The 144,179-nt window shown below is 38.4% G+C and overlaps 1 protein-coding gene across 2 annotated transcripts; it reads right to left on the minus strand.

The window, feature by feature from the left end:
- Window positions 1-9,864: 9,864 nt before the first annotated feature.
- Window positions 9,865-87,565, minus strand: lingo1a (leucine rich repeat and Ig domain containing 1a). 2 transcript variants are annotated; one of them, XM_042496240.1, is made up of 2 exons: window positions 87,534-87,565; window positions 9,865-13,671 (listed from the first exon to the last, which is right to left on the minus strand). In XM_042496240.1, the coding sequence occupies exon 2, from the start codon at window positions 13,657-13,659 to the stop codon at window positions 11,812-11,814; it is 1,848 nt and encodes a 615-aa protein (XP_042352174.1). In that variant the 5' UTR covers window positions 13,660-13,671; window positions 87,534-87,565; the 3' UTR covers window positions 9,865-11,811. The 2 variants fall into 2 exon arrangements, with proteins under 2 accessions (XP_042352174.1, XP_042352173.1); XM_042496239.1 differs by lacking the exon at window positions 87,534-87,565 and adding an exon at window positions 38,937-39,417.
- Window positions 87,566-144,179: the final 56,614 nt, after the last annotated feature.

The following is a 144,179-nucleotide window of genomic DNA, read 5'->3' on the forward strand; positions in this document are numbered from 1 at the left end:
TTCAGCAGTCATTTAGACCTGTGGGTAAAATATGGATTTGCTCGCTGCATGCTGACCATCTCATAATAATGACTACATGATAGTAATTCTTTCCTTTAAAGCTCACGCTGAAGTAATAACTGAAAATAATCTGATGTCCTTTGGTTCATTTGTAAAATACTAACGCTCAGCAGACGGTCTGGCTTTTGATAACGGATGCACCTTGAGCAAGATTCATGTGCGGTGGTATTGATGTGGTTTAGATACAGTAACAAAGTAATTCTGCAGTCACGCAATTATTGAAAGTCAGGCGGAAAAAAGGACAATAAAAGTATTTCTGAGCACTCTATTATTTTAAAAGACAACTGATCTCAAGGGCTCTCCCTTTGCGGTGTAATTTGAAAGAAACAGGATTTTCTCACCCTCATCTTTCTCCTTGTGACTCCTTTTAAATAATTGAAAGCTGAGCAAAGCCGGGCAATTCTGTCCCACTGAACAAGAGAAAATTCTTCTGTGGGCTCCAGCAGTGAGACTGTTGAAAAAGCCAAAACAGCTTAGATTTGAAATATCTCTGTCGTGTGGTCTCTTGCCATTGTTGTGCTGCACATCTCTGCAAAGAGAGAGTCATTGCTGAGGCATTCGACTGGTTTCTGACATCTGCACTTTTTTCACTCCAAAGGATTCGGGTGTCAGAGAACAGCTGGGCTGATAACAGTCCCTTTCCTGCCTCCATTGGAAGTTTAGGATATCAGTTGATCTGCTGAAGTTGTCATGCAGTTATTACCTCTGTGGAAAATTAGTAACTGCCTCATGAAATTGCTCCATGAAAATCAATGAAAAGCTTACCCATACAATAATTATGGCGCTGTCAAATGTAAGTGATTTTAAACGCGTCTGTACTTGATAATAACAGCCTGTTATTAACATCAGTCAGTACAGAGTACTTTCACTTCAATGTGAATAACAGTTGTATGCACATTTGATATAGGGAGCACAGTTCACCATAATGATGGCAGAATTTTCGATGAATGAATGTGAATAAGCTCAATTTGGAAAACACCCCTTTGATTAGGCACAGCTGTGTTTTGGGAAGTTATGTGTTTCTGGAATATAAGTCCTCTGAGATTCAAGCGCTCCCATTAGAGGTTGATTAAGCTACCATACCAATGTTTATACATATAGTTGTTCTAATTATGTTGTTTGGTGCTTTTTTCATGAAAACTTGTATATGTTGACAGTTACAATTAAAAAAAGAGGGAATTTGAAATGCATTGTTCTCATATCCTCTGCTGTAACATTTACTTAATCACAAGTTTTCTTTTGTGCAATGGAACAGGAAGCATTGTTTCAGCAGTCTGGTCACAAGTTTCCCAAAACCACAAATATGTTACATTTATAAATTTGGTACATATCATTTCAGTGTTTCTAAACTTACATTGTATATGAGCTGATTTTGGAGGAAGAGGTAAATGGCATGGCAAGACCCCCAGACCACTGCAGACTACTTGTCCAGACCAACAAACAACAAAACCTGTTGTTTTGAGCACAGATGCATTTTGCAAAGTTGCATTTTGAGCAGGTTTTCAGCAGCTTTACAGGTTTTTTTTTTTTGTTTGTTTTGTTTTTGTTGTGGCCCTTTGCTCTGTTTCAACCTGGCATCACACCATAAAAAGCCATTGCATTTTATAAAGCCACTGCTGCATTTCCAGCCAGAATGGTGCCAAAAAGTTGTTGTTTTTTACCTGGCCATTGCTGCATCTCTAGCTGGGATAGTGCCAAAAGAAGTGTTTTATACATTGTTGTTATTCTAGCTGGGATAATGCCACTAAAAGCAGTTGTTTTTTACAGAGACATTGCTGCACCACCAGCCAGGATTGTGCTACAAAAAGCAGATGTCTATCACAGAAACATTGCTGCGTTTTCTTTCTGAAAGGAAAAGCAGTTGTTTTTTACTGAGACATTGCTGTTTTTTTGGCTAGGATAGCGCCATGAAAAGTGATTGTTTTTTTATCAAGACTGTGCTGCTTTTCTGGGATTGTGCCAGCAAAACTGGCTACTTCAGACTAAACATGATCCTCTTCTTCTCATAACCAAATGGTTTTTGGCCCTAAACCTAAGCACACGTTAACTATACAATCAGGTTGGAGGAAAACACTTAAGTGAGAGCTCTGTGCCAGGGTTTTCACCATATTCCTCCCAGGACCAAGAGATCTTCATTTAGCAATGAGCAGAGACTGAGATACTCCAACATCACCTGAACAGCTTTGATTTGTATTGTTTTTTTCTGCCCACTCTGGGACTGTTACACACCTGGGACTGTCAGTTACAGCACATCCAAGTCAGTCAATAACTTCAGTTGATCAATTAGCTGCTAAAGAGACTAAACTATTATCCTTGTGGCCTGGGAATTAAATTGCTTTTCGGTATTGCATTCAGATGAGAATGCTAGGTAAGCAATCTGGTGCACATTTCCATGATGACAAGACAATTTTATTTGCATAGCCCAATATCACAAGTGTAACATTTGCCTTAAGGGCTTTAGAGTCTGAAAACCATATGTCACCCTCGATGCTTAGATCCTGCAGTGTTTGCTTGTCTTACCTTTAAAACAGACAGTGAGCCTCATGCAGCAACTTTCTCTTATTTTTTTTAATCCTTCCTCTTAATTTTCTGGTAAGAGAAAATAAAAGAGAAGTCATCTCCAGATGCACTAAACACAATTTGAGTAAAAGCATCACACATTCATTTTACATGAGTCAATAATCTGAAACTAAACTTTATCTTTGTTTTTGTTATTGAACATAAATCACATTAACACAAATTAATTGAATCAAATTATCATATTTGTTAGAATGTAATTTATAGCAAAACTATGATAAATAACACCAGATGTCTTTTTGATTTTGCTTCTACCAGTCCTATCTTTTTGTGCTATTCTCACACAATAAAATGACACTTTAACATCAGTGAGATAACATGATGGTTCCCCCTCTGGAAAACTACCCAGACAGACAAAACACAATATCAGGAGGAAGATGGAGAAAATAATGAAAAAGGAAACCCATACTCACCTGCAGATATCTCGGAACAATGCTGACAAATGGGAGCAGCGGCCCGGCCGTGCTGTTTTCATCAGATCACGTCATCTATCTCACAATGGCACCTGCCTCAGCTGCCCCATCAAATTTAAGCAGCCCCCCTGTCCTTGAGGCAAGTAGGCAGAAGCCAAATTATTTGCACACTGGTTAGCAACTTCAAGGTGAAACAGCAACTGAGCTCTCAATTATTTCTCAGTGGCATATTCAGGCCTTACTCAGGGGAATTGGAAGTAGAACAGATTTACAGGACGGATTGGCCCCTTACCTGCTCACCTATTTACCTTGATAATTATTGCCCAGATCACCTTGGTAATACATTTGCCTGCAAACACTCTGCCGTCCCCTAAAGTGAGCACAAATGATAGGTTCAGTATTGACAGTCGCCAGCAGTGGGTCCGTTTTAGCAGGCTGCCAAAAAGATGGTTTTAATGGCAGACAGATGCAGTCTTTTGGCTGTCACATTTTTCGAATGGGGAACTCATGACTCTTTCATGGGGTTGTTAAATAAATAAGGAGGGTAGATAGAGTTGCCTAAAGAGACGTGGGCTGTGGCATATGGCCCAGGCAAAAAATGGGCCTCAACAGATCGCCTTTTTGGATGCCATCCTGGTGCATGCTCGATAGCCACGAGCCGGCCAAGACCGTAAAACAATAGCAAAGCAGTCAAAAGCAAGTAACAGAGGGGTGTCAGGTGGCTTTTTCTTTTTGTAGCAGCGGGGCTCGGGGAAGTGTTTATTGACTATGCAGAACTGTCTGCTCAACATCAAAGCAACCGCTAAGTCCCCTCATGGGAACCACGCCAGACATAAACCCCTGAACCCAGAAGGATCAAAGTCTCACCCACTATTCAACTTAAAGCACATTAAATAAATATGAATATTCTGAATATTATGTCACAAATATAAATAGACAACCCCACCATCAGGAAAGCATCTTTTGCGCACATGAGATGGTAATTACTATGGATATTTTGAGAAAATGTATTGGGAGTTGAAAAGACTTTCTTTTTTTTTCCTGGGTAGTGAAATTATGCATATTTACTGATCCACTACAGTAGTTTGCATTCATATATTTGCATGTGTTTTAAAAACATAACATGCTACAGTATAGTTGGCGCATTCTATGGTTAATTATCCAGAAAAATGTGCCTCAAAAATAAACTTGAGATCAAACTTTTTGCACTTAATTAAGGTCATGTTTACGTCTATTTCCATCTTTACTGTAGTATCATAGTATCTGCTGTGTTAGTGAGGGCCCCGTAGTAAACAGAAGGTCAATTTCACCTCAGAACTATCCAATAAATGTATTTGAGGACATTCAGGACAAGTTAATATAGGATTTTGGCCTTTATTGGTCAAGCAGTGCTCCAGTTAACAACAATATAAAGCAGGCTTGCTGCTGTCTGGCTGGTTTGGTAGCCTTTAAAACTTTATTATTCAGTCAGTGGAAGCTGGTAACAAAATAAACTGTCATGTCCAGTTTCCCAACAATCCTGAAGAGAGAAGTTCAGTCAACAGCCTCCAGAAACAGACACATTGCTACTCACTCCTGAACAAAGGATGCTGCTGCTTTGATTTGGACTTTCACTGAAACAAGACGAGACACTCTTACTTTGTTTTGTGTGTCCAGTCTCCTTAGCAGAGCTGCAAACTGCTCAGCCTCAGGGATTTGTCAAAAGTAGGAAGTAGTCATGGTCTGTTTGTGTTAAAGTTGAAATGTGATATTTGTTTTTGATCCATACCCTTATGTATGGGTGATTATTGGAAACACTGACAACTATTCCTTGCTGTGGTTTGGAGACACTCCACAACAAATACAGAGCATAACTGTACTGTTGAAGTTTAGCTTTACTATCCATCAGGTGACTCATTAAAGGGATAATGTGCAGATTTTCAAAAGCTTTGTGAAAATAGTAATACAGATATGCATAACTGGACTGTAGTAAACTTCCCTCCATCTTGCCATCACCCAGACCTCACTGGCTCAAGGGCTGTTGCTTGAACTACAGATTGCACCTCTGTTTTGTCACTGATTTGCTCATTGCTTGCCTAAAATGCCATCAGAAACATATTTTAGTGCACTGTTTGGCTGTAGTATGATAATTTATGATAACTTATTTTTACATCACAGGAAACAGTGGGCTCCATGCTGTTTCCTGTGATGTAAAAATAGAGGTTGATAGTACTGACATGAAATGGTAAAACCTAAGAAGTGCTGATCAAATATGAACCAAAAGTCTGTTACTATGATGCCTGTTTCTCACCAAAAATTCTTTCAGAAACATATTTTGGTGTACTGTTTGTCTGCTATTTTAGATTATTTGTTACTGGCCAACCACCACATTGTGTCCCCAAGCTGGCATTATGTCAGGGAGCATTTATTAGTCCAGGAGTGGGGTGCATTCTGGTAGTTGTAGGTTTTCTACCTCCTGAACAAAAGACAATGCCACAGCCCCTTTTCTTTGTTATCTATTTTAATTTATATGACTAACTCCATCACAGTTTCATTACATCATCACTGTTTCTTAGAAGTATTTTTCTGTGGTAAAGATATAGCTCATTTATATCCATAAGCCTGTCTACCCTGTGTATTCGGTAATTACAGCCCCTTGACAGTCTGAGATCATCTGGTGTTTTTAAATCTATTTACTTAATCCTCTCATTAGGCTTTTTTCACCATGTATAGAGCATGATGTATTTTACTTGAGGTGACTGAAGAAGCACATGATGTTCAAGTAAATTGCTCCTTGCAATAAAAGGATCATTATCTTTAAATGATAAAACCAGAATTCAAACAGGATCATATATTTACTTTGCTACAGTCTGGTGCGACAACCTGTGCCACTAGGGAAGTTATAATATAGTCCATCCATGTAGAAAAATACAATAAGACATTTAAAAGTGACTTTCTGGAAAAAAATGCTACTTCCAGGCAATGTCAGACTCAATGTCTTGGGCTTTATGAGAATTGTTATTTGCTGTTATTTTCAATTTTTTTCTTAATAATGTGTAAAAATGACTATTTGGAGCAGATGAAGTTTTACAACAGTTGAGTAATAAACTCCAAAATACCACACTATTCTGTCCCTCCAAGCTTAGCTCATCCCATCATTATACTGTTTTTGATGTTAACATAACAAGCATTTCAATACTTATTATAAGACATTAAAGCTGGGACATTGTATTTCACCTTTCACACTGTAAATTGTGTGTAGGTGTGTTTAATTGGAAATGGCAGGATCCTCATCACTCTCCTGAAATATCTGTGGAAAACAAATTACAGAGCATTTGTCCTATAATTAATGCTAGTTCATCATGTTTACATGTTAAGGTGCTGGTTGTTCTTTCCAGTGCATCTAGCATGAAAGAAAAGAGAAAAAAGCACCAGACACTGACACAAAGAGGCCCCTTTTGTGGGGCTATGATATGCGCCAGGTGAATCAGTTTTAGAGGCAGCTGGCTACAACTCAGCTTGTCAAATATTGCAGCTTTATTGGTGGATGATGGTGTTAGACACGAACACACCGTGGTGCCCTTTTGCAATGGTTTGATATGCACCAGGTGCCTACTGGAAACTACAGCAATTTAAAAGTGAGAAAGTTGGTACAGGGTGGCTGGAAGGGGTGGTGGATGGGTCAAACAAATCCCGGACTGTCACCCAGGAGCCTGCTGTTGGCTTCTCTTATGAATTATTATATGGGCCAAAAGTATTTAAACGCAGCAAGACTTGTCTAAGTAGGCTAATTGCAATATTAGCAATACAGCACTGTAGGCTAGACATCATTCATGCTACATGGTTTTTATTACCAGTAGTTTGGCTTTAACTGTTGTTTCTTAACAAAAATACCAATATATACTGTATACCTTGTTGAAATATCAGGGAGGTATGAATGTGTAAAAAGCAGATTGTAGTAATAATTGTAGTTGCCTAATTAAAGTGATGAAGATGTAAGCACTTTCAATTAGATGTGTGGCATTTCAAGTAAAATTAAGTTCTCTTGAATTTCAGTCCACTTATTTCAATTCCAGTATTATGCTATTGGGATTAGCTTGTAATCTAACGGTTTAATTCATTTTAATATATGTAAAGTTTGACAGACATTGACTGAAATAGCTAGGTAAATTAGGATCCAGGAAGCCTAGTATGGAAATGTTGATGTAAACAGGAGCTTAAATTGAACCCTTTGATATGGATATACTGTAATATAGACAAGAGAAACATCCTCCCTGCCATGGTTTAATATTTCACATCCAAGCATAAATCTCAAATGACTTGCTTTTTATTTTAGGCATCTGATGCTTCTATTGTGTGACAGAGGCGCAAGCAACAGCAAATTCACACTTTTGTTTGCCTACGTGCCGTGTTTCCCAGATGTCATTAAGCACATGGATTTGGATGAGTGCAAGGAACACCCAGAGGTGTGTCTGTATTTTCATGCTCAGTTGAGGAGAGGTGACTTGTCGCACGGTGTCAGAATCCATCAGCCTGTTCCTGACCTAGAAATTTAAGCACAGATCTAATATCTGAGGAATGAAAACAATAGATGTCTCCATTACTCCCCAGGGCTCAAAGGCCTCAAGAATAGCTTCTCTCCTCCTCTATTCTGCCTGTCTGTTTTCAAGTCAGAAGATAAATGAGCATGCTATGATACAGCTTGAGGAAAAAAAGAACGTCAAAAGTCCCCATGGAGCCCTAAGCAAGGAAGCAAGGATGTGGAATAAAAAGGAATGGAACAGAGATCCAAACTTAATGCAAAGCAGCACTGTGTTTTATGAAACTAGGCTGTCCTCGGCGTATCCCTGGTCATTTCCCATAACCTTCAAAGGGTAACCTAATTTGCATGTTTCGCTAAGAGACACCCCAAAATGAAACTTTTATTCAATGATAAAAAGCTATTATTTTTGTTTCATTTTGAAGTTCACTCACTAATTACTTTACCATTATCATCTCTTTTAAGATTACAAATGTGCAGCACAAATGAATAATATTCCCAATGCATATCTTAATGTTTGTGATCCTTCACTAATGGTGGTTAATTAATGTTTGGAGGCCAGGAAAGTAAAGAAATGAACTACCAATGCCCCCGTAAACAAGTAATTAGCGCTGAAACATATGATGTTAAATTACCTTGCGGTCTGCATCATCATTTAATGAGGTATTCAATCAAAGAAATCAAACATTAAATTGCGTATTTGGTCACTGATAGACAAAAATACACTCAAATGCTCAGTTAGACTTAAAGGAATACTTCATCCACAAAATAACTATTTGTATATCAGTAAGTCATGCTACATTACCTTAAATTTGTGAAGAAAACTGTTTTTCTCACATGCCTCCATGGAAAATGGCAATGATACTGATTCATAGATTGATTGAGGTCCAGGTTTAACAACAGCAAAATTATACTAAAACATCCATTAACAAACTCTGACCAAACTTGTGTACCATAATGCTGTTACTGTATGCTCAGTACTTCCCAAACACATGCATTATCTCTAAAACCTTATTATGTAAAACTGAGTGGAAAGTAAAGCTAATCTATGCTCCTTTATGTGCCAGACTCCAATGCTGAGGTTTTTTTTAAAATTCACGAAACTTGAATCATATATGGGTTGCTTGAGTTTGTAAATATACATTTTAATATAGTTCATGATGTCTAGAGGTATCACATACTTAAATTTAATTGTTTTTTAGAGCTTTACAACACTTTTTTTAAAAAAACAAATTTAGGACTTATTTTTGAACAAATTATCCTTTTCTTATGCAAGCATTGCAGGTAGCATGCAGGCAAGTCTATGCATGCTACCATGCAGAGGTAGGATTTATGTCAGGCTATGGTAGTTAAAGAGAGTTTGTTTAATTCACATTTTGTCAGCATTTAAGAACAAACAAGACAGTTTTAAAATTTGTATCATTTAGAAAATTTGTAACATTAAAAAAACGTGGACTCCTACAATGACAGTCTGCCTCATTTTCACAGAGAAATTTAAAAGATGAATAAATCAAATGAGAGAAAATGTTTGGACTTTGCTTTTTCAGAATTATTACAATATAAAGACTTTTAGGGCCTAAAATTCATACATTTGAATTTAAGACATTTTAAGGCTTTTAAAGGACTTGCATACACCTTAATTTTGCTCTTGTTATACAGGTTTCCTCAATAAAATCAATACACTGGCCATTTCCCTTGCAGACATGAGAAAAACAAAGTTTTCCTCATAAATTCAAGGTAACATGTCATGACTAATTAATATACAAATGATCATTTTGTCAGTGAAGTATTCCTTTGAGCTTGTGCTTGGGTGGCTAGGCATTAAAGGGTAATTACACTATAATTGTCTTTCATAAACTCTGCCTTCTTACTGTGGCCTGTTACTGAAAAAAAAAGACTGATTTCATAATTTTTCATGTTCAGAAATATTTGCAGCTAGGAAAATAATTGTTGTCAGTGGTACAAACCAACATTATCCACACCCCAAACATACTCAGCTGTCATTTCTGGTTATAAGCCAGTGGATTCCTTACTAAAGACATGTTTAAAATCAAGATAGGACCAGCATGTGTTTAAAAAAGTCCATAGATTGTTTAATACAACATACCATATTCTCAACAATTCAACATCAACGGAATTTTGTTAATTAAAAAAAAGAAAATCTGCATATTACCTTTATTGCACAGAACAATTTGAATGTATTTTCCATAGATTTCTTTTTTCTTATCTTTTTTTTTTCTTTTTTTGTAAAAAGTTGGCTTGGACTACATGGTCAATATAGTCCAGGGTCAAAATAAAAAAATAAGGAGTAACAGAAACAGAAATAACAGGATCCCGGGATCACTCGGGACCAAAAAAAGGCTAGGTACAGTAGCCACACTTTGAACTAAGAGAGCATTCATAATCAGCAAGAGGGAGAACCACGAGCCATATCCAGTGATTTTTTTTTTCCTTTATGCAAAACGGATTACACCAAAGCTGCTTCAGATTGCTCCATGGGTGAAACCATCTGTGTCACTCGAGCCATCTGCATATTCTGTCCATACTTCCAGCCCATTACTGTGTCGTTGTCTGTAATGTCATCCATCATAAATAACTTGGCCTTTATCCTCACACACGTTTGCAAAGCCCAGCTGTCCACAGTGTGTACTTGAAAAGGAAAGGCTGTAAACTCACATTTTATATGCAGGGCCAACTGGGAGCATAATATGCGCAGTTCTTATTCCCCTGACAAACTTTGCACATTTCTGGGGAATAGCAAACTTGTTAACGATCCTGGAAGGTAATATTTCCATGGCTTTGATGAGAGGGGAGCATCGGCATAAATAAATCATTGATTCATAAAACAAACAAGAAAAACAATGAAAGAAATATTCTACAGCTTGAGGAGCACATTGTATCCAAAAAACGTGAGCACCACTACTTGTATTCCTGCACAATCATGTTGAGCACAAAGTAATACCGTTACGTAACAGTTTTTGAAATCCAATTTAAAAAGTCAGGGATAAGGGCTTCTAGTATCAAGGTACCAACCTTTTTATTTGATGGCAAAACTGTAACTAGATGCTGCATCTATTGTTGGCACAGAGCTGCATCGCATCAGCAACATCACACATTTTTTTTTATCATGCCCTCAATCCATGTGTGTGCACAGTTAGGTTACATCTGAACATTAGGGAAGTGGGATACTGATATCAGATACTGGGCTCAAAGGGCTTTGTAAGAGCATTTCCTCAATGCTAAAATCCAATAAAGAGCCTCATGTAAGAGCAGAATTTGCTGCTGTCTTTCAATGCTAAATATCAGTATTTGTATTTCTAAAAGTGCAATTATTCTTACAAACCTCACTACCATTTTTACAGTGTTGTACTGAGAATTGGTATGAATAGTAAAACTTGCATGATGCATCCCTTACACTGAGACAGTATTTTTCAGAGCTTTTTTTTGTGTATCATTCTGTTTTTTAAGTCACATGACAATCAGTGTAAACTTTTTTTTCCCTTTATTAGGCCTGTACTTTGTTGGTCAAGAGGGTCGCTACCAATTAGCCACTAAGGCATCAAATTTAAGTTTATATGGTAAATCACCAATAGTTTTATGATATATTTGTGTCAAACAATGTTATGTATTTCTGCTAATTGCTGGGGCTTTTTTTTTTTCTTTCCCATCATGTATTGTGACACAGATACACATTTAATGTATTACAGAACAATCATCACTGCAGAAAAGAAAAAGACCATACTGAATGTAGCACACAGTATAATGATGATGTACATGAAATGCATCAATGTTGTATAAATGTGCTCATCAACCCATACAAATCTCATTCATAACTTGACATCTAACCTTGGAAATAAAAATAAAAATACAGACAAGAAACAGCAATGGCCAAAATCTGATCTGCCCCTCGCCTTCTGGCTGTTTGAAGTGTTTTTCTTTTCTGACATTATTCCCAGTATAAATCCACAGGAATATGAACTTCTTATGACAAATCTGACTCTTAATTAATGCCCCCGCAGGCCTCGTAGAAACCACCGATGCCCCGTAGCACTGCATGTGCTTCCATTCCCTCTCACTTGTGAAAGTCAGGAACTGCCCTCCTCTCTAGTGCTTCAGTCAGGAAAAAACAATACTCTATGTTAACAGACCAGGATCCACAGGTTTGTGCGGGAGGAAAGAAAATGTCTTCTTTTCCTTTTGTCTTATTTTTCAAGTTCAAAATGAATAAATCCCACAGGTCCATTAAATCATTTTCATGTTAAACTTGCGAGGAGCATCCACTGTGCTGCTGCTCATGCCAGCGTCCGATTTCCGTGGCACGTACTCGATCTCGATGTTGTGCTTAGTGTTGCCTTTACCTCTGCTCCAAAGGAAGAGCAGTACCAAGCAAAACAAGACGACACCGAGAAAAGAAATAAAGCCCATTGTGGTCGCAATGATCAACGTCTTTATATCAAAGGGGAAAGGGGCATTGGCTCTTGTACCGTTAGCACCAGTTTCTGTGGGCTGGTTGGAGATGAAGGCAAACGTCTTGTTGGGTTGGTGGGGCCAGTCAGGCGAGTAGCTGTGAATGTGCAGGTGAGCAAGAGAGGTGTCATTTCCGCCTGCATTGCTTGCTATACACACGTATGTGCCATTGTCTTGAATCTGGGCATAGCGAACCTCGAGGGTACCGTCTGGCAACACGGAGAGCCTTCCAATTGTTTTGGTGGTGATAAACTTTTTCTGCGGGGATAGCCACATAATCACTGGAGCAGGATCTCCATCTGCTTGGCAAGCAAAATGAACAATGGCTCCCTCATCAACAAATTTCTGCTGGGGCTTGCGATCCCTAATCCTCGACTTGCGGCACGTGAAGTAGTTGGGCTGCAGAACATCCGGGAAGTCTTTGAATTCTTTGCCTTGGACAAACTCAGGGGAGGCACAGGTAGGCTGTTGCCTGTTGAAGTTCAGTCTCCAGCGTCGTCGGAAAACCCATAACAGTCGGCAGTCGCAGGCCAGGGGATTATCATACAGGGCAAGGGTTTCCAGGTTGCCAACTGAATGGAAAGCCGACTCCTCTAAAGTACTAAGAGAGTTTCCAGACACGTTTAGAATCTTCAGGTAGTTTAGACCGCGGAAAGAGTAGGGCTCAATCATTGCCAGTCTACCTCCTACCAAGTGAAATTCCTGTAGACGCAGAAGATCATGGAGCTTATTCCCCTCAATGGTATGGATAGGATTGTATGAAAGATTAAGAAAGCGCAAGTAAACCAAGTGCCGCAGGGCTACATAGGGAATCGTGGTTAGGTTGGCATTTGCAATGGTCAGGGAGGTGAGATTTAATCCATACAAGCAATTTGGGGTCATCGTATCCAGATATGGCCAGTTGGCTATTTCCAACACTTTGAGGCGATAGAGCCGTTTAAAGGAGTAATCCCGTATGACATTGATATTAAGGTGGCGCAGCCTGAGAGTGATCAAACTGTGAAGGTGGGTAAAAGCCTCTGTTGGCACAGAGGACAAGTTGCACTTCTCAAGACTCAGGTGCTCAAGGCTACTTAGGCCATGAAAAGCCCGGTGGGAGATGAAAACCAGGTCGTTGTCACCCACCTCTAAAGACCGAAGGTTGTACAAATCCTGGAACATGTAGTCCAACAGGATGACAATCTTGTTCTCACTTATGTCCAGCTGCGTGAGATTGCTCAGGCCTGTGAAGACACCGAGCTGGATCAGCTTAAGCTTGTTGCTACGCAGCCCCAATGTCCGCAAGCCGTAAAGGTTGTTGAATGCTCCGGGTTCAATAGTAGAGATCGTGTTTTCACTGAGCTCCAGGTGTTCAAGGTTGGCAAAGGTGGCAAACTCGTCTGGGTTGATGGTTCTGATGCGGTTCTTGCTGAGGTCCAGCAGTTTCGTTTCTGCAGGAATGCCCTCGGGAACTGTCATGAGCTTCTTGCGGTGGCACATCACAGAGCGCTCTTGAACATTGCACTCACAGCGGGATGGACAGCCTGTAGTGGAGCCAGACAGCACGGTGCCCAGCATCAAGATCAGAATGGGCTGCCAGCAAGCCACCAGGTAGCTGTGCCCAGTCGCTTCCCCGGCCGCCATCTTATCGGTTACCTGGGGAGACACAGAGAAGAGGGAAAACATTTAGCCTGGAAATGGGATTTAAACAACTGATGATTTTGACCACCTAACATTTTGCAAAATCCTGAAGCAAGGACAAAAAGAGAGCATTCAAAGAAGGTTGTTTGGCATGGTTTAATATAACTGAGCTATATTCAGATAGTTCAGTTGTTTCACATCATATGTGGTGGTAGCTGAGTTGTTGAATGTGAACGGACAGCAGTTTGAATTTGTATTAAAACACTTTCCTTTGACCACTGCGTCTATTTTCTGCCCGATGGTTAAAGGACGCCACTCTCGTGCGACACAATTCCCAACAGAGCAGAGTATGAATCCAGCTGCAATATTAATGCCACAGACTCAAGATGAATAGAGGTGGGCGGTTACGAGGAATAAGGTATGTGCTTGCATAATTGAGAGCGCTGACAGTTTTGAATTCTGCATCGTTCACTTTCTCTACACAGAGCTTCAAAAACATGTTAGCTGCTGTGAATGCACAGAATTCTATCAGACCTATTTGCTGTATAGGAGACAAAGCACTGATCCTAGCAAAAAAAAATCATAAAAGACCAAATAATTCAAGTAATCTACATACATCTTGCACTGCACACTCTTTGTGACTGCTATATGCTGCACACCATTTTCCTTGCAAACCTTGATGATCAATCAGTCAATGCTGTCAGCCTGATATGAAGGGAAGGGGTGCAGCTTCACGTGGAATTAACAGCATTTTTCAGACGGTAATCCAATTTATGCTTTGTCACAGACACATATGCTGAGCACATCTGTGGGTTGTTCTGGTACCATAAACTGTTTTTATCCTACTTCTAGCCTGGATCTGCTGTGTGAGTTGAAAAAAAAAACAGCAGGGGGTTGGGGGGCCCAGTAACAGGAGGATGCAGTCAAAGATGGATGGTGGCAAGTGTGATGTATGTGCTGTGGCTGACACCCGGCTTGCGCAATCCTTTACAATAAAATATAGAGCATGCACCACCAGGGAATTGGATACAAAGAGATAAATACTGGGTTTAAGAGCAAAAAACCAAACAAACAAACAAACCGTATTTAATATCAATGCCATCTGTCTGCATGCCTCTACCCTTTCACGAACAATGCAATTAATAATTTATTTCAGCATGCTTGAGAACGCAAAAACAAACAAACATACAAAAAACCCACAATGACATTATTTTCATCATAGAGCAAAGTGGGAGCATCACTTCTCCATACTATGATTTACAGACGATTCTGAAATATTAGTTGTATGAGTGGTTCGGTAGTAAAAGGCAGATGGTCTTACTAATGATTAAGAATTTTGATCAATAATTTCATCAGCACTTAAATTGCTATTTCCAACATTAAAGCACATGTAGTTGGATTGTTATTCAGTGACATGATGAAATGTGCAAGGAAAAACACCCCACAGAACCAAAATCCTTCACATCTCGTTCACACTCATCAAGACATGTCTCTGGGCGACTCCTGTCTATGTGTGACGGCTGTTGTCACAATACGTACATTTTTGCCAGTGGTATGCAGTTTTATCTCCTGCTCTAAATTTGCTTTTAAAGTCGATTGCTAGCTGGTCACATGGTGCTTTTTTTTCTTTTTCAAACAATGTTTGTGAAGAAGGATTGTGCACACGTTTGTGCTTCAGCAGATTTCACGGCCATATTACATGTGACAGATTGAGACTGTAGAGTAACGGGTAGGAGAAAATCTGTTATATTATGGTTGACAGTTAATTATGGGGTGACATGTTACTACCATTGTGGTCACCACTAATAACGTTTTTTCCACTAAACCGACGGACGACTGGACATCAGACTCATCAAAAAAGGGGGGTTTATGGGTTAGATTTACTTGACTCAATTTCATTTTATTCCCTCTGAGGTCACAGTTCAAATTGGGGATTTGATGATACCATCTGTAATCAAGTGAAACCGAGAGATTTCAAAACAGACAGAGATGATGGTGCACACAAGACCAGAGACCTGCACCAAAGCATGCTGTGCTCCTTTCTGCCTCCAGCCATCCTCAATCATTCTTATTCCTTAACCCACATTGATCATGTCAGTGCTGAGCGCTGTGAGATGGAGTGGTGTGGGGCTTTGTATGGCATGCTAAGACACCTTGGAAGAAGGAGTGGCCTTATCGTAGGCTCAATTCCATCTGTCACCCTCTATCATGTGGCTATCGCATATTGGATATCAGTCAATGAGATGCTATTATGTCCAACTCTATTACCACTGACACTGAAACCCAATCAAGAAAATGATCAAATCATAATCCCTCGTCTGTAAATCTCCATGTCTGCAACTTCAGCAGGTTATAGACCCCAGTCAGGCTTTTTAATGAGTCCTGGCACTCTGCTACACAGGGTCAAAATCTCCACAAAATAACACTGCACTTGATTACTTAATCATAATTCATGACTCGATTACAAGATCCACTACAAGGAGATGTTACTGAAGCTTTTACAGTCAATCCTTCCAAAATGGAGAAAAAAAACCCCACAGCTCACCCAGTATACAAACCTAGCTGAGATGCTGGAGCTGTGGAGCATAAAATTTAAGTAATTTCTTCAAAATGTGGTCCCCTGTGTTATTCTTATTCTTAATTTATTTATTTATTTAAAGACAGAGCAACTTCATAGCCCAAGGCTTCAGCAGCAAATGCGCAGAAAAACAGGTAAAGACAGTAATATATTAAGATAAGGAAATTCCATTTACGGGTTAACATTTGCTGCTCTGTTTTGTTAATGATCTAGTGTTATCATTCTGTCGCAGGCATATTGTCTGAATGCAGTTCTTCATTCCTATCAGCAGTCAATTGAGCTCCCAGAGAATTACATCAATTGAGGTGAAGTAAGAGGGGCGTGCTTTTTAAAGAAAAGAATGTGGTTGAGGGTAAGTGAGACAGCGGTGCTGAATAAATGTTGGCCCACCAGTCCAAGACCAGTGATAACTAGATCAATGAATAGTGAGATTAATGCCTTTATGACAGAATCCACTGGGATCGTGAAGACGTTTCCTCATATCAGAAGGTGGATGGTGCTCCCACAGTACGCGGCTGTTATACCAGAGTAGCTATCAGTGGATGAACAATCATAGTTAACTATGTATTTACCATTGTCTTTTCCAAGCTGCTGTTATTAAAGGGTCATTTTGTTATTTTTCAACCTGGAATCCTATTTTCCCATGTTTTTGTGTCTACTTGATTCATGAAAATAACATAATTCACTTCAGTAATGAGTGAAAGCTCTGCAGCTGGCAGCAGATTACAGGCTGCAATCTAACATTAGAGGGAAACTGTGCACTGTCAATTTACATCCACTGAAAGTGCTTGCTTTAGCCATTGACAGAATCAGATTATTATATGACAGTCTGACTACATTATGTAGGTCTAAATATAGAGATAGACCTTTTTGCTTGTTTTTGTTCAAGCAGAAACAGCTCCAAAATTGCTATCCCCAAACCCACCAGACTTCATTTAAATAAACAGTAGATTTAACAGCATAAAACACGCCTCGTTCAAAGCCAACAGAAACAAAATAGAACCCACAAAACCTAGTTTGTCTTTCACTGTTTCAATTATCACCAACTCTGGTTTGGTTGTAATAAACCCCAAATTCATCCACCTAAATGTAAAAACATGCTTGCTTTATTACATACTCAAATTACCATGTATTTAAATGGAGTCTGGTAGGTTAGGTGGTGGTGATTTTGGGGCTGTTTCTATGTGTAAACAAAAAGGATCCTACTCTTTAATAAAGGGTCTATCTCTGTAGAGATGTCTTCCATAATGTCTTCTGTCAGTGGCTAAAACAGGCACTTTGGCGGACATGCATTGACAGTGCACAAATGCCCCAATTGGTTGCATCACACCCTGTTTTGCCACTGAAAGCTGTGCCAATAAAGCTCAATTTTGGTCCATTTTCAAAACCTGCTTCCTAAATTACTCACTTAGACACAAAAACATGGGAAAAAAGGCTCCAAGATGAAAAATAATGAAATTACCCTTTAAGTCAAGTTTATTAAAAGTTTAATTAAGTGTTGAGCTGTCATGTCAAGAAGCATTGGCCACATGAGGATTTCATTCAACCTTATTTTACTTTGATTTTTCTCCACATATTTTTCTGTTTCAAATGAAAATCTAATTTCAATCCTCTCTTGTGATGAAATAGTTCTTTATGAGGAAAGAGCCTTTATTTTCTGCACTTTATTTAAGGTGCTGAAAATATCCTTGCTTCTTTGAATATACAGGCAACCATGCTACAATAAGCACAAACTGAATCAAAAGATCAAGCAACTATTTCCATATAATTGTGAGTCTTGGGTCATTTTTCTTTCAGAGGGATGAAGCTCTTTTCAGCTCGCTGTATTTAAAGTTTGCAGCTCCACAGTCAACAGGTTTTAAGCACCCGTTTGTAGTAAGCTGTTTTAATTGCTCCCTGTCCTCACGTAGCTTTAACACACAACGCGCTATCACGCCACTAAATCTCGCTCCACGCGTCTCAATGAGGCTGTCTGTCATCATTAAGTTCTCCACAATAAGCACAATCAAACATAAGTGGGGAGGGGTATTGTTACGATTTAAGCATCGCCCAAAGCTTTAGTTTACCTGTCACAAGACATCACTCCTGAGCTTTGTTAATACCACTGTTAAATACCTGTAAGCTTCTGGGAAATCCCTGAGATGATGCTGACGTTATCTGGAGCACAAAGTGTTAAAAGCCTTTAAAGCCCATTCTCCTGCAAACTGCTTAGTCAGCTGGCAGGCTAATCCTGAATGGACTAACCCAGCTGTGGAATTTTATTTACTGTTAATATTTGCATGACTTTGGTAGTTTATCTGAGGTTAACAATTTGCAGCAAGCAGATGCCATTATTTTAAATCTCCTCCTTAAACAGATGTACCTAAATCATATGGGGCAGTATACCTGTTTTAGTATACCATTACTATGATTTTTGTATGTATGTATGCTGGGAAAAAAAAACAGCTGCCAAGATTATAAATTAAACTGATTAGCAAGATTCTTATTGGTTCAATTCTTTGCAGTAAGTAGCAGATATTATAACACAGTGAATGCATATTGACAGCCACACTTTGGCTAAATCCATCTTAACCAGGAGCGTCTGACCTTTAGCTCCACAAGTAAGATCACTTTCACACTGATATAATGTCGCCGAGCTGAATTTCGAGAGAAAGGTTACCCTTGTGTCATTGAGAAGCTAAGCTGCCTGGTGGGATTGCTGGCTGGAGCCGGGCCTGTGAAATGGCAGGGCTTAAATGTAAGCCGACGCCCGACAGATGGACAGCAAAGCCCTAATCCAGGCGAAGAAGCTGGTTGGTGCAACAAGGTGCAGAATTCCAACGGTGGCCAGCTGTTGTCCTGATGAAACTCTGCTATGAAACCTGTCGACATGTCTCTCCTGAACTTCACCCCAGAAAAGGGTCGTATACTATTCCTCTGCAGGTGCACTGCTTACTGATGTCGAATAACATCATTCGGCTACGAATACATTTTATAAGAGAAGATTATATTTGAAGTAACTAGGAAAGTATCAACAGTAGGGATTGGCTGGTGCATTATATATGAATTTTCATTATCAGATTATCATTAATAATTAGACCGCTGGGCAATCAGCAATAAAAGACACTCCACAAAACAGGCAACACTATCTCTAAATATGCAAGACATATCAATCAATTTTTGGGATGTCTTATGTCATTCTGGCTTCTTAAGACATTTTTTTCACTAAGAATTATGTAAACTATAAAGTATGAAAACTTAAAAAAAAAAAAGATGATTATCAATTGCAGTTTACACGGACAGAGTGATAGACGCCTCTTGTCATTTTGCTATCCTTTTGGATATAAAAGGAGTGACCAAAATATTGACAAACTTCTCCTTTACTATATCTCTGCAATACTCAGCTCTCTTTTACAAAAGAGATGTAAGTGAAGGTTAGAATAAGGTGATGATGACAATACAATACAGTTCAACAGCACCACAAAGCCTGGTCTTGAAAAAGACCAGATCGGACTAATTGAGGCAGCTGTGACGGCCTCTTCTGAGAGATGACTGAGGACAGCGAAAGTTGAAAAATTAAAAACAGGCAATTCATTTAATATATATGCAGATAAGTATTGTTGTTTGTTTATTAAATGGCCCTTGGCCTACTGTTATTTTGCAATAGTGTCCACCAAGCAAAACAAATTGATCCTTGCTCTGGAATATTAATCAAATTTCCATCTAACTAAGAATTTTAAGTCAAAATTGGTTAAAAGTGATAGAACTCTGCTCTTGATTTTTCCCCAAAGAAAATGCTGTTATCCATCAATTTTTGTAAGGATCCTTCAGGCTTTGGACATTAAATCCCTAAAGCCATACAGGTCGTTGACCCTGTGCTCTGACCTTATTGAGTGGTCTGTGTGGGAGGAGAAGTGGTCAATTAAATGTGTTATTCTTCTTATGATCACAGCTCACTTGGTATTTTTTTTATTGTAAACACATGCACTGAAATTCTAAATGAAGTGGGATTTCCCCGCACGAGGATATGTTTACTCACTGGTTTATTTTTTATTTTTTAATAAAACAAACAAACAAATTACTGATGGTAAAGGCAAAACTCCATAATTTCCAAACGGGTGATACTGTGTGCAGAGATCAGTAGTCTAATGATTACGGCTGTTAAAACTCTGAAAGTCATGTTTCATTGCACCCAAGATCACCCAGGCTCCTAATTTGGGCAAGCTTTTTACAGATGTGGTTGGCTGTTATGTGTGAGAGGGGGAGTGTGTGTCCTTATGTGGTGTTCCATCATTATTAAGCTCATTAGCCTCGTCTCCCCAGCTCTGTTCGGAAAATCATCATTAATTTTTGGTTCTTAAGGAGATGTGTTTTCAAAGAGGAACAGCCTCCAGAATGTCAGACTCATAAAACGTAGATGAAGGATTTTGGAAGAACTCAGATCAGCACTCACTAATGAGGACCCACAGTCCTTTCGCAACATCCAAAAAAGTAAGAAAAAAAAAAAAGAAGAAGCCGCCTGCCAATAGTTGTGTTTGGAGATATACAAAATCCAATAGTTTCCTGATCAAAGCCACATTAGACTGACATTTAAGTTCATATAAGGTTAATGATGCGTGTGATTTAACAAATTTTTACTAACAGTAACATATTGTACACCATCTGACTGTTACCTTTAAAAAAAAAAAGTAGTATTATGTCTGTTATCAAATAGCTATCTTGAACCATCACAGTTTTTCACCTCAACTAAGCATTGGCAATATGTTCTCTAAGAAAAATGTGTTTGGATATGACACAAGTACACTTTCACTGTTCATTTCATTTAGATACCACAGCAAAATGATTCAATGAAAGGGCTGGGTGATTGTAAGTAAATCTAATATTACTTAGATAATAGAAAAGCTTTAACAGTCCAATAGGTTCAGAAAATTACATAATTTTATTGTAATTTAGCTTTTAAAGCATAGAAAAGGCAACACTTATGATATTAAGCTATCCAAAATCTAGTGTCTCACATTATTATATTGATATAATATTCATTTATTGCCCAGTCTCATCTCAAAATAATATCACTTAAATCATGTAACTTTAATACATGCTGAATGACAAGGGAAACATGTAAGTTGTGTCAAGCTTTTATTAACTAATATCACAATATCAGTTCCCATAGCTCTAAAAGCAGCCAATTCAATCTCTATAAATATAAGCTTAATCACATTCTTTCAAAGTGCCTCTAAAGTGCAACAATATTTGATTTGGTTCATGCTAAGCTGTGATTTTGCTGTGCAAGTTTCTTTGAAGCCTGACTGCACTTTAGCATTGAAAGTGAACTTGTAGTTCATTGAAGTATTCATTTAATACCAATGTTTTATCCATTAAGAATATGATCAAATTGAACATCATTATGTTGAACAAAGTTGCTAAATCCAAAAATGTACGTCTGTTTTTTTTCTCGCTTTATCTCTACCATACATCTCTTCTATGTGCTGCTGAAGGTTTTGTTGGTTTGAATTAGCAAAACTGAGAATCTGACAGCTAGCAGTTTTGCATAACGGGGCTTTAAGCTGAATGCTAACATCACAATGCTAACATGTTCACAACAGCAATGCTAAATGTTGATGTTAAGCAGGTATAATGTGTACCCAAGTGGCAACCTCCTGCATAAAAAAGCTAACGTGGAGGTGCAAAAAGCTGCAGGTTCTTGAATGGCCACTTGAGACTGGCTCCAAGAGTGAGTCACTCTCATAGACTGCCATGTTAAAATGCCAAACCTAACAGCAGAATAAACATGTGTACAACCTGGTACAGAAAACGGTTTTGGTCTTTATAGCTAATTTTAACTGTGCTGAGTATGAACTTTTACATAACTCACCCATTTAAATATTAAGGCTTAACAGGCTGATTGCTAGGTGTTACCACAGCTAATTAAAGTCAGTCAACCACCCTTGCTTCTCCCCAGCTCCACCCTCACACCCAAACCTGGCCACTTCTGGCTCCAAAAAGCCAAGATAGCCATGGCAAAGATAGTAAAACTTCAAAATGGGAGTTCATAATCCAGTGGGTGGCTAAGTCCATACTTTTAAACAGTCTGAGTGTGTATCGTGTTCACCTTGTTAGTTCATCATGCCAAAACTGAGTTTCACTGAACACAATCAAGGTTGATGGGAATGTCGTTTGGTCAAAAATCAAAATACTGGACAAATTGAAATGTGTTACCAAATGATGGCACTTGATAAAAAGTATGATATCAACAAAGTTATTAAAATGCATGCTGTGGGGAATAAGGATGTCTGCACCAAATAAAAAGAAACCATACTGCATTGGTGACTTTAATATGCACTATAGTCTAATGGCACGCCTGACTTCAGGTGGCCCCTTAGAACCAATTAGTTCAAACATACTGCAACCATACACCTTATGAGTGAGAAGGAATCTAACATATTTATTACAGCAGCTTCAGTAGCCCTACATTTCGGGTGTTTGAGAGCAGAAAGTAACTAAGCAGAACAGCAAGATTGTGAACAATTGAGCTCCCCTAGAGAGAGCTGCTGGAATGGCCGTTCCCTTTTTTCTCCCTCAGGCTGAGAGGAAATGCTTCACAGGCAGGAGGGCTGCTTCACAAACACACACAAACACATACACATACACACACAGAGAGAGATGCTGTTACAAAATTTCTTTTCGTCTGTGTATTGCTTTGTCCCATAATGCTTTGCCCCCCCACTCCGAGGCCTGATCTTTTGGGTTTGGGACAACTTGCTGACAGAGCCTTCAAGGCTTGAGGCGATTATGTCACGGGGGCACACGGTTACACATGGACTGTTCTCCAAACACGGCAGGAGATGCCAGCCTTCAGTGCTCCGGAGCACCGCTTGCTGCTACATTGGCAAAACTGAAAACACTGCAGCATGCTTCATGGCAATAGATGTAGGGGAGACAATAACCGATGAAGGTCACAGGGCTCTATGTTTCATACTGGATGCAGATCTTGGATGAGTGTTTTCGTGTGTGGGCTGAACCTGGCTTGTAGTTTGTTTAGTTTGAAAGATTTTCTAACGAGGCCCCATGAGTGGTTTAAGAACATCTGTTTCAAGCAATGGACCAGAGACAAAACGTTTCTTTTTCTTAGTTCTGGTCATACTTTCAGATCACAATCTTACTTTCACTGACTGATATAAAAATGGACACGTAAGGGTAAAAGGCCAACACAGAGGTGGCTGAACCGATGGCTAGCAGTTAGTATTGCTAGTGGTGCTAGCAGGTAGTGGTGCTAACACTGTAAACAGCGCTAACTGTAGGGACAGAGCTAACAGTAATAACTGGGGAGAACCAGAGGGTGAGTGCAACATTGCCTTGATGATTCCGTCCTGATATCAACCCTAACTGCCATATGAGCACAGTGCAGAGTGAAGGCCATTAGCTAGCCACTGGGATAAACACACCGGACTTACATACACATGCTGCCGGACCGTCTACCACAACAGGAAAAATGCAAGAGAGGCTTGGACTACAACATTCAGAGAGATAGCTTGACATCATTCTCTGATCAGGACGCCATTACTCCACTCTATCTATCCATAGCAAATAGTTGATGCTATGTTAACATGCTAAATATCATATTTAAAGAGAATATCTACTGCTGCAGTTTCTATTTGATTAGTTAATCCACAGAGGATGTAATTTATGTGCAACTATGCAGCCATGACAATATTAGACAGACAAATATTAGCTTGTATTTGAATCTTAAATGGGAAGATTTTCTGCTTTTCTATCATTAAAAATAAATATATTTTAGTTTTAGACTATTAGTTAAATAAAGACATTACCTGTTTCACTATTTTGTGATAAATAATGGACTAAAAATAATTATCAGTAAATTAAAAATAAAAAAAACTCAACTGTGCTTAACTATGTGTCTGTGCCAAAATATGCAGATGTTTATTCTGAATTAACTTATTAATTCAAACAACATTCAGATCCTTTCATCAACTTTGTTTGAGACATGAGCTCATAAAAGGTTATTTTAAAATTAATTGTTCACGGTACGTGAGTTAGCTGTAGATCATCTGTACATAAAATCAACCCTAAGGCAGTATTAAAACTTCAATTAAAATAGCCCCAAATACCTCCTACTCATGCTAATAAATAAATAAATAAAGACCGACTGCACTATACGGTATAAAGAGCCCACATAGAAATTAAAATGACTTGTAGTTACGATGCACACTTGTCTTTTGTGAACCAAAGTAGTGTTATATTCAGTACCTTTGGATCCAAAATTAAGAACCCTTTTCCTTCTCTTGCATAATGTACCCACAAGCTTCTGATTAGGAAGAAACACTGACGTCTCACCATTATTGTAATGAATTCATAGGCTATTGTGCAAAAAGCAAAGGAGCTTAGGCAAATAAACAGGTTCCTCCATCACTGCTTTGTTGAGCAGCCACAGAAACATTTACTTATGTAATCATCCATCTTTTCTTCACCTACATGAGACCCAATTTTGAATCCAAATTTCACCCAAGGGCAACTGCAAGAGGTTTTTTTTTTTTATTATATAATTCTCACTCTAAAACTTTTGTTTGATTATGATCACCTTCTATATGTTTTTCATGTATGGTATTCAGCGAGTGAAGTTCACAGCCCCATGCTGAGGGACATATAAAATTCAGGGAAAAAAGTCCTTGTCACTTACATATCCTGCCAGAGCATCCAAACTTATTTAAATAATCCACATTTTTGCTCAGAATTAATCATTCATGAGTGATGAGTTAATATTATGCAGCCAAATCAAGCCCTCACCTCTTCTATTGCGCAAAAGCATTTGCTGAGACATTGTGTCAGATTTAATTTAAGAATGACAGTACTTATGGAAATCAAAGCAGTCCTCAAGTAGTGCTTTTGGGGAAGGATTGATTTTGAAAGGTGAAGATGTTAAAATTGTGAAATTCTACATAAGAACCCTACTAAAGATCTCCCAAAAATTAATTCAAGGGTGGAGGGAGGATATGAATGAACATTTTGCGAGCGGGTTACTGAGCATTTTGCACTTCTCACTCAATTTGTGAGTGAATAAATTTTTCCCTTTGATGAAGTGAGTGGAAATGACAGTTTCCTTTGAGAGAGTGTAGAACATGCATTGTATCAGTTCCATATACATTTATTTGTATACATGTATATGTATGTATGTAGCTCTAATAGCTGTGTCTTCACCGCAAGCAACACTGGTTCCTCAATTATGGGTCAACATAGAAACATGCCTTCATTTTTATAATAAATAATTTAAGCTCTATCTTATCGGCTACTGGGAAGTGTGATGGGCACAGTGTGGAGCGGCTTAGGGCCATATTGACTTTAATTGTGACTGGCATCTAAGGGCTTTCCTCCCAGTGTGGTGAAGAAAATGTCCCTTTTGCTTAGCTGGCCCTGCAGCTCACAGTGAGGCCTTTAAAGGGAAATTAGCTGTAATTAGTTGATAGAGAGGTGACCCCAATGCAGAAAATGCCACATTAATGCACTGGGAGCAGACACTGGAGGACACTGCTGTGCTTATTGTCACAGAGAACAGCGTAGATTGTGGGGAAAAAACACTGGCAAAAGGGAGCTCTAACAATGCAGGGACTTTTTTCAACATTCATTATTCTATGTGAGTTTCTATATTCTGGAAGAATTACCAAGAAATGCTTGTCAGGCTAAAAAGGTTTGAATTGTTAGAGGGGAAAAAGATAAATCTCTCGCCACGTGACATACAGCACATTGAACCTCACTGTACAGGTAGAGAACAGGAAATGTACAGTTTCTGACTGTTAAATGAATACAGTCTTTTTTCAAAATAATCTTAGACCATAGGTAAAAAATTAAAAAAAAAATTTAAGGTTTTTAGGTTTACTTCCACAGGTGTAGGCAACAAAAGAACATGTATGGGTTTCAAAAATAAGAATCATGGTTTGGCTTTAAATACGTATGCTTGAGAGTGGTGAGATGTGAAATAGTACATAGGAAAATACATGTATATATATATATATATATACATATATATATATATATATAAGTGAGTAGGTGTCCAATGTCACTTGCAAGGACATCTAATAATGCAGTCCTGAACTGCAACAGCCATTCAGATTCGAGCAAGCCTTCAGTGGCATTGAACAGATTAAAGCAACAATCATGTCATGCATCTCCCAAGGCCTTCCCTCAAGCACTCTATGTACCATTTCACATCTCACCACTGTCACGTTTTCACCATGATCCAAAGGGAAGGGGGGAAGCAAAACAACAACTCCCTTGCCTCAACCTTGGGTCATTTTTCTCATTTTTTGAAATGGCATAGTTCTTTCAAATAGTTGTTTTTGTAGGACACCCATGAAGGTGAACCTAATTCAGAGACAGAGAGGAGTGTATTTCATGGATTTAAAATGGATGCCAGTGTTACGATACCTTCAGCGAGGTGACAGCACAAGATTCAAGACACAATTTAATTCTGAAACAATATCTTAAAACACGTAAATTAAAGTTGTTTCTCCTGCATAGTTGTCCATTTACAGCTCTCAAATGTACAGACTCTTGTGTTTAACTGACTGAGTAAAGCCACTTCAGCTTACTCATTTAGGATTCATCTACTTCAATGGTTTGGGCTCAGACAAAAACACTGTCTCATAAGTGCTTTATCAAAAATCAGGGGAGCATTATAAGAACTGCTTGAGAGCCAGCCAAAGCTCCGAGGCAGATTGTTTCTGCAGCACAACAAATGTTTATTTTTATTTTTTTCTGCTCCTCTACTGCAGTATGAGAAAAGTCAAAAGGTAGATTTAACCTCCCAAACAATTAGTGACAGGTCTGCAGTGTATCACTGAGGTGTTCCCGGTCACCCTACATTTAAATAGCTCCGGCACACTGGCTGTTATTTTAATGTGTTGACCCAGACTTTCATCTGTTGACTTTCAAAGTTAAATATAATGAGAGTGGACCCAGAACAACAAGGCATTTGAAATTCATACAGTGCTGTTCTTGCGCTGCCAAACAGTGACTCAGGATCCCTACTTCAACCGAAATGAATCACCTGATTGTATATGCAAACGAAATAGCGCCTGTTGAGGCATGCAAACTGATTGGAAATGAATTGTCCCAAGGTTTGCTCTGCTAGGTTATCGATTTAAATGGCTTTCTGCTGATAAAATAGGCTGGACAATTGACACAGACCGGCAGTAAGAATAATTTACAGTATTTAGGTTATAGTGGGATTTGTTACAACTGATATATACGCTTTTGCTGGGCTTGTGGAGACAGCCTGAATCAATCATAAATAAAAAACAATCCTGGGCACTTTGAGACTGCAGGACCGAGATGTTTGCCCAATCTGTGCTATCGATTTTTCCCAAACCTATACCACAGCTCATCAATAAATCCTTTGATTCCCACGTTTAGCATCCAATATTTATATATATTTTTTCGACTTTCCTGAGTATCATTTCGCTATAACAACCTCATGTCGATGCTTTTTTTCCCCCCCTTCGCAATCTGCAGAGAGCGGAGCAGCCCTAGCCGACCCCACCATGGCTCCAGTGCAGAGATAGGGGAGCTTAATCCATGTCCTCTGAGAGATTGCCCAGAAAGATGAAGCCTTAATTAGCCAGATAAAACCCCACATAATGGCGCTATTGATATAGACTGGGAAATGAGGACTATGCAGAACAAAAAACACACAAAGAATACTGTATATAAGATGGCCGAGATGGGCTTGGGAGACAGTTACAAAGTTACTGCAGTGGATGGAAAAAAAGGGGGCAGTTCACTCTCACTCTCAACTCCAGCAAGGGAGCATTGTCTCATCTCTCTGAGCAATCCACCTGCTCCAAATTCTCTCATAAGAAGCTTAGAGAAAAATGCTGACCTTCATATAATCAAAGATTATGTGGGGGAAAACAACAACAGTTTTTCGGAGTACTTAAGCAATAGCACTCATGGGAGGTTCGAGCAATTAAAGGCAAAATTACTTGTCTAAGCTGTCCTTGTATCCTCCCGTTCCCTATCTGTGGTTCCCTGTAGTATGAGAGGAGGTCATAAAGATAGTGAAAAGAAGAGACTCGCATCTCGCTAGCTCCGCTAATCCTTGGGGTACTAGAGGGAGCGGAATTTCACTTTTAGAAAGACAATCTAGGTATTTCACATGCTCCACATGGATCAATGACAAGGTGACCCTGTATAGTAATAGCAGATGGCTTTAGGGTTGGCAAAGACACTGCAAATCCCCTGTCAACACTTGTGCACCCCTTAGAAGAAGTTGCAGGAAAATGCGTTAGAGCTGTATTTCCTTTCAGTGTTAGATCCTTGAAGTAATTCCACTAACAGATTAAAAATGGTACATTTTGGGAAGTTTATATGTGTGTATTATCTCTGAGAAAAACCTCATTAGATTGTGATTGCAACTCAGATCAAAGCCCATCCAGCCTCAATCTGCAGAGCTCGGAAGTGCGATCTGTTCTGCCACTCATGCCTTAATTAATGAAAATGACTGTTTTTTTTTTCCTTTGTGTACCCGCAAAGAGCAGTGCCTTTGTTGAAGCATGCTGACAAGCGCATGATATGCTTGTGGACACACATTTTAGAATCTCATCTTTGTAGTCTTGTCATGTTAGCCTTGTTGTGATGTAACTTGTGTGACATTTACAGACGAGACAACAGCGCTGAAACACCGCTAACTGTACAGAAAACAATCTTTGCAGATTTAATTAGTTTTTAAAAAAGAAAACGTTTTGTGCAGTCTGGATAATCAAACACATTCTTATTTATAGAGATGGCATGGAAATAAAATAACAGAAATCATATTGAGAGCTAAAGCATGAAATAAAACAAAAGATTTGTAATTCAGGGCAAAAAAGACTGTTTTACTGCAGACATTGACATTTGAAATGACTTTTAAATGTTTCCTTTAGAATTTAAACAATTAAAGGCATACCATGCAGGATTTTCCTAAAAAAAATAAAACAAGTAAAGGCTCATACAGAAGTAATTCCTCACAAATGACCCCCCTCTCAGTGTGTGGCGGTGTATTTTTCTGCCCTCTGCCTTTATTTTTCTCTTCTTTTCTTTATTTGGGATGTTTATGGGTGTGTAGCCTAACAGCACTCAGGTGAGTTTGGGGCTTTGTAAAAAGGTAGTGACGAGCTTCAGACCATTAGCAGCAAGCATCCAAGAGACACAGCACAGAAAAAGGGCTAATGGAAAAACGCCAAACGAGAGCGAATCTGGCGTTGGCTTTTACTATGACTTTTGCTGGCGATTGTGTTTACAAACATTAACCTATCTACCTTTAATCAATTCGTCGAACAAATTAAAAAAAGCAACAAAAAAACAAATATTTTTTCACTTTTGCTTATTTGCGCAGTCAGGGCTCAATAGTAATGGCTGTCAGATTATCATAGGCAGTTATTCTGAGAAAATGGCAAATAATACTGGCCTTGGGTTGATTCAAATAGGGACGGTAAACAACAAAATGTATGCCCCAAAATAAATTCATATTTATATAATTTGTTGCAGTAGTGATATTTATATATTACTTTTACTGGCAGAACCAAGTAAAGCTGCATGTGAGAATGCTGGACGGGGTTGGTGCCTTTTCTGCGCGCACACAGTCATGTCTGTCATAGACACAACGGTGACGCAAATTAACTTTTTTAACTGCAGAGGGAAAAGTTTGACTAACCCGTCAATATCACAAATGAATTACCAAATCTGATTCAACTGACAAAAAATAAACCTGAACAAACAGATAACATCAGATAAATGTTATCGGCAGATAAAACACAAGCGACAAAGAATTTTGATCGATTACGGTAATAAAGCTTTTTAAAATAAAATGCTATTTATGACATTCTTTAGTGATGGCACAATTTATGTGGTGGCTGTCATCTGTCCTAAAGCCTGGTATCATTTTTTTTTTTTACTAGTTAGAGCACACAGAATTAGACATTTGGTTCAGGATCAGGGTGAGAGTAAAATTTATTCCTGAGGGTTTTTAATAACAATTTAGAGAGCCCATCACTTTTTATCATAAGCAAAATTTAAATTCCTGGTGAGAGTTGTACCACAGTTCACTACAAAGCATGCAATTTTTTCTTGTACCTTCATTTGACTCATTCTGTCACCTACACGTTCACCTGCCTTTACACCTCTGAACAGAGTCCCTCACTTCACCAAGTATGACCTGAAAGGGTTAAATTGCCTGGACCATCCTCTCGCCCCGAATCAGCAGACCTGATCTCTCTCACCTCCTATTTCCCACAGGTTCCCAAACTACTTTGCACTTCTGTGGCAGCACGTCACTCGCTAGCGTCCAACAAGGTCAAACGCCATTTCATTTTCTCGCCTTTGATCGCTGCCTGGCTCTTTCATCAGTCTCACCCTCCCCGTCCGCCCACACGCCACCACCGCTACCATTTCACTGCTTAAACTGCACCCACTCATCCTACCCACATTTAGAGAATGTGACTGGCAGGAGCTGACGTTAGAATCTGTCTGTCCAGAGGTAATAAATAAGCAATCAATCAACTTAAACTCGTCAAACTCGTAAAGCCACAGCTATGCTTTGCTCTTTGAGGGGATAAAAAAAATAATCCAAGTAGACCCCAACGTGCATTTAGGTGTGGCACACATAAATCTCAAAGCCTTCTGGCAGTAATTCTGCTTCTCTTGTCCTTGAATGAAGCTCCCCTGCGTTCTCATTTCTTGAATGAAAGCTTAAACACATTGACTGAATGAGAATATCCATCTCACTTCTCTTTTCAACCAACCCCAGCCATACTGTGCAGCTCAGCTGGGAGACGCTGTGCTTTACTGTATGCTGTCCTGCAAAGTTACAAATCAAATCTACAATGTCATAACTACAAGACTCAAGTATGCTATAATAAGCTGTAGAATAGACAATATTTGGCTATCCTAGTGGTTCTCAAAGAGGCGGTCCTTGAGAGGGTTCCCAGGGGGACCCCAGAAAATGAGGAATATTTATTTTCACTGTTTAATCCACTATAGAAGTGAGCCAAATGTAAATGAGTCACAAGTGATAATATGTAAAATTTAGAATCTTTTCAGATGGAAGTCCCTTAAGCAAAATCTTATCAAACTGGGGTTTGTCACCTTATGTGTATAAATTTAGGGGTCTGTAGACCAAAAAAGATTGAGAACCACTGTCCTAGTAGCGTAGGGGTTTAAGTTGTCAGCCATGTAATCTTCACATCGCTGGTTGAAGTATCCTTAGTTACAGATCACCCCTCCTCTCTCCCCAATTATCCTGCCTCCTCTCTGTTTACTGTTTAATAAACACAAAAATGCCTCCAAATTGATGTTGCCCTCACCAAATCATCATTGTGCATCTGTTAAATCCAGTACATTAAGCCTCCCAGCTTACTGAGGATGATAAAGGGTGATGAAATAAAATAAGTACAAGTTGCTATATTGGTGAATTTTTAGTTGAAAATTGTGTATCTTTTTGACATTTATTGGTTTAAAAGCATATATTTTATGGATATGGAGTCTGAAGAGTTGCTTGCTTTTCTTACGTGTTATTATAAACACTTTGGGTTTTTGGCTGCTGGTCAGACTAAATAAGCAATTTTAACACATTAGTTTGTCTGTGGGAAGATTTGTCATTATTTTTGAAAATGCTGTAGAGCAAATGAGGATGTTTTGAAAAAAAGAATAATTAAAATAATTAGATTCATTCTGGATTTCTCAATGTTTGCAGCGTTTATACATTGTAAACGTCTTTTGGACTAAACAGCAATGCAGGTGGCCAAATGGCAAGAGCTTCTGATTTGTTTGTCAGATTCAGAAATAGACAGGGTATGTTGTTTACATGTGAAAATATACAGGACAATAGGCATGCCCCCGCTGACATAATCAGGTGTTTATGTATCAAGATATACATTTATCTCAGAACATAAACAGCATATATGGCGCAATAATTCAAAAGTAGATCATCCTGATAATTAAAGCAAGCATTAAGTGACACTGCTTAAGTTCCTGTTAAGTCTACAACTGAAATAGCTCCTTTTCACATCTGTCTGCAGGTGAGATTATAGCTGCTTCTTCGTGTCGTGCAAACTAACATCTCCTGTGCCACCCAGTGTGGTCGATAACCTGAAATCCGACCCCTTGTTTCCTCCCTGCACTTTCACTCTCCTCCATCGACAGTATTAGCAGTTCTTTGTTACAATGTTCCGTCGTTGCTTTCTCCCTCTGCGTTGACAGCGAGTGGGTGAAAGAAAGCCAGTGAGGGAGGGTGAAAGAGAGACAGACAGGAAGAGCTTTTAGGAAAGTTAAACAGAAAAACGGAGATCGAGGGAGAGCACCAAAGAGACAGAGAAAGTGAGCTTTTAGGGAACTAAAAGCCTCTGCCCCTTTTATACCTCTAAGCAAGGCCCCTGTTGTCTTGAATCACATGATGAGTGGGAGCAGACTGTCAATGGATAAAAAGCAACCACACTTATCTGACGCAAGGAGAGTATAATGGGCCTGAAGCACATTAAAATATATGAATGATCAGAGAACCCTTTAATCAGTGTATCACAGAGGATGGCCTTTCCATACCGTGGCAGCATTTGAACAGAGGTGTCTATTTCTTGAATGAATTTTAATTAGATTAGTGGCTGTTAATGGCACTTGTTGAGAGCCATGAAATAGCAAAAGAACCAAAACAAGTTCTGAGACATGATCAGACCGTATTCAGTATGAATTAACTCAGTGGCAAGGAACTGACATGCATTTTGGTTAGCTAAACCCTGAGCCGATCTGTTTTGGAAATACTTCCTGCAAGAAAACACTGAGTGTATGTTTTCAGTTATTAGTCTTTATAGGGCTGCAAATTATGATAATTTTTTTTGTCGATTAATTTGTTGATTATTTTCTTGGTGAACTGATGAGTTGTTTGGTCTGTAAAATGTCAGAAAATGGTGAAAATGTTGATAGCCTGAGTTAATGTTCACAAATGTCTTGTTTTGTTCATAACCCAAAGTTATCCAGTTTACTGCCACAGAAGAGTAAAGAAACTGTGAAATATACACATTTAAGAAGCTGGATTCAGAGAATATTGACTTTTTTTCTTAAAAAAATAAAAACAAAATTACTCAAACCGATTAATAGATTATCAAATTAGTTGCATTTGAACAGTGGTGTCCAACAGTGTTTGTTGGACATGTTCAGACCTATATCGAGAATATTAACTCAATGGCAATGGGCAGGCCCATCTCAGACGTACTACCTACAAAATAACAAATTGATCTCAGACTAATTAATCTTTCATCCTTATGATCATTTCACTGTGTAATAATCTGTTGATTGTTTTCTTGATAATCGATTAGTTGTTTGGTCTATAAAATGTCTGAAGCTCAAGGTTGTGTTGTCAATTGTCTTTCTTTGTCAGATTTTCAGTTTTGTCAGGTTTACTTTCATAGAGAAGTTAAACAACAAATATTCAGAGATAATTTTGACTATTTTTTTTAAATACTAGTTGGCAATTAATTGACAACTAATTGATTAATTGTAGCAGCTGTATCCACCTTTCTCTTTCTCTGTAGCACATCTGGTGTAAATGACAACTTCATTTCTAAGTAGATCCTCGGTCAGCCTACTAGACACAGGAATTGAGAGTCGAGAGTGCTAGTACAGTACCTAAACACCGAACTCAGTGAACTCTGGATCTCAACAGGGTATTCTAACAGCTATTACAACAGCGAGGTGGGGCAGAAACGCAAATCTTGTCCCCACTTACGGAAAATAACATACGCTCCATTCAAGTGTGATTGCATAAGTGGAGCTACCGTTGTCCCATCGTTGGGTATCTCATTGCCTCAGTTTGAATAGATGCTTTCAGTAGAACAGATGCAACGTAATTGTAATTTTACTGCACAATACCAATAATTGTGACTGCAAAGCCATTTATTCAGACACTTGTTATGAATGTGTGTTCGAGTATCAAATGCAACAGTAATATTCATTGTCTACACATGGAAAAAGGAAAGAATTGCAAAAAACAGTGGATATGGAATTCACACCAGAAAAACATATTTAGTGCTTCACTTTTTATGAAACAAGTGACATTAGAGAGCACCTTTTGCCCTTTACTTCGGCTGCTTCATTTATTCAGGTGTTTTAGCTCAAGCTTCCTATCCCAAGCTGTCAGTTTGAGGCCATTGACTGCCTCCGCCAAAGTAATTTACAGCCCACTAGCAGCTTACCAGAGTGACATACGTGCTATTCACACAATGATCTAAAAGATGGGTGTCTAAGTTGTAGTCTGCATAGCAACAGGGGTGCCAGTATAGTACTGATTAGTCTCTATGCAGTGAATACAAATGTCCTCTCCAGAGGGTTGCTGAGGAGCTTCAGTAAGCACAATAACACCTCCTCAACCCTTGACCCAAACCTCGTCCACCATCGATGCCTATTTTTTTAATAATGAATCCTCCGAGGGATTCTGGGTGGTTTATGGCAGGATATTATTCCAGTAATGTTATTCCTGGCAATGATTAGGAGTTTGCATCTATTTAATGTACACCATTTAGAATATCATTTTATTGAAAGCTTGAAGTAGGCAAATTCAAGGGATCATTAAAATGCTGGCAGTGGTCAAGCATTATTAGAATAAAATCTATATGGATGCTGTATTTACATGTCGACTCAATAGGGTCAAGACTTGTGGAGGTACAGTTCTCTGAGCATGCTGTGGCCGAAAATCCATTTCTGCAAGCTGTTGCCATTCGAAAACATGTGGTAATCCAGCTTTTCTTTGTGGACACCTCCTTGATTTTTCACACAGGCATAAAAGGTGAAATCGCTCTCTCAAGGAGGCTTTGCAGAAACTCTCTAAGGACATTTTTCATGACACTGTGAGTCAGATCTGAGTTAGGTGCATTTCTACAAGCTTTTCTTATATGAAACCTTTAAAGGTGAACGGACCTTATAATTTAATGGGAATACCATTTCATTCAGTCATGCCTCTGACATGCATTAAAAAAAAAAACAAACAAACAAAACAAAAACTTTCCTATATTCATAACTGATCATCATTTCTGATATTTTTTTCTTTGCATTGCTGCATTAGAATTACCTCTGAAGCATTCATCAACCAGCCACTTAACATGACAAGTCACAGTAAATTGTGGCCATTCTCTGTGGCAGTTCATCCAGAGGGGCCTGGTAGAATTGCTGCTCCAACTGCTGAATCAACATGTAGCCATACTGATGAATATCTATGCACATGAAATAATCATCAACATTAACTGTTAAATAAGAGATCAAAATATATAACTATCCAATTCCTTAACTCTCCATATAGACATAGTTTTCAGCTCACCAGTATAGACTAAGAAAACAGCATAATCAAATTCCTGAAATTCTGTCATGGCGTTTGGCTTTTGTTTTTGGTGTGCCACCCAAAAATGTTAGTGGACCCATCTGGCCACTTCTATGAAGAATTTGTAGGGGCTCCACTGACTCTGTTATATTGTGTGAACTGGAATCATCCAGTTTCCTTGTGGTATTTGCAGCTTTGTAGCTAGTATCATCACTGTGATAAATACAAGGTTACAAATTTTGTGTAAATTCTGCATTAGGATATACAATAATAATGTGAATGCCTCCAGTAATGCAAGATTAAGGGCAATGCAATCACAGTTGGACAAATTTGATTCCAGGAATGACACAGTGAAAGCCACCATCACTCTGATGAAGGTAAAATGGAGGGCAAAGCATTGGTTGCATGCCCAAATGTGTGTTTATCCAGTGCAGTATTTACTGTAGAAACCAGGGATAAATGAGAAGATACTCAACAGAGCTTGGTTAAAGCAGCATGATTTGTTTGGAGATGAGGTCATGAGCTTGTTTGATTTTTGCTCACCCAGAGGCCTGAGCACCATTAAAACTATGTGAGAAAAGAAAAGGAGTACACTTAGACACTGTTGCAGAGCACAGAACCACATTTTGGACATAGTGTGCAGAGACATTTCCTGTGCATGACAACCAGCTGTTACAATCCAAGAAACAATCATGTGTTGTTCCACACAGTTTGGGGGAACAAGTGAGATTGTTGAAGTTACAGAGCTGCATTATGTGCACACTGTTTGTGACACTTCCACAATAGGTGAAAAATCTTCCGCTCAAACGGATTGCACTGCTGAACCTTTGAAAGAAAACCCAAAACAATACCGATGATTTTTAGACAGCACTTGCAGCTGCTCTTCCTGCTTATCGAGTTCAAATGACATCCGCCAAGGACAACAGAGACTTGTGAACAACAAGCTCCCTCCCCCCCTCCCATCAAACAGCTACTATGATCCCACCGCAAGCCTTTTATGAACATGCCATCCAGCCCGGGGCATCGATGTATCAAGGCAGTGGCATCAAGTGGAGTGGCAGCCAGAGTCTTATGAAAACAACATAATTGCCATCGCAGGTGAAAAACTCCCAGCACTGTGTCACTGTGGAATTATGTAGGCATCATGACCTCACAACTGGGAGCTAATAAACACCTTGTCGATGCAGTAGGTGTCAGCTTTACACCCAGGATGAGTGTTTCCAAGAGCTATGATAACACGTCATAAGCCTGCATTAGCTTGTCGCTAACACCACTGGTCATTTAGCATGTTGTGAGAAGGCAGGCCTGTGATCAGTCGCTATGCACTAACATCATGGTCCACAGCATTACCACCCACTCCGACTGCTCCTCTGCCCCGGTCTGCTGACAAATGTGAAGCTGATCTCTCGCGAGTTATTGAAATGCTGCACACGTTCTTCTTATTCTCTCTCATTGGCTTGATAATCCATTCTTTCTGCATGGGATCAAATTACAAACAAGATGTAACCATACTTCATAAAAATATAATGCTGTTATGGTGGTGCATGATTTCCCTGTGACATCTGATACTCTGTATTATATCGGCCACTATGTAGAGGTTGAGCTTATTGCAAACATTGATCAACGTGTTGTAATCCAATATAGTATGTCAACAGCAGCATAATGTATAAGAGAAGGGTGGGAGGGGTGGTGGTGGGTGGTCTCTGTTACTGTGTTGTATATCCTATCGCGGGGCAGGGAGGTGAATCCTATTGACAAGTTGTAGATAGCCAAGGTCAGCGGCCGCACATTTATTTAATGAAGGCGGCCAGGGCGTCTGGACAAAGCGGATCACACACCTCAGTGGCAGCCTCTTTCTGGCTGTTGCAAGGCAGCACCCCAATCATCTAATAGATCTAAACCTGACAGAAATAGGATTTTAAGCCTGTAAGTGAAGTTCAGAGAAAATTCAATAGGAATGCGCTGTTAGGGGTTAAAGAAAAAGGTGTGATAAGGTCACTCTGAAGTCCATATTGAGTTCCACAAAGATACAGAGGGACAAAAAAAAGGTGGTTTGAATAAGGAGAGCAAATTACACTCTGCTTGAAAACAAAGAAAGCAGGATAATGCACCTATATGAGCCCCCCCTGTGCCACACCCTTGCCCGTGCATCTGTGTGATATCTCAGAGTGTATCAGTTATCTATCATCTTGGATTGTGAGCCCAGATAAAGCCGGGAGAGGCTGCTGCTGCTCGAGCTACGGGAGGCTGCTCCTGTTCTATCTGGCTGTCCGCTCCCTCCGGCTATTTATAACCAATAGAGCTACAGCACTTTATGAATGTCCGCAGGCACAGCATCACACAGTCTTCTGATACTGTGCCGCAACTGTTTTTGGTGTGTCATTATAAGAGGCAGGGCTGGACAATAAAGGATGGGGGGTTGCATATTGTGTGTGTGTGTGTGTGGGGGGGTACTGTCATATTATTCTCTGCAAATGCTGCCTTGAATAACAAACAACAGAGGCACCACAGACACACAAGTTTTCACCCTGTGTCCTGCATGTCTAGCTGCAGTGTAAGCTATATATAGATCCCCATCACTGTTAGATTTAAAATCCAAAGTCGTTGCTGAGGATCAATAAAATTGCACGACTCAGTTGCAGCATTTCTTTTATACGCTGCCCATTTGAGCAGATAGCCATCTTTGCAGATGACTAAAATGGCATATGGGGAGGATCACGACTGCTTCACACTTCCACACAATGACAAATGTTATCTCAGCACAGCCCCAGCCAAATAAAGGCTAGATTAAGATAACATTTTTGCAATACCCCCCCCTCCCTCCCTCTCCCTTGCACACACACACACACACAAAAACACACACTCCCTATCCTCTCACACACACATACATACACTCACATTCACGGGACAATTACATTTGATTAATGGTTTAAGCCTCCCAGACAAAAGCACATACAGTGAAATGACCAGAAAAGGAGATTACACAATCAAAATGTGCGCGACTATCATATCTGTAAATTAATTTCGGAATCTAGGATGTGTTTTTACCTGCAGAGGACGCGCCTAACCACACTCAAGTCCCCGTTTCTGTCCTGTCAACCCATTCTGCCCCTAATCATCGCGGACTTGCAGGGAGATTTTTAGCCGATCCGAGATCAGGATGGGAGTTTTCGGAAAGCCTTTGCTGCGAACTGATGCGGCACAGTAGAATTCACATTTGAAGGGTGTTTTCTTTAAAAAATAATATAGCCCAGGGAGACCCGCCGCATCCTGGATACCTGCCTCTCCAAAAATCCTGGCCGCAGTCCCACATTATTAAACTGCAACGACATAAGATTGAAGCACAGTAATCTGCTTTCTTAATCGGATACTCACCTGCTGTAGCCTTCACTGCTTCCAAGCATCCTCTCGCATTTCTCCCCGACGGCAACTCCCAGCCACCAACACTCAAATTGAGACGCACTATCTCAAGTCCATCGCCCTCAAAGACAGCTTTCCAAAAAAAAAAAAAGAAAAAAAGATGGGAGGCTAGGAGGAGAAAACACAACAGCCAGCCGTTTTCTTGCAAATTTCCAATCTCCACAACGGCACTGTCGCGGCTCTAAAGATGACAGCTGTAGTTAAAACAGGCAAACCCCTCCACATACACACACACACACTGCGCGATCATCCCTCGGTCATAATTGGACTCCCTGTGCGCCCGAGCTCGTCCTGAGGATGAGTGTTAGAGAATAAAGAAGGAATGCAAATGGCAGGTAGAGAGAGAACAACTCCCACGCACAACGTTCCCGATGCAAGCGCACAGTTCCCGCTCCTTGATGCAGTCTCTCCCCACAGCCTCACACTCACAACACTGTGTGACTGGCTGTCGTCAGCGGCACAGGCAATCTGCTTGCTGAGGGGAGGGACGGAGATGATCGGCGAAACGCACTCTGCCTGGTGTCCTGCTCAAGTGTGTGTGGATGTGTGTGTGTGTGTGTGTGTGGTGGAACTATGTGTGGGTGTGTGTGCTGCCTATTTGTGTTTTCACGCAGACTATTCATTTACTGGTTTATTTATTTGGACTTTTTCTAACCAGCTTTATCTGACCAGATTTGTCTGTTCAGACCCCCCCACCCCTCCGTTAGCGCGCGCAAACGTTCACGCGCACGCAGGCGCACGGACGCACGCGCGTAGGACACATTTCAAAACAGACAATGTCTTTTCTTGAGACGAAATGGCTCACATTACCCCTTGAAACATGCATATGTTTTCAGCGACAAGCTGCTGGCAAATAAAGAAATAAAATCAGATTTAAGTCTCTGAGAGCAGAGTGGAGACATGATGAGGGAGGGAGGGGGAAAGGAGCAGTTCCTTTTTTGAGAGCCTGGTGGCACTGTGGACTTCAGATACAAACACACACAGTCATAACACACAGCCTTTTGCAGGAGGCAGGCCCTGCATGTTGTCTAATACATATCTCATCCTTTGTCTCTCCCTGTGATTATAAAGGGGGTTTCAGGCACCATCAGTCAGAGGCTGCAGGGGGCTTTAAAAGCAGGAAGAGTAAATATTTCATAGGAGCAAACTTCCATCTTCTATCTCTGATCCAACATTATTATTTCCCTGTCTTTAATGTGATTCTGTGACAAATTCATGACCAATTAGGTCAGTTAAAAAGCATTTAAGTCCATTTTAATGACTGAGCTGTAGGACTCATTTGTAATCACTGCCCACTGTGAACATTGATTAGCTAAGGTTTGTGGGAGGACAGCAAATCGGATGAATCCCTCAACACTAGCCTCAGCTCACCCATGAGAGGCCTCGGTTAGTCATTAGTCTGCTGCACATTTGGGGTTGAGGGGTTTCTCATCCGCAGAACGAGACTTCACTCATGTCTTGTTACTGTTTAAAGTGTTTGGTCTTGTTTACATATTATTCATTCATTTAGGCATTCGGGGAGATGAGAGAGAGACAGCAAGAGAAAGCTCTAAGCTGAATCCAGATGTAGATCTAATGCCAGTGACAGCACGTCTTACAAATACAACCATTTAAACCCCAGGAAGCCAATTCCAAACAGTAGAAGAACAATGGTGCATGGTGAGCTCAACTTAACTGGTTGGATAAATACAAGCATTGAATGTTTCTGGGATCCATGGATATGTTGCATTTGTATATTTCCTATGTTGCAGATATCTTGGGGCGATACGTTTTTTTACTTTTCAGTTTTTATTATGTTGTGACAACGCAGTGGTTAAGATGTGGTTTGATTTAGACACAAAATCACTTGCTCATGGCTAGGAAAATCACATTTTGGCTGAATATACCTGGTTTTGTCATCACAACCACAGCTGGAAATGTGCCAACCTTGCCTTAAAAAACACCTGGTTGTTATAGCAGCAACCACCACTGGAAAAATGCCAGCCTAACCTTGAAAAAATATACAGTATTGTCGCTACACCACAGCTGGAAATGGGCCGACCTGTTCTTAAAAAATACCCAGTTGCTGCTGCAACACTCATCACTGAAAATCTGCCAACGTTAAAAAATATCCAGAATTTTCACCCCCCACCGCTGGAAATGTGCTAACATCACCCTAAAAAATACCTTGTTGTTACCACAACAAACATCACTGAAAATCAGACAACATTGGCTTAAAAAATATACAGTATTGTTGCTACACCACAGCTGGAATTGTGCTGACCTCACCTTCAAAAAGTAACTGGTTGTCGCCAAAAAAAGCCACTAAAAATGTCACAGAGTGTCACTGAAAACACAGCTGGTCTTGAACTCTGGTTTGGTAGCTGTGTCACCTAAGTCTCACGCCATCCACCATCGCCTTCTCCTCCTAATGACAAACTCAGCTCATAAACATGTAATCTGAACTACGACACTCCAGAAATGTTGATATGATGTGCATTAAATGTACAAATTTAATACATCCCGTTTTTTCATAAACGTACAATGCCATCATTTTGTTTTGGTGACCGGGCTAGTGAGCAACAGCTGCACAGACAACTGACCTTAATGAGATAGTGCTGTATCAACAGGGGCATTTGGCTGTTGAAACTTTCCTCTCATTCACTTGCTGTTGTCTAGATAATAAACAAGACATGCAGTTGGCTTAATAGTGAGCAGTAAATCGAGATGTCTGACCATTACTAATCATCATCATCATCATTTTCCTGTCATCACCGAAGGGTGTATTTAACCATTATCATTACATTATATAATATCCATTGCATAGCATTGTGTGGAGGCACAACTGTGACGGCCCTGGGGCCTCTGCCAGGGCTTGTGGCTGTTGTCCTGCTGTGTCTTGTGTTTGCAGTGTTCCTGGTCCCTGGCTGATTGGAGCTGCAGGTTAATCAGGGAATTGGAGGCAGCTGGGCAGATGGGTAGTGATGTCAGTTCTTGGGTTCCCCTTTTCTTGTGTTTGGATGTCAGAGTTTAATTGTGTTTCGGGGCTTTTTCGGTGTGTTTTGGTGATGTGAAGCGATGGAGTCATTTCTGTGCATAGTTACTCTTATCTGCAAAGAAGTCATGGGACAAGAGAAGGTAAGTTTTGACCTCTTTGCAACAAATGCGTGTGTTGAGTTAATTCCCCTGTAGGAATAGCGTGTTTCCCCTTTGGGACTCATGGGCTAGTAAATATAGAGTGGGGTGAAAGTGGTTAGAGCTGTATGCTTGGGATCACGTCTGTGGCTTTCTTGGGGTAACTGCATAGCAGGGACTTTCTGGACACACTGGTTTTAAGTGAGTAAGTACCTGCCATCAGGAGACTCTGAAGACTAGGCTTTGAGATAGGTAGATCTGGTCAGGCAGTTAGAGGAGACGCTCAACTTACGAGGTTGATCTCAGCCCCCTTTGCACACTAACAGGTCACTGCTTTATATTCTGGTGATTGCCGGGGACTTGTTGGTGTTGCATTGCTCAGCTGTTGTTAATCATGGCAGGAGGAGATGATTTCATTGAGTCTTGGTCAGAGGCTAGATCAATGCACTAGGGATCAGCTAATTAAAAATCCTGGATCATTATAAAATATGTGTCGGTGATACAAGACGGAAAGAAAATGTTGAGGCTATTGTTAAAGCAAATTTGTATAAGATGAAAATTGTGATACCAAAAATGTCACCTATTTATAGTCTAGATGGCACTGTGTCTTCCCAGGATTCCCTCCCTGAGCTGACCGTAAAGTTTGAGCAGCAGAAAGAAATGTTGAGACTGCTGATGTAGTTAGAGATGGAAAAGGAGTTGCAGTTGGATAAGCTGCAACAACAAGCTGAATTTGATAAAGTATTGGCACTTAAAACATGAGACATCAAACAGAGATGGTTAATTAGACTTAGAGAGTGAAAAACTAAGTTTAATCAAAGACGGTAAATTAAGAAACCTGCAGGGAACGAAGAGCGGGCTTGTGGCACTAATAACTTGCATTACATTTAAAACAGTTTGCACTTGGTCCCCAAATTTAATGAGAAACACACTGACACCTTTTTCACTTTGAGTGCATTGCAGATGAAAGGGGCTGGGTTGATTCTGACCTCACAGTTTCGTTGCAGTAGTGGGACGCACGCAGGAGGCTCTCTCCTTGCTGACTGCAGCTGACAGTATGGACTATGCTGAGGTTAAAGCTACTGTTCTGAAGGCGTATGCATTAGTCCCTGAAGCTTTCCACCAGCAGTTCAGACATTGGAAAAAGTGTGAGAAGCCATACCCTGAGTCTGCACATGATTTGGCTACTCACTTTAGTTGTTGGTGTTTTGCCACAGATGTGGAAGATTTTGATGATCTGTGTAACTTGCTGGTGCTTGAATGATTGAAAAATTTAGTTTCTGAGAAAATTGGTATGTATGTAAGTGAGCAGAGAGTGAAGACTGTTGCTGTGGTCGCTGCCTTGGCAGATGATTATGTTCTAACTCATAAAAGTGGTGGTGGAGATTTCCGATCTAATGGTTCTGCAGGTATTAGAGATAAAGGTTCCAAATACGTGTAAGCATTTTTCTGGACATCCTGGCTGAAGTTTTCTTAAAGAGCAAAGGGCTAATTCTGGTGTCCATGAAACAACAGCTGTCATCTGGTTGACAGCGATAGGAAGGTGCCGGTGACCTTATTGCGTGATTCAGAAACCATTTCTGGAATTGTGCAGATGTCGCTTTTAAAATACCCGATTGTTGCTGCAGCACCGCCCTGGAAATATGCCAACTTTGCCTGAAAAAAAATCTGTTATTATTGGCACACTAGAAATGTGCTGACGTCACCTTAAAAAATACCTGGTTGTTACATCAACCACAGCAGGAAATGTGTTGATGTCACACGCTGTCTCACACCATCCCCCATTACCTTCTCCTCCTGCTGAGAAACTCAGCTCATAAACATGTAATCTGAATTACCACACATAAAAAAATATGATATGATACATACAAAACACACAAATGTGGTGTATGCCTAATTTTCAGAAACATATGCCATCATTTTGTTTTGGTGACCGGGCTGGTGAGCAACAGCTGCAGAGACAACTGACCTTAAAGAGCTAGTGCTGTATCAACAGGGGCATTTGGCTGTTGAAACTTTTCTCTCATTCACTCACTGGTGTCTAGATAATAAAAAAAGATATGCAGTTGACTAAATAGTGAGCAGTAAATCGAGATATCTGACCCTTACTAATCATCATCATCATCATTTTCCTGTCATCACTGAAGGGTGAATTTTGCATAGCCGTTGTCATTACATCTACGACATCCATTACATGGCACTGTTAGCGTAACTAGTGTGGAAGGACTACTTCCCTAATTCTGTAATGAATATTGTGAGACAGTGAACCACACAATCACACATAACACAACTTAGGTTTTAAAACCCAAATTACATTTTATGTGGGTAACCTCCCCACACCATCTAACACACTCGTTATGTGTATATTGCAGTCAAGTTTTTACGCATAGCCCACAAGAGAGAGAAAGTATTTGTCTGGTTAAAAATGTGCCTGTCCTTCTTGCATCCTCAAGCTTCTCTGCACAGACCCTCAGAGCAACTTAAGCCACTCAGGCATCACAGCTACATGTGAATGTCATCAGCATCAGTTCACGCATGGCCAAGGCACCCTTGCTATAAATACAGGGTATTTTCTCTGTATTTTCAACTGTTTCCCAGTGCCTGGCTGTGAAGCCATTCCTTAAGGGGGGGGGCACAGGCTTTTTCTTTTCCAAATCAGTAGGCTACACTCGACCTGAGCACATAGAAACTCAGCTACAGAGGTAGCTCAAGCTACTTTAGTCTAAAAGTCACTTGACATTATTTTTCCATATGGATATGACATTAAAGAATTAATACAACTTTATTTATTTATTTTTTTTAATCTGAGCATCTGTGAGACAGGTCTATGATACATTATGAGTACAACAAATAAACCAAAACATATCTGCATTTTAGCAGCCATGGTCAAGCATGTCAGGATAGTGTCTAGATAAATAAAACCCAGAAAGAATGAGGTTAAGAATGAGGTCAAAAGGGAGAAAATTAGCCATGGCAGAACGCACTTCACGGAAGGGAGGAGAGACGCTAAGTTTGTGGTCTTTATCCCCGACTGCCTCGTCTCCATCCTCTCTGCCTCGCTAAGAGCTGCAAACAACAACAGAGGTAACAATGGATACCTAGTGACGCCACAGGCTTTGAAAGCATCCCATCAATAATTAAATTGCTCTGCTGTGTTCCTCAACACCGGCACGCATGCTTGTCCTTAATCTTGTGCTATACTGGGTCTGAGATGCCTGTCACTCCCGACTCTGGAAGATAAATGCTTCTGTGATGAGATGATAAAATAAGCATTTGCTCATTGTGATGCTATCATTTCCCCTGTTATACAGCAGTTAAGTGGAGCAGAATACTAACCTGCAAGGCTATAAGTCATGCAATTTAACTATGTTGATAAGCTTCACCTTATAATGAGCATCAGTTTTATTCTAATATTGATATTAATACAAACACAGCAGTATATTAAAGTCACGAAAGGGTTGCATGGTTATTGTATAGAAGAGTCAACAAGGTGAATCCAAATCAAATTATGATTTTCAAAATGAATCTCGTTGTCCCCATTTGAGGTGACAAGTGGAAACTTGCGAGTAATATCCAAAACATGAAATGAAACCAGAGCTCAGCAATGTTGTTTTTTTTTCATATTTTGTCCCTTTGGTATCCTTTTAAATAAAAATGAACTACCAAACTACCAAACTTATCTCATTGCATTCAATTTTGTAGATATTCATGATATTTCCACTGTCTGTATACTTTGACTAAAATGTGTAATGCTTCAATAAGCTACTGGTCAATATTGGTTAAAAATAATAATAATAAAAAAAAGTCTTGCAGAAACTACAGAAATTGTGTCCCTAAAAAATAACTACTGTAATCAGTACTGTACTGACAGCATAACAGACACTGGCAGCAGCCAGCTGGCAACCTCCTGGGCTGAAAAATGGAGCAGAGAGGAGAGTTCCAAAAACTGCAGTTCCTCGAAAGGCCACTTGAGGCTGGCTCCAGAACAGAGTAAACCCCCACAGACCCCCATGTTAAAATGCAAACATTGCAGCAGAAATAAAATGTTTACAGCCTAGCATAGAAACAGTTTTGATCTCTATAGCTAATATAAACATTCATTATAATTGTATGGGGGGTGAATTTTTGTATAACTGGTTTGTTAAAGTGACAGACTTCCTACGAGGAGTTGCTACCAGTCTATTTGTCAGATCCACCCCTAGTTCATCCACACCTCCACCCCCTTTTCCAAATATGGTCACTTCTGGCTCATAAAAAAATGATAGGAATGCTAAACTTGAGGCTTCAGAACATACAGTCTAAGGCTCCAAACCATGGCAGTGCTTAATCATTTGATAATCGTTTGTTATTGTTGTTATATATCTATATGATAAAGAGCGGAGGATGTAAAAGGCCGTCTAAATGTGGGCTGAAATATTTAAACAGCAAAGATAGATGTGATGAAGGAGGATTTCTAGTTAATTCACATTGTTTTTGTTTTGTGAGTGAGCCCATTGTCTGGGAGTATCCTTCTTTCTTTCTTTTTTCCTTTCTTTCTCTCTCTCTCTCTCTCTCTCTGGAGCTGCACAAGCTCCCTTATCACAAAAGTTTTTGACTTTTGTCTTGAAGTTCTTTTTTAAGGTCCAAACAACAGTTTGCACCATATTGTGACAGAAACCCGACCCCAGCATTGTGGAATTTTTCTCTCAGCACAGGATTTGGACAGCTCTTAGTAAGGGAGGAAATTCACCTCCTGCTGAAAACAAATAAATGAAAAATCTACTCTACATACAGCAGAACCCCCTTTTAATGAAGTAAATGCTACAATAAATAGAGATTTTAGTTGAGCTTTTTTGCTTTAAATTTTGTCATTTTTGGTGGCATATGCACATAATTTATCATGTTCCTCTCTACAAGTAATTGGATTTTATAGTGGTAATGAGTCTATTTTATTTATATAGCCCGATATCACAAATCACTAATTTGCCTCAACTGGTGTGTAATGTGAAAAAAAGTACAGAATATTTACTTTGCAGTTTCAGGCCACTTTGTATGCTGTGATTCCAGGACCATAGAGAGCGCCACTCACTCTGATGCAAAGCTGAGGCACAAAACAGTGTGGGCCTGCTTTTATTCTGTTCAGCACCATGGACAGAGGCCCACAGCTACCAGAATGTCAACAGGAATGTCATGTTCTCTCTTTACAGCAGCACAGAAAGGGACCTCAGATACAGTAGAGCAGAATTATTTGCCACCCTCTTCTTTATTTATTCTGTCAAAAACAAGGACAGCCCTACTTCCTGCAGCAGCAACTCAAACAGGAGGGAAAGCGAGACGTTGTGCCCCTAGGTGTAAGAGGCTTTTGCTAAACTTGGCCCATTAGGTCATGTCAATATTTTGTTTTGTTTTTTTCCAAATTCTGCAATGTTAAAAATATTCATACATGGATTGATGTCAAAGTTGCAATCAAGCCACTGGCTCTGGCACAATGACTCACTCCTAGATTGTTGTTGTAAAAAATATGTTTGTGAATTTTTGTTTGGAAATGAGCAGGCATTCAATATGTGAATACATGTTTTTAAAATCTGTATCTGCAAAGTAACGAGTAACTACAGATACCCTATATATGTAGTGGAGTAAGAAGTACAATATTCCCCCCCGAAATGTGGTAGAAGTATGAAGTAGCAAACAATTACAATGCTAACGTAAAATTCAAGTAACTCAGAATTGTAATAAAAGGGAAACTACATCCATTTTCAAAATTAATACTTTATCCCTATGGTATAAGACAGTCCAAAAAATGAGTTTACATGAACAAACTCTCTCCCAAATCCTAAAACTTAAGTGGTAAAATTAAAATGTGAGATATCATCAACTACAGAGTCTGGAGACAATGAATTGTTGGTGAAACTAAGCGCACCCATGGGGAATGTTCTGAGAAGATGTACATATTTTCTTCTGTGAACACTACAATGGAATAAAGCTCATTAGGGTTTAAAAAGAAAAGAATAATGTGCGACCAAAAAATCAGCCTCCCATTCATTGACTATGGAGCAGCTCCAGACAAAATCACAAGTTTAGGACTGCTCTGGTTTCTGGCTTTGAGAAAGAGCAGCTCATGTTCACAAATATTGACTGAACTTCCCTATAGGCCATGGAAATAACATTTTGGAAGCCTTAATTTAGGGAGTGTTCCCCTCGTGTGTAGTACTTGATTAAACGTACTAACATAGTTTCTTTCCACCACTGCAAGAATCATATTATAAAATGTGCAAGCTTTTATCTTTTTTATATGTGTTGGTGGGTTAGATTTACACCTAAATCAATAACATTCACCAGCAGTTTGCACAAGCATCCCAAGCACTGCCACAGCAACACCAATCAGTCTTTCTCTGCTGTACCCCTTATGGCCTTTTTAACAGAGGCTCCCTAAAAGCCTCCGATTTACTGCCATCTTGCAACATGCCTATACTTCTGACCTTTATACTGAAGAGACTTTAGTGGCACAGGTGCTGATTACAATTCTGAACTACTCGTCTACTTCTTTGTGGGTTTCCTGGCAAAGACAGCATAGAGTCATTCTGCCTCGCTCTCCTCCCACTGTGTAATCACAGCACATAAACACATGGAGAGTTCCTCTATGACACATTCTTAGTAATTTTCTTCTGTCCATTCCACTTCACATAATCAGTATTTGTACAGACAGGCAAAGCAATGCAAATTAATTGTATCATGGTCTGTAGAGTAGAGCCTTCACACAGGAACATCACCAGTGTTGCTTTGTGAAAACACTATTTTGTTCAGAATTTAAAAATGGCTGCACAATTATCTCCTTGTGACATGGTAATGATGGTTTACATTTAGCAGATTTTTCCATTATACATTTTTGCTATTTAAACTTGCCACATTTAAGTTGTCATTCATTTTTACCTCCAGAAGTTAGCCTTTAAGGAATTATGCATTTCATACATACATATCTGTGTGTATGTGAGTTTGTGTGTCTGTCTGTCCGCACCTAATTTTGTAAACTACTGTACCTATTAGCCTAATATTTTTTGTGTACATTTATAGCTGTATGCTCAAGGCTCTTCTATGGTCGCAGCGATTCACAGTTGTTGAAGAAACTTTTTTTAATTGACTGTTTTATAGTATATTTTTAATTGCTAACTCCTCACCTCTCTTAACTGGCTGACAGTGGCTGTAAGTTCTCCAGAAATTGGTAAAAATAACAAGCCTTCCCTGGTCTGTTGCAGACAACATCTTGACCTTCTTTATGGTTCAAAAATTGACTTCCAAAGAAAAGTTTGGTGTCATTTTGAACATTTAACTGACCGTAGCTCTCAGCGATCTGGCTCAGATCGGGTTTTGCCTGCCCAATTTTGTAGAGATTTTGTTGATTCGGTCATTTTACCTTGATATTTTGTACTTCAAACATAAAGGCTATGTAGTTAAATGGTTTCTCTCTTTTTTGTTTTTACTATTTTGGTTGTATTTATCATTGTTATTTCCTACTCTGCTGTGTCGTATCGTACAGACAAAGTTATTACAATTAAGTCCAGTTTCGAATGATGTGAATCAAAGATTTGTGGCTTTTTTTAGTTTTTAAAAACACATTCATACTCATAATTACATTGTAAGATATCTGTATTTTACATACAGTGACTGCTCGCTGGAGAAATCAGTCAGCTCTGTCAAAAATAGACAAGGCATGTGGTTTTAGGAGCACTTCTAAAACGCACTGCACTCTGTCTGCTAGAATTACAAGACTCGTTCGGAGTGGATGTAATGGGCTCAGGTAGCTGCCTGGTGGAAATCTGCACTCTACTGAGTGCATTTTTTTACCATTTTGATTTCATTTCATTGTGACACCTTCAGAACAAATTTGGTATCAGCACCAAAAAGCAACTTTGCCTTCATATTTTTATTTTCTGTAAAAGAGCAACATTATAAGCAACATGCTTTTACAACAATATAAAATTAAATTAAATTAATTATAAAGTTAAATAAAATTAATACGGAGAAAAAGGACTTTTAAATTTAATGTTTTTTTATTATTATTATTTAAAGTTTAAATACATGTATGCATTGAAAGGTCAATGTATTTACACAAAGTGTTTATGCTTTGTCATTTTAGAGTGATGGTGAAATGTCTAGTATATCTATTTTTCAACAGGTCTAGTAGCTATAGTGAAGAGAATTTGCATAATTCCTTATAGACTTTCACACACATATATAAACAGACACACACACACAAACACACATTGACTCACTCATTGTCACTCACCCTTGCCCTCACAGTCACTCATTTGCCCTGACTTGTATTATTATGCTGCTGTGTAAAATGCCTGGTGCAGTGAAAATGGAAAGCAGTGTATTTGGCGAGGCTGAAGGGGAAAACTACCCTCAATGGGCTTTGAATTGCAAAGATCATGAATAAGCATTGTAATATGGGCTTGCAGGCTGCAACCAAATATGCAAGGAATTGGATTTGGCATTACTGACATCTGGTTTTGTGCTTGCAAATGCATAACCTACAATGAAGATTCAAAATCCAGCACTAATAACATCCTGCCAGGATATTATCAAGGGACTGCTTGGGATTTAGGGGTGGTCATTTTGGCTTTGCAGTGTGACATTCTTGAATGGAAGCTAATTTTAGTGACAGACAGTTCAGAGCTTTAATGTTGCAAAGGTGTTGAACCAACACGCTAATGACAGTCATCAAGATCATGAAAACCATTTTGAGACCATGGCAGCACACCAGAGGACAATCTTTGTGATTGTTACAAAGATGAAGAAATATGAACAAAGAGCAACCAACTGCACAGCTTCCAAGTACCATATAATCTTGGTAAAAGAACCCCCTCAAGTAGCTGTTTTACACAATGCTTCTTGCACATGATTGGGAACATCTATGGAAGAGGGCTAACTAGCTTCTTGGTTATTACCTCTTAGGCTTTTGTTGCACGTAAATAATCCACCAATATCAGATTGTTTGGTGTAAATTTCCTATTGTGTAATGAAGAAAAAATAGTCTCTAGACTTTCTCTCCAAGTGACATTAACAAATCTATCCTCAATTTCAGAGGGATAAGGAGGGGATTATTCACACCAATTGCAGTAAATTGGACCCAGCTCTGTTAGGCCAGTGGTCATATGAGCAACACTCTGTCTTCAGTGGTTTAGATTTTCCACTAAACAATTGGCCGGCTGCTGCTCTCTCACTGCTACTCAGCCTCAGTGCTGTGTAAGAAGTACTGCAAAGACAAATGATGCTCCCATGCTACTTGCACACACTGCTGTGGGCACACTATCATTCCCATTAAACTAATAACAGTTAGCTTCTTATCTCGCAATGTCTTGGCAAAGTCACTTCCACCCTTGAACAAAACACAATGTCTTTGAATGCCGGGGCTTAATCTATCACTGAGGCCCAAATGAGACTGCATAATCCTCTGCAATTTGCCTTCTTGTTTTCTATATTATCGCTGATTTCTACTGTGTTTTTTCGTACACAAATTTCTCTTTTTGGGGAGAATGATGCTGTCCTTCAACTTCACAAACAGGCCTGATTTAATTGTTTATATTGTCTTCATCTTTCTGCTCCAACAACCAAAAACATTGCATTTAGAACCTAATACAAGATGAGAGTCTTCTCACTACAGCCCTCTCCTCCCTGCCTCTGTATACACCACACTTACAAATGTGTGTTTGCTCTTTTGGTAGAGTTATACTAACATGTTTAAGAAAATATTCAAGCTTAAGATTTTTGGTAATATTAGGACTGACCTGAATGCTTTGAAACTCTGATTGTTGACCTGGTAATTGACATCTAAATCAGTATTAACATCATTCATCATGCATTAATATTAATTACTTATTCTTCTACAAGGACATTTAAATTGTGTGATAGTTTTGTGATTCCGACTTGCTCTCAACTAATATCAGTCTACAGTAGTCCAGCAGTACTAAAACTGGGGCAGTTTGACCATACATGAATTGAGAGGTGAAAAATAAAAAAATAAAGAAATCAAATGTCAGGTGTGAGATATGCCAAACGAAACTGGCATATCACATATCTACAACAAGCTTGGCAAATCACCTGACAGCTGCAAGTAACCTCTTATTAGTCTCACAAAGCAGTGTTTTTTTGTTTGTTTGTTTGTTTGTATGTTTGGTGTTTTTTTTTTTGTTTTTTTTTAGCTAGAATGGCTTATGTTACAGGGACCCGCTTGATAACAAAATTGCTAATAGTTATATTTGGGTGCATTGACTGAGAACTGATTTTTCAAAAAAGCCCAACCTATTGACCCAACAGAAGATAAAACTTTAGTTATCATTTACGATTAGTTTTTCTCGAATGGAGTATCTGAAATGCCCAGTAAAAGGAGTTTATCATTTTGTCTTTACATAAACGTGTCATGCAGGATACATCTTTAAAAGAATACCAGATACATAACAGATTTATGTCTACACTTAGAAGTCTACTACAACAGGGCCACTTGCTCAACCATGACATGCAGAAGCATAATGATGGACCCTGCAGATTTATTTTTATACAGTGTAAAGGATCAAACTCATCAAGTGTGAATAGAACATATAGTAACGTTCAAAATCTTTGATATACAAAGCAAAATATCATCTGCATAGAAAGACGTGGTGTTTTGTTCCTTTGATAATCACTTGAGTGATTAAGATGGGCCTACCAATTATTTAAAGGGAAATACTAGTCAGGATGATGATTTTATTATCACATTGTGTAGTTAGGATGGTGTTTTGCTCTGACTTATACATAATATGTAAAATCAAACAATTTAAAGTGTTCATTAATACTCCCACTCAGTCACAGCCAAATGCTTTCTCTGTGTTCAGACACAAAACTGCTTGCAATTGCTCTATTTTGAGCCTGTTTGACTGGCGTGATGCATTATGAGACTGGTTCTTCCTGGGAAATAATACTTTGCAAACCTTGATGATAAGACTTTTACAAATAACAGTGTTTAATTCCGATATTGTGTGATATTGTGTTAATTCTGATATTGTGTGAAAACTAGATGTTTCAAAAAGATCCTTTCCATTCCTTTGAGACAAAGTTCAAAGCAACTTTTCAATTCCTATAAGAATTGTCAGCCTTGACATAGCAATTTGGGAAAATAGGTCCAATTACATCTATGGGGGCTGACAGTTCCTAGGGGATGCCTTCAAAAGCAGGGTCTTTTGCTTTTGGCATTGAGTGCTTAGGTTGTTTTAGCTCTTGTAGAGTAGAAAGAACATCCAGACTATTAGTCTGGATGGCAGACAATGATGGACGTTAAAGGGAGTTGAGGAATGACATTATTTTTGTGCTATCACCTTGAGAGTGAAAGGAGTATAATTTGGAATAAAGACTTGTGAAAGCATTATTTACCTGTCAATGTACTGTGAATAAGTCAGCATGTTCATTTCTGACAGGGTCTTCAGGTGAAAAGTGTAAGACTCATTGACAACAGCCAACCAAGTTCTTTTCTGTTATATTAGAAAATGTATTATGTGTTTTTTGAAATTGATTCATTAGGGTTTTTGTGATCATATTTAAGCTATCTTTGTCTGTTTGGAAATCCAACCACATTCAGCTCAGGTTTCAGGACTCCAATCATTTCAGTGGTGTACAGCAGATACTGTTACTACAGAAGCAATTCAGAAATCCCATTCAAAATTTAAGGAAATGCATTCCTATTGCATAAACTTCAGGAGGGCACATACTAGACTTGGGTGGTCTGTAATATTTAGTATCATACTACCTTAACATTTCACTGGGGTATATTGTATATAACAGTATAAGTGTGCCACGCTAACTCCCCACCTATTTTCCTTATTAAACACAGAAACACAACTGCACACTTTTTGAATTCAACAAAATAAAACTCACCCAAACCCTCTGGCTTACTCTTGCTAAAAATGTAAATGGTAAGTCTACTGTTCCAACAAACACCAGCTTCGGTTTGGTCGAAATAAATCCTTAATTCACAGAGTAAGATGTGAAAATACGCAGTTTTTTCCTGTGATCTCTCTCTGCTGTTGCTGGCAGACTTTTTAGACTTTTTACAGTCCTATAACTTATCTCTCCAACACGAGGTGTTGGGGTGACTCTCAGCTTAATTACGTGTTTCACCAGTAGAGACGGGAAACTGAGCTCTGGTGGTGCATGTTGTGAGCTACATACAATAAGTTAAAACAGAAGAGGAGTGCTTGTGTTTATGACGTTATTTAAAAACTTACCTATGGGATTTCTAAAAACCCTGTTCAACTGTTATACCGTGATACCGCCCAAGCCTAACCCATAACTCACATTGTCACATTTACACTCACCTCTTGATGCTGATCATATTAAACTATGAACATACACTTATGGGTCAATAACTGTGGATGCTGTTTTATCTTTTTTGTTTCATCTAGCCATTTGGGTTTTCATTTTGCCAGAAAGACAAATATGACAAATGTGTTTCACTATAGACAAGCTATTACAAGCAGCGCTTTGGCCCAGACCCCTGCAGACATTCTGCAGATGGCCTCAGAAACAATGGCTCCACTTTTATTTATTTTTTTTCATCTGCAGGGCACCATCCATTGCCTAGGCTACTCGCCTGTCAACTCGGCGCACAGACAATGGCTTCCTGACATGAGAGCTCCTTGTAAAAGATGTTGCCACCCCTCGATCTCTGTGCAATACAGGCACACGCATAAAAGTATGTGCACAGACAATCACACAGTAACCACAAACATGTGGGTGCATGAACACACTAATACACACACACACACACACACACACACACACACACACACACACACACAAATCTAATCTGCCCCTGAATCAAATCCCATCCTTTTGTTTTTCAGGCAGTAAAGGAGGGTGAGGGAGTGGTATTTGGAGTAGTGTACACTGGTAAAGTAATCACTATTCGGTTTTGGGGTCACCCCCCACTCCTCACCAACACTACACCGTTCTGAAGACTAGAGAGATTTCAATCACTTTATAGCTGCCACCATGGCTTTACTAAATTGTTGACAGCCAAATCCTTGTCGATCCGTTGAGTGATTGCATGCAGGGAAAGGTCTAATCTCATTTTCTCTTCAGCTTCTGACTACCTGTAAATGAACACACGTTTAAGTCTCCAGTGTATTTTCCTCTATACAGTGCAATGTTGCATCATACAGAAAAGGCATTTTATGAATTGAAATTTACTTAAGAGCAGTATGGAAAGTCATGAATCATTCTCAAAGCCACAGAAGTGCCCTTTTAATACAGAGTTAAGTGTAGCTCATGGTGTGTTAAAACTGCCCATTGTGAAAACACCCTTGAACTGATGTCTGAAAGAGTGGCTTTACAGCATGAACACGACATGATTTAATCATTTTACACTTCACAAAGACTTCACAGAGGCTTCGCAAAGACGTGGATGGTCAGCGTTCATCAATTTTGCTGATGCCACACACATGAAAATGCTTATAGAAGCCCAGTGCCTCAGGCTTATTTTCAAAGCCTGCACTCTTAATGCTTTTCATGCATCTAATATTGTCACTTAAAGGCATGAGTCATGGAAAAATTATATGCATTTCCTAAACAGAATTTTAAAAAAGACTATTCCTTACAAAAACCAAACAAGTAAATCCCAGTGAACAAGGTTAACAACTATATAACATTGCTGATCACAGTGACACCTGCCTAAAAACACTCTCCTGTTTATTGTGTCCTTTGAACTGAATTTGAGCACAAGCAGCTTTAGCAAAAATAATGGAAAACGTGAAACCAGAATCTATTCTCAGATAGCTTGTGATGATTAATTTTAGGATATGAGTTCACCTGAAATCCTCTAGTAACTGTTTTCTAATGACTGCCTATTTGGCCACATTTTCATATATTGCTGGGAGGCGTTGCCAGTTGTAATTCCCTGTTTGCTCTGTTTTTGGTAATTCAAATTCAGTCAGCCTATTCATCCAGTATTTATCAGTTAATCTTTATTTTCCTACTATATAGTATAATAAAAAGACATATTGCTGGACCAATGTAGAAATATAATCAGTTTATCCACATTACAAGTTTCACCCTCCCCTCTTGAACACTGCTTTGCAACATGACAAAATGTCTTCAACATACTCGAATTGTTTGTCATCTGCTGTACATTAGAGCTCCACTGGGGCATCAAAAATCCATTATTTTTTGAACATCATTTGTTTTTTTTAGCATAACATTTTCATACTAAGCAACTGACAGACAGCTCACTTTTTAACCCCTCAGACATTTCACAGTGAAAATGTCTTAACTTGCACAAAGCTAATGGCTTGCATCTGACACCTCATTTGAGCAAGGTAGCGGCCTGGACCAAGAATTTTCCCACTCTGTCATTTCATCTCTGAAGGCTAGCACCATTAACCCGAATGTACTGACAAATGCTGATGTTACAGGCCTTTAATATTGCAACCTCCCATTTTTCCCCCCTTCAACCCTAAACTTTTTGGCTTGTGTGTGTGGCTTGGGCTGTTGACCACAAAGCCAGATTTTTTTTATTCTTCTGTACTTTCTGGGTCAGCAGTGTTATGAAGTCCTCCCAGTAAAAACACCTTTTAATCCCCCTAAACAGCAACCACCTTCCATGGTAGAGCTGCACAATATGCAAAATTAAGACACAAACAAAAAAAAAACCTACATTGCAATTATTTTGACAGATATTATGATGGGATTTATGTCAGAATTTTAGTGGAAATTATTATTTTTCTTTTTAATTTCTAATGAAAAAAAACCAAACATTAAACTTTTTTTTTTTTTTTTTTTTGCCAGAGTCTACACCAAACAAGCTGGTTCCCTTATGTCTGCAAATTTGATTTATAGGTTTGGCATCTCTGTATCATCACAATGCTTTCACCTACAATGGTATGTTGAGACACATTTACCTCAAAAAACTGCAGCTCCCTGCAATTTGGATTTTGCCATATCATGATTTCCATTATATTTCCATTAATTGCACAGCCTTGTTCTGCCACTTACTCTTAACAGCAGAAAAGCTAACTACACACACTGATAGTGACATTTTCATTTAAAACGGTATTCAGAAAATAAGGGGAAAAATACAATACAGTTGAACCAGAGATACTGTTTTTTATATTTCATGCGTTCTGCTTCCCTGTCAAATTCTGGCACCCACATTATCCATAGTGCAGCTTGATCGCTAACAGTTCAGACAGAAATTTGTTTATCTTAGCGTCAATTGTAAACTGCTAGCCTCCAACATGCAACGGGGTTCCCAGGGGTCTTGTAATCTGTGAAATTTTGTAAATTTGAGGAAAAAATAAATGCCTTAAAAGTTTTTGCAAATAGTCATGAATAGACACAGGCCAATAAAAGTGCTTATATTATATTTTGTACAAGAACACAAATTGAAGGCCTTTTGATATTGTTTAGTACTCAGTACTTTTTAGTAAAAAATTCAGTGTTGCAACAGTAATTGACCTTGATCTGTGTCTTAATGTGTGTGCTGTGTTGGATTCTTGAGTTTGAGAGAATTGGGCTTGGAAAGTCCTTGAAAATTCCTTGAAATCATTAGGAGCAGGCTACAGAAGTCTGTTTACTGACATAACTTGAGGCAACCTAACACATTTATTACAACTTTTTTGACGTGTAGCTCCCCCAAGACAACTCTTTAAAATCGGTGGAGTTTCTCTTTAAAGCATTGTGGATGGTAACACATTTTCTCTGCGTTGACAGAATCTGTTAAACTCACCTTGCTGTGCTTTAATTTATCCTTGTCTCCTGTATTATTATCAGGAAGTCATTACTCATCTAATCTTTGTTCAACTACACTAAATCTCCTTTTGTAAGTGTATTTCTGTAGCATCTTTACCATGATTCACAAGTTCAGCCTTTTGTCTTGGACATACATGCATCCAGTCACAGTGACTGATCTGTTGCATAATCAGCAACCAGCCAAATTCAATATTGTTTGGAGTATACTGGACCCCTCAGGGTGCTGTTATGGGCATTTGACTATATTGGTGATTAGTGCAATGTGCCCAACTAAGATTGTGCAATTAAATTAGGGTTTTACTCATCTGGGTCGCATCTTCATCTTTATTCGAGGAAATTATTTAAAGTCCCTGAGTGTTTTTCCCTGACCTTGCTAGAAGTCTACCAGCTGCTATCTGAGTTCGGCAAAAACACACATGGTGTATGGCTTATTAATCACAATGAATCAAATGAAAACAAAATCCACAGTTCTGCCTTGTTTGATTTACAACAGTACTCATTCCAGCACGGACAACCCACTGTGATCCAAAGTCTGTCAGGAGCGCAGTCAAACAGAGCTGCATCTGTCAACATTTGTTGGAGATGTTCAGAGCACAAACGAGTCGAATTTACTCAACAAAAACAAGAATTTTTACTTTAATCACCCTGAGAGATTTTTGTTTACAATTTGGGGTCAACAGAAGAATCACACGTGTCAAAATGGCACTTTTATTGGCTGTAATGTTGGATTGACTCCTCAACAAATAAATAATAAGTTTGATGCTTTACTTATCTATGTAGAACCATTTTCATCTTAATAATCCATATCCACAAGCAGGTTAGGGGTCATGATGAGCAGAAAATCATGTCAGTCACTTGCTGACACTCACCATTTGTCTTTAAGCTTAACCCTGATATGCCAACTAAAAGGCAGAAACAAAGATTCATAAAATTATGTCTAGTAACTGTTGAGAAATGCTGGACTGGATAAGCAAATAATTGACATGCAAGAACTGCTTATAGACATAAATTATCCACAGCTGGGGTTAATGTTTAGCATTTTTAAATAGTTTGACTGATGTTAAATCTAAATAAAAATGCTAAACATTAGTCCCTGCTGTGGGTTATTTATGTCGATAAGCAGTTCTTGCATGTCATTTATTTGGGATTTAGGGGGACAGATTATCCAGTATTTTAAGTTGTGCTTGTATTACCTTCAAATGAGCCTTTTTTATCTACACAGTGGGCTCTCTTCCACTGAATAAGCCATGTTGTTTCTATAGGTAGATCAGGCCATCCACCATAGTACTTCTACATGCTCGGCACACAGTTTCACTTGGTTGCAATCTGCAACCTCACTCCTAGATGCCACTAAATCCTACACACTAGACCTTAAAAACATACTTCTCATTTTCAAGAAATTATCAGATTCAGAAAACAAGTTCTAAAAAACTAGGGAAAAATGTATCGGGGAAAAAAGAAAAAAGCCAGGGAAAAAACTATATTTATAATATCATAATTGCATTTTATTATTTTTTTTTTTTAATTTAATTTTACTTATATTCAGGTATTTTTCCTCTACTTTTTACTTATTTCTTGCCAATTTTTAGGTCTTTGCTTCTTTTATTGCTCATTGCCTTCTTCCTATGTTTTTGAAAGAAATCAAGCCTGTTTGCTGCAGTTTCAAATAGTTAAACATAAGTTGACAGATTTGTCTAGTTTTCCAGCCAAATGATTTCTATAGTAGACAACAATAGAGAAATTAAATAGTAAACACATATGATATTTAGAAGGAGTTCCCTCTCCCATCAAAAACACTACTCAGTTATAGTGGCTTGGTTCTGTCACAGTGCTCTGCAAAAAGCAGTAGGCTGAAGTGTGTTATCATAACATTGTCATTTTGTCCTACCTTTTTTCAGGTTAGAGGATAGATAGAGCCACGATACAACAGCAATTTCACAGGGGCATGGCGCTAGGAGTTTCCACAGCGCAAACAGGGGATAGCAAATAAAACCATTTAACCTCTTCAGCCTGTCTACCCTGCAGAGCCAAATGGCAAATACATAAATGTTTGGGCATATACACGCTACTGCTCACACACAAAGCCAAGCAAGCAAACTGTGGAGAGGTTGGATACAACATATATTGCATTCGCTCAGGCTGCTGCATTGTGTCAGCAGAATCTCATTATTTCCATGCAGTTTCTGAGGCAATTATTGGGCTTGGAAATGCTAGCTCTCTATTGGTTGGCTCTATTTGTTCCAGGGTTATGGCCATTTCTCAATGTGTGGCTCCCAGCAACATGCGCCGTCCCCCTGTGGTGTGTGTATTTGGTGTTTGTGTGTGTGAATGTTTGGAGGTTAGGGAGTGAGCTTGGATAATTATCAGCCTTTTCAGTGACGGAAAGCCAGCGCTGAAATGGCTGCTGGGAGTTACAGAAAGTGACTTATGGGTCAAATGTCAAAGAGGACTCTGCTTTTCTTTCATCTGGTAATTAGAGGGAGCTGAAATAAACCATGCTGAGTAGAGCTTAGCCATAAACAATACCAGGAGCTTCCGTCTAACCCCCGTCTTTTCCTGATTGCCACTCAGAGGGCCCAATACAGTCCAATGTCAGAAAAGAAGACAGATTTCCCTTGCAGAGCTTAAGTGGGTATGAGAGTATCACTAAAATTTAAAGGAATACTTCACCTACAAAATGGCAATTCATCAATTAGTTATGTCCTTGAATGCCTCCATGGATATCAGCGAACATATTGCTTTATTGATTGATTGGGGACTGTGATTAAAAGCAAAACATCCATTTACAAACAACTTGTGCAGTATAATCACACATAAGGGCAAAAATACAAGCAATCTTTCAAAAGATTTGTGTATCACATACAGGAACTGAGAAATGCACCGCCTAGCTTATAGTTCATCTCCTGTTACCCCATCCACTTCAGGTATGTTATAGTCTGTAATAGTGATTTGTTCAAAACAGCACTGTTACTGAATTTATAAATTGTTCTTCCATACACAGAAAATAAAGCAATGTTAACTATGCTATTAATGTTTTCATGAAATGAAGGGAAATGAATTAATTTATGGGTGGCTTTGTAATTAAAATACTTTTTAATCTTCAGGTTTGGGGTCAGATATCATGTTTTTCAAGTCAAAAGGCCCATGTTCAAGTGAATGTCCTATTTTGATTTTGTCAAGTCAAGTCTTAAATCATCAAACTTGTGAGTTGAGTCTGACTCAAGTCCAAGTCACGTGACTTGCATCTGATACGTCTGACAGGCCCAATTGCAGACTTTAGATCAAGGTGAAGGAACAAGAGGCAACGGGAAACCACTACTGAACACATCCCTCTGTGCTCAGTTATATAGTTGGAAAAGCTAACGAGAATCAGGAATGACTGGCACACAACAAGAAATTATCAGCAAAGCATCAGGAACAAAAGTAAAACTAAGCTGGTTTATTGAGAGAGAAGGGAGTAGAGGTAGAGGAGGAAGGAGAGAGCAGTTGCCTGTATCTTGTATTTCTTATTCTTGCTTAGATCTTGCTCTGTATTACATTACAAACGAATCCATGCATATACCATTGCATGTGGATGATAACATGGGCTATAAACATTTCCAACCCCCAGAGAGAAATGATGTAAGATGCATTTGGAATAAGTTAAACAGCACATGCATTTTGTAAATTTGGCTTGAGTGTACAAGTGCTACTTGTTCACTTGGTTGTTGATGCATGACTCAGTGACTGACATTAAGTGCATCATTTTCCTGTGAGTACAGGGTATATAATAAAAAGTTCAGTGTTCTGTTCTGTGAGTTGAAGTATTCTAAAGTAATAGCTCAAGAAGTGCACTCTGTCAAATATTAAATCCTTTCATCGTGGGAGGACCTAGCACGTATTAACTGTTTCCTGCCTCAGAAGAGTTATTAATAAAATAGCAGGTGACCTCTCCCACACAAGGAGACCCCTGCGGCGCTACATTTCATTTATAGAATTATAGATGATACTGATGAGTGAAACGATGATTGAAGGTTAATTACATGCCAAGACTGAAGGGGAAAAGCTATGTAACTAGTCAACCATTTCTGCTCCAACAATGGTGCTGGTCGTACTTGAGGCTCAGTCTCTCTGCTAAACCAAGTTAAGTCAATCAAAGAAAAGAAAAACACTTCATACATCACACAGGATGGACTCTGCCTTTGGGGAATTGGTAGTGGCACGTAGGTCTACATTTGACCGAAGCAAAAACGTGCAATGGCATACATGATTTCCCCAGAGTTAAATTAATGACAGAAAGAAAGAAATGTTACAACACTTTGTTAATATTCAAAATCTGTAGATGTGTCAAAATCCAGTCAATTATGTCCCAGATTTTGTACATGATGTCAGATGTTTTCCCTGGTTTTGACGTGGAAGACAACCAACATGGGGTCATTCCTATGCTCTGAGGGCACTATGTTTTCATTCATATGGTGCATCATGGGAATATGGCAAAGGGTCCCCAGCTTCCCAGTTTATGCTCTCAGGATCCTGTCTTACCAATATACCAGTAAGAGTAATAAATATTGCACAAGACTCTGCCCTAATGGTACGTGCTCTTCCTGGTGATTAACCAGGGCACCCCAGGAATTACTCTTTTTGTGTGGAGAAAAACATATTTCAGCCCTAAATCCAAAATAGTAAGAATTTGCCAAGGAAAGGGAGGAAGAAAAACTGAAGATGAAAAAAGGACAAAATAATTATTGATCATTTTAGGGTTAGGAAATCAATTGTAGTTGACTGCTGCCATTTCCAAACAGGTAAAATTAAGGAAAGAAGTCCAGGGTCAGGTGAATTTATTTTTGAAATATTTTTACTTGAAACAAGTATAATTTGACCTGAAACCAACAGGAGAATCAATGTTTGCAAGTACAATATTGAACTTTGGTGCATAGGACCTTGAATAGGACCATGGGAACAAAGGACCATGGGTACATAGATAAGCTCCCACTGACAGTTGTGAATCATTTTACTCTTTGATTAACAGACATTTAAGTATGAGCAGCACTTAAGAACTTAATCTCCTTGCTTGTCTGTTTATCTTACATAACTTTTAGAATCCCAGTTGTGTTTCTTAAATTTCAAATGATGCCAAAATATGTCAGGATTACTGTCAGATGACATCTACATTATTTCTATTTGATGTCATGATGTTGCAACAAAAAAAAAAGATATTAAAGACTTCAGACTAAGACTTCAATTAAACGTTGAAAGTATTACATATTGTACAGCAGGACTTATATCAGCGTTCAGTGCTGAAATTCGCAGAGAAAGATTATTTGATCAACGGGAATGAAATGAAAGGGTAATATTACTAAATCTATGTTTAGTTCAGTTAGTCTAATCACTCCAGAGCTGGTCAGTAATTCCTAACAGTTACGGGGGAACCGAGGAGAAGCTGCATGACTCAGAAGGCCATGCTACAATACAAAAAAAAAAAAATTACCTCAAAATCTTCTGCCAAACCCTGACTCACTTACGGAAGATAACCAACCTCACTGCATCATGCACCAGGCAGAAAATCATGTCAGGGCCTCCTCTCCATCGATTTATATTCAAATCATCCAACTCCTGTATATACAATGTAAAACCAGGTCTCCCAACAAACAAAATACCATAATCACTTTTCCTTAATGGGTTTTCTCACAGTACTCCCTCGCCTCAGACTTTCACTGGAGTCTTGACTCAGCACTAATCTGCTGGCAACAAATTCCCCTTCTTTCTCACACAGGGAGGAAACAAATATTTACAACTGTCATCCTCCAAAATGATGCAGACATGCCATAACTCAGCCTCATTTGCCCAATCTGGGAAACATGATTGACTAAGGCAGCTAGGGCCTTTCAATTTCAAAAGTCTTGACCTTTAATTACACTGCCTCATCAGACCAATTAGTGTAAATATCAAAACAGTGTGCCAATATATATCGGCCAGCATGACTCGTTAAAAAAGGCAGTTTCTTTGACATTGTGTATTGATTAAAAACTTTCATTCTAACACTGCAGTTTGGACAGTCGCTGTATTTTGGAACCCTGGAGCACAATTTGAGGATGCATCATACCTCTGTGTTTTGTTGAAATCTGGTGAAAAAAAATTAAGCGACACAGGCCAATCGATAGTCTCCACTTCTGTTTCACGGGAGACAAATATTGCAGTTCTCTGCAACAATTCTGTAGATATGACTCTGCTTCTGTTGAGGTGCCTCACACTGGATCAGAGTTTCTAGCTGATGGCTGAAGTCAAAGAGAGACTTGACGCAGCCTTGGCAGGGATCTCAGAATTAAAGGTGAGGCGGGCCACCACAAGTATCCTACTGATACTAAAGCCAATAAACACTTGCTGCTCCCAGCTGGAGACCTGCCAATGCCACAGGGAAGCAGCAGGATTAAAAGGTCTCCTGAACGATTGATAGGGCAAGGTGGTCTCAGCAAAGTGTGTCCAATGAGACAAGCTGTGCCGCCATGTATTAACAGTGGTGTGTAATGTTTTTCAGCTGTAAACACCATTATTATTGCTGTGTGATTCTATGGCTTCAGCAAAATGCACTGGAAAAACAAGTTTTTCATCCTTCAAACCCCTCAGAAGCTACACGTTATTGTTGCTGGTAATTAAAAATGCCACCTGACTGTGTAGAGGACAAAGGCAGCTTTGCTATATGCTGTTAGTTTAAGGACCACACCGGTAGTTTTGTGACTTTACACTTTATATATATAGTTCAAGAGTTTTCCCAACAAAAGGAGAATACACATTTTAATTCTTTACTGTTTTACTCCTACTACTGCTATTTTAAACAGACCTTTGAAAAGATCATATACACCAATGGCATAAATTTAGTGTTACTCCATTTATACAAATTGAATGGTGTGTGTCCTTGTGGCATGTGGATAAAGGCGCTGAACACCTCAGTGTCCCTGGTTTGTGGCGGGGACCTTGATTGCACGTCATTCCCCATCTTTTTTTCCCTTATTCTTTTTAACTCTTTACTGCTGACTATCAAACCCACTCTCATTCCCAGGTCATCAAACACTATGTCACGCCCCTTAGCATCACAATGTGAGGCACAGGGGAAACAAAAAAAACATGTGATTGAAGTTCTGAAATGGTTGCATTTAGGTTTAGGCAGCAAAACTACTCTGATAGGTTTAGAAAAAAGATCATGTTTTGGGTAAAAATAAGTGAATTTGCTGCTTAACAAGTGACATCAGTACCCAGCAGCTGTGTGTAAAGTGCATACTATTATATAAAAACAACACTGACCTTTGGTTTCACATGGTATATGAATTGTAGTCTTCTGACTGAAAGTCTAGTTTTGTGTTGACCACCTCACCTCCCCTCCCTTCACTTTGTCACTCTTTATGCTACATCAGTTGCTCTCAGCCCCAATTATTGCTGCATCTGGGTTTGCATTTAAGTTTGTAAAAATCTAGGTGTGTCTAATAAAAAACGTAAGGGTGCTGTCAACATCACATGCCAAGAGGTGTGGCATATTGTCACTATTTCATGGCGTAAACCCTAACCCTAATATCCCTAAAATATAGGAGTACCGGTGTTAGCAAGACTTTTTTGCTCCATACTGGATCAAATATTATGCCTTCAACACATAAGCATGCAGGCATTAAAGCAGACTGAGAAAATGTACACTATAGTTTAGTTTTTGGCCGTAAAAACTGTATTTGTTTTAGATTTAATCCAAATTTCAGAATGTATCTATGGGTGCATCATTCTGCATTAAGTGGGAGTCCAAAACAAGCTTAATGCCAACTGCTTGAAGAAAACTCTTAACTACAGTTTCACTTTCAATGCTCATGCCACTGTTTAACTAGCTGTGAGCTCAAACAAAAGCTTTGTAAATCTATTCTGTCCCTTCCAATTTCACTGAAATTCTTCTTCTTTTCTGTACACATTGTAGGCCTGAAGTATTTATGTAGTGAAGTGGCTTCAGACGCAGCAGTATTGGGGGCTCTTAGTTTAATTTATCAGTGTGAAAAAAACAGCAGAATCAATATTGTTTATGGATCGAATTGTTTCCAAAAATGACTCTGGCTTGCATGTTTCCAAAAAGCATTCCTGTGTGTGTGTGTGTGTGTGTGTGTGTTTGTCTCTTCTGTGCTGGCAGGGTCTCATAAACGTGTTCATTCTAAAAAATGTTGTGTGATTCAAAGGGGTTTGCGGCATGTATTTTTTTTTTTTTTTTCCCCCCCAAAATACGTTTTTGCATGGATTAGTTTGAAAGGATTGCTGCAACAGAATCAAAGGAAGACCTTGTGTCTTTATTTGTAACTGTATTAAGCACTAATTGACAATGCCTCGCTTCAGTTGTCGTGACATGCCTCAATGCCACTGAAAAAGGGCATGTGAGTAAGAGACAGTGCCCTCTTCAATTTCAAGTAGTGTGTTAGAACAGTGTACACATTGCAGGCAGAGGGTCTGGGACAAAGTGTATACATACATAGACCAGAGAAATAATTATTAACCATGATGACTGATTTTGATAGGTGGGCCTCAGTAATAGTTGTGCTAAATTTAATTAGTGATTGTCTGCAGTACATGATAGGGGAATAAAAGTTTTTTAAATTGTTGGCTTTCAAGAATCAGAACAGGACATTTTCACCGAGGCTCTGCCACTGTGTATAGCAGATATTTATTCCAGAGTACTGCGGCTTCAAACTGCACGTCTACAGAAGCTTTTAATGGCCGTGTCAATCTTAAGTGTGACCCTGTAATTAATCTCTGCTTCCCAGATAGAGTGGAACACATTCACTTCCACTACCACCTTTGTAAACTAGCCTTTGCACCACAGGAAGGTCTAAAAGTGACCTTGCAGTGATATTTTGCACAGCCCCTTGAGTCCTACTTAGCACTTTACTTTTAAGGCTATTGACACAATGTTGTGGCATAAAAAGGCTTTGAGACAAACAGGCTGTATAATTGCTTTTGTAAGGAACCCCTTTTTGAAGTCTCAAGGGTTCTAATGTAATTCCCATGATAGTGCCATTATCTAACATTGCTTTCACCTTCCTACCGTGATATGCTCAGAGCTGCAAGTAATCATGGGCAGAGGAGAAGATTAGAAGCAGCACTCTGAGGGTTCTGCTCCGCGATCACCTTGATGCATCTCTTTTTCCAATGATTCATTGCCCTTCTCTTTTTTTTTCAATGATCCGCCTTTCCAGATCATTGAAGCACCTTTGGTTTGAACTTTGGTGTGAGACACATCATCCATAGCACATACCCCCCACCCACTGACCCGCACCTCTAGTATCGAGAAGCCATCCCTCACCTTCTGCGAAAAACAACAGCCTACAAATCGCTTCTCCATAGGGAGTAAATGACTCTTTCACAATCAATGCTATTTCCCTCAGATGTGACACATTAGTTTCTGCCACTTGGCACCACAGCAGGTTATTTGTCAAACAGCTGGTTCATGTATGCTTTCAGAGAGATTGGTTTCCCAGAAAAGGGGAAAAGAATGAAGGCTCATTTCAACATTAAAGCAGGCATGATGAAGAATCTAACATTACATGTGCTATTAAACACCCTTAAACCTCATGGAAAGATATAAATCTTCTGCATGCAAGTGCCTCAGATGGTGTCAATTTGATAAGAGTGCTGGACGACCACACAAGCATTCCAGCACTGCAAGTTACTGACTAACAGGTTTAATTGATTCTTCCTCTGATCTGTGTCTTATATCATCGCAGGCTACCGCAGTATTCTCCCTGTTGGTTGTCCTCATCAAACTCTCTGAAACCAGTACTGGGACACCTAGTCTCATTAAACCGATGTGCTGCTCGCTGTTACTTGCCACGCTTAGTTGCCAGCAGACAGAATAATTGGCTGTATCAATTAAGGTCTTTTTACTATCTTAGCATCACACTGGCACACTTCACTGCTCTCCAGGGTGGAAAAGAACAAAGGACGTCCAGCTCCACCTGAGTCGAGCTACAACCAGTAATTTTAGAGCAAATTATGTGTTCATTAAGAGTTGTTCTTACTCTGAATAAACCCTAATAAGAGGTATATTTACGACTTAATATGATATCTGGTATACGTTTTCATTATTGCTGCATTGTTTTTCCCATGAATCTGCAGCCTCCTGAAATAATCTATTGTACCTATTCAAAAGGTGTGCTTTTTTTTATAGCAACTGTCTTTTTCGATTCAGCTTTTGTGTACAGAAAGTGAAAGAAATATGTGAAGAATGAAAACATAAACTTTTTTTTTTCAAACTTTCCATGGGAGATTTATGTTTGCCACTGGGGATAAAAAAGCAATTTCTTGACTTCTCCGTGTCTCTCTTACACTTCTACTCTTGACCTTGAAGAGGAATACCTCCGTGATCATTGTCTCTTTTATTCCCTCCCGTCTACGCTGGCTTGAGAAAGTGGGCTACTGCTTGACGAAGCAATAATCAAAGCTTTCCTGGCTGTATATTGGCTTTGTTTGTCTTTCTCTGTGCATGTGAGTGAGTGAGAGAGAGAAAGAGAGAGACAGAGGAGGTTGGGGGTGAGGGGGTTTGCTCAGTACATCACATGTGATTTTAAGGCATAATTTATTATTATCATTTATTTTTAATAAGACATCTACACTTTGAGACTATTTTTCTGTGTATGAACAGACTCCATTTATTCATTACATATTATGTAGACCGGTTAACCAATTAGATTGTATTCAAAACTGTTTTGCCAAATATGTGCCTGTGCTAATAATGTGTTTATAAATCAGAATTGTGTATTTTCTTTGAAAAAACCCCCCAACAAAACACAAATGAAAGAATCTAGGAAACCTGTTCAAGCCCAGTGATAATAAGTGGCATTGATCCTTCTTCAAGCCGAGCTAGGTCGGTCTGGTTAATCATAAAATATGTCATTATGTCAATCTACAATTCCAAACTGTGGAATGTACATATTGAGCACTCTATAGTCCTAAGTATATAGAGGACTGAAACTGACAAATCAAAAATAAATGCCAAAAATTACAATATTTATTTAATTTCACATTTAATTTTCCATTTTATTTATAAATGTATTCATTTTCATATTTATGATTTAAATCCCCCATCTATTTAATTTCCCATATTTCCATTTTACATATTTATTTACAAATTTTTAAATGTATTTATTTATTTTTGTAATTATCCATGCATTTATTTATGGATTATTTAGATAGATAGATAGATAGATAGACAGACTGTTTTGTCGCCATTCTCTCACTCTTCTGGGATGGACGGAGAAGCTGCTGCTTCACCACAGTTGTGTTCGGCTTGTATACTTTCACTTTTTTTCTGTGTCGCCATGACGGCAGTGAACGTGAACGTCACTCTCGCGATAGTGAATGCGCCCCGTTTTACGGCACCCGAGGATTTACGACTCCTTGCGTATTAACAAACAAATCTACAACTCCGCTCACTTTATCGTATTAAAGTCTACATGTCTGACAGCGAAGAGCGTATTTGGCATATCGAAATGAAAAGAGGTGCAAACTACACAGAGAAAGGACGGGGCTCTTTTATTGTAGCCAGTAAGCTAACGCATTTAGCATGCCAGCAGTTGCCGTGCCGTCCTGGCAGTTTGCAGGCAGTGAGCAGCGGACTTCATGACAATACTTACAAAGTGGATTCTTTTTAATTTTATTTTTTCATGGAAACCCCTTCTGATACTTTTGACCGGTGGACCCCTGTGGACTAAAGGAATATAAATAATCGCGGAAGGGATTCCTATTCGGACTTTGGCCGCTGCAAAGGTAGAGTCACCACTTTTTTGTCTCTTGTTTGTTGGTAAATCTTAATAAATTATACTTTGGTGTTCATGGTTTCCATAAAACGAACTAGCGACTGAACTGGGGAGAACCTGACCGAGCAAACAATGGCCATATTGAAAAAAAGTGTAAATTTTTGCATGCTCAATATCACTAATAACTCGCTCTAACGGGCTAGACAACGAAGCAGTGGGCTTTAAGAGCTTTTTAATGTCAAACACCTTGACGCCCAGACCCGGCGTCTAATTAGGACATGCTTATTTATCAAAATGTGTCGTGAAGTTTTATGATACACAGGGCTGCCCAGCTGATTGTGTTTTCCGCATTGGTAATGCGCTTCAAAGCAATTATGTTTACCTTTCTGCTGTTATGGTAACCCAGCAAAACAGTCCAGTTCTCAGCATTCTCCAAAATGTGGCAATGCTTGTCCCAGAAAATAACTCCTCGCATGGAAAAGCTACTTTAAGGGGAGACAGCTCACGTAAATAGGGTTAAACTTTTAACTAATAGATTTCACCTTTAAAGTTCCCAATTTGACGACTTAAAGACAATTACTTTTAAGCTTACAGGTCTTCTGAAATGTTCTGGTTAAACATGCAAATGAGGCAGTATCAAATGAAATATGCACTAAATTACACACATTTCCCGAGCAAAAATCTGAGCATTGGATGAACTTTCAATTGTTTCATTTTATTGTCATATTAAGAGTCAAAGGTTTTTACAGTGGCAGTTGTGGTTATCTCTTTTTTTATCACTCCATAAATCAGAATCAAAAACACTTTCGCCATGTTTTTTAAAAAATAAAATCTTATATAAATCAGGCTATGACTGACATATGAACAAACCCTTAACATAAAACCTTCAGAATATAGGTAGGACTACACCTGGAGAATTATTGTGCTACTAGTTGTACTGAAGGGGAAATTTCGAGATAAGAGAATCAGAAAAAACCCTTAATTTTGGGAAAATGGGCAATATTAAAATATGTATTGTAAAATTCCACAGATAAGACACTACGGTTAAAATACTAACAAACAGATATCACCATGAAACGTTCACAGTTAATGACATACATTAAGACAATTATTGTTTTGTACTGTATAGTTTTCTGGAATTTCTAGAAAACTATACAGTACAAGCAGAACACTGAACTTATATAAACACCTAAATGTGTATTTTTGCACTTGTCTGACAGGAGACAGTAAGTAAACTACCCAAAATCTCAAAATTTGCCAGTGTATTAAAAAAACAGCAACAAAAAAACAGTTGATGCTTTAAGGGTATTTCCAGATGATAGGGTAGTCGTAGGGAAATTATCAGCCAAGTAATGCTGTTTTTAGCAGAAACACATTTTAATTAAAAAAAAAAACCCAAGTGCCATTGCCTCATTCCCATGGAGTTATTCATTTAACATCATATCTAGATTGTGATTAAGCACTAATGATTCAGGCAGAAACATTTTCACATAGCCTCCTACTGTGGCAAATATTGACGACCTTGGCATGATAGCTTCAAAGCAACTTCCCTGCCCAATCAGAAAGCCTTAATGACAGAGCAGAAACAACCACAGCTCTCCTGTGAGGTAAAATGGAAATCAAGGCCAACACAACTTGACATTGACATTGACACATTTATGGTGTAACACACAAACTGCACCGCATGTGATAAGGTTAACTGATAAGTAGCATCGGATGCCAGGCTGGAGTGGTGGTGTATTCCACTGTTAGGTGGCTGGTAAATAACCGGTTTATAGATTTATGGAAGTGAGCGTTTAGATAGTCCTCTTGTTTGTATGAATGGTTGCTGGAGAGCAGATGATGGTCGTCTATAAGCTACATTTCTGAAAGTGTCTCTTCAGGGGGTTAAAGGGTAAAAGTAGTTACAACATTTGAAATGGAAAGGCAAAATATGGTATCTGCGTGGCTAAAATACATAAAAAGTAAGTACAATCTTAAGCGGAAGGTCAGTGAGGTGAAACTCTTGATGCAATAAAATATTTCTCACAAATGATGAAAAGTATTATTAATAAAGTAAAGGCCTCACAAAATTGCAGTATAAAACTGCTGTCTTCTTTTGTAACATGGCAGAAAGTATAGGCCAGTAGCTGGGGAGTCAGGGGAATAGTGCAGTTTAGTTGAATGAGCTCAACAAAAGAGGAAAGTACATCACCCCAAACAGCAATACAAATGCCTCATGAAGTGCGTCATAGTTTTTGAGGTGTCTTTCCCTGTCAGGCAGGACAGCCAAACATCACAGTATGAAGAATGCTATGAGGTCACAGCAGACAAGACTGAATTTATTATGTTTTTGTGTGTGTGCAGAGGTGGTTGTGAGGTGTGGGGGTACATTCATCAGGTTACGGAAATAAAAGAGTTGGCTCCTGTGGAACAAAAAATCATGCAGTTAGTGAAAGCAGGTTGGTACTAATGGAAATAAGTTTCTTCTTCCCTTCCTTCATGTCCCCGATAAAAGCAGACTGAGAAACAAATCATCAGTAGACTACGCGGCAGCTTCCTATAAATACACTGTATAAAAGTGACTGATGTAGCCACAGTGACGTAACCCAGTGGTTAGTGGACACCATTTGGAAACAATGAGTTGATCATTATGGCTGTCGCCCTCCTGGAATTTTTAAAACCAGTAATGACCATATCTGGATGCTAGCTGCTATCTTGGTTAGCACCATGCATTCACAGATAAGGTTAAATGTCATAATGCTATTTTTTGCTGATGAAAACTGGCTTTAAATCATTAAAACAAAATGCTCTCACTGAAAGACACTGAACGGCCAAATCCTTAGACAGTCTTTTAGTACAACCAAACATTGAACAGGATGTTTTAAAGAGAACCAAAAGCTGAAAAAGTGACAGCTGCGACTACGCCTGTACTCTGTAAATCTGGGGTTAGGCCACGGTTATGTTACCCAACTGACGTCGCAGTGGTAGCGACTTGTAAAGTGACAGAACCTGCATGTCATCAAAGTGGCCATGCTTTGTGCCAGGCTGTAGAAATGTTTTTTTCTGCTGTAAAGTTGGGCATTTTAACATGAGAGCCTATGAGGATAGCCAGTCTCAAGTGGTATTTGGCTTTTCCATGTTGGCTTCATTTTCCAGCCCTGGAAAATGCCACTTGAATGTAGCGCCACTGGTGCAGTGGAGGGTAAACACAGGTAAATGGAATATATCCACCTATTTATCTCACAGTATACCCACCTACCCATTTCCACCTCTATAACCCACCCATCTACCCAGTAGTACACCCACCTCATTGGCTGCTACAACACGACTGTGTCACGCCCATGTTTCATTTCCCTGGTTAACACACTAACTCTGTCAGCACTGTTGCCATTGTTTAGTGCTGTTTATGGAGTTAGCGCCATTAGCTGCTAGCCACTGACTAAGTCAGCTTCATGTTGGCTCAGTCATCACATACATTTCTCATAATGACCAAAATGTTTTTGTTTTGTTTTTTTGTACTAGTCTGTACACCTGTTTTTTTTTTAATCTGCTTGGGATTGATTGACTTACTTTTGGAGCCAGCCTCAAATGGCCATTTAATAAACTGCTTTTTTTTTGGCACTTGGGTGCTGGCCTTAGCTTTTAGTCACAGAGGTTGCTGCTTGATGTCGATTGCACTACATCTCTTACTGATAGTGATGATTCTTTCATGGAACAAATCGACAAAACCAGTAACAAAAGTGAACACTGAAGACAAGTTGCATGCATTCTTCTACCATAGCTTACCCTTAAATACAAATGTGATGTGAGCCTATGTGGAGTATTTTGAACTGAGTGAACTATATATATATATATATTTCTCTATATATATATATATTTAATCCATAAGGTACAATAATGATTATATCTAACTTCACAAGCATGGGCAACATGGTGACCTAGAAGACAAACATAACAACCTATCCAAAGGATGAGCTAGATCAAATTGACAACAGTCCACATGTCCATCGACAGCCATTCCCAGTGAAAGTGTCCTTGACCTTCAGCAAGACACTAAAATCCAACAGGATCAATGATCATAAATCAGACCTGATAAGAACATCAGCCAAATGTCAGAAACAAAATGAGCATAATGAAAACCATGTGCCAAGAAGGCCTTATCAACAAATCTCAAAGAAAAAAAAAGCTTTTATCAGTCTTGATGAACAAAGCCGAGCATGCTCACAACAAACAGGATGTAGAATCAGCTTTTTAATTTGGTTTCAACACACAGCCAGACCTCTCAATATTCTTTGTCATTATTATTGTTTTTCTGCTATTCAACTCACTTTATTGTAACTGTAATCCATAGCTGTACATTAAATTCTCCCCCATGACTCTGTAACTGTACTCCATCCACTGTAAGCCATTTCTCGTCAGTTAAACGCATCAATATTTGATGTACAATCAGCTCTAAACCCTTATGGCCAACCTTGGATGGAGCTCAGTAGTATAATCTTTGGTAGCGTAGAGCACCCACCAATATGAGAGGTGATGACCTTCATGCACTGATGCTTCGCAATCATCTTAAAAGCAGAATCTCGCCACAACAGCGCACATGAGATAAGACTAAACCTTAACAAGAGGAAGCTGCTGCTCACCATTGAGCCCAAAATCTGTTTGCAAACTCGGAACATGAATCCAACAAAATGCTACAACCCAAAATATTTAACTTAATTCAACCCTGCTGCACTTTCGTGATCTGTATTTTGAACTAGTGACATAAAGAAATTAAGTAGAAAGGAAAAACAAAAACAGAACAAAAATGTCCCATTGCCTACTGCAACTGTTCATTAATTTAGCAATGACACTGACATCCTACTGTCAGCCCTTTGAGCAAGATCCTTGTAGCAATAATAAATATATTATATAGATATATATATATATATATATATATATATATATATAAGATTGATGACTATTGTATTTCCATTTAGAGGACCATTAAAACCTACATCATAAACAATAGAGATTAATTCCCACAATAGAGATTCATTTTAATATATTTTTCTTCCATTAATGAGGTAAATGTAACAAACACATACATGAAAAAAAATCTTTCTCTGTGTCCCACCAAGTGTTGATAAGTGTGCTGATATTCACACAGATAATACTCCAGTTATGCTCTTATAAGCGACAAGCTTTTGTGCATTTCTATATGTCATTGTCAAACAGTCCTGTATACAGGAATACACCACGTGTTGCCATGGCAACAGTTTCCAACGAAACCAACAGCAAACACAGTGTTAATAGACATACATTACAGGACAAGCATCAGTACTGAAGGTGCATTACAGGACTCTTTTATCGGCCCTCTCTTTATCAGCCGTCTTAGTTCTTTATTCTTTTATTTCATATTTCAGCCCTCGATTCTACTGCAATACACTATTATAACTTGTGTATGACTTAATAAAATAACAGAAATATTTATTTTACTGCATTCTGAAGCATGTGTGTCTGAACTTTTAATGCACTACTGCCACCACTGTGCAGCCCAAACAAAGACATTTTAAAGAGTTGTCCTGGTGGCACCTTTTCAAGCCTGTGCCTTCGCTTTGTGTGCTATGCTAGTTGCGTGTGTGCTCACGTAAATATGCACAGTTGTTGTGTATTCTATGAGACAATGGTGGTAGAGCACTTATGTACCACAAAGCTGCACCCTGTAAATCCCTTCACATGATAGAAATATGGCCCTTGCATCCTTTGGAAAGCTGACCTTGGATTCTTGTTTTGCGCTTAGCAGCAAGGATTAGAGGAAATCTTCCACAAACACACATTTTGCTCGAAGAGATCTGGGCCTATTTTGCCTCAGCAAAAACGCAAAACAAGGCTACTTTTGAACTGCAATCTGTGGCTATTGACAGAAAAGGGAAAATACTGTGCAAGAGGCTGATTTTTCTCTTATCATTTTCTTTTCGTGTCAAAAGTAGGTCGAGCTGAAAGGCAAAGAAACTTACTGATATTCAGTTCTGTGAGAAGAAAAGACTTTCCAAAAGTCAAGCTAAACTCTCGGGCAACGTGACCTCCCCATAAATTAATGAAGCTCTCTGATGCTGCCATAGCTGCCTATTTATGCCAAGAACGGCTGAACTCCAGATGTGCTCTGGTTAGCTGGGTGACATTTGGGTTGGAACAGGGTAAACATCTATTAATTTATCATTAACAACATAATAGAGTTAGAGAGATGCAGTCCAGATTTCTAACATACTGTCATAAAAAATCCAATTAATTAAATTTTGTATAATGGACATTAACTGTGTGAATTTAATGGTATTCGATCTCAGTTTAGATATGGTGAAAAGTGCACAAAAAGTAATGATTACAGCAACAGGAGAGGGGGATTTATGATATATAACATTTTAAAGGCTTTTCATGCAGTTATTTTTTTAAAGATGTTTATGTGAAATGCTCTTATATTAATTTTTTCTCCATTCATTTGTATGACTGAATTTGTGCTCATTCAAAGGTAGTGTAATAAAGGGCTCAAGGACTTAAAATAGGTTTTTAATGATGAAGATTTCTTTTCCCTGGCATATACGGGGGAATAAATGACAAATAAATAAACAACAAAAACAATGGTATTGACATTTGGCCAAAACACTGTTGTCTGTATCAGCCCAGATTTTCACAATCAGTGGATCGTGGCTTCTCAACTAGTAAGTTAGGTTTGATCTATTTTAGTTATATATATAAAAAACAGATGTTCACACCAATGGTCTACCCTGGCAAAAAGATATTTCATTTCAGTCTAGTGGGAGAAGTGTTATGGCACTTCCTTGTTAGACCATTAGTGCACTGCACGAATAAGCATTGGAACATCTCATAATCACTGAACACGCTTAACACTGAGAGGAATGAGAAACTGCTTTGATTACCTTTGCATACATTGGTGAGCTGGTTGAACAGCTCTAAATTAGTTAGTTAGGCAGTTATTTTCAGAGATCACGCTTGAAAAGCTAGTGAATTGCTCGAGGAACATTTGTCGGGTTTACAGAGACACCTTAAAGTTAATGTCAAGTAGAGATGCTGGTGAACATATTTCATGTTGTATTTAATGTTTCTGAGTTTAAAAACTGCAAGATTTCTTCTAAATCTGCTGGTTCTTGTCTCTTGTAAGATATTACTATGCCCCCCAACAACCCAAAGAGGAAAAAAAGGACAGTGATGGCCCTTGATAACAGACAGTATACATTCAATGAAAGCTTTTGCATGATGCTAAAGCTCTACAGCTAGAATACAGGAACAGGAGTAAACAGTGGTGGCCCTGGCATATTTACTGCCTCAAGCAAGGACATGACTTAAATATTTTCATTTGTTATGAAGGTGAGATTTTTTTCTTTTGTATGTTGAAGGACAAGGACGCAGGGCCTGTGGTAACACGGTTACATATCGTGTGTTGACAACCTTTGATAAAACCCAAACACTTGAGAGCGGAGTTTTAAGACAAACAAACATGCCTCTTCCATCTGTCAAGTAAACTGAATACAGCAGTGGGCACAGAGCACAAGTGGTGGGTGGGAGGAGGAAGCAACATATGTGGAGAATTACATGATGTAAGACAGCGATTTCTTTGAAAGTGATAATGTGACGACAGACAAAAACAAAGGTGCATCTAGTTATCTGCTTTTTTAGATAACTGCCCAAACTGACCACAACTGGGGATAAAGTTAGAATCTGGAAAAGTAAAGATGGTTACAGATTCAATGATAGAAGTTATTTTACCATAAAACAGTAGTTGTAGTGGAAGCACAGCTTAAACTGCAGCCAGGGGCAAATTACATATTGTCTAACAAATAATGTTAAAACATGTATGCTATTCCATACCCTTCAAGGGTGGTTGGAGAAAAAAAAACATTGCATGTTCTGGATCATAAAATGATTCTACAAAAATGGACATTTGCTGATGGTGAAATGTATGTCTTCAGACTTTTTGTTGACTGTTTGCCCTGATGCTGTGGCTAAATGTACACTAATACGTTTTTCTTATAAAACATTTTGGAACCCCTAAAGGGCCTAACACACCAAGCCAATGTTCGGTCATAGGTCAGTGTTGGAGTATTGGTCAGAGTCTGTCACCCTAGTCCCTGTGCTGTGCCCTGCACTGTTGACACTTGTCCACCCTCATTGACTTTTTTCCATTGATTCAGTTGGACTGGTGTTGGTGATGCCGGAGTCTGTATGTCTGAATGAAATCACTCTGAATGGCCAATCAACTCAGCGCATGAGGAGACAGAAGTGAGTAAAGTAAACAAAGGTCTAAAGTCAAGAGTGAGTGAAATGGAAACAAACTTGTTATGTGAAGTAAGATTGATTTTTTTTTTCTTGAGTCAGCGACCTTTTTAATGGAAACATTTCCTGACAGTTTGTTAGTTCAATGGTGCACTGCAAATATGCTTTGTTCTTTCAACATCAAATTGTGTTGTTAATGTGTTAACTGGCTAACTAGCATCAAGACAAATGATGACTACTGATTACTGCTGTCTGCTGTCTGCCAGTATGGAGGAGTATCTCACACAGGCGCATAATAATTATGGTAGTTGGCCGTCGGTTGGGTGTGTTCAAGTGCAACTTTTATTCATGTGCAACGTGAGGGGATACTACAGTTGGCTTTTGTTGCTGCTAGTTCTTTGATGTTGGTTTGGTGTGTTCGGGCCTTAAAACAAATACCTCTTAAAATGCTGCCACACCGGTTTTAGATTAAAAACTCTAGGACTGGGTTTTGATGGTGACATGTGGAAATGGACACTTTTGTAAATGATGATGCAGACACTCATGTTCACTTCTCAACTGGGTGTAATCAGTCATGATGTTTCAAGCCAAACCATTGCGACGAAGCTTTCATACCTTTTGTGATTTCATCCTCCTTGTATGGGTAACAATACCCCTTTTCCATCGCCATTACTTCCTCCAGCATTGAAAAATGTTCCTGTTACGGCTCTGATATGTGGCCATTTTTGCCTCGCATTGATTCCAAATCTTTTTTCCACTGCCTTGCCTGCCTTTTTCTCATGTGTTACTGTCAGTAATTGCTTTATCTCATTGTTGCTGTTGTTGCCAAGGGAAGAAATCTTTGATTTCACTCTTCTACCGTCATGTTTTCTGTACTTAAGCAACCACAAAGCGGACAATCAGCTTCCTGTTTACACCAGTATGTACATGCCCAGTGTACATGATTGGTCGTGTGATTTGTGTTTTCAGGTGTGTTAGTGTGGAAGGACATTATTTTGGTGCTAAAATGCTTGTATGTATGGAGATTACTTTCGTTTTAAAACATAACTAATGCTATGACTTTGTAACTTAAGTGAAAAATAAAGGGCAATGTCAATGCATAAAATAGTGATTTGGGCGTTGAAACAAATACATCGACCCACTGCTATGTGGAGAAAACTGCTCAGTTTTTTATGATACTTGTTTCTGTTGCTGTTTAATCAAGTGTTGTTTTTAGTCAACAAACAGGAAATGCTCTTTCACTATATTACTAACCTGTTTCGCAGCAGTACTGGTTGGGGGCATGTGAAAGAAAACAGTAGCGATATCTACAAAGCCTGCAGGAATGAAAAAAGGTGGTGCTGATTAAAAACAATGAACTGCAGGGTCTGTCTTTTTACCATCGCAGCAGCTGATACCATGGATTTCACAACATTTTATCATTATTTTACCACTAAGATTCAGCAACACTCTGCTGATAAATCGTAGTTTTCTCTGTTGTAGCTACTTAACAGTGAATTAATCATACTTTTCTTGAATGATATGCTTTGGTAGTGTATTATATCACTTATGGATTAATACTATAGAAGCTGTTAGTCTGTGCATCCTGTTATGAAATTCTCCAGGAGGGACGAGAGTAGGAAAAATATTCAGAGTGCACCAACATCAGAATCCACACGCCTGACTTGGCAGTTTTGGCAAATGCAAACAGGAGAGCACACACAGTCATGGGGTTGTTGCTCCTTATCAACCTCTATTGCCAGTTTACTGCCATGATTTTGCAGGCCTTTGTTGTCATATGTTCATTGGCTTTTTTGTTGGCTACTTTTAAACCCAAAATGCAAGGGTGTAGAATTTTGAATTGATGATAGGTACATGTTTCTACCAATTGCAAAAGCAATTACTGAGTTGTTGCAAAAACTTTGATTTAAAGATATAAATTTAATCACAGTTGTCTATCAATGTATGTGGTACACAAACAGTAGACAGTTGCACTTTATTGGAGGTGGGAAAGTCAACATTTGCACAGACAATAAACTACACAATAGTGAGATTTATGCCTGATCAGAAGTGTTATTTTCCCATTTTCCATCCCTAAGCTTTGTCTCATCCAGGACGTTCCAAACTGGCTTCTGTATCTGCCAGATGGTGGAACAATATAATGCTCTGCTGACTATAGGCCAGGTAGATTTTTTCTTGCAATATTATGATTTTTCTCAAAATATTAGGACTCGAAATGTCAGAAAATACAGAATGTGGAATAAGTTTTGAATGTGCGCAAAGAAAGACTTTCGAGCGATTGAAGTGTGTGAGTTTATAACATTTTTAAAATAATTTATCATTGATGCAAGTGCCACATGAACAATTAAACTGCCTTAAACAAGAGACACAAAGATGACAGAAGAATAAATCACTCAAACGTGTGTTGACTTAGCAGGGACATATACACATTAAATGTAATAGAGTTGATTTATTGGAAAATAAATATTTGAAAGCAATACAAAATATCTGCTAGCCTTGCATTCTATTCCATTATATTTGTATATCAACTGATAGTTGTACTTTATATCAGGGCAAAGTGGTGAGTCAAGAAAGAAACCTCGAAAGAAAGGGCTGACGTTGACTTAGTATAAGAAATAAGTTTGTGTCATCAGAGCCCTTCGGAAATGCAGTACCTTGACATGATGTCAAGAAGACTAGTCTAAAAATAGACCCCCCCCAAAAACAAAATAGGCCAATGGTATGCATGTTAGATCACCCAAAGCTGTTTTAATAATGCTGAATGTGTTGCAATGGCAATTTGCTTTAATCCTTAGTTTTAACCAATGCACATTTCTGATCAGATTAGGAAACAATGCTGGATAAAAGCTACAACACTTCCGCCTCTGTCTTTGTTTCCTCATCAAAGTGCTTCAAAATCCACTGTGCAAGAACATTTTGAAAGTATTGCTGTCAAAATTGCTATTTGTCAAAACAGCTTTGAATGTCAGTCCAGGCAGGAATATCTTGTAAAGTATTTTGTTCAGAGAGCTCAGACAGAGCTTACATGGATTCTCCAAAAATACCATCCGAGATTCCAGTGTAGCTTATTTGATTTTAAACGGCTGGCGTGAAGAAATCCTTTGGTGAAATCAGAATATAATTATCTACTTTTGACAACTTGTATTGAAATCTAAAGGGTCCAACTGGAGGGAAATTGTCTCTAATTGGACAAAGAACCACTCGCTGCCCCAAAGCACGAGGAACCAATTATGCTGCAGGTGCTGAAAATAAACAGGCAGCTTCAGTCAACCACTCTTTGAGGAGAAATTCATGAATTCCAGATCAATCAAATACAGCAGCGTGTCTAATGATGTGTACAGATAAATCTTGCATTAGGAATTGACAGGGCAGCATGTTTGAAATGCAGCCACTGAGATTAAAACAAGGCTGAAGCTAACTTTACTAGCACAGCCTGAGATGTGGACATTAGCTTTTCTGTCAAGAGTCTCACACACAGATTTCATAAAGTAAAGTGAAATCTGGGGTAGTTTTTTCAGCCCTGGGCAGAAAAAAAAAATAAGAGCACCATGACTCACAGCCGTTAATGACATTTCAGTGCATCTCACAATGTTTTACTTTCCATTTCTCCCATCTTGTCGACATGGATGCAGTTTCACGCAGTGGAGAATGTTCATAATTCAAAGGTCAAGTCGCGGGGGTTTGTATGCAAGGTGGAGTGCAAGCCATCGAACAAGAACGCTCCTCATTAGAGCTCGCTGAGAGGTGTCCCTTTATTGTTCTTATGCAAATGATGAATGATTTCCTAATGCTGTACATGGCAGTTATCCTGTGCAGCAGAATTTGAAAGAGTTTCTGGTGCTCCAAGATTTTTGTAGTGATTCCAAGACACAATTCTAATTGGCCTTGTGAACTCAAAGCTAATTACAACTTCTAATTTATTGTCATGGATATTATACAGAACAGTTTGGTAAGATAAGTCAAGAGGAACCTCCAGTCCAAAACACTTAGGAAATATCACAGTGAATACACAGGTGTAGTGGGTTTTCTGCACTTATACATTTTTTTGTAATCATTCTATTTTATAATTTGATTGTGTTCTAGATGCCAAATGCACATTGGTGACAATATCAGAATTATTTCCCTTTGGGGAATACATTGATACATTGAGGAGTTATGCTGCTAACATCTAAGAAACTTACTGTATGGGCACGGTTGCACACACGCAAGTGCAGGTGGGTGACCATCGCCTGCCGAGGCTATATTTTTATATTTTTGTGCAGCAACTGTTGTGATGTAAAGGGAAAGCTAACTTTCTTGCTAATTTTAGGCAACTTGCTAATAGATGCTGCAAATTTTGACGTTATTGTTACATTTTCCATTGTCTTATATTCCAAGCCTTTCTCCCAACTAACTGCAAACTAGGCAGCATCTCTCATATGGGGTACGTTTGTATTTTTCATGGCTATTATCATATAATATTGGCTGTAATCAAAGTCTTATCCACACATGCTTCTTTGGAATTGGTTGAGGCAGCGACACTACCATTCAGAGTTCACCGAAGTGAAACCAGCTCTGCCACTGGAAGCAAATTTTTTATTCGCCCCTTCATTTACACTGAATGGAAGTAAACGGAAGACATGTATTCGCCAATGTAAATTCTGGGCATGTGTGACCGTGTCATAAATGATGGAGGATTGGCCAAACACAGATGGAGGACACATGAAGATGAGTGGGACTGATGTGTGGACCAATTTTCACAGAATGTAAAAACCTCCTCTTTTCCTCTCAACCATCAATGTTTTATTCGTCCAGAGGTTGATTAAATAGATAGTATTTAAAATATAATAGCAGTATAAGTTGACTCTATACAAGTAGTTCATACAAGATGGACTAATGGCACACCCCAAAATAGCTGCACTTTAAAAATGTGTATATTTACCTTGAAAAAAAAAAGCACAGAGAAGCCAGTGACACTGCAGATATGCCAAAAAAAGAGTGTCGTATTTGATGAGCTGAGCGTGCTTCAGACATGCAGCTTTACTCAGTTACATTTCGTTCTCAGAGGTGTTGATCTGTCAAAACTCTTCCATCAGAAGCAGGATAAAGTCATCTTCTGTACCTTATCTGTACACCACTTTCGACAAGAGTGTCTGCCAAATGCATACATGCAAATGCCTGTAATCATTTAAGCCTGTTGCGAAAAATAACAGGAATTTTTCTGGCTGTATAATAACTATAACGTCACAGTGTGTTTCGGCCTTATACAGACAAATTAACAAACATCAGGGAGCTTTTTACTCACTGTATCCTCCAAAGATTGAGATGCCACATCCAAAATGCTCTGTTCAGTCAGAAGCATGGTAAGTGTCACCTTTTCCCCTGTTGGCACCTTATGGCGGTGCTGAAAATACAATAAAGTAAAGCCCCACTAGCTCGCCTGCATGTCTCATACATCTTCAGTCATGCGGAAGGCCGTCCGTCAGTTTTACTGCACATCGGCTTCCTCTCAACGCAGCATCGATGACTGATGGCCCTAAGTGCAACTAGATAACTACGGCAGGGGATGATAAAAATGTGAAAACACACATTCTAGACAGGAAATTGGCCATTTTGGAGCAATTGACACAGAGGGGCTAAAGTGATGGCACTTCCTGTAATACTCATGTCTTGAAAATTGTAATGTCTGGTTGTCCACTGGGAGATAGCTACAGTCCTTTGGACATATTACTGAGGAGAACTAACCTGAGAAATCTCAATTTTTTTTTTCTCCATAGCTTTTTCTCCTATTTTAGCTGTCATGGAGTCAAACTTAATATCAGGTGTCAAGGTCAAAGCTTCAGTCAATTGCTAGACATCTGTAGCCAGTACTGGAGGAAATATTCAGGTCCTTTACTTCAGTAAATTACTAATTCTGTACTGTAAAAATATTCTGATACAAGTGAAATTTCTACATTGAAACAGGTAACGCAGAACTGCTCTCTGAAATAATCATTAGCAAATGTAATCATAATTGTAATCATAATTAAACTAAACAAATTGCCATTATTACAACCTGTTCTAGTATTACGGCGTACTGTGTTACTGTGTGTGGTTTGTCGAAATGGTGTCGCTGTGCTCTAGCAGGACAATGTCAATTTTTGTTGACATTAATAGCTTTCATTTATTACATTGTTTGTATAGTATACTGTAAAGCTGTATGTGTTCATGATAAATAAGAGTACCCAATGGAGTAAACAAAAAAACACAAATTAGAAAACGACATAAACCTTTATCAAAATTCGTTACCATATTCTTATTTTATAAACTTTTCTGGGGGTTTTTTGTTTTGTGTTTTGCAAAAATCTTATTTTTTAAAGTAACCAGCTTTCAGATAAATGTAGCTTTTAGATAAATGTAGTACAGTTAAAGGTATAATATTTCCCTCTGGTATGTAGGAGGGTAGAAGTATAAAGTGACATGAAACAGACTCAAAATACCTCAAATTCATACTCCAGTACAGTACTTAATTAAAAATACTTAGTTAATTTCCACCACTGTCTGCAGGAAAAAGAATCAGTTGAAACAAGTTAGGAAATGGTGAGCTAATACGAGGCAGAGCCATCAGAAGAGGAATTAAACAATGGCCTGGTAAAAGTAGGGCAATGATGAAAAGTGAATACGTATGACAATGGATCGCTGGGGCTTAATGGCGAGTGGAATATCGAAAGAGGCAGGCGGGCATTTGAAATATGAGGTGACTCAAATGTACTTCAGAGTCTTCATTTTATTTTATTATTATCATTTATGACGATCATATCTGAATTTGTACATATCTCTATTTATACTCAGTCTTTTCTTCTTATCCTTTATTTCTCTGATTCTGTGCACCACAGATGAAATAGTGAATTGAGTTGATTATGATGATAATGCCACAGCTGCTCTTCCAGGGTCATAACCACAGTATAGAGGCCAGACCATTAACCCGTCCGAGTGCAATCAAAGAATTACATACTATCTCTATATCTGACATAAATAATGGCAATCAGAAATACTATTTATTCATCAGCACACACGTCTGTACTGGACCTCCAACAGATGTTTTTATCACTGACATAAACTATGATTGCATGCTAACATTTCACTCTCTCCTAGTTTAAGCCAGCAGTCTGTACACAAGCGGGTGTGAAAATCACTTCAGTGCTGATTAATAATTCATCTGTGTATTGTCAGAAAGTGTTATTGGTCTAATGCTCATCAAATTGTATTACCTTTGAGACCAGATGATTGCATTGCAGGGGATGGTTTTCTTATTGACCAACCATAAATACAATTTTCTGCTGATGATTAGGCAAAGCAACTTAAAAGGCACAAGTGGAGGAGAATTTGTGGCACTACAGCAATCAGAGTGAAAACATGTTAATTTATGTCATGTTTAGCACGTTTAATAAATCAAATAAAGCCAAATAAAGCGTGCACTTGCAATGCAGAGATAAATTTGAACACTCTGGAAGCTTTTAACATAACACACATTCAGCACTAGCTACAGTGGTCGAGCACTGTGGTCACATCAGAAATTATGTTTACATACAGTTTACTTTTACCACACATATCTTTCAAAAAGGAAATGCAGGGAGGGAACTGTTTTTTATTGTAATGTTTTTAATGTAATTTAATGTAAAGAAAAATGTATTTGGCTGTAGCAAAACTGCTGATAATTAAAAGTTTTTTAACATCAATTTCCACTCTTCTCTCTCTAAACACACTATCTGCTTAAAGCAACTCAAGAATTATTAAACTCTGTTGTGGTTAGGTTTAAACATTTGAAGTACTCTTAAAAGAACAGTTCACCCCCAAATTAAAAAAAAGTATTTTTCCTTTAACTGATAGAGCTGTTTATCAATCAAGATCATTTTGGGGTGAGCTGCAGAGTGCTGGAGATATCAGCAGTAGTGATTCTGCCTTCTTTTCAATTTAATGGAACAAGTCTGCCCTCGGCTTGTGGTGCTCAAAGCGCCAAAAACAAAAATGACATTTGAAAATCTTAAGAGCAATGTCTCTTTGCAGACATCATGACCCAGTTACTCTAGATAATCCACAGACCTTGTTGTGAGCAGTTTCATGCACGATGTATTTTCTTGCTACCAATGTACACCTACCAACCATATCACTGCGCAGAAGCAAGCATGTGTTTACTGCAAGCTTACCGAGCACCACTGAGCTAGCCAATGTTACAGTTCAGCTGAGAAAAATGCCATCAGTGTTGGGCATCTGGCACTGTCAATGAGCAGGGGCTTCTCGTCCATGATTAGATGCACGCTTCCTTCTTTGCGGTGATGTGATAAGCAGGTGTGATTCAGAAGAAAGAAAATAGTTCCTACATAATACTGCTAACAACAAGGTCTGTGGATGATCTTGAGTAAGCAGGTTGTGATTTCTGGGAGGAGTCATCGCTGTTGAATTTCCCTTATATATATCTTTTGGTGCTTTGAGCACCACAAGCTGGCCACCTAGAACATTTATATTTGAGAGAAGACAGACATCTCAACACTCAGCAACTCATACCAAAACAGTCTAGACTGATAATAGAAAGATAAGAGGAAAAAATTAATTGTATTTTTCATTTTTGGGTAAATTGTCCTTTTAAATTTCAGGAAAGATTGTGGTCAAGATTTACTGTAGTAACATTTAGCCGAAACAGCATTTTTTTTCCTACCCTGAGATGTCAGATGGTTTGTTGCACATAGACATCTAAGAGGTCATCATTTGAAACTGTTTGGAAAAGGGCAGGCACCTTCAAAATATATTTGGCAGGTGACTTGATGAACCATCTGTCCTTAACCATCTATCACAAGCTTATTTTCAGCCAATTAGATCAACAAACCTACCAGCAGTGCCAGTAAGCAAATCAAACTTTTGCTGAAGCCAGCCGAGGGGAGAGTGAAAACAATTTTTCCATCAAGAAAAGCCTTCAGTGCCGTTCTTTACTCTCTTAAATATAGAATCACACTTCATTTCTGATAATTTATGATACTGCAGCATCTCCGTTCACCTCTTTGGGAGCCGTGATTGAGGTTTTGAACCTTGAGTTGCCTCTCTGTTGTATCACACACACCTAAACCACGCCTGTAGCTGCAGCTTCTCGCAGATTAGTCATACAAAAGGCATTATGTAGAACCTGACAAAATTGATTTTTACATGATCTCTAAATTTTCATTTAACTCAAAAAACTTATGTTGCAAAAAAAACCCAAACAAACCTAATCACACCCAGGACTCAGGATGCAAACTCAGAAAAATACTCACTAAGTACCGTTTTGAATTGCCTCAACCATCGGTTTGTCCATTTAGAAGTTCATGCATTCTGATGGATGCTTTAGTTGACATGTCTGGTGCATTGATGTTGATTGATGCTAATTACCACAGATGAGATGACTAAACCAGATGTTTCAACCTTTGAAATGTCTGTTCTGTTCAGTCAGCATCGTTAAGTCTCTGCTGACAGCATCTTCACATTATAACATTGCGGATGGTGTCGTGTTGTTTTCTCATTACTTCCGTTAACTGTGCTAATTGTTAACTGGTTTCAAATGGTGCTGGAAAACCCAGAACATTACAATGCACTAAAGTTAGAGGTGATGTTCCAACCAAACTCAAATTCTGTGTGCGGCGTGCTGATCAGCAGGAACGTCTCATAATTTGGGCAGTGCAATAATACTCACTGGCAGTAATTGCTGTCCTGCTGGTTCCAAAGAGCTGCTGGAGCTGCTTACTGTGCAGAAGACGGGAGGCTGGAGGTGTGAGGTGGGCAACGTCTCCCCTTAATCCACATACCCTCGCAGCATTCTCTCTTCACTTGATCAGCCACCTGCAAGAACCAAGCAACAGTAGAAACCTTACCCCCAAGCAAATAAATCAGATTGTTAGATAATTTACACAATACTTTTCTCAACATTTAACTGAGCTTTCCTTTCTGGAAGTGCTGCATTTAAAAAAGTTTAACAGCATGTAGAGAATCTTATTGTTCAATTAGCAACAATCTATTTGCTCTATAAAAGAGACACATTTTCACTATTTTATTATTTTGTTGTGTGTTAATGTAATTCATAAGGTAAAATAGACCTTATTTGCTTGAGTAAATTGTTTTTTAATTAGGCTGATTCTGAATATTGGAGATGCGAATCATCAGACTTGGACTTGGACTGGGATTTCTTCAGGTGGAGCAGTCTCTTTCCTTTTTGACACTCAGTGCGCATTGTAATTCTAGGGACATTTGGGTCCCCAGATTTTGCTGCAGAGTGAGCACTCCTCGCTCCTCTTTGGTGGAGCTAGCTCGAGACCCAGTGTGAGTCTAAATTAGACGGAGGCAGCTGTGTGTAGAAGTCGGTAATTTAAAGCTCATAGCAATTTAATACGACACAGTCTTTGACTTTTGTCAAAAAACCACCTTTCTTTTCTGCATCATACGCCCCTCGACAGCATCAGCTGAGAATGTGGCCGGACAGAACGGCTTGCGGTGTCACTTGAGAATGCAGCTGGACGAAACCTGCTGCGTTTTCTATACCTTACCATGTACTTCCTTCCCCTTATCCTAACCATCCATGCCGGCGTGTGGGTTTGTTGACGGCGTTGCTTGCCATGTGCTTGCATTTTCTAAACATAACCATGTACAGCATAATCCCACCATGTGCTTGTGTTTGGTAGTGGCATCCTGGAATGTAAAAAGCATATGCAGAAGGATACCTTAAACATAATCTGTAGATGTGGAAGTTCACAGCAAAGTGCCAACATGTGAGGACTTGGGATGAGAACATGTTGCATATTCATGTATTCTCCAGCTACTCGCTTAATGTGTCTGTCTGCTGTTGGATGCTTAGCAAGGTACTGTGGGTTTAGGAGTGCTCTTCACTGAAAACAGCTTCCTTTTGTGGGCGAAAACGATATTGATGGGGGTGTTGGAGTGGACCAAAACAAGGAGCTGAAAGATGTTGAAATGTTCCATAGGAATGGAGTGGGACAAGCCATGTAGTAGTACAAGACATTTGCCTCCTCCCTACAAACAACTACTTTCACATACACAGTCATTTAATTCATTGTCTTTATAAAAACATTGATAGAAGCATATTTAAGAAGACGTGGTTGATATGCCAGAAAGGAGGCTGATGCATGATGGAAGGTCTTCAGTTAAACAGTTTATGATGGTTTAAGTCATTCATGGCTTTAATGATTAACATCAATGCAAATTAACAGCTTTCAAACTACCTGCAAGGATAACAATTTTTCACTATTTCATGGATAAAACAATACATATTAAACAGTGGGGTTTGCATAAAATTGCCTCAGATAGATAAATAAATAAATAAATTGAGCATAAAAAAAAAACAAACATCTGACATTTACCATCGCTTACCGTTCACATTCAGAGTATATTTACATGCACAGAAACTTCATACTTAAGAAGCGCTTTGCAAAAGAGCCCAGCCATATTTCAGCTTTTGGATTTCACATTTCTACCCGCTGCCAGTAATAACCACATGCTCCATTTCCCTCACTGTGGGTGAGATACGATCAGACTTTGGAAACGCCAAAGAGATCTTCAGCGTTCAGAGGTTGTGGATGCCACAGTTAATTTGTTCTTTCATTACAGAAAATACATAACAAAAGCAGCTCTGATGGAATTATTAATATTCACATTTCCAATAATTGATTTTGTATTACTTACTCTAAAGGCTGCTAGGGCCACCCAATGGCAAGTTTTGTCCATGTTATGAAAGAATTAGACATTTGGACCCAAAACTCAGATGCCGCAACCCTTTGTAATGACTTAAGCTGCTGCACATTGCTGTAATATCATTATACCAGCTAAGCTACATTCATCAGCAAACAGTGCAAAAGGCAATGATCATCGAATGGCTTTGCAAACATTTGATCTTCTACATTTTGTTTCGTACACAGAGAACTAGCTGATGCATTTATATCAGAAGGGATGAACTCCCCTTTGATTTCCTGGCTGGGGAAAGTAAGACCTTGGAACCAAAGCAAAATGTTGGAGCATCTGTTCTGGTGTAACTTGTCTGCAGAGTTGTTGGCAGTAATAGAGACACCTTGTTCTTCCTCTGCAAGATGTTCTACTTCTCATCTGCCTCATTACTGGCAAAACAATTAATTTCAATACATGGTATTTGTATCCAGATTATTTACAAGCATTTGTTTTACAGTTTATTAGTCACATATTTAGTGAAATAGTATTGAAATTATACAGCTGCGAGTTCTCAGTTTACATATAACTGTACTCATGTCCAGCACATTAACTTTAGTCATGGCGTGTTAAAGAAAAACTAAACATTTGGTATTTGTGGCAGGTGCCATTTAGGAAAAAACAACCTCAGGCAGCAACAGTCATTAATTGAATACTGACCTAGTGGATCCTGGTTTATAAAGCATGACACTGTCATTTTCTTTTGTAACCAGTGCATTTAAAAACATTTAAAAATGTGACCTGGGCCTCGTTACAAAATCTTCTGATGTCTGAAATCCTATTTTATCCTAGTTTAGGATAAAAGGATTTTTGGTATCAAAGAAACACGTTTCCTAACTGTATTTTTGGGAAAAATTCATCTCATACAAATTTCCATCCATCTAATACAAATTTAGCTGTTACAATGCCATCACAACAGGGATTTCTCAAGACAAGAATCCTAAATTAGGATGTTCTAAACTCAAAATAACTAGCCAGTGACAACTGAAAGGCATTGGTATTGTGACCTTTGCATCTTTAGCAGCCTACCAGAACAATCTGATCAAAGATACAACTGTCTAAATTCCAAACACAGATACAGAAATGCCAGTACGAGTGCAGTTTGAAGAGTCGAACTAACAGTTATAGTTAGGATTTCTTACATTAGGATTATAACATATGAGGTCTGAGATAAGATAGGCATGAGGTTAGGAATTGCTTCTTTAATAAGAAGATAGGATTTTTCTTGCATTTTATGTTAATGTACAACAAGCAGTTAAGACATTTTGTTATGTAATGAGGACCCTGGTCTATGTCAAATGCTAATAAGGAGTATGAAGCAGTAACCATACAGTGGAACTTAAGGTGTACCAGTAAAATTTAAACACAGTGGGAAGCAAACAAAACATTACCACTAAAGAGTAATGATGGCATGTATCTGACATAGGTTAAAGTATGAATGATAAAAGCATTAACAACAATAGTGTAACCTGCTCTATGAATACACCTTGACAATCTCCACTTTTCCAGGAAGAGCATTACAGGGAGTGCAATTACTTGAACGACTCTTTGTCATATGCTCCAGATGTAAGGGATGCTTTAATAACTAAATTGCTTATTTGGTTGGTCGTCTGGTTAATACTTGTGAGACATAAACCAGATGAGGAATACTAGGAAAAGCTCTTGGTTGACATTTTGATTTGTTTCAGTTAGCTCTCAAAAAGCAGCGAATGCATGAATAAAAACCTTCAAACAAGGTTCTGCTTATTTATAACCCGTAGCTGTATTGAGCAGAAGTGGGCTGAATCAACAATGGAGGACAATTCACGAGGTCAAATCTTGAGGTCAGGGAAAAATCAGGGAAAATGTTTTGTGTACAGATGATGTCTGATCCTTAATTCCCCTCACACCAGACCATGTGTGATTGCAAACGACTTGATATGATGTGAAGTATTGGTGTTATTCTCCCTATAGTGTCCACACAGCTGCATATAAGCATTCGTGGCATAATTAACAGCAAACGTATTATGCTTGGCTTCCCTCTGATAATGCACAAGGAGCTGTTTTAGGGAGACCTGGAAGTCGGCTTGCCAATACAAATGCTGCTGGGTATTCTAAGAGTGAAGCGTAGCCTGATAAGGGAATTGGCTCATTGTTTCCCATCTTGAAAGCCGTCAGCTTGGGCACGCAAAAATCATTGCTGCCACTCCGTCAAATTGACGCGACCTCCGAGAATATCACTCTTACTGTCGCTGCCCTACCACTGCTGCAGCATGCAGAGCAGCAAGCAGCTACTACATGTTACTGTTTGAAGTATAGCTGAGACTCAAAGGCAGCAAGGATGCTTCACTGACATATTGTAAAGACAGAGTCAGAGGGAATAACAGGATTCAGCAGATAACACAAGCAGCTTCTCCTTTGACAACCTTGGGATAATCGCAGCTAAAAGACAGAAGCACACGCATTTAGTCTAAATAGAGAGGGAACGCCATATAGGAAACTGGGGGAGAGGGAAGATGAGTCAGTGATAAACACCATCTGCGAAGCATTTAACATTTAAACATTTAAAATGGAGAACAGGGAACCAAAAGAAATGGAAAACAAGAGCGTGATAGGCGATGGGGTCTTGTGTAAATGTCCTACCAGTGAGCTTGACAGAAAAGTAATTTCAAGGGTAAGATTATATCATCAATAACATAAATGTATGCATAAGTTAATTACAAATCTACAGCAGCAAACCCTCTGGGAAGCAAAAAAAAATAGAAACTTTTCTCAGTTTCTATCATGTGATAGCATGATTTTACAAATCATCTCCGTGAGCAGAAGTCTTTGCCACTGATAGCTTGGGACTTTCCTTTTTTTCTCCTCCGTGTCTATGACAAGATTAGACTATCTCTCCTTGTGCACATGGATGACTGACTCCTTGGGGCTGGTCGCATCTCTCTCGCACCCCATCCCTCCATCCCAAGGCAGCAAACATTTCTATTTTCAACAGGATTAACTCTCACCACAAGCCACCTGACAGGCAAAACCATCACCTGCATGGCACACAGCCCCCCAGGCACCCAGCAGAACATATCAATGCCTCAGTGACTAACAGGGATCCTGGGGAGTTTGCGTTACAGTGGCGTGCACACTGGTAAACGCAGTTCCAACCTCTGTGAGACGTCTTTCAACCACCCCTGTCTCAAACATTGCATCATCAAACATGCAGGAGTTTCCAGACCTGTCTTTCAAACAGTAAATATATCTGTGCGTGGACTGTAAAAGAAAAGTTCACAGTTCCTCAGTGGAGTTAACAAACAACATATTTGTCATTAATTTAAAGGGATGGATTGGTTCAATATCCAGTGTTATAAAACTGCAGACATATCCTAGAGCATACAAAATAAAGAAATAAACAAACAAATAAAAAAGCAGTTAAGTTGACAGCCATTAGTGCTTGCCAAAGTATTTGGTACATCACTTTGCAAGAAAAACACGGTTATTGTGTTGTTCGTTATTTCACTAGTAATTCCCGTTCCAGTTCCTCTTATCGCCATTTGGGGATAAACTTCCTGTCAGTGTGTTCTGTATTAAACCAATACTTTTTCCTAATCTGGCCCCTTTAATCCTTCACCAAAAAATCCTCAAACGAGTGATGATACAAAAAATAAGACTTCGAGAAATATTTCTATATTTTGAAATATAGACTGATTAACATTGCAACAAGTATCAGATTAATTTTCAAGCACAGATTATCTCTCCCAGTTGGGAAAGTCAGAGCAGGGGTAGGGAAACGTATGATTCACCTTTTTCACAACAATCAACAGCTTTAACAGCAGCTTTGAGGTGCCTCTGAGCAAGACGCTTAACCCCAACTGCACTGTTGGGACTGTTCACTGATGTGGAGGAGGAAACTGCTTTTACACTTATGAGCTGCAAGGCAGAAAGTGATGTCACTGATGAGTAGGTTTGTGTTTTAATGATAAACCCTATACCTTTCCCTTTACAATGATAAAGGGAAAGTGCAAGAGAAGAATCAATAGTGGCTGGAAAATATGCTAACACCTGAAGTACCATGTGCAGAGTTTCCCACACACTCATATTAAAACATCAGTTGCCAGCAGATTTTCCATTTTTGAAGCTGGACTGTTCATTACAACGTTAGCTGAAGTGTATATATACCGTTTAGTTACTCATTGCATCACTCTTTCAGAGCGCAGAGTGTACTCTGGGCACAGATGGAGCAGCAGAATGTCAGGTGAAACTTAAACGTTAATTCTGCTGGGTCTGATTTTTTTTTTAGGCACTCCCAGCAGCTGCTTTTCTCATCCATTAACCTGAGTTTATTAACTTGAAAACTGATCAACAGATTAAGTATCTACCCTGTGACTCACAGACTTCTGCTGAGAAACAAACAAACAAAACAAACAAACAAAACAAACAAAAAAAAAACACCTGATGAAAAGCCCTAAAAATCTAAAGATTGGTGTTTCCACCAACCTTCCACACCACTGATGTGATATGTACAAAAACAAACTGTTCCACATTTATTAATTCATTTTGTTGTGGACAACTTTTTCTCCAAATGTTATCAAATTAAAAATTGCCCAGAAATTAAATTTGCCAGTATTCATTAAGTAAATTTCACTTTTCTTGCTTTTTGATCACTGTACAAGAGCTAGAAACAGCATCAACACTGGCATAAATTCCTCACAGTGATGACATAATAGGTTTGGTGTTTTTTTTTTTTTTCAACCCTTTGTCAGAGACAGGCCAGCTGTTTTCCCATTTCCCATTTTTTTTGCTAAGGTGAGCCAACTTTCTCTGTCTGTACCTTCAAACAGATATGAGAATGGGACTGATTGTCTCATCTTCTTCCCATGTGGTTAGTTATTTTCTCTAGTAAACAACACAACATTAAATATAAACAGACATAAAACACATTCATGGTCATTGCATCAACACAAATGAGAATGACAAATCTTTTTCAGTGTACTATAATTTTAAAGCCAACTGCCTTTCCTCTGTTCCACAATAGCTAGGAGGAAGCAGAGTGTCTCTTGAATATTACATGCTCTGCTTACTTCCTCCTCACAAAAATGCACACACACACACACACACACACACACACACACACACACACACAAAAAAAAAAAAAAAAAACCTCAAATCCCAAGCAGTCCTTGTGTCCTGGAGGTCATGGCAGCAAACAAAGCAAATACCCAATACACTGCTTCAGTTTACACTCCAATAACATTACTCAAAGGAAATACTTGTAATTTGATGTGATTAAATATAGTTTCTGTTTCTGCCATTTCATTGCGCTTCCGTGTCCAGACTTTTTCCTAAAAGCACAAAAGGAAGGAGAAAAAAGCTGAAGGCTACAGGGTCACATGAACCCCTCAGACAGGTCCAATAGCTCTGATCATTAAAGGAATATCTTCAACCCTGACATGCTGTATTTTGGCCTGTTATTCAGCCAGCTCTGTCAAAGTGCAGTGGAAGTTTCTGGAGTGCCATTACTGTTCACTGAAAATAACATTGTCAGCTATACTTTTGAAACCTATGAATAATTAAAATAAGCAGTCTAAGCTGCATGTTATAATGTACGTACAGAAGAGCAAAACAATTTAATTGCACTGCAGTTTGATCAACTGAAGGAGAATATCTGTCAAGATTGGAACAAGCATGACCTCAGAGTTGTCAGCGGTGACAAATTTAGTGGTAGGATTGTGTACTTTTTTTCTTTCTTTTTTTGTGTCCTGTCAGAATGTTAGGACAGCAGAAAGTTAATCATTTCAGCTCTTGACTCCAGCACGTAAGATTAGAAATGAAACTGTGACTAATGAAGTCTCTTTTGGCTTTGAAGTTGAACAATGTAAAATTGTACATGGTCCTTCACTGCAACACATACAGATAAGGCAACCAAGATGTTTTTAATGACCAAACACTGGATTGTTTTAGCTGTTTTTAGTGTGTGTCTATTTCACCTGCTGAAGATCAGATTCAAAACAAGCAAGAAGTGAAGATTGCTGCAGTGCAGACCTGGCTAATCATTTCCCCTACTTTTCTTTTAATGGTAAACATTCAAATGAAACTATATGTTGAAGCTTCAACTAGAACACACAGTAAAAGTGAGCCTGTGTATCAAACAGCATATGCTTTGGCTGCAAGCGGCAGTAAAGGAATTAAGGGTTATGACATAAAGACATTAAGTTAGCAAACATTTGAGAGCATTTACTTACCTTACCTACTGATCACACCTGACCATGTGAAGCTGTTGCAGCACATGTTTGAGTTTATTTTTTCATTTGTAACAGAAAGAACAGGATGAATGTGAAGTTCCCTAAAGAGTGGGCAGTGGTTCAAACAAACCCCGAACTTTCATACATGAGCCTGATGTTTGCTGATGTTTTTTTCTACACCTGACCATATGCCTCTTTTACCTAATCCTTACCATCAGTGGACCAAAAAGGACCTGTATTTGGAAAGATCCAACAAGTTCATGCAAGTTTTTGGATCTGTTACATATCCATAACATTTTCGAAGAGTATCCTGGAAGATCTGATCCATAGCAGATCCATAAATATGACGTCTTCTGCATATGATATCGGGGACATATCTGTTAGGATACCAGATTTGTATATCACAAACATCACAGATCTGGAAAAATAACATCAAAAGATTTTCAGACAACTGCAGATACAAAGAAATCTGATTGACATATATATACGGATCTGCAATACTGTCTCAGCTGGCCAAAAAATCAGATTATCTATGGTCGAGTACAGATCTTTACACTAGCATGTTAGGTATTACATGTTTAACATTAACCTAATTTGTCAAAAGTATAATCTGTTAGAAATATAAGTTAAAAATCTTACAAAGACAAAGGAGCTTACAGCTAGCCTAAAAGATCCAGTGGCATACAATTTTATCTTTCACATATCCATAGATACCTGGAAAACAACTCATCTGTCGCATATGCTTCTGCATTTTGTCCATATACATATCCTGTAAGATTCCAGTCATACAATAATGTATATATATATATATTTCATTAATATTGCACGGATAGATGTCATGATTATGGATTTTTTACGGTCCAATCCTGGTAACGGATGTGTGTGCATGTGTATGTGCTGGATAGAAATTAAATATTTTCTCCAACTTTTACTCTGTGACAGCAAGTATAATATGTTGGTTTACTACATGAGCAAAACATGACTAAGTTAAATGGAAGCTAATATTTGAGCATAAACACTTAACTGTTTAGTTCACAGTTTGGTACGACCTACAACCAAACAGTTTAAGTTGTTGCATTCACAAAAGTTCAAATTTAATTGCCTGTTTTTTCAGTTAAAATTAATTGTTGTTTATACATTTAAAAATGCTCATCTTAAATTAAAAAAGTTATTTTCATCTATAACCTACAGATGGCTAAAAAGTGAGCTGGCGGATTCCCCGACCAGACAGCTGAACTACTGCTGTCCAGCGAGGTCTACAAAGAGTAAGTGTTGTTTTTGTTTTCTCTAAAGCCCTATTTGCATGGTACTACCCATCGAGCACCAGATGTAAATTAGATGGGTTTTTTTGGCTGGTCAGCTTAATTTAGCTCCAAAAATACTTAAAAAACTGTTCTGACTTGGTCCTAATTTAGCTCCAAAAACGACATTGACAATTGGGCTGTGTTTAGACCATCTGACTTTTATTTTATTTTCTATTTCATTTATTTATTCACAAAAGTTAGAAACTCAACTGGGCTTACAGAAATACCTAACAGGAGGGAATTGAATCGGTAATACAATAAATTACAATACTTTGATACTTGGTCCTAATTTAAAAAAGCCATTGAAAATTAATCTATGTGTAGACTGTCTGTTTTTGTCCTAATTCAGCCCACAATCTAAGTAGGTCCTTGTGTAGCCCAAAAATAGACGTAAAAAATTGGGATGTGTTTAGACTTTCTATTTTTGCCCTAATTTAAATACAGCAATGAAAATAAGGTCTCATACAGCAGATGTGGAAGTTTCCTGAACATTTTGATTGCTGTTTAAATACTTAAATATACATTATAAATATATGCACTGCTTATGGACATTCTTTGGATGACCACTATACCTTCTTTTAGGTCAGTTCCAATGTTATACATTTATATCCAGATGTGTGTGTATTTTTTTTTTTTATGGGACAAATATAAACTGTCCAGTAACTCAGACTGACCCCGCCTGTTGCGCATGTCAGTGAGAGCCCATGCTATGGACCGCCAGATTTTGAACATTCTGACCATTAACTTTCTGGAATTTTCTGGACCCTCAGCTCTGTGGACCCTTAACTTTCTGGATGTTAGCTAAGTGGACAGTTAACTTTCTTGAACTTTCTGGAACATTAACTCGGTGGACTGTTAACTTGGTGGCACTTTCTGGACCGACATTTTGTTTGTTATATAAATAAATGTTTTATAAGTACTTCATCAGTGCTCCCATTTTGAGAGAAAAAAAATCAACATCATTATCAACCATGAATTTATGATTATACATTTACTGTGTTACAAATAAAAAATACAGCCATTGCTTATCCTGTGTGAATGTGCTACATGAAACACAGATGTGGGGGGGTTATTTTGACATAACATGAGGTCCCTAGGTAAGCATAGTCCCATGCGAATGGGCCTTATGTCTGTGTTATGTTTTTGGCCGCTGTGCCATGACTATCCCTCTACACCTCCTTATTTTTTGTCTTTCTACCAGTCCACAGTCCTTAACATGGTCCATGCTGGACTTCTGGAGTCCAACCCAGCACCCTCTGGTTACCACACCATCCTGAGCTACCATCGCTAAACTAGATCAACTAATAGTAAGGGCCATTTTTATTTTATTTAAGTCTGTGATGTGTGTTTGGTTGGCCGCGGTGCCAACTGATCTGTTTGATCATCTGTCATGGCTGCTGTGCCCACCGATCTGTCTGATTATCCGTCATGGTCGCCGTGCCAACCAATCTGTTTGATTATCTATCATGGCCGCTGTGCTGACATGTCTGTTTGGTTATCTTTAATGGCCGCTGTGCCATGACTGTCCCTCAATATATCACCCTACAGTGTCTTTCCTTCATCTTTCCAACTAAATCTCTATTTATCTCTATTTCTGGCTTATCGCTCTTGCCTCTTACATAAGATATATACTGTTTTTGTTATCTTAAAATCTGTATTGTGTTTTTGGTTGGCCGCCGTGCAGACTTATCCCTTGGAATGATCTTGTATGGCCACCATGGCTTGACTGTCTGTTATGCTTCTATATTTTTTAGCTTGAATCAATATTGATACAATAACATATTTTTAATTATTAATCCCTCAATGGAGAAATTAATTTTTTTTTCACTCTTGTAATCCTTACATACACCGATACATCAAATATGCACACATTGACACACAGAACCTGTAGGCATGTTGATAATTGTTGAGTGATGTCAGTGAGATGGAGCTGCTACATAGTGTGCGCTTCAAGCAATTAGGGCTTCGGTTCTTTCTGGTTTTCACCATAAGCTGTCTGTGCATTCCAATACCCATACTACCAGGAAAAGCTGTTGGACCCCTAATAGTACGAATTTTACACATTATTTCTGACAATGTAAAGATATAATCTGTCAAAGATGCAGTTTGTATTCTTTTGGATATTGTCTGCATCGGCGACAAATACAAACATATCCGTCCTTGGATAGCTCCGTATTTCGTATGTCTGATATATTAAACAGGTTACGTCAAAGATGCATATATAAAGTTCATTACCAGATTAAATTGCAGAATATTACATGTATTTCATGATATCAGAGATTGATTTTACATCTGAAATAACATCTGTCGGGTATCAGGTCCATTTATATCTGTAAGAGGATACGTCAGAGATGCAGTTAATATGCCAAAAGCGACAGTGATCTAAAGCAGATTTAAATTCAAGATATATGTATATTTCAAGATATCAGAGATGCATTAAATATTAAATCATAACCGTCAGGTTTAAGGTCCATTTATATCAGATATCTTAATGAGGATACGTCGAAGAGCCAGTTAATATATGAAAAATGCGACAAAGATATGTACCAGATTTGAATCTAGGAAATTATATGCATGTTTAAGGATATCAGAGATGCATTTAATATATGGAATCATATCTGTTGGGTATCAGGTACATTTATATATGCTACCTGAAACAGGTTGCGTCCAAGATGCTGGTAATATATGAAAAGATCCGACACATAGATCTAAAGCAAATTACATTGTAGGAGATTTTATGTATATTTCATAGATGGGTATCCTGATTTGGGATTTTCAGGGTCCAATTTTGTCTGTTTATAGAGATATGTCAAGATAGGATCGGTCAAAGTTGCAGTGTGTATTCTTGTAGATATTGTCCGCATCTCTGACACATACAAACATATCCGACCTTGGATAGCTCTATATTTTCTGGTTGTTTGTCCACCCTTGTTGCCTAGTCCTAACCATTGATGCCAGCATGTGCTTTTGTTGATGTTCTGGTGTTGGTTGCCATCTGCTTTTGTTGCCGAAACACAACCACATGCAGCATTATCCCACAATGTGCATTTGTTAACATCTCGGTAACAGCATCCCATAATGTCAAAAGCAGCCACAGAAGCATACCTAGAGCATAATATGTAGACATGGAAATCCACTCCAAAGCCACAATGTGTGATGACTTGGAATGAGAACGTGTGGTATATAGCTTACCTAATATTATGATTATGATTGTGGACTCTGAGGGGCCAGGCAAAGAAACCCATTTCCCCATAAAGGTACATGTAGTGCTGTTGATACAGAATGACAGGTACCAAAACTGTCTAATCATTGTGTTACTTATCAGTCCATATGACTTAATGTTTACAGTTTGAGGCTAGTATGAACACAAAACTCTCCACAAAAAAGTAAATGACATGAACTGCAGGTGTGAAAGAAACAGGTCGAGGTATGTATGTAAGAGTAATATTCTTATGGTCTTCTAGGTATATTTAAAAAACAGTGACCAAGAGGTCTTCTTTATTTTACTTTAACATTTCACTACCTATCCATCCCCACTTTATTCTCAGTATAACAACTTAAGGAAATTGGCCGTTTATGTAGCTCTAGTCAAGCCCAAAAACACAATCCAAATAACCACATTCAACCTCTCATGGTACCTTGCCTCCAAAAGGAATCTGAATTCATTTTTAATGACTTAGTTTGAAAGTACAACACAATCAAGGTAATTAGGGGAACTTAGCAAAGTTTGGGTGACTGTCAGGTTTTAAGTCTCTGTCATCGAGGGGAAGGATGCTTCAAGCATCGGCCATCGTGGCTCTAATTGGAGCAAGGGCAGCAGTTTAACTGGGGCAGATGAAAGAGGTGTCCAGAGAGCTCTGCAGGTCCACTTTAATTAACGGATAAGCAATTAATCAATTACTCATTTGGTGAGTCACAATTAAGAAAAAAAATGGTAAATCTCATCTTAATTATGGTGTTATTTGCTTTAAGTGTGCACTGTGCCTTTCCAGGTGTCACCCTGCACCAACTGTGGTTCAGGTCCAGTGGTGTTTAAATATATTACCATACGTTTAGGTCATTTCAGTGCAGCATGAGAAGTCTGAGCACTGTCATGATTCACCATTTGCACTGCTCCATGCCAATTTCCAAGTAATCCATCAAATGATTTGCTTCACACGAGCAAATTAATCTTCAATGTATAATTATAATATCATTAAGAGGATGTGTATCCCTGAAAGTGGTGCCTAAATTATTTCATGAATCATTCCGTCCAAGGTGTTACCAAAAAAAAAAAAAAAAGCTAAAATACAGAATCCACTGCATCTCTCACCAAAGAAAAGTTCTGCTTTGTTAGTTTTGTCACAAAACACATTAGCACACACATTTTGGGGGTCATGAGCCATCATAATCAATTAACTCAAGAAATTATTTTCCATTTGATTAATTAAACAGAAAATAAATGCAATCACATTGGACACAAAACCCATCAGCAGTGGTGGAAGGAGTATTCAGATCCCTAGCTTAAGTAAAAATAGCAGCACCACAGTGTAGTAAGATACTTTTGTAAACGTTCAAAGTAGTAGCATCAGAATGTACTTAATGTACCAAAAGTAAAAGTACTAATTATGCAGAGTTGCCCATTTTCAGAACAATGTATATTATATTATTGAATTATAATTATTGATAGATGTATGCACATATCAATTAAATGTTGCAGCTGGTAAATGTGAGGTCAATTTTAATCTCTTTACATATTGCTGGGTAGAAAAGACTATGTCAATATCATATTGTATTTGTTGATAACATATGTCTGAATGATGCCAGTCTGTAAAGTAATTAAATTGATCAAATTAATGTTGTGGTGTAAAAAGTACAATATTTGCTGCTGAGATAAGTGCAGGTATAAGGTAGCTTAAAATGGAAATTATCGAGTAAAGTACAAGTAACTCAACATTTTATTTAGGTACAGTAAATGTACATTATTACTTTCCACCACAACCCATCAACAGTAACAAAGTTCCTTTAATACTACTGGTGTAGTAGTAGCTGGTGTACTAATAGTTAAATAAATGAGTTAGTGGGTTACATAGGAGGAGGTGGATATACTCTCCTATATATTCCAATGGGTTATTGACTGATAGGTAGGTATTCTGTAAAAAGCCAGAAAACCAGGTGTGTAAACCCTGAATACATCCATATACTTTCTACTACACCACTGCCCAATGGGTTTTCATAAAACAACAAAATCGCCTTTAAATTGAACGATCATGAATTATACACATCATGTTTTTTGAAGTTTATTCTGACTGGCATTCATAATTTATTCTTATTTTAATGTACTTTTTAGCAGTGAAGAAAAGAAAAATCCTTCACCCTGGTTTGCCTTTATCCTAAGTCTAATAAAGTACTCAAACTGTCAAGACCAGTGAAACAGCCAAATGTACCCTCTGTCAGTTAGCCGGAATTCAATGAGTCACCCTCACTCTCCAAATATGACAAACTTGTCAAATAATAATCCCTTTTGTAAGTTCATATTTAATACACATAGAATGACTGACTATTTTAGACAGTCTCATAACTTTAGGACTTCAGCCAGACATATGAGTAGTTAGTTCTTTAGCAGATACAACTTTTTCTTTTTTAATTTTTAATTTTCCTAATGGGTGTCTGTCTCATAATAAAATTCTGAAATATTGCTCTCACTTACTGTAATTGCAGTCTTGGGTGACTTATTTCTGTTGAGATGCAATTACAATATTAAGAAAGTTTACAAGCGGGATCAAGTTGCTGAACTTTTTTACCACCTAAGCATATTTCTAAGGGCATATTATCCTTTCAGTGGCTGTATAAAAGCACCGGCATCTCTTTGAAGACCGAGTCATTTTACTCCATGAGGGGAGGGTACGTCTGATAGAGGAGCAAGGGACTATTATGACAGTGACTTAACTTTAATAAGGTAAACAGTTTACAGACTCCGTGTCCGCTTTAGGGTCGAGTCAGCAGCTGAATGACAACACTGGGCAAAGTTTGGTATTCACCTTGCATTTTAGGAAAGCACTGATACTGGGTCAGTCTCAGCTTTCACATCAAGATGAATGAGATGAATAAAAAGAATCAGAGGATTCTAACTTCTCCAGAGGAGACACAGCAGATAAACACATCACATGCAGTGGGCTATATTCTCTGTGATTGACTTTGGCTGTTATTTATTAGATTAATCCACAAGGATGCAGAGGAAACGAGCTAAGAGGAACAACCAGAATCAGAAAAAGAACTTAGAAGAACATGACTGCACATATTAAGTGCATGATATATATACTTATTATATAAATGCATATCCAGGATGTACGCTTATGCTTCGAATGCTTTAGTCTGATGACTGTCTTCACAGAAGACCAATGCATAGATCATGTCTAACTATGGGCCTTCAGGCCAGACATGAATAATAGTGACAATTCTATGAAACCAAGGACACTCATTATAAGGCTGGGTCGTCATTACAGACCTGCAGTTGGAAGTGAAGCTGTAACCCTGAGTCCCCCTGACTTAGAGAGCTGGTGGATTTTCAGTCTCAAGATCAAATAAATAATTGTCATGATACTAACCTTAAGAACTTTGTACTACAAGCAGGCTCACATACAACAGCCAAAGTCCGAATACCTAGAATTGGATTTAACAGTGTTAATTTCATGATAACATTAAGCATTATAACATTGATCATCTCAAGACTGATTGACGCATGACAGCCTGACAAAACTAATGCAAACACAAAAATGCTGTATTACATTAAATCGGTTTCAGTCAGAGATATAATTTAAATAGCAAACAGAAAACACTATCAAAAAATGTACTTCACCTTTCGCAAGCTTTCTTGCCAGCCCAGTTGCCATAAGAAAATATTTACATTGTAATTTTCTGCAAACCACAGAGGCAATACATTTGCATGTTTCATACATATCACACCATTATTTTATACATGCCATCATATATGAACTGATTTAATCATCTCAAGGTGGAAGGAACGGCAGATGGTGTGACGCCTAGGTGAGATGCCTGCTGAGTTGCAGACCACCGTTTCGGGACCAACAAACAACAAAACTAGTTGTGATTTAGCAGGTCATGGCTGTATTCCCGGCATTTTTTAGACACCAGATATGGTATTTGGAGAGATCCATCAGTGGTTTTCCAATGGCTTTATAGGTTTGAAAAGTGGTTGATTTTTACTGATACATTGCTGCTTTTTTTTTCCAGGAAAGTGGTCCAAAAGCAGCTGTTTGTTTTTTTACCAAAAACGCTGCTTTTCCTGCAGGGATTGTGGCCAGAAAAGCTGTTATTAACTGAGACATTGCTGCTTTTCCTACCACGATTAGGCCCCAAAAACTATGTATTTTAAGACAAATAGATCTTTTCCAAACCGAGTGTTAACAACATTATCACAGTATCACTGCAACAAAAAGTTTTAACTTGTCCACCACATTGTTATGTGCAAATGTGCAGTGGTATGCAGAAACATGCAATGTCAACATTTTTTTTTTTTTTGTTGTGGCTAGGTTGCATGATCCTGAATTTGACCTCTTTAGATTATGTAAAAGCTTACCTAAAACAGCCAAATTAAGAGTAAGTGGAATCAAAATGCCATGGCGTTAACTTCATGATAACATTCACATGCATTCACATTTATGTACATACATACACAACCTTGAATATCTAAAATCTGTCACACATAACAGTACAGCAAATCAGACATACAAACAAAACTGTATTTAATCTCCAGGATACAGGATAAAACTGTATTTAATCTGATTCAGTTGCAGGCAGACATTAAATAGTAAACAAAACAGCAATCACTATCAACAAATGTACTTTATCTTGGGCGTGCGTCTTCGCAGACATGTACAAAACTGTCGCATGATCCATTTCCAGCATCACAACAGCTGCTTCTGACTCCATTCCATGCCCTGACTGCGGCAGAAAAATATCACCATGAAGGATGCTGCAGTATATCTGATGGCCAGATGTTGCAGTGACGTTACACAGTCTCAGAATATACACAGGTCCTCACCTTGAACCATCCTCATCAAAGAGGTCAGCAACATACACTTATATGTGCTGACTCAGTATCACAGCAGCCATCACTCCATCACCAATTCCATTGGTGTCTTAGCCTCTGTTTCTCTCCCTCCAGACAGATTACCAGTCCATTATGTTGTAAAAGAAATCAGCAGCACCATCTCCCTCCTTTGTGTAAACAATCACTAATAATGCAGCGGCACATTAAGCCCTCCCTTCTCCTTTAATAATGATTTTATGGTGACACCAAGTCCCCAGACACACTTACTGTTAGTATTCCCTCACTGATGCTTAGGAAATGATTTGTATCAGCGCTGCAACCTGATACCGTATTCACTGCATGACACTAGAGGCAAAACAGTCAAATTTATACCCAGACGCTGAAGTCACAAATGGATTGAGGAGTGGTCCAAAGAAAAGAAAGGAAAAAAAGAGGCAAATTCTAGAGAAGCAGATGGTGTGAAATGACTTGAGATTTTGGTGTGAAACAACTTGAGATTTAGTGCATGACTAACAAAAAATGCTGCCAAAAGCACTTGAGCTTATTTCATAAGCATAAATGAGATAAAGTGCAATGGAGTTGCATTTTAGGGTCTTGAGATTAATGGCGAATGTAAATTTGTGATTCTGTAAGACGTCCAACTCCTGACTGGCTGGGGCTCAGAAGTACAAACAGTCTGAATAATTTGGATATTGAGATAATAAGATGCTGACAAAATGTCATACAGGCAGCCTCTCACAGCAGCTGGAATCCTGATTATGGATTTAGTTTTGTGTTTTAATTTGTGATGAATGAGGAGAACCTTATGTTAGGCCAAAAGTAATGGCACATTCTGGGGCAAAATGCTAAAGAATGTAAGGAGAGCATTTTAATCATAGGTTTGCAGTAACTACTGTATATTCTATGGCTATTATACCATGCATTAATGTTTAATTGATGTGTAAGCTTAACTTTAAAGTTGAAGCTGGTGTAGGTGGAGTTACAAACCAGACCCCCTCCAAAGGCTCACAAGGGAAATCTGAAGAGTAACCACCCTTGACATTTTCACTGGCCCGCATGTTGTTTTCTAATGTTACTAACTTGTTTTCCGTCCCATAAGTGACACACAAAAAAAACCCCAAAGCTGAATACACAGTCATCTGCTTCAGAGTCGACTACACGGCTCTGGTCTACTGGCAATGGGTATCGCCAATTTTAGCGGGTTGTTCCGTGTTTCGTGAGAAAACAAATTCATAATCACAACGAACCCCCAACCTAAACGCCATAATATATGTTGATATTGTACATTTCTGCAAAACACGAATATGTGACATTTGTACATTTCATATACATCAGTTATGTGAAAAGACTGCCTTTTATTACGTTTCAGTTTTCAATGTTATGTTGTGTCAATGCTGTGGTTAACATATGGTTATGTCTAGGAAGTAAAAAATACTTGGTTATGGTTAGCCTTATGTTTTGGCTTTAAGTACTTGTAATTTCATGCCAAAACATTATGATAATCACTGCTGGAATTGTGCCAATATTGCCTTAAAAATGTTTAGTTATTAAAGGTCTAGTTTGTTGATTTTGGTGGCAGTGTTGATGCTGCAGATTGCAACTAACTGAAACTTCTCCAGTGTGCCAAGCATGGAGGAGAAACACTGTGGTGGACCTGAAAATGCAAATGGCCCTGTATTGAGCCAGTATTTGATTTGATAATTCGGGGCCACTGTCTTGAACAGTGGTCTGCTGCTTCCCACGTAGCAGCCATCTTGCCTAGGTCTGATGACATCCACTATCACCTCATCCTCCTGAAAAGTCACTTTAGAAACGTTAATATGAAACGTAAAAATATAACATATCCCTGGTTGCAAGAGGTGTGCAATGCTAATCTGGTGACTGGGCTGCGACCCCAGCTACTTAGCTTTTTGTAAAGTGTTACAAGTCAAAAAGTTTGGGAACCATGGCATTATATTTTAGCATATGCTTTTAATGTTGATGCTTATTATGAAAACCATAACTTTCAAATGAATACTGTGGAATAAAAAGTACCATAGTTACATCTGAACATTAGTAGAGTAGATGTATTAAATGAAAAATAAAATACAATAAAAATTAGTGAAGTAAGAACAATACCTCAGTAAATGTCCTTAGTTGCAACTGCTGTAGACTATCACTGTGTCTCCAGATGCTTCTGACCTCTGTTTTTTTTTTTCACCCTGCCGATCTGTTTCCTCTTGCCGACAATACAGTTCATCAGTCTTCAGTCTCGAAAACGCTGTTTAAAGTTAAACCATATCACACATTGCATTTACATTTCTTAAATCAATAATAAATAAAATGTGGTCACATCTCAGACGAGGTGAGGTCCTAAAATATGTGTGGATTGTATGTGAAGCCCCCCTGAGACCCCCCCCCCAACAACCATCTCAATAGCCTTATCTGTGATGTGCAACTGATGAACTCCTGAAAGACTCCCTTGGTTTCGTCCGTATGGATCAACTGACAGAGGGATGGGGGGCTTGGTCCATTTCTCTCTCACTGGGAGATAAGCGCTGTCTGTCATCTTGATTGACGTATCAAAGAAGGGCAGCTTCTGCCATTGTGGGGCGACTTGACTTCTAGATGGGCTTTCTCAGCCATTTGCCGGTCTAGTTTCTAGTATAAATAGGCCAGCCAGACAGACATGGCTGCTTTGTTTGCGGCCATAAAGAGGTATTATGATGCTGCAGGATTTTTAGTACAATAAGACCTGAGAATTGAAAAGCCGACTTCAGCAAAAGCAGGAGGGGGGACAGTGAGGCTTGAGAATGGACAACAACAGTGAATTCAGGATCCAGGATACATGTCTGGAATTACTGATTGGAGTGCAGGCATATGCAGTGTGTGGGTTTACAGAAAACTAGAATTACTGCCTCATGGTTGAACGCCTCAGTGCACCAATCAAATTGCAATTACAGTTTACATCCATGTCGGTTTACACATGAGGTTTAAAATGAAGTTGACTTTTGAACTTCTGGATATTAAATGTCATCACGTCATTATTGTATCCAATTGTATATGTGTGAAATTAATCATAATTAACATATAATTTCTTGAGTTATGACCAAAAAGAGGTTTCATGAGGTCACAGTGACCTTTGACCATCAAATTCGAATCAGTACATCCTTGAGTCAGAGTGGCAAAATATAAAAAAGTCAAGGTTCAAGATGTAATATTGTTCACAAGAATGAGACGAGCCAAATCACAATGACCTTTTAACCTTTCAGTGGTGTCCAACAAATTCTAACCAGTTCATTCGTGACTTAAAGTTGGAAGTCTGGGCCAAATTTGAAGAAATTCCCTCAATGTGTCCTTAAGATATAGCATTCAGGAGAATAAAACAGACAATGTTACGTTGACCTTTGACCACCCAAATGTAATCAATTCATCATTAAGTCCGAATGGACATTTGTGTCAAATTTAAAGAAATTCTCGAGTGGTGTTCCTGAGATATCACATTCACCACAATGTGACAGACAAACAGACAGATAACCTGAAAACATAATGCCTCCAGCTGGATCAAAAAATATGATCCAGTTTATTGTTTGATTTTAAATTTCAGTAAACTTTATTAAGTTTTTATTGTAAAACCCATTGGCATTGCTTGTTATTTTTCACACTCAAGGAAAATTTTTAAAAAGTGGCATTGAGAGATGTAGCAGCCACCGACTGCTGCTTTACCAACTAAACAAATAAGTAGAGTATAAAGCTTTGAAGGAGCTCTTGAGTTATCAGTATTAATCTAAGGCATCATTTGGGAAAAATGTTTATCTGCAGAGGCTTGTTGACTTCAAGGCATCACAAGTAAATAAAAGACTGTAAATACTGACCTAGAGGGCAACCTTCATGCAGTGAGGCAGAGCAAGAGTGTTTCACAGTGAAAGCTGTGCAGCAGCTCTCTCCTTTGATACAGCAGCAGGCAGTTCGCCAAAACACCCTTATCCTCAATTCACCACTGCTCAAATGAGGCTTCAATTATTTAGCCAGAGACCAGCGAGGAATCATAAGAAGACCTTGTGCACATTTTACAGCTAACAGGACTCTGTGATGCATTTCTCTGAGCTTTCCATGGACTTCTAAACATCTGATGCATTTCCAAAAAATTGAGCAGCTGCAGGTCTTCACATTCAGCACATTCACACCACACTGCTTGCCAAGGAGTTTGCCTGACTGAAGTGTTTCAAATCCTGCATTAACTTCTTGGTTTGTTCCTGTTTGACAATACATAGCATTACAACAAGCACAACAAAAAGGTGTGAGGAAAACAACCCGAACATATTGCAGCCATGGGCTCACACGGGGGCTTCATACATCAAAGGCTGGGGGGAAAGGCTGCCGAAAAATCACAGAGGCTGTTTTGCATTCACCTCTCCGTCCTTCAAAAGCTGTACAGCTACCTGCCCGACCGGAGAAGCCACAGAAAAGTAATTGGAAATTCAGCCCCACACAAGGAGCTACTGCTACCATTCATCAGACAGTGATAGGTACAGTAGCATTTTACCCAACTACTTTTGATAGTTTTTTCTCAAGTGGTTTGTTACAGATGAGTCTTGTGATGCAGCATGGCAAGCAAAGCGTTTTCGTGTTTGGTCAGTCGTTGCTTTTATTCAGCAGATGCTACAGTGGGTATTATCTGATTTCTTGGAACAGAATAGCAACAGCAATAGCAAATTTATTCCTGTAGCACAATTCAAACACAGGGCCAAATCCACAGGGCCATTAATTTCACGGGGCAGACGTAGGGGACACGTCCCCCTCGATATTTAGAACATGTGCTTTTGTACCCCTGAATAAAATTGTGAAAGTAGCAGTGGGCTTTCAATTTGATAAAGTTTCGCAAATTTTGACATTAACACTGCATATAAATGCAGTAACATTTGCAAGAATGCAGAAAATTAAGTATTTGATGCTCCAAATGTTCTGGCAGAGGACTCTAAAACCCCCTGGGTTTGTTTCATATGCCACCCAATGATGAAATCAAATCTATAACTTTGCACAGGGCAATTCAGTGTGCTTTACATGGAAATGAAGATAGATAAGGAAATAAAAGAAAAAGACAGTACAAAGTACATAAAAAGAAATTAAAAAAAGACAATAAGCAAAAAAAAAAAAAAAAAACAATTAAAAAAAGACAAGCAAGAACAGTAAATATGCATGGCTGTTTAGTAAATGTCTTTATATATATATATATATATATATATATATATATATAATATATATATATATATATATATATATTATATATATATACATATAATTGAGTCATTATCTTCCATAAATAAACTGAAACTCAGAAACAGAAAAAAACAGCTGTTTCTGTTTGCACATCCTCACTCTCTTTATCTGTGTTAGAGTTTGTCAGCAGACAGGCAAGGCAGGAAGTGTGGGGACATAAAATGGCCAAAGTTATGGATGTGAGTGCCTGTAGTTCCCTGTGATGGAGTGACAAGCTGCCCAGGGTTTTACCCCACTTTCTACTAAATCAGTACTCCTCTAGATACTTTATTGCGCATTTCTGACAGTTCTGACAATTTTGGGGCCCATTCAGGCCCTGCCCCAGATATTTATACATTTGATTTGGTTTTGTGACTTGATCAGGTTACCCCTCCTCTTCTAATTAATCCAGTTGTTACACACGGGCAGTGTAGTTGGAGATATCGGGGCTAATTTGCCGATTAATTGACTAATTGATGCAACTCTAACAGCAGTCCAGTACAGTACAAAAAACTTGACAGGCAATAAACTTGAAACCCCAGTTTAGTTTATCAGTTTTTTTTCTCTCTATCCTAACCTCTTTATCTGTGCATGTACTATGTTACCCCATGCTTCCTTTCAATTAATATTATTTTTAAATACTGTTTTTCACCTGCCAAGCTTCATGTTTGGATCCATGTCTTATTATTCAGGGAGTCTTTGTTAGCGGTGACAGCAATTTAGGTCTTTCTTTCTGGCATTATGCATGTAAAAACACGGATATAAAGGAATCTAATCTAAAAAAATCTAATTAAATATGATCTGCACTGCAATGATTGCTTGTTAAATCAAGAGCTACGCCACTGCTGGTAATTACAACACTGTTTCCATTTAAAGGTTTGACTAATGCCTGTCAATGTAATCAAAAATATGTTTTTTTTTTTAAATTCTGTTTGATTCAAAGGAGCAGTTTGGAGGGTTTAGGGAAACTTCGGGGAAATGGAGTATAGTAGTCATATATGCTGTCGGTAGTCTGGAAACCAGATTTTGCATTAGACTTTCTTGTTGTCCATTACTGTGACGGAGAGGGTCGTAAATATTCCGTCATCACCTGATATTAAATTTTAAAGTTAGGTGCCACTGGCTGATAAACATTATCATTAACCATGACCTGCTTGTCCTTCATCCTCCACCACCACACTTCCTCTTTTTTCTATATTTTGGGCTCGAGAGCTTCAGTAACATAAGTAATTCACAGTTTAGTGAAAATTTCCTCTCAAATGTTATGCTATATAGGAAGTCCAATCATATTTTACTGTAAAGCTGCGCTCAACATATTGATTTGCTTGGCCTGTTCTTTTCTTGCTGCTGTTTATTACGAGACTGCTGCAGGAGTGTGAGCTCCATTCCACAGACAGTTTGTGAGACTCTACCTGCATACACGGACAGGGCTAACTGTTATTAAAACACGGCTAAAGTTACCTGACAGTAATTAATAGATTTAGAAAGCTCAGTCATTGAGTTGTACTCAGGTACCATGAGATTTTGCAGTTTCCAGCAATAAAGCCTACCAGTGAGATGACTAAAGCAAAGAGGTATTGGTTAAAGCTGAGAGTTAGACAATGAGGTCATGTATGTGAGATTAAAGGCAAAAATAAACAATAGCTAATACATATGCACATGCCACCAACTGGACAAGAGTGTATAAAAGCAAAAAGCTCACAAAAATTATGTGATACAGTTTTTTTTATGAGCCTCTGCCTAATTAGCTGAGTTTAAAATAGTCTTTTACAGGAAAAACATGAATATTAGTTATTTTAGTTCACCTCAAAAACTGTTAAAACAAGTTTGTTTTGCCAGAACTAAAACAGAAAGTGTGTTTTTTCCCCCAGTTTGTTTACCAGTTAGAAGCACTGACCTAAATTTTCTGTCTCCCTTACTTCCTGTCGAAAGTCTACCCTTATTTCCTGTTTACTGATACAGCATATGCCATCTGTGAGCCATTACCATTAAAATCCACAGACTGACACCCCACTGGCATGCAGGAAGAGACATGATTGAGTGAAAAAAAGCAGGCACTTTTTAATTTTTTTTTTTTATTGTCAAGACAGATTTCAAGGTGACAGCAGAGGTGTCGAAAATTTGATTGATCGCACTCAAATCCAATAGAGTCCAATAACACACACAGCTGAGTCAAACCACCTGGATCAATAATGTTCCAAGTGACTGAGATGGATGTTTCTTTGTCTTTTCTGTTAAAAGCATTATGTAATATATCAAGTGCAGTTGGTAATTACTTCTTATGCTAACTGTCAGACATTATGATTACCTTGGGAGTCATGTTTTTTTTTTTACCAAAATAACCAAATGTAAGGCGCAAGCTTTCACATGATGTGCATCTTGTGAACAGGGCAGATAGAGAGCAGAAACACTTAAAAACTGTACCACACTGCAGTCACTGTACTATGTAAGTATTATAACGATGCACCGTAAAATGATATGTTATTTCAGCATCATGTACAGTATTTTCTGATTACTGACTACAGATCTCCACATATAAACTGGGACATTTTACAAAAGTCATATAATTTTCAAAAGACAGCACATGGAAAGGTCACTTCAAGAACTATTGAGAAATCTTTTCTGCCAAAGTACCATTGCCATTTTTCTCAATGAAACTGAAGACAAGGTCTGTGGATTAATTCAAGTGACAGGGATATTGTATCTTGACCCTAGACTGGATATAAAGATGGGCGACATGACAGCTCTCCCAAAATGAGGTTATTCAATCTCGATCGCCCCCTGTTGTCTGACTGCAGTACAGGTCCTAAGACCCGCCCCTCCATGTTAGTGAATTGTCTTAGGCTGAACCAGAAACTCAAAGTACATGCCAAAGAAATTTTCCCTAAAGGTGGTTTCTGTCACTGAAGGGAGTTCTCATCACCATGATGTTTGTTCAAGTGTTTGTTTTAATGATAAATTCAGTTTTAATGAGTTATTGAATTATACATAATGGGGCTTTTCTACCACAATTGACAGCTGTGACAACCAATCCGTGCGCTCGCATTTAATGCAGCTGCTCACGATTGGTTGGACTGGTGTTTCGGCTGGAGCTCCCCCAGTGCAGATATCGTTACTGCTCTCATGGCTTTCATGCAGTGGGTTACACGTTTAACATATTGAAACCATTGGAATGAGTTTTTGTGTTTTTTTTTTGTTTTTTTTTTTTACCAAGATTTAAATATATTTACAATAGAAATAGAAACAAACAAATAAGTGGGATTCCCCTTAAATTGTGTTATAGCAATAGTAATCGGATATATGGAGTGCACAGTTAAGTTATTATTAAATGTTAACAGTAAATGTGAATTTATAAAAAGCCTTAGACATGACTTCTTTGAGTTAATGTGATATTCTTTAATGTCTCTAATATAGCTTTAAAGCCAAGTCGAGCACTTTGATTGTACCATCCATATAACAGATGAAGGCATCAACCATGACGCTTAATAAGTAAAATCATTTATGAACTGGTGATAATTGTAAGATGCATAGCCGTCAGTATGATTGGGAAACTTGTTCAAATGAAAAATAAATTCCTCACGTCCTAAAACTTGAGTGTATGGCCTTGAACAAAATAAAGTGTGTCGACTACTCAACACTTAAGAAAATACCTAATTATCTCACTCTTCCCCCGAATGCAAAACCCTCTCAATCAACCTAATCTTCACTTTACATCCAGCTTCACTTTCAAGAACATAAACACAGTTGTCACTCAAATTGCTCTGCCGAAAGACTGCACCAGATGCTTATGTTGGATTATCATGCATACTAATGGCAGCAGACTTTTCACAGCACTGCATCAAAATGTAAATTTTCCCAAGATGAGATAATCTAACATTCTGCGGTTTTAATTAATTAGCAGTTAGTTTTCCACAATTTTGGGAAGATGTTTTATTTGTAAAAGCTATTATTGGGGCCTGTCAGGGGGAGACACAAAGCAAAACCTGCATTTGCGAAAAACATGGTATACTTAAACAATTTCTCCTAATGGGTTTTTGGACAGTATGCACAATACCCCATGGGTCACTCCCTTTTCAGGCCAATGAAAAATTCCACACCAGCATCATAAATGAATTCAGTCTAAGTAGCAGGGAAGATATGAGAACATTTTTGTAGTCCTCTCAGTCAGGATCATTCTGGATTATTTAAATCTGCAGAGTCTAAAAAAGACTGAACGGAAGGAGTGGTGCAAATCAGAATATACATAAAATGCATTCATGTGACAGAGTCAAGGGCCGCTTAATTAATTCAAATTTTGCAAGTAATCATTCTCTCTTACAAACTTTAAAAGACTAATAATTGAAATGCATTATTGTGCATCTTCAGAATGTAAAAGATGATGAGTAACATATGTGATGGCAACTGGACTTGATTTAGCTCTTTAAGCTGCAGGCCAAAATGGCATTTAAATGAATCTGGACACATAAAGAGTGAATATTAACTATTAATTAGACAGAGTGCAAGTAGAGTTCAAGTAAGTGCAAGTTTTTTGCTGTGTTCTCAACAGTTATGTTCCTGAAACACAGACGGGAAACACGTCTACAATAGCAAGAGTCTTGTGGTTTTATGACAGATATGATGATAAATTAAACAACTTCTCAGTGGAAACTGACTGGCAAAACAGTCATATATGAGCTATTCTGCCATCTAGTGGTAGCAGCGCTAATTAAGAAGGAGGGACATGTGACCTATGTGTTGGAATGGGTTTGGTGACTTGTTGAAGTTACATTAAGTCCAATGATCATCAAAGCCAAGAGCTTGCAGTCACAAAATATAACCTATTAGAAAACTGATGGGACTTTCGTACCCAGGGGTGCCCAAAATAAATCCACCTTCTTTACAACTGTGTTGCCACCTTGGCTTTGTGAATAGGAGACCAGAATGGGATTCCAGTGGACATATACACCTTGCACAAGTGTCTTTAAACAAAACACCAATGTCGCAATTAGTGGCATGATGCTGTTATGCAGCTAACCTGATACTTTGACTTTCCTGCGAGGTGAAACAAAGAGAAAGCTTATCTACAGTGAGTGAGAGAGTATCTGTAGCCTCTTTTAAATAATGCAGCTATCATTTAAGCATTTGGGTTGATAAGCATTATCTTGCTCCTGAATAGACCTTACAAATTTTAACACAGCCTCATGTCTGTTAATCTTTGTTAATTCTGGATGTTAAAAGATGAACAGGATGTAAAATAATGGAGAAAGTCAAACCGCCATACTCCCCTACTCTTTCCTCCTGTCTTGTTCTCAAAGCTCAAGGGAGCTTTGGTAGGGAGGGAAAATGGATATTTTTAGCAGGTCCCACAATCCCTCCTGTAAATAATTACCCTTGTTGCCGTTGAAGCTGCCAGCTCATCGGATTGGATGAGTGCAAAGCGTCAAACGTCAAAATAAAGCAAACCTGGATGGAGACATCACATCTACACATGCCTCTTGGTTATTAGCAACAGAGGATACTCACCTCACACAATAGTGCAATTGAAACAGTGGAAGTAAGGAAAAGGAGGCGGGAGCATAAGCCAGCACATTTTAAATGCCCCGTGCATGAAAAAAATGGGTTTGAAATATGGGAATAGAAAGTGCAGCTATTTCCCCAATCTGCTTAGGGAACTGTTGACTAGAGGTAAATGTGTAAAAATGAACATAAAGAGCGAGACAACCCATTGCATTAAATAGCTATTTTAACACCCCCAACTGCTGTAATGGAAGTGCCTGGTGGCCAACAGTCGACTGCAGTTGTACCGGTCAGTTCCCAAATGTAAGTGTTTATCTGTGTAGCCCTCCCTATTCTTGCAACTACTCCCCCAGGGCCATTGCTGTAAACAAGAATATGCTCTTAGCCAAGTTTGCCTGGTTAAATAAGGATGAAAGAGAAGAAACTCCAACAAGAAGGTCAACGAAAGTTTGCTGTTCTCTCGTCTTGTCTACTGCATAGGGACACATATAAAATGCTGCGCATTAATAATGATAACACAGGGTCAATTTAGGTTGGGACAGTGGTGTCCTTTTGTGTTTGTACCGTTTGTTTTTGCTTTGAAAGTACAGAGGAGATTTTTCCCTCAGAGTTCATACCACTCCGCAAGCTGCTCAACGACTCACCCAACTTTTATAAACTGAAGAAATAGTTCAACCTTTTGAAAATACACTCATTCACTTTCTGGTGGAAAGTTACACAAGATCCAAACCACTCTCATATCTGTCCATTATATAAGAATAGAGGCAGCAGCTGGTTATCTTGGCTTAGCAAAAAGACTGAAAATATGGGGAAACAGCTAGCATGGCGAAATGTGTTAACTGTTGTGTCAACACAAAGCTGGTCTTAACCATTAAGCAATACAAGCAGATGCTTGGTCCCCCCTGGTCTCTGGGGGCCCCTAAGAAAAGATTTTTTTTTTTCTTTATCTTTTTTTTTTTTTAATGAACTCCAGGCAATAACAAAATAAAAACTTCCTTAACAAAAACTGACATTTCATGCCATTTTTGCTAACAAATAGTGGCAAAGCAATTACCTCAGAGTTGGGTGAACTGGACAATTTAGGTACGCAAAGTAATTTACTGTCCTCCACAAAACAAGCACCCCCAGGATTCTGAGATTTAATAAAAATCACATTTTGTGGTTGTATTAGACATGATAAGTTAAACAAAATTAATCATCAAACAGTAATGACATTCAACACAAACTGGGATAAAAATCTTTACAAGCTATGCTTCAACAGTTTGCCAGCGCTGCAGCCTATAAATTAATTTACAGAAACTTCATTTGGAGGTCCATTTAAGAAAGTGGTAAAACTCTCATCATCTTACAACAGCCATATGTTATATCCTTACATTCCTGCATGAAGGATGTCACAAACATTTAGGAATTTACTGGGTCTCTATAAATGATTAGATTTAGAAATTTTTCATAAGAAATCATAAAGAAATGGGCAAATGTACTTTTAAGTCCCTTGTATGAAAGGTCACTAATAATCAGTGACCGAAAAATATTTGATTTTATATGGGTCTAAACAGTTAATCCAAACTAACAACTGATAAGATGTATTGGTTCAAACATCTTTGCCAATTTCATGTTAGTATTTCTTCTAAAAAGTGCACATTTTGTCTTTCACGCTCATTTGCGCATTGTACCACACATTCCACGATAATATAAATTGCCACCATCTGGTTGCCTTGCACATCATATCTTTTTGGTTGTGCCAAATCCTTTTTACAAATGAATACAGGTGAGATTCAGCCCATTCAAATTAGACTATAACACTACACAATGCACATTTTTTTCTGATCAAACAAAAGGCACTGTGAGGGACCATCTAAGGGGTTAATGAACAAATATTGTATTTACTGTAGTTTATTTAAAGAAAGGATTCCTCCCAATTTATTCTTGGCATGCTTGTACACAATGTGTACTGAAACTAATGAAATACCAAGTTGGTTCAGTGCCATCTGAAGTGGCAACACGTTACAATGCGGTACACTCCACAAACCAAATTAGGGCCCCCAAAAGTCTAGGGCTGGCCCTGTTTTAACACTTCAGGTTTGTACAAATTAAATCAGCAATATATAACATCTAAATGTGTGAGCTTACCTACCGAAAGAGACAAGCTAGCTGCCCCCGTTTGCAGTCTGTGTGCTAAATTAAGTTAAGCTAACAAAGCAAGCTGCTGCTGGATACAGTCTTAAATTTAAGGGACATACATGAGAGGAGTATCAATCTTCTCATCTAACTCACTTATCTGAGAATATATTTATTGAGCCATAACAAACAGAAGTTGTGCACAAATGTGAAATGTGACAGTTTCTGATTCTGAATCTGAAGAAAAATGTTTTTTTAGAATTGAGCATTGCATCTCCCTGATAAGCTTTATAGTTACTCAAACTTGAACTGAAAGGCTTTTCAGGGCCAAAAAGTGGAGAACTGTGATTACAAACACACTGTCAACAGAATCTCAGGGGCCTACTCTTTTCTGAGGAGAAAAGGCAGTCAGCCCTCCTTTCGTAATTTATTAGGACTGTTTGAAGATGCTGACGCAATTCCCCCTCTGCTGTGATGTCACTGATGCTAACTATCTGGCTTTCATCTTTTTTTTCAGCTTTACTGCCTTAGCAGTAACTGCTGCATAGCTGCCTCATTTCTTTCTATCTAGAGCCTGCCTTATTTCTTTGTGCATAAGGCAGTGCATCGGTTTTTACATATCCTCTGGGCCTGCATAAAAGAAACCTAATTTGGCCAAACAATGTCAAATCCTCTAGTGACATGTACCAACCGTGAACCTGCTAGATCAGATCAATTATGAGAGGGGTAACATCAGTCATTGACTTTCAATACCCGCTGCCAAATACATGTCCAAGAGAATTTTCTCAGCTGTCTGTCTAAACCTCCTCAAATCAAAGCCTTGCTCTATAAGCCCCAACACAATCCATCTTTGCTGCACACAAAGAAACATTCTTGTGGCATTCCTGTGAGGTAACTGCAACAAAATCTTTGGAGGCAAACATTGTGTCTAAGAATTTGATTGTATATCTCATTTGAGTAATTCAGCAACATTTAATATAAAATTATTATCAAGAAACTGTAAGAAATCAGTGGAGGGTTTGACTAAAATTTACCCATAACACAAAACAAATCTCATATGTGTAAAATGTAGCAAGGACTCTTTGCTTTTGTCAGTTTATAATGATTCCTGTTTGTTTTTTTAATTTTCATACAACTCTAGCAAAATGAACAAAACAATGCTCAGTACTGACGGATTAATGTAATCTAAGATTAGTTTTGATGCTGGTGCAGTTCAGTTTTAGGGGTGAATGGATATCACAAAATTTACAGTTATGTTGCCGATTAATAACATAACTATATGAATACATTTTTTTGGGATAGAAGGGTGTGATGCAAGCGCAAACTCAATATGTGACATCTCATCCCTTTGTCGTTACTTAATTTTCATACTTCCTAATGAAGCAGAGAAGAGTGGAGCATAGTGTCATCACACTGGAAATTAAGTTAAAAGCTGCAAATGGTTTACCAATCATGTATCTGTTAATGAAATAAACAAAACAAACAAACAAACAAAAAATCCACTGAGCTCTTTCAACATAATTGGAAGACTGAACACTGTTATCAAACCAAGAGTTCGAAAAGTATTTCACTGCTGAAAATACAATCTCTTTATCCAACTGGGCTCACTATGCATCAGGAAGACACAAATACTTTTGAAACTGGTGCTATATGGCCACAGAAAACAGAGAAAAAGGGCTGTGACATTCACGCTGAAGAGAAAATCTACAACTACCAGAATGCACTGCACCCTACTGGACCAATAAAAGCTACTGTTGGTGGTTGATGTAATGTGAATTCATCAGAAAACAATATGGCAGCCGGCTAGTAACTAACGATTTTGTATTACACTTAAACAGTGAGCTGGTGAGATTTGTCAGACTCAGTTTTCAAAATATAGAAAACAGCATGGGAACCACTTTCTTTTTACAAACTGTGTTATAACAGCCAAAGGGGCTCCAAAATATGTTTCTAAAAGCATTTTAGTCAAGAAATAGTCAGTTTCGTGACAGAATCTTGGGTTATATTTGATCCGCACTGTCTAGTTTGTGTTGAGTTTGAGAGAAAGAAGAGGTGCGCTTATGTTCTTTTTGTGTATGTAAAGGCGTGGATATGGAAATACAGAAGTTAAGTTTGTAGTTCAAGAAAGATGAGCTAGTAAGATGGAGGGAAGTTTATCACACTTCATTTAAACAAACCCACATTGTCATGATACAAAGCTGGTTGGAAATTGGTTAAGTATCCTTTTAAAGGTCCAGAGTGTAGGGTTTAGAGGGATGCATTGGCCAAAATTCAATATAATATCCATAACTATTTTTCCCTTAGTGTATACTCACCTGAAATTAAGAATGAGAGGTGAATGAGAGGTTTGTATATACATACAGAACAGAATGGAATGGATTGAATTGAAAAAACAGACGCTGGTTTTAGATTGGGCTATTTGAATTTTTGCATTTTGCCTTTTTCATTTTCGGTTGATTACTGTAGTCGTCCCACAAGCTTGGCTCAGAGGAGAAATTTTAGTCGGTTGCAATCTTCAATCTCACCACCAGATGTCACCAAGTCCTATACACTAGACCTTTAAATGTTTCAATTACTAAATCATGGCCACTCCCTGCCAACATCAGTGAGCAGGTATACTTTTAACTGTCGTCCAATTTAGGAGTTATATTGAAACAAACGGAGCATAAAATAGAATGTAGCACTACTTGGTGCCAGACACACAACCCCACAGCTAGTCTCCCAAAGTGTAAGACTGTAAAGAAAGAAATAAAAATATGCACTTTGCCCTCTTTTTCTCTCAATTTCCTGAGCGAATTTCACTTTGATGAAGTTTGGCTTGCAGGTTGAAGGTTAATGTGGACATTTAATTAAATTAAAGCACTTGAAATCACACAGTTTAGGAGGACAGTCAAGCATAACATAAAGTGAGTTGGTGATTAGAGGTTTAACACAGATACAAGTCAGGTCACTCACTTTATGGGCTAACGCTAAACTATTACTCTTATTAGCTTTGGGTTTTTTTCAATATCCTCCTCATGCATTTTGAGCTGCTGAACATATACAATCCTCATAGCAAACAGTATCTATTTTAAGGCATGTGTAAGTCTTTGATACCTTTTACGGAGGGTCGCTTTGACCTTGTGAGATATGCTGTCCTGCTGGGTCTATGAAACCTTGTTTGTGATAACCATGTGATGTTCAGGTGAGCACCAGTCCCACTGTATTACAAGTAAATGAAAAGCCATTATTTGTCTAAAAGAACTCCACATACAACATGCTGATTGGCTGCCCTCTTGCCTCCTGGCTGATAGGGCCCCCTGAGGCACTGGTGTGAGCCTTTGTGTTTCTGCCAAACAACAAATTCACCTTAACAAATAGCACTCAGTGCTCTCAGCAGAAGGTCCTTCACAAAACTTCAATACTTTTCCCTTTTTCGGGTTTTGCTGCACAAGGGTAGAATAGAAAGTGAGATAAGGCACATTTCGACTTGCAAATGGCAAGCCTGCTGGGATGACCTGAAGATGCAGTGGAACAGTGTAGATACCTCTGTTGTTGAACAGTGAGTGTTCATTCACTGCCTTGACCATTTGAAGCGTGTTTCTTATGAGGACATATGGAGGTATTTTGTAAAAGAAAAGACATTGTTGAAAACATGTAGTTCATGTAATAGGTTATTGACATGCTTAACACTGTGCGTAATCTTTTTTTTTTTATTTGTTTTGTCCTGTTTTTTTCTGTCATTGCAGCGTTTGTCTGCATCTCACAATATTAATCAGTGAATGGAGTTGGCTGAGTTGCTTTCAAGTCATTGTGAGTTAGGGGTTTATATGTATGTATGACATAGAGGACCACCTGTTATCCAATGCTAATAAAGACCATGAGATGCTCTTAAAAGATCCAGTAAAATCCTAGTAAGCAGATATTGTGTCAAAAATATTTTGCCAAACTGCTTTGTTATTTGTTTATTTGACCATTTCGTTTTTCTAAATGTCAGGAGCATAGCATGAAAGACAAACACATTCTCAGCCAAACTCATCACATATTGCCTCTTTACAGTGGACTTCCACGTCTACTTATCACACTCTAAGTCTCTTCCTGCGTCTGCTGAAAGCATGTGGTGAGATTAAAATTAAAAAAAAATAAAAAATTTGGTACCAACCATGACATCTACTGCCAACCCTATAGGCACCTTCGTGCTCCTTATATCACATGGCATTCGGTTGTCTGCTGGTGTATAATAACACCACCACCAGTTCTGTCTGGCCGCATTCTTGGCTGATGCCGTCCAGGGACGTTTCATGCCGACATGAAAGGTGGCTTTTGGCCTTGGGATCGTATGTCAAATGCACTGCAAAAGCCGTGGTATTTGACTGAACCCTGTGCATATGCAGTGCCCACCCCTCCTAAAAGGACCTATTATAGCCTTTCCTTATTTTCTGTCATACATAGTGTTGCAGTGCTGGATGTTTATATTACATATGGCCAGAGTTTTAAATAATAAGGTAAATGTATGTAAAAGTAATCTGTATGAGCAAAAACATCAGGCGTCAGACTGTTCTGAATATTGTGCTTTCATCGTGTTTTTCTACTTTGGTTATGAGTTTACGTCAGATCACGAGGGAAGTTTGTTACACAAGAAAAAGCCCCTACACAGTTTTTCCTCGGCTGTAAGTACATTGCTCCATGTAGCTGTGTGCTAATATCAGGGAAGCATGTAATCTTTGTCTGTAGTTTTGTTAATACCTCCCCAATTTTAGATTTTAGTCCTGCTGTAAAATTTTGGTTGTGTTAAGAAGCTTTGTTAGGGATTTTTTATAGTAGAAAGTGCTGCTATTCTGCATTACAGTCATTGCTCTAGCTGCAATGACGGCGCAGAGAAGCCAATATATAGATGACCCGATTTGCTGATCAATCACAGCATGCTGAGTTTAAATAGACAGGCACTAAAATGGATCGTTTCAGATAGAGGGTGAATACAGGTGTTCCTGTACAGACAGTTTGACACAAATAAATTGTTTTATGCCCATTAGAGCATGTAAACATTTTTCTAGAAACCCCTAATACAAGTATATAGGATGCCTATGCTGAAAATGAACAGGTTCCCTTGATCTGCTAAAACACATGCATCATGCATCTTTTGTTTTCCCAACATGTTTGGAAGTCAAAAATCTTCCTCCTTTGGTCCATGCAGATTTAGTGCTGTGATTTACTTTTTTGCCTCAATTTAATAGTAAATTTGTGGAGGATCTCTGTAAGAATTAATGATTGTTTCTGGGATTTTAGTTTACCCCACCATTACAAAGTGGTATATGCAGTATGCAATACAGGAGGTCTCTGTCTAAACAACCAATGACACTTTTCTACAGTGCTGCCTCATCTCTATTTACTGAAAGATAAAATCTTATAAATTGACACGACTCCCGCACACCAAATTTGTGCACCACCTCATTTATTCCAAACCCAGGTGCTTGTATATATACTGATACAGCATTCATTATATTCATATTAGAAAGCTGTAATTTAATGACTCTGTTGAGCTATTGATGTGTCTGGCAACACACTGTGATGATGTACAGCACATATGCCTCTTAGAGACTTTAGAGTCAGAGATGAATCAAAACAAGCAGCGCATTATTACTCACAACATAAACAGTTTTGTTATAATGATGTTCATAAAATCCCGTCTTATTTAGTCATCACAAAATGTGTTTCCCCTCTTTTTATGTAGCACAAGTATGGATTGTCTGTCATTGCTTTTGATATACTGCAACATTGTCATCACCTGGGATTTAGTCAGTAAAGTCAACATTAAAGGATCACACTAAAATAGTTTAGAGTTAGACTTCTGAAGATCAATACTGTCTGTGCCAAACAAAATGACTGTTGGGAAAAAGCTATAATATGCTTTTATTTGATTCTATTATATTTATTGTAATATCAAACCTTTTGCTGTAAACACTACAGTCAATACTGAATTTAGGTCTGACTTTAAATATGGTATATTTATGCCCAGAAGTAAGACAATTAGAAGAGGTCTGTTTTTAAATTGACAGTAATGACAAAAAATTAAATTGAATTAAAAAAATAAATAAATCCCTACATTGTCCCAGTTTCTCAGTGAAGGCATTTAGATTAACGTAAACTCATCTACAGCAAGACTGAATTTAATCCAAAGCAGAAGCACCTGCTTTGATGCTATTTGCTGCTGGGTCACACTATTCTGTACCACAATGATATTTTATAGTCTGTTTCACTTAGCTTTAGCTTCCTGGTGTTCGATGAATCTTGGAAAACTCAAATTAATTAATATCACAGTTTATAAAATGCAGAAAAAAAAGTTAAGTCTAGTTTGTTTTGAATGTGCATCACTTTTTTCAATCAAACACCTTAAAGCACAGGGACATCGCTAACTTGTACTTATATACAGTACTTCATAAAATCTACTTTTTTTTCACATTGATTGATATTATGTTAAAATCTACTCATTAAAAAAAGACATGGTTAATATTGATATTGATTTTTCACATCTTTTTCTGCAGCATTTTAGAATATTTCATGAAATTATAGGGTTGTGTAGCATCACAATTTGAAATTATCCTCACACATGCACAAGGTTGATGTGTAGGAATACCAGTTCTATATGCAACTTACTATGTGTGGGATGTCTATACATTAGGCATGTCACCATTCAAGAAAATGTCATAGTTGGCACTGGTGAAATTCCATTATTTTTAATTAGTTGTTTTAAAGCCTTGAGTTTGCATTTAAGCTATCGCCATCTTTTTTTTTTTTTTTTTGAGCCAAAAGTGACCATACTTGGATGAGAGGTTGGAGCTGTGTTGTAAATATGCATTACATCAGGCCTTGATTAAAATGTGAATTATATAAAATTTCACCCTCCGTACACTTGTCATTAAGGGGAAAATTAGCTGTAGACTGAAACTGTTTTTTACTCCAGGCTGTTTTATAGCTACTGTTATGTTAGGCATTTAAACATGACGTCTGTGGGGACTCACTCACTTCTGGAGCCAGCCTCAAGTGGCAATTCAAGCTTCGCAGTTTGCTGTACTGTAAGACATGGTGGTCAGTCTGCTAGTTGTCCCACCCCTCCTCTACTGTGGTTGGACGGCTGGGTAGAAAGTGAGAGTGATGAGTGCAGCATACCCAAGATTAAACATTTTTTAAAATTCCCTGGGACTGTGTTCCAGTTGCAAATAATTTACAAAATACTCTGGCCTTTAATGGCATATGAAAATACTGTAGGCATGTAAACTGCCCCATGAAGTCTGGCCGAATGGCATGTCTGATAACTAAGCTACTGGAGAGAAAACAGTACTCTCAAGTTTTCACAATTTTGGCAATGACACAGTACCAAGGTATTGGTTCTTGTGACATCCCTACCATACATAGTAAATGAATATCATAAAAATGTAAGGTCTGCTTTTTAAAAGTGCCACTGGGACTATCAGCTAGGTTTTGAAAGTTTTAAAATACATATTAAGATTCAAATCGTACTAACAGCTTCACCACCTTAAAAACTGAACAGGCCTGTGTTATTTTCACCCATCAGCGCAGAGTTGGGTATTGTTAGCTGCTGCTCTCTGAAGCAGTAACTACAAACTTTTTGCAGCCATCTTTTAAGCCTTCAGAGGGTGAGCTTTTGATACACAAAAGATAGATTCTGGGTGGAGTATTACTTCAAGGGTTTAGTCTTATACACGCTGTGGCTTTTTACACATCCAAGCGTCTTTTAGATGTTTTTTTTCACCAGCAGCGCCTGAGCTATTAGTGAAACCTTTCAAAAAAGCCACAGCAGGTATAATTCTGCTGACACTAAACCCTCAAAGAGAGATCTATGGCAATAACAAAGGTCCCTCCAAGAACACAGGTCTTTTACAATTCAGGTTGGGTGATTCAGGGATAAAGTCTCAAACAAAAAAACAATGCTCAGAGTTCCACACATTTTACTGTGCCTACATGTGACAGCATCTGAAAAAAAGAGAGAAATTAATCATTATGTAAGCTGGAGAGAGAAAGAAAATGGAAGAAAGGTAGACAGAATGCTGAATATTGGCCTAGTGAAGGATGCAAGGTGGGAACAGGATGAAAGACCTAGTGGGAGACTCGGATGTGTAAGTGAAATGAAAAATGAGAAATACTCTGTTTAGAAAAAAAAAGAACGAGGGAGAAAGACAGGAGAAACTGGTTGTGAAGTGCATGAGGGAGGGAGAAAAAAAAGAAAGGATGATAAAGAGATGGCACAACATCTAAGACTAGAAGCAATTCTCACTGTCCCTCCTTCCCTCCCACTCCTTCTCATTATCACTGTGTTCTAGCCAGCTTCTCTCAAAGTGTCAGGCTCAAGACAGGATGTCGCTGTTGTTGTTGTCAAGATTTTTGTGCATGTGAGGCGCAGTTAGAGGAATGTCTTCACTCCTGACGCACGCAGGCAGAAAACAGACATCTGTCAATCAGTATGTGGGGAAAGGTTGAAAAGGTAATGCTTCAGTAAAAATGAGCACAAATTGAGTTGGAACTTGGTGGATATCCAATGTTTACTTCATGATTCCAGGTGGTTTGAACAGTAAACAAAAGTAATGAGAGCCAAGGAACCCCCACCAATTCTAATGAGCATACAGTGATCTAACTTCCCTCTAGTTAAAGCTGCAATGATCTACTTTTTTTTTTTAATTAACAATGGGTCAAATTATGCGATGTGACAGGGTGACACATAGTGGATTATCACCTACTTTTGCAGTGTTCCTGCATTGTTCAGACTTCGAATTATGTATGAGCAAGCAGACAAATTTGTATTTTCTTCAGAGAGAGAGCTCCAATGTCAAACAGCAATGTGTCAACAACTGGTTAAATTTCATCTGTTTCTATATAACAATAATAACTATCTTTGCTGTTCCCTATTTACACGTGCTGTGTTTCTTGATAGCAGTTACTAAATCCATAAATAATTACACACCCTACTCACTGAAAAAATGTGAATTAACTGTTTTATTTTTGTTTTTTGCTTTTAATCAAGTCAATCCAGTGTCTCTTCACACTGATTTCCAATTAGGCTGATAAAGAAGAAAGCAAAAGAAGCCATTAAAACTCAATTGAAAGTCAGTTCTTGAATCCCTGGATTATATCTCACCTTTTTCACTGATGGAAGAAAACAATTTGAGAAACAATGAAGGTGTTTTGAAAGCATGAAATGTTATGCACCCAAACAGAGAAATGAAAGGAGGTGAGGCTGAGGTTGGGAAGTCTTTTACAGATGCTGGTATCAACACAATGGAGTGAATGACTCATTTTCACAAACAAACCACAAGCTTTTGTGTGTGTGGTGCCCTCACTTGACTCCCCATCCATTAGTTAAACCCCATATTAGCACCAACAGTTAACACCCTTTAAATCTCTTAAGACACAGGTTTACTTTAAAGCATTTAATATCCTCTAATTTATGAATTTCCTCTTTCTTAATAGCTGGATTTATTTGTCAGCTTCAGTATGATAATGGATTTCTCTCAGACTAAAATCTTTTTGATATTTTTTTTTTTTTCTGTGTTACTCTTTTAATGCAGTAGCACATTTGGAATTTGTTTACCTGACTCACACATTAAACTGAGTGCCCCTTTTTCTCCAATGCCTCATAAATAAGAAAAAATATTCTCTCTCTTTGCATATTCAAATACTTGTGTGAACTCATGCATTTCAGCAGGTTTCTGTGTACAAAGTCTTTAGAACAGATACTGCTCCACTCTCATGCTTCTCACTGAAAACTTTGCACATCACCAAAATCATCTCTTCTGCAAAATTGCCTTCCTCACAGCATAAAATTGCTGTGCTAAATCTAGCATGGCCTTTAGCTATGGGTGTTGCTGGCATCAATAGAGTGATGTATAAGGATGGCACCCAACCTGCTCTTCATAAGGCCGCTGATTGCTGGCTCTTATTACCCGGCTTCATATTGATTTCATGGCATGTCAGCGTGTGATTGCAATTCGCGTGAGTAACAAGTGCTGTATCAACATTTTCGCTCCTCTCTGACCCGATACGACTCAACAGTGTCCTTGGGTCAGGTTTGTAACATTAACTGAAGTTTACAGCTGTCGTTATCTCAAATTAATGTCAAGGAATGTCAAGTAGCGACATATGGAAGTAATACCATCATGCACACTAGTGTCATTTACATTAATGCTATTGATTTTAGATAGCCTGTACTGATCTTTAACTTGCAGCAAGGTCAGCACTGCAACTCTATGTTCCTTAAAAAATCATTTTAAACACATTAACACCTGAAAAATGACCTTGTCACGGCTATCTGTGACATTCATTGCAGACTCTTTATGATGATGAAGACATTCATTTAACTGTCCATTGTAACACTGGGCATACAATAAACAGATACATTTATTGAGAACAATCTTAAAGCTGCACTAGTCAATATTTTTATGTGACAATTATCATCCGACACTGCAGTTTCACTGAACTAAATTAAGTTCTGTTGCACCTTTGAGCTTGTTGTTTTTGTTGTACAGCCCACAACGTTTGAAATTTCTTATTTGTTTTGGTTCAGCACTCTAGACAAACATTATTTCCAGCCACAGTCGGCAGCTGCTCTTTACAAAAAAGCTTTGTTAAACTTGCTGTTAGCTATCTCCTTAGCGACAGATGACAGACACAGCAACTAGCTTGTGGAGCATTTTAGCAGCCAAAAAACAGTTCCTTTGCCTCATAAATTGATGTGTATCAACACAAACGGTATAGGATACTGTAGTTAAAGGGTTTCTTTGGTATTTTTCAATCTGGATCCTTTTTTCACATGTTTTTGTGTCCACTTGTCTAATAGAAACGACAAGACCACCGCAGCCAGCAATGTAATCACTATGGGCAAATGAGCATTGTCATTTCATTTCCACTAAAGGTGCTTGTTTTTGCCACTGGCAGGCTCAGATTGTTAATATAAGTGTCTGACAGCATCATGGAAAGCTTCTCTACAAAGGTTGATCTCTTTAAACCCATTAGACTCCATCTAAATAAGGAGTAATAATATTACTGTAAAACAGACATCATACAAAGTTGACAGAAACTAAATAAAACTCACAGAAACAGTTTTGGTTTGTTCCTCTGCTGTTTTAACAACAGTAAGTCGGGTTTGGTTAAACTGAACCCTTTATTAAGTTATATATATATGCCAGCTCTAATCATGCTTGAATTACTGTTGATTTAAAGGGAGTCTGGTGTGTTCAGCAATATTGATTTGGGGGCTATTTCTGGTTTAACAAAACTGATAATACTCTTTAACCTAAAGGCTGATTTCTATAGGAATCCTTTCCATAAGTTTTCAGACACGTCAGTGAGAAAAACAAGCTCTTTTAGTGAAAGTACATTGACAATGCTCATTTGCCCAAAGTGGTTACACTGCAGCAGGTTTTGCCTCTCTCAATATTGGACCATTTTCAGAAATTGTTGTCACTTAGACACAAAAACATCCAGGTTGGAAAATACCAAAATGACCCTTCAGTATTGAATTCAGTTTCAACAGCTGGTCAGAAACACAACTCCAAATGAATGCTTGTTGTTCTGTGTCGGCTGCCGACGAGTTCATCCTTACAGCTTCATACGCTGAAAATATATCAGTGTTGTGTTTACAGCTTGAAACATTAATTGATGCTGCTATAAATATATATAGAATCCCATTTATACTTCTTGTTGTCACTGAATACAACTCATGCTAGATATTTGTAAGAGTGATGCAGCAATAAAAATGTAAAGCACAGCATATCCTATTGTGCAAAATGCCTGCTAAGGCTTTTTCAATTGCAGGACAGTAACATTTGTATCTGAAATTGTATCAACACAGATATGAGAATCTTGTTCCATTGAGAGTACTGCGCATGATATCTAAATTGGGCCTTCTATTTCCTCTGCTACCATAAATATGTTCACAAATGTAGATGTTTGCCTTTATAGGTAAGACGGTCCAGCTGGTTTTCATTTACACGCATTGCTTTTGGCAGATTGTGACTTTGAAAGAAGATAATCCATCAAATCAACTTGAGAGAGAAATTTCTGTCAGCTTTGGTAATTACCAAGTTAGAAAATATAACTGCAGGGCCTCTGCAGGAATTTTTGTGAGGAAATTCAGTATTAAAGCACAAAGCCTAATTACCATTGTGGTAGATTATTCATTAAAATGGGTACACATCCTCCTCTGTGGTTTCTTCCTACTGCCTGTGATGATTGTAGCAAAACAGAGCAATAAAACAGATCGTTTCCACACAGACACAGGTGGCCCAAACATCTGCACTTGGCCCACTGGTAAGAAGTGGTTTTATTTTATCAAGTATTGACAATGACAACTAACATTTACCCTTTTTTACACAGATATCGCACTTTTGGGCTGCTATAAAGCCCCTTCTTTATGCCTGCATTTTTTACACAAAAGTATCGTTCCGCTCCAGTGTGTGATTATAGATAGCATGCCAGCATCACTGAATCGAGAAAGGCATGACCGGCATGACATGTAACACAACAGCATTGATTTCTAATGTGACATAAAACATACCTGTCAGAAGCACTTTCCAAACTATAACAATTTCATAACATGGCAATAACAGTAATTCGCCGTCTCTGTTATATGGCAGCTGATCTTGTCCTCTGCTTGGAGGGTAAGTAGCTCCTGAATCTCATTGTTTTCCCAATTTTAAATCTCCTTTTAAATCTCCCACGGTGGGTCGCATACATAACATGTCGTCAAAACGTCAGACCCGTGCAGCCCATGGCCCTGTCCTGCCGGCTGTCTTGTTAATACAGACAGTGTTTCGGTGCTGTTACTACCTCCCATTGTGGCTTAAAGGCAAGACAACTATGTCCTGCCATTCTGAAATCATACCTTACATACAGAACGGCATGGTGGCATAACGATATTCCTTCTTCTTCGATAAAAATGCAGTATAAATTGGGCGGTAATGAGCGGTCCCGTTACGTTTGTTGTACCAGGAGCCATTATTACTTACAGTTGGCATACAGGAATAGGTAAAAATAGTTAAATATTAAAAAATAGCTTGTCAAGGAAGACACTTTTGAAGACGGCATTACAATTTTGTACAAATATTTCAATATGTCTCTGAGGATAGAATTGGTACTCTAAATATACAAAGAGCATTATTGAGGATAGAGCTATCAGCTTTGAAATGGCCAAGTAAACCTCTATGACCACTTAAGATTAATAACAATGTCACTGCATTGTTCTAAGCTAGGGCAAAGGAGGAGATAACATGCAGATATAAAAGCACAAATATAGCAATACCCTCAAAGCAGTCCCACTCTGCATTAATGCAGGAGAAAAAAATACCATCAAGCACTACAAAAGACAACGCATGGCAGATATTCTTTGGATGACTGCTTTTCTGGGCAATGTACTCCTCTAACTATACTTAATAATAATTTACAACACGGAGGACTGTGCACTTCCTGGAGCATTTTCATTAGCACAGTTAAAAACTTCAGAGCCAATAGCCTGTCCTTCATTCCATGTCACGTTGCCATGGAAACAAGAGGAGAGGAAGGGAACACAGGAAATGAATTTATATTTTCTCAGAGTGCAAGGACTCGTCAAGTCCTCAGGTTGGCTGATTGTGTCCTGTAATTTTTTACAAAGAGAAAGAAACAAATAACCGGCCCAAAAAAATGAATAACTCGTATTGACTGCTAATGTGCGTTATTCATAAAAGCTGTAAAAATATATGCCTGAAATCTTGTATAATCTAATATGACACTGAACATAACACCTATCACTTACTTAAGGTGGTCAACTGTACTCACAACTAAGATATCATTAGCACTCATACTTGTTGTGGTTTATATGTATGTGGTCTGTGTGCATATCTGCGTGTGTGTGTGTGCGTGTAGGTGTGTGAAATGCATATAATATAACACTGCATAAATTCAGCACAAAAAGGGATGTATCTTGACACCATGTTAAAAATACTGTAGTGGTTTCACTGATTGAAGTTAACCTACGATAAATTGTGCAGGCACTTGATGCTCGCCGCTCCTTGAATATTAACACAATATGGACAGCATTTTGGGATCATCTGTTATCTTTGAGTGGGTGCTGATGCTGCACATGGCTTATCGCACATGTTTTGAGAGTTTGATTACAATCTGCAAAGAGATCAAGATGAGGACAAGTTCTCGGTGACTGCAAGTTTTACAATACGGCATCACCCACCCGATTGCCTAACACATTTCTCTTATTATTGCTGAGAAGCCGTTTCTGTACAGTATATCCTGTAGTCACCCTTATAATGACCTTGCCACACATATCATTTCATAGAAAATATAAGTTAAATCCACAAACAAATCTCTGTGTTATACCTGTATCAGCAGTTTTTAACATTATTGTGACTACAGCTGAATAAAAATTGTTACATCAGCCTCCCTAAATACTGAGCTGCAGATCATCAAGCACTGTATGCATATAGTGCAACACTGTCTTTGTCATCTGTTGTTATTTTAAGAACATTACCGCTAAGGATCCATTTTATTACTAAAGCTAAAGACTACAAACGAACTATAATTATTAATTATAGTTCCAATTGTATTTATGTTGTTCCAATTTTACACTTTCACATGCAAAAAAGTTTAAAATTGTTAGTTAAAGCTAAAATCAAGATGCTAGCTCATGACCTTGACTGACCTTCCTATGTGCAATTATTTATAGCTCAGTGATAGTCTATATTCCAACATTATTCTGTATTTGATCGCATGCAATGCTGTAGTGTTGTCAAAAACATGGATTTATTGACACATATTAATTCAGAGTATTTGAAATGGTTTCAACATGCATTCTTCACAATTTGATACACCAGCACCAGCTGCACTTTCCTGCTGTCTGTTCTCTGCTACTAAGCAAGAGAAGAAAAGTCGCTGTCATCTTAAAGCCTTGTCATATTTATCTTTTGATAAAGAGTTAAAAAAGTTAAAAGTTAAAAATTCCATTATCGTGACACATCCACATTGCTATCCAGTTCACTTTGGTTACAACCTACCACAGAAAGTTGAGTGAAAAAAATTTAAAATAATAAGACAGTGCCCGCAGGCATCCCAGTGGAATCCTGTCCCTTGGAGAGAACGCCAGGTCAAGTGTGATTGCGTTATATAAGGCTCTCCCTGTGAGGGACGGCCTACAGCTCCTCAGGCCAACTCTGTCCTGTTTTTTTAACACGCAGGTTCGATTATAGAAATGAAAATCATTTCACAAATCAGAAGGTTTTTGCTACAGACGCTAATAATACATCAATAACTGCTCACTGTTTTAGACTTGGAACAGCATGTGAATTAAGTTTTTGCAAATCTACCTGATTGAGAGCAGGCCTTGCAATTTGAACTGTTTGTGACAAGAAATAATACACCCATATCAACAACAGCACTAAGTTACAGTATGCACAGGGGAAATCTATTATATGTAGGTGTTGGGAGGGTGAGGTGGGCTTCCAGAGTCACAAGTCAATAAATAATTGAAAAGCTGCTCTTGTTCCACAGTTTTTCCTCTGTCTGCTTTAGTCTTTAATTAAGAGGTTATGGACCTGCTAATCCAGAAGCTCTGTGCCAGGGAGACCAAAGTCACACAGGACAATGGGAGATACAATCAAACTTTACCAATCAAGGAGCACAAACAGTTGCAACAGGAGTGGAGTGATTAAATGACAGACGAAGCATAGTCACAGTCCACTTCCTACAAAAACAAAACAAGGCATTTCCTGTCCTATGTGACTTTACTTTGGTACTTTCTGTGCTACAAGTTACATCTGGGCCAAAATCTAATTTTGTCTTTTTTTTAAATTATTGTTTTATTGTTAATTATTTTTCCTACGTGCATCTGCATAAGGATCTCACCATAGTGAGTTACTTGGTAGAAAAACTGCAAGAAGCTTTCTGACTGGCAGTGTTTTTACAATTGACTAGTTAGCCCTAAGAGATTAACTACTAAGCTCACTGTTTTTGCATTACTGAGCACCTTGCATTTTTGCAGGAGCTCCCTGAATGCCTCGAGTTGATAAAACTTCAACTCAGTGCAAAAAAGAGCACATTATATGTGATTTTTTGCCATTGTCCAATCAGATTAATTGAGACATGGGCCTTTAGTGGTTGCGATGACAACAAGTAGCAGTGTACAGGGTTGAGTAAACCTTACCTCAATCTCAATGCCGCCCTAGACAAGCTGCAAGACATATCTGAACCAATAGCAGCCTAAAGTTTCTAAAGTTTGAATTAGGCCTGAAGATTCACAGCAGATTATCTAACTGTCCCTGAAAGGCCTTGAACCAACCATAACCTCGTCAAGCTTTCTGGTGGTACTCCCTGTAAATTCATGTCTCTCTGAGGGTCTCATGTACCCAACCGGACCTCTGTATCCCTTTGTCCAGTCCCCAAGTGACTCTGCGCCTGTCCTTCATATGTGAGTCTACTTCAGAGCAAAATAGTAGTTTAGCTAAGGACAGATTAATCGTTGGTTGCCTTGCAACTATATAAAAAAAGGCTCTCTCTGATAAGGGACTTGAACAAAAAAAGATTCTTTAAATAGTTAAATACAGTGAGGTTGCAGCTGTCTAAATACAATGTACACAAAACAAATATTCATTATTTCCATATGGAGAAAAGGCAAAAAAAATAAAAAGCAATCGAACATTTCTTGGCTGTAACTGTGCTATTCCCATAGTTTACTGACTAAAGTTGTACAGTCTACACTTCAGTTGTACAGTTTTGATCGCTTAGGAAAAAAGACTGTTACTGTTACTTGAAACCTATATGCCAAGAGAACAATTTTGTATATTTTCAAAACACCAGGTGCTTTCAAAAATGATTTTCTTTTGCATTTCTCCCCCAGTAAATGTGAAGTGAGCTGCTTTCCTTGCTAAAGCAAACTGCAAGACAAACAAGAGGTGTTATTACACCTCTCTCGCACAATATTCCACTTGTCGATTTCATTTTGGGTTACTGTACCCTTAAATGCCTTGAGCGTCCACCATATCATGTCTGCAAAGTAAGGTATGGATTTAGTCATAAATTGAAATTGCTATTGATGTGCAATATGGTTGTTCTAGGGTCACTCATCTATCCCTTTCTTTACTATATGCCAAGCTTAAAATTTTGGCAGGAGATAAACCACTGTGAAGAGATACCATAACAACACTGACTTATTATACTTAAGCAATGGATATTCATGTTGTGTTGTTAAAGGTATAATATGAGGGAACACATTCTTCACCTCATATCTCTTGATACTTGCAGTTTTCCAACAGGAAATATATCCAATACCGTAAAGCTCTTGTAAGTTATAAAGCCTGTAAATGCTGTTGTTGTATTTATAATACAAAGTAAATCCCAATGAATGGGTACATCAAATATAAAATGTGGTCCTGTTGAAAGATACCAGTCATAAAACTGCTGCGTGATTGTCCATTAACTTTCATCTTCCCTCACAAACTGACACTGACCTCTGCATTGGAAACAAGGCATGAGAACTGTCTACTATGTGACTCCACGCCACCACGCCACAATAATTCAACCACCTTCGCCTTGGACCGACTTCCGCTGGCAAATCGCAAGGCAAGGACGAGGCACGTCGACCTTTCTGTAGCTCTGAGAAAAAAAACACCATTCACACAGTTGTATTTGCATAACTATCCCTACCTGCACATAATTAGTCAAATAACCTTGAGTCGGCCAGTTGAATGAGGTGTGACTAATTAAGTGTGCAGTTTGTGCTCACACCCTCAGACCGGGCCAGTGGAATGCTTCAGGCATAGAAATATACCTGCAGATTTTAGAGCCATAAAACTCCTCATTGGGTACTTGAAGCAGTAAGTTTATGATGAAGTTATGATTACATGTGCAGAGTGATAGCCCATGGTGACTTTTACCATCTTTGTCCATGTAGGGAGAGGTAATTCAAGTATGAAAAAAGACATGAGATCATTAATTGCCCCACTTTTAAGCTGTTCTGACAAAAAGCATGCAGTAAACAAAAAGGAACATACAAAATAAATGAAAATTCTAAGTGTTTCACACACGGATAAAGAAGAAGAAATCAATTTGGACTGACATCAAACAAGGACCCAGGCTTAACACTGGTGACTAAATGTGTCATTTTGTTCTTATATCACGTTTTGTGTTAACTCTTCTGAAGCAATTTTTCTAAAACGATGCCAAAAGTGAGTAATGTGGTTCATGTTGCTTTTCAACTCTGTTGCTGAATCTGATATAATGAGGGAAGCCATCAAAATGGTGGACGATGATTTGCAGGCATTACCATGCCAGCCGCTCCTGATTGAAATGAAGGAAACCTGCTGAGTGTAAACATTCTGGAGAGAAATGACTAAGCAATTACTGCGCATCTAGCTGATTGGAAGGGTTAGAGCAGTTGTTTAGTGAAGGATACCAATCAATATCAATCCCAAATAGAAAGTGACTTCAAAATGGGTAACTTTTTGAAACCGACTACAAATGTTGTTGTTCAAACACTTTTGAAATGTCTCACTGGAATACCCAATCAAAAGTGATTGTGCAACTTTCAACAATGATTTGTGACTTTGATTGGAACCTCCATCTCTGCATCGATATTATCTTCCCAACAGGTTGCTCTTTACATACAATTCATAGGACATAACATCAGAAACAAATACTGGCAGTAAACGGTACCAGGTGATGAATAGGATCCACTCTTTTTGGTGCAAATACACATATTTAATAACAGCCAATCATTTAGGTGGTAATGCGACTGCAATATACCAGAATGTGGCCAACATGTGCTTACCTGGTTGCATTGCCAAATGATATTAACATGTACTTTAACTAGACAGCAAAGCAATTATCAGAGTGACTCATACTGCCACCGCTAAAGTGATGAAATTCTAGGGGTTGTTGTTACAGTGCAGCTTTGTGTAATTAGCATTGTTGGTCCACATGTCAAAGTTCCCTCTGAGGGGTGCTTTTCCCCAGGAGAGTATGTAGGTTTATTTCTTAGGACTTTTAATATTCTGATTAATTTAGCCCCACTAATAATAATTACACAAAGAAAAGACTTTCAGTTGCAACATCCACAAGCAACAGTGAAGCTTGAACTAACAAGCCGTAAAGAGCAAACAAAAGTCAGACATGTCAGTCCAGTCACCAGACTCTATGTTACTAAAGTGAAGTAGTTTTGTTTAAAATTACATGAGCTGACTTTGTCATCAGGAGGTGAAGGAGATGGTAGATAGTGTGACACCTTGCTAAGATGGCCGCCAAGCTGCAGACCACTGTTCAAGACCAAGAAACAACACAACTGGTATTTTCTTAGTGAGTCATCACTTCGTTTTCAGTGGTGTACCACCAAACATGTTTTTTTTTTTAGCAAGTCTTCGCTCTGTTTCCAGTGACGATTCTGCCACTGAACATGTGTGTTTTTAGCGAGTTATTGCTGCGTTACCAGCAGAGATTGTACCACTTAACGTGTGCGTTTTTAAGTGCGTCATTGCTGTTTTTCCAGTGGAATTCGTGCATCATACCCATTTCCCCCTCATGTTTAATTAATATCAAACAAAAACACCAATTAGACAGACCTTTTAAACTCCGATTTTGGACTGATTAATAACCATCTATTCAGCATATTTTACTTTCTCTCTAAGGTCAAGGGCCTTTGGTCAAGGTATAGATCAAAAAGTATCTGATATCTGCGCTCTGTGTAATCACTTATGTTTCAGCGTCAGCAAAGTAGCCACAGCCTGAGGGATGGACTTCACTATAAACAAACCAACAGAACAGCCATGAATTTCAATGAGATCTTCTCAACGACATCATCCGCTACACACCTAATAATTCACCCAAGAACTCACCTGTGAGCATAACAAGGGGAAATACTGCAGAGCGTGGTCACACTGGCAATAAATCAATAATCAGATAGGGGTCACTGATGTGCATTTAATGCATAAAAAAGTAATCAATTTAGCCTCGGTAGCGGTAGCTCTGCTCCTAAATGGTCGAGTGCACTGTAGTAGATGAGCATAGTAGGAATACATAAATAAATAAGAGGCAAGCACTATGAAACCCGCCATGGTTGCAGAGTGAGTGAAACCAAAGTAAGCAGAGGCTGACTGTTGGTCATAGTGGTGGTAAAAAGCAGCATCACTCATCATCACACTCTGGACTGAACAGCAGCTGTGGTGAGTGGTGGTGGTCTCTTCCGGTCAATAACGTCTGCATCCCATTGGTTCAACACTCCTTTTCGCCCATTACTCACTAAAATAATAACCCAAACAAGTCAAGAGACGTAGTGTAAAGTTTTAACAAAAATAGGCTTGTAAATATCTATGATTATACATGCATTAAAACAAAGATTGCAAAACTTAAATTGTTTATATACTTAACAAACTTCAACTATATTTTCTAAATTTTATCTCTGTACATTATGGTAAAAAAAAAATGCTCCATTCCCTTTAATTCAAGGTATGCAATCTTTCTGTAAAAGATGGATGATAGTATGATGTTTCAAAGATGTAATATTTTGCTCACAATCTTAGTATAGCATATTTTCATTAGCACTAAAAACAAAGTTAGTTAAGGTTAGTTTTGCAGGTATTTTGGTCATAAACATTGAACATTTGACACAATGATGGGACTAGAGGAAAAGTCAGGGAATCACCAAAATAATTAGGACTCATTCTCTTGGGACCATGACTATATGTGACTAATTTCATGGCAATCCATCCCATAGTTTTTGAGATATTTCAGTCAAATATGTTTTACTGAGCTATTTTGAATATTTAAGCTAATACTTTTAACCTCAGCTTCTCCAATCCACATTAAACACATCAGATCGAGCAGGATGCAGCTGTTTTGATGAGACAAATATTGCTTTTGTCAGACTGTCAGAGGAACCCATTTTTTCAGCTCTTTTATTGCTTATAAAGCACCTCCCTTCTACCCAATGACTAGCACACACCTGTGCCACCATCAATAAAAACAGCTTTGGTGAGTGTTTTAAGCAGCTGTTAACAACTCCTGCAAAAACTGGGACAGCAGGTAAATTGATATTGTAAACCGTTTCCAGATCAAAGACGAAAGGAGATACTGAGGAACTGACAGTACCACCAAAGACAGATACATTTAGGGATACAGCAGAAGCAGTAAGATCATGGGTGCATTCATGCAGTCTCTGCTGTGCGAGATGACTCAAGCTTGAATTGGGCCTGATGTCTGCCTTTGACACGCTGTGAAGATATTTTTGTCTTTTTTTGTTCTTCCTAGTTGTTTATGTGGAGCAGACAAACAGCGATTTTTTGGATACAAATGTGTGATCTAATTGGAGAGGCACAGCTGCAAAAGACTCAGTGAATCTGCGTGTCCTGCCAGAATAGACTTCTCTCACTTTAATTTTTGAAATCGTGAGATACTTGCAGAGAGAGAGAGAGGGTATTCTGCTGCCGCACACCAGTGGAGATTCATATACCTAATTACACATGTGAAGAGCACTTTCATCGGCTAAAAACATCCTAAACTCATTTCAAGTTTTATTCGGCGCTCACAGCTATTTTAGTCCCATCATGTACTTACAGGTAACAGATTGTTTAGTGCTACTTCAGGCTGTGAGTATTGCAGGCTGGAGCAGCAACTGCCGTTTCGGTCTTATGTTCCATCAACAAGTGCAAATAAATAGAAAAGCAAAATTGCTTTCAGAGAAGATGACTAGAACACTTCATTCAGGAAAAAAAGCTGCATAATTTGGACCTTAATAACCTCAACTGATGACAGTGAAATTTTATTGTCAAATGTACGAGATGACAAAGCTTTGAAGAACGTATATCATAAAATCCCAGAAAATCGAACTCTCTGATGTTGGCTCCAGCAAATGCCAAAGCTGTGACAGTGTCTCTACAAATATTACGCAAAACAACGCAGTCAAAAAAAAGTGTAATCTACTCTCTTAGCCACATATATTAATTTTAGGTAACACTTGTTAATAAGCAGCATTAATAAATTGCACATTAATAGTTAATTAAGCTTTAGTTAATAAGGATTTTTACTGTTAACAAACAATAAAATGAAGTATTTTTTTTAAATTAATGAAAAGTACTAAATACTTATAATGCAATAATTTATATTATTTTAATGGTATTGTTGCACATATTTATATAATGTATTAAGTATTTGTTAATTGTTAAAAATTGGTTTGTAAACTTATAACAAAACTATTAAAAACTGTTAAATGGTTAACAAATATTGTGAAATGCATATATTAAAGTGTCCATCCAATAATATTTTAGATTATTTACAAAACAATTATGAAATATATAAAATATTATAATCTTTTTAACAATAAGCTGTTAAAATACCATAAATCATAGCATTACTAATTATTAGAGAACATTAGTGATAAAAAGTAAAAAAAACACAAAACTATTGACTTAAGTGTAATTAACTCAATTTGCCATTTATTAATTATGGAGTTATTATAAGGCATTACTGAATTTTACGGGAAAATAATTGCAAAAGCACAAAAGGTAAATAAATGCTAATTAATGCACCACAAATGATTGCGTAAGTAGGCAGTGTGTCTGAGGCTTGATGTCAGGAAACAAAAGAAAAATACAAAAAAGGAACAGAAACAAAAGGGTAAAAAGTTCTGGATGTTTACAGTGGCCTGTATATCACTTTCTGCTAATGTCTAAACCTGCAACTATGTAATTATGGCATACTGTGCTAATTCCCCACAAACAACAGGGCTACATTTAATAAGTACTGAAAATAAATAGCCTCCCTCAATAGTGTCTACAGTGACAGACTTAACAACTCCCTGTGGCACACAGGCATACACAAAAACTGAGGAGGAGCGTCTAACAGGACCAGGGTAGAAATCCCAGTGGGAGACAAAAGTGCCTCCCACAAAGAGCAAAATGTTACATGAACAACATGTAAAACTGAGTTTGTTTTAAAGGTGTTGGTATGACTTTAATCAGGGAGTACTTTGCTAGACACTTGAGTTCTCTGCTTTCCAAACTGTTAGAAGAAAGATCAGTGCGCGAAGGATTTCCAAAACCAGTCTCCCCATAACAGTCAGGGGCATAGTGTTATGTGATGTTAGTGCTACAACAATGCCAATGAGAACATTCTTGCAGTAGTTTACATCATGGTATTAACTTTTTTATTTTAGTTGGTGCACTGCTCGAATGTGACTTTTTGCCACTTTTACCAGCCACCACACGCTGTGAACAAGCTGTTTTGCAATTGAATGCTGCATGCATTCTATTTTAGTGTCAAGGATAAAAGAAACAAAAACAATACTATGCTTGGCTTCAGAAATGTCATTTCAGCTGTTATTTTAACATTATCTTAAACACAAAACGACTGCATGACCAGGATATTAAAGATTGGCTTAGGGGCTGCTGATAAAGGGAAATGTGAGAGAACCAGAGTTCTATGTGACTGAGGGCATTGAAACGTAACTAAACCTCCATTACTGACCTCACAGAAAAATCTCAGTTTGACAAAGCACTGTTGTTAATACTATTAATAGTGAATCAAAATTCTATGTAGTGCGTCAATTTGAAAACTAATACAAAAAAAGAAAGAAAAACACAATGTATGTAAAAAAATAGTTTTACTACCAACAACTAAGATAAATAAGTAAAATGGAGACATCCTGATGTTAAGTACATGAGTAAATGTAAAACAATTAATCTCGACCATTCAAGGAATAATGACAGAATTACGCCAAGTATGTCAAGGGGAAGGGGTTAAAGTAAATTTGGTGGAATCGGATGATTTTCCAATACCTTACCATGTGACTTTTTTGCCTAAACCAAACCTTCAGTGACTTTGTGGTCTAATCCTAATCAGTGCTAGCATGTACGCTTGTTGATGTCCCGGCGTTAGATGCTAAGTGCTTTCCTGCCTAAACATAACCACCACAGGCTTGTGTTGACATCACGATTTTGGCTTTCTGGACCGCAAGTAGCAGACACAGAAGGATACTGTGAGCGTAATATGTAGATACACAAGTCCACTGCAAAGAAGCAATATGTGCGGACTTGGGATGGGAACATATTTGAAGGAACATACTTGGCCCTCTTCAAAAATGTCATTGATTTGGCAGTGCAAATGTAATGCACGACCACTGGCATTTGATGACTAATCCCATTAGTCATCCACATTATCATCTATTCACTGTGTTTGAATCACACATATGTATTTAGTTACACGTGGGTTTACCAGCCTTGCTGCCGTAAGATCACTGTTAAATTAAAGAGTAATATAATCTTACTTGTTAGACCTGCTAAAGCTTAACAGGAAGTCTATCACCTGTAGTATGATCGCTATCACAGTATGAAAGTTCAGTTGCGGTGCTTGTTAGATTTGCTCTACATGTCACTCAAATGTGTATTGAATGAATCTAGGTGTTATGATTCTTCACCTGACTGTCATTATAGCTCATATTTCAGGATTTGTGGCTACTATACCATTCATCAAATGTTTCATCTGAGCCCCAGAAAGCCAGAAGACAGCCCTGACAGCCCTAATTGTTGACATAATGGTTTACGTCCAAAAGCAGATGTTAAACGTCAGTATAATTAAAATCCCTGTGAGAAGATTCCTACATAAATAACATACATTTGGTGGCATATCTAAAAATCTGTGACTTTGCAGGAACAGGATTTTGCAGTGTTGAATTAAATTAAAGAGTGACAGTGGGACAGGCAAACTAATTTCAGACTGAATCAGAACATATTTTAATTGCACTTAAACATTTGTTCGTGCAAACGGCTCTCTAAGATGACAATCTTTTAGTAGCTATTTTTTAATGGGATGCATCTTCAAGTACAACTGATGGGAGCAATTACCAGTAGCAACACATACAGCAAACTTAAGTTGGAAAAGTTTTCCAGTTATATCAAAGCTCTGTCTAACAATTCACATCTATTTTTGTGTCACAGATATGTCAAAAATATGTGAAAATTATGAAACATGACCATAATTAGTGAGATGTGTTTGAGATAGGTCCTGAAAAGTTCAGCAACAAAATGTACACCGACCAGGGCAAACACTGGTGATGTGCTAAACTGGTTCCCCATGGTCGAGGATGGTCCATCTGTTTGCAGCAACAGTGACATGACATGAAACTTTTATGATTTGTGCCTGGAAATTGGGCCACTGCAGCTGCAAACAGTCGCCGGATAAAGGCAGGAAAAGCAGTGAAGAATGGAGAAGGTTATACTGACTAATGTACACTGAGATAGGATAGCACTTTATTGAATCCCATGGGGACATCTGGTCATAAACAACTCTAACACAACATATTAGCTTAAAGGAAATGAAAATAAGTCAGCTTGTCAGCCACTAAGAAAAAGTAGCATTGACCTTAGTCTTGAAAACATTAATTCCTAACTTGTAAGGTGCATGGTTTTAAGAAACACACACACACACACACACACACACACACACACACACAAACACACAAAAACCTAAAGCAGTAGAACTACTAAAATAAAAGGTATCTGAATATGTTTAACCAAAAGAGAGAAGTCTGTAATCTTATTTATGACAAAGGGAAGATGATTAGGAATACATTTTTATAAAGAGCATATAAATAGAATGATATGAAAAAATACCCATGATATACATGTGTATTTTATCAGCAGGCCTGCATCGTGACTATAAAACATGCACACATAATATGCCGGGGCGTTAAAATCCGTTCAAGTAAAGCTGTAATGACAAAGACTCTATCTTATCAGAAACTCCAGATAGAAGTACAATATGCACATACAGATCACAGCATGTCAAGTGCATGTCTGTAAATGTCTTTCTACTGCAGCGATAATCAGACTCTATTTATAGACTGGAATAGGTGCTGCACGTAGAGATCAAAGGTTTCAGTGGTATGAACACTTCAAACTGATATATATGTTTCCTTGGAGAGGAAAGGTGCAGCCATCATGGAGGGATTGTATACCTCTGCTTTAACATAACAGCTGTCAGGAAGAATACTACCGTGTAGCAACATTTATACGACATAATCTGACTTAAAGGTCACAATTGACTGTCTTGTAGTTCAGATGCAAAAGTGCCAACAATTCCACCTGTGTTAAAAGCCTGCAAGATGTGCAGCATTTTTTTAGGTTTCTGGGAAGCATAATTACTATTACATTAAAAACTGTACTTCATTATAC

Source organism: Plectropomus leopardus, chromosome 11 (genome assembly GCF_008729295.1).
Source record: "Plectropomus leopardus isolate mb chromosome 11, YSFRI_Pleo_2.0, whole genome shotgun sequence".
NCBI classification, from domain to species: Eukaryota; Metazoa; Chordata; class Actinopteri; order Perciformes; family Serranidae; genus Plectropomus; species Plectropomus leopardus.

Coding starts and splice junctions, on each gene's coding strand:
- lingo1a (XM_042496240.1), bottom strand. CDS start 13,659: ATGGCGGCCGGGGAAGCGACTGGGCACAGCTACCTGGTGGCTTGCTGG.